Source organism: Pelodiscus sinensis, chromosome 1 (genome assembly GCF_052426305.1).
Source record: "Pelodiscus sinensis isolate ZL-2025 chromosome 1, ASM5242630v1, whole genome shotgun sequence".
NCBI classification, from domain to species: domain Eukaryota; kingdom Metazoa; phylum Chordata; order Testudines; family Trionychidae; genus Pelodiscus; species Pelodiscus sinensis.
In genome coordinates, this window is record NC_143052.1 from 16,883,534 (window position 1) to 17,025,429 (window position 141,896).

Consider the following 141,896-nt stretch of genomic DNA (forward strand, 5'->3'; position numbering starts at 1 on the left):
CGGACTTCCTGCATGATCCTGAGCAAGTAATTTAGACCCAGATTCTCAAAGGTATTTAGACACCTAACTCCCATTGAAATCCATGATTTCATTTTTTAATTGTGAGGCAATTGTTGCTTTGCAGAGGCAGAAGTGCTCTCCAGCTGCTCAGAGTGTGGCCTATGCTGCATGTGCTGGTTGTCCATCAACATGGCTGTTCACATGTTCTCCTTGATGGCACCGGCTAAATTGCATTAGTTATTCTTTTCTAATATTACTTCCCCATGTAAGGAAGTGGTCTGTGTCATCAAGAATGAGAGTGGAAGTGACAAAAGAATGTACATTCTACTGGAATATTTACCCAACATTACTCAGGTCCTTAACTCAATTTTTTGTTTTTTTGGAAAATAAAACAAAAATGTTCATGCTTCACTTAAATCATTGTTCTAGGGTGAGAGGGTCAGTATGCAGGCTGCCCCAGACCCCTCTCTCTCTGCAGCGGCTTGAGGTTAGATAAGAAGCTCCTCTCCATGTCCCCTGCAGCTCCAGTGGGCACAGCTGGGGGAGGAATACATGTCCCCCAGCTGGGACAGGTCCAGGTTCATCTGCCCTCTGCACTCCCCAACCAGAGTGAGGAATGCAGCAAACTGTACTTTCCCTTTGCTCCCTGATGAAGGGGAACATCCAGCAATGTTCCCGTACAAATTGGGGGGAGGAGCTTCAGCCCCCTCCCCCCCAGTCCCCGCTCTTCCTAAAGGGTACTGGGAGGTGTGAGGCTCGAAGCTGCAGCAGTCTCAATATGGAGGAGGGAGGACTGCCCCCAACAAACCCCTTTCACCTGCCTGGTGATTCTGTCTCTTTTCTGTATGGTTTTGGGAGAAGCAATCCCATTCCAGGCACATCCCATTTTCCTGGCACAACTGAATCCTTACCTTGCTTTAAGTTATGATAAGAGGAAGCTGTGTACCAAATTTGATGGTCTTAGTCTTACCATTTAGGAGTTCTTGAACAGCTAGACACAGACACACAGAGATACAGTCAAATAAACAGACAAACTCTTTCAAATATATAGTAGATAGCTGTCCCTTTCTCCACCCCAACCCCTGCTGCCCCAATGGGGTTATAGCTGTCCCAGTCTCCATCTCCGGTGCTTTGCTGCTTTCCTGTAGTTATTGTACAGTATAACTGTCCCTGCCTTCCATCCCATATCACCTTCTATCCTCATATGGTTATTAAATAGAAGAGCCCTCTCCTTCCATTTTAGGAGAAGCAATCCCATTCCAGGGATATCCCATTTTCCTGGCATAACCAAATCCTTAACTTGCTTTATGTTATGATAAGAGGAAGCTGTATACCAAATTTGGTGGTCCTAGCTCTTAGCGTTTGAGTCGGGACATCTAAAATACGGGAATTTAGAGGCAAGGAGGTCTTCCAATGGTGGGTTCCCCCCTTTTAATATAAGCTAAGGCAAATGGTGGCCAATTCTGTTAGGCTGGAATTTTCAGAGAAAACTAAGTTTTATAACACTCTTTTTGTGGGCTCCATGGAAGAAAGGGTTTTAATAAAGGGATGTGTAGAAAAAACACATTGAACAATAATTGTCTGAGGGTATGTCTACACTACAGCGCTAATTCGAACTAACTTAGTTCGAATTAGTTAATTCGAACTAAGCTAATTCGAACTAACGCATCCAGACTAAAAAACTAGTTCGAATTGGCGTTTTGCTAATTCGAACTAGCATGTCCACACAGAGTGGACCCTGAACCGGGGTTAAGGATGGCCGAAAGCAGTGCCGGCAGGGCATCAGATGAGGACTTAGAGCGTGGAGCTGCTGTCTCAGGCTAGCCGAGGGCTGTGCTTAAAGGGACCCAACCCCCACCCCGGACAGACAGTTCTCAGGGGTGCCCCACTTGCAAAGCAGTCCTGGCTTGGAGTGCCCGGAGTACCCACACTGGGCACATCACAGCACTCGGCCATCAGACTGGCTGCACTTGCCGCAGGCTGCCATTTGGGGAGGGGGCAATTGGGGGGCTGCAGGAGAGCTTCCACCCCCAGAAGCCCGCAGAGCCAGCCCAGTCCTCCCCATCGGGGGCTCGTACCCCATTCCTCCCTCACCTCCTTCCACTTACCCTTCCCTAGCCCCTCTTCCTGATGTACAAAATAAAGATAACGTGTCTTCCAAAATGGAATCTGTCTTTATTGAACAAAACTGGGGGAGACTGGGAAAAGGAGGTGGGAGAGGGGAAGAGAGAGGTTGGGAGAGGGGAGGGCAACTAAAATGATCAGGGGTCGGGAACAGGTCCCATATGAAGAGAGGCTAAAGAGACTGGGACTTTTCAGCTTAGAAAAGAGGAGACGGAGGGGGGACAGGATAGAGGTCTCTAAAAGCAGGAGTTGGGTGGAGAGGGTGCATCAAGAAAAGTTCTTGATTAGTTTCCATAATAGAAGGACTAGAGGACACCAAAGGAAAGGAATGGGTAGCAGGCTTCAAACTAGTAACAGAAAGTTGTTCTTCACAAAGCAAAGAGTCAACCTGTGGAACTCCTTGCTGCAGGAGGCTGTGAAGGCTACAACTAGAACAGAGTTTAAAGGGAAGTGAGATCAAGTGATGGAGGTTGGGTCCATGGAGTGGTATTAGCCAGGGGGTAGGAGTGGTGTCCCTGCCCAAAGTTTGTGGAAGGCTGGAGAGGGATGGCACGAGACAAATGGCTTGGTCACTGTCTTCGGTCCATCCCCTCCAGGGTCCCTAGGGTTGGCCGCTGTCGGCAGACAGGCTACTGGGCTAGATGGACCTTTGGTCTGACCCAGGACGGCCATTGTAAGCTCAGGGCTCAGGGTCGGGGGTCTCACTGGACCCCCTTGATTCTCTTGCACACCTGCTCCTGGGTGGCCAGGCTGGCAGCTCTTCTGCCCTAGCCGGCCACTTTCCTGTGCCTAGTGAGGAGGTCGTGGACGAGGTCCACGATGTGCGCACTAGACCAGGCAGGCGCCCACCTCTTGCGGACCTGGGCAGGCTCCCGGGAGCCGCCAGCCTGGTCCTGGGAAGAGGGGGAGGGTTGGGGGGCATCGGGTGGCTGGCTCGATCCGTGCCAGGTGCAGGGTCTGCTGGCTGGGTGCTGGCAGGCTTGCACCTGGCACGGGAACCATAGCCAGCCCGTGCCCCTTTAAAGGGGTCCAGGGCTGGGAGGGGGGCAATAGAGTTTCCCTGGTGTTGGCCAGAGTGGCCACCAGGGAAAGCTGGGGAGGGCTAGCCTCCCACTAGTTCGAATTAAGGGGCTACACATCCCTTAATTCGAACTAGTAAGTTCGAACTAGGCTTAGTCCTTGTAGAATGAGGTTTACCTAGTTCGAACTAAGCGCTCCACTAGTTCGAATTAAGTTCGAACTAGCGGAGCGCCTATCAAAGTTAATTCGAACTAACATCCGTTAGTTCGAATTAACTTTGTAGTTTAGACATACCCTGAGGGAAGAAGCATGTTCTAGGAGTTTGGCTACTAGCCTGCGACTCCGGAAACCTAGGTTTAGTGCAGACTTTGGGTATGTCTACACTGCCACCCTAGTTCGAGCTAAGGTGGCTAATGTAGGCATTCGAACTTGCAAATGAAGATCGGGATTTAAATATCCTGGGCTTCGTTTGCATGTTCCTGGGTGGGCACCATTTTTAAATGCCTGTAGTTCGAATTACCTGCCTGCTGTTACACACGGCACAAATTAGGTAGTTCAAATTAAAGCTCCTAATTCAAACTACCGTTATTCCTCCTACCTAGTGCGTTTACATGCAAATGAAGCCCGGGATATTTAAATCCTGATCTTCATTTGCAAGTTCGAATCCCTGCATTAGCCACCCTAGTTCGAACTAGGGTGGCAGTGTAGACATAACCTTTGTGAGCTTTAGTGAATCACTTAATCTCTCTGTGCCTCAGTTCCCTATCTATACTTCCCAGTCCCATAAAGGTGGTATGAGGATAAACACACTGAATATTGTGAGCTGCTCATATATGGGGGGGGGGGTGCAATGTGCATCCCGCTTATACCATTAAACCTCAAAAAGTTCAGAGTTCAAACAAATACCCAACAGTATGGGTATTTATTTGACTTATACAGACATGATGGCTGTGTCTAGACTGCATCCCTTTTCCGGAAAAGGGATGCAAATTAGACACATCGCAATTGCAAATGAAGCGGGGATTTAAATCCCCCCCGCTTCATTTGCATAAACATGGCTGCCGCTTTTTTCCAGCTCAGAGCTTTGCCGGAAAAAAGCGCCAGTCTAGACGCGGATCTGTCGGAAAATAAAGCCTTTTCCGAAAGAGCCCTTATTCCTTATTTTAAGAGGAATAAGGGATCTTTCGGAAAAGGCTTTATTTTACGAAAGATCCGCGTCTAGACTGGCGCTTTTTTCCGGCAAAGCTCCGAACCGGAAAAAAGCGGCAGCCATGTTTATGCAAATGAAGAGGGAGGGATTTAAATCCCCGCTTCATTTGCAATTGTGATGTGTCTAATTTGCATCCCTTTTATGGAAAAGGGATGCAGTCTAGACACAGCCATTGGGTATGTAAGACTGGGCTGGAAATGTCATGAGAATGAACTTTCTCACAAGATATAGTGTTCTGTTCTAGCCTGCACCAAAGAAGTACAAAGGGCATGGGGAAAATATTCTTAGGAAGTTATATTAACCCTTCAGAACCTGCAAAGTGGTTTAATTTGATTCTAAACCTGGGCAAAAGTTTGAAGGGACTCATATTTTTTTCAAACCCATTTACCCTTTCCTAAAACTATCTCCCTCTACTGCTAGTCTTAGAGCTTCAAGCTATTTAGTGGGAGTGATTTCTTTCTAGTCCCTCAGAAGATTTCTGTGCCATCTTCTACTCTTAATTGTGTATCGTGTCTGTATCTGTGTGTACTTAGTATATGACTGCATATATGAGCTAGATGGGATATTGTACTCTACAGCATGCCCTTGCTCTAGGGAGTTACAATAGAGAATGGGAAGTGAAACAAATGATGCTTACTGATGTAAAGGCAATCATGGTCATGGGGGAGGAGGGGCATTGAATGTAAGAGCTTCCACATCAAAAAGTGAAATTGTTCCCTTGGAGTTAAGGGGGCAAGAGTACTGTAGTATGTATTTTTAGATTTCAGTAATAATTTTAAAAGACACCTCTCTTAGGATCTAGGCGCTCTCACACACCTCTTCAGGTTGAACCTCTCTGGTCCAGCACTCTCTGATCTGGCAACATCTGTGGTCTAGCATGATTTTAATTAGCCAGATGTCCACTTACCATGGGTGTAGCCAAATTTCCCACGGCCCCATGAAGTTTGTTTACAGCCACTAGTCTTGGTGCTCAGTGTTCTGTGCCGTTATTTAGCTCTAATTTATCCCTAAATGTCTTCTAAGAGCCTAGTAAGTAGTGGAAGTGTTGGCAATGCAATACTGACCTCCTGTGGTTTGGCAAATTCTCTGGTTCAGCACCGGTCAGTTCCTGAGAGTGCCAGACTAGAGAGGTTCAACCTGCAGTACAATAAAATCCTAGAAGAATTAAAGTAAACATTTCAGCAGCAACTCTGACAGACACCTGAAAACGTCCCTTGATCAGTATGGGAAGTATACCCTCAGCCCTCTCCAAAAACATCATGTCTATAGCAGGTTTTCCTCTCTAAGGGTATGTGTACTCAACACAGCAGCTGGGAGAATGCTAGCTAAATACAGGCTACCAGTACTTGTGTTAACATGCTAAAAATAACAGTGTGGCAGCTCATACATGAACCAAATACATACCCAGAGCCGTGGCAGATTTAGAGTTAGCGGGGCTCTTTGTTCAACTTCATTAGCCAAGAAAAAGAACATTCTTTTTTCCTTCATCTTCCTCCTATATTATAAGTAATAGGAAGTAAATAAAAAATAAAGTGAGGTACTTTGTTTTTGTAGTCTAACTTTTTTCCCTCCACAGACCACTTGAAAATTGCTAAGAATCTCAGTGGACCACTTAATGATCTCTCCAAATGTTGCTTGTACCATTAGCTAACTATTGTAAAGTGCTTTGGATAAGTGTGATTTATTTAAAAAAAGCTTAATAACCTTTCCTCAGTCCATCTAAATGGAGTTCTCAGACTACAGTTTGAGAACTTCTGGTCTAGATGAAAGCCTGTATTTGCACTACACTCATGTGAAAAATGTGTAAAAACAAGAAGTATAGATGACGCACAGAAAAATAAAAGTTAATTTCCTCTGAACAAACTTATTCAATCTGAAAAATATATTTATCCAGATAGCTTTATTTCCACACTTTTTCTTTACAAAATCATCAAGTAAGCCATCGCAATATTTCTAAAAGGGGCATTTCAAACTGTCAATATTGCCAAACGTGTCAAATGTTCCTGACTCATTGTATTTCACAAATAATTTTTAACTCATTTCAATTCAGAAAAAGAACATTCAGCAGGGACATTTGTGACAGGTATTGTTAAAAATATTTTCAGAGTGGTTTCTGCATTTGGAAGGGTTTCCTGCAAACTGTCACGCACGAGTCTATACAAATCAACTGGTGATCTCAAAGCACAGACGTCATCGTTTTTGATAAAATGAATGAAGTGTTTTGCTTCAACTTCAAAAAGATTTGTGTCTATGTTCTCTGGGTAGATTTCACTGAATTTCTTACTCTCATGGCTTTTAGCATTGTCATTCATACTTCCGTAAAAGAACATGCAAAAAGAGCAGGAGCCATAGAACTGTGCGCCATGTGCATTAATTGTTTTATTATTTTCTTCAGCATGACACAGAGGAAGGTCAAACCAAATCAGCCTGGCAGAACAATGTGTATGAGAGCTGTCTCTGGAGAGATAAGCAAGTGATCAAAATCACATTCCCTGATCGCTTATTGAGGCCAAATCCTATTGCCATTGCAATCAAAAGGAGTTTTGATATTGAGTTCAATGGGAACAGGCCTTGACATTTGGAGAGGAAAGAACACTACCATTCGAGCAAGGCCTGTGTTGCTTATACCACAGATCAGTGGTAAAAGTAATGTAAAACTTATTACAGGTACTGTCCTATTGCAACCCAGGTCCCTGCCTGCTCTTTAAATAGTTCCTCCCTGCTGGCTTTTGCCGCAGCTCAGCCAGTTCTTGCCGGAGCTGCACATCAGGATACACCTGCTTATTTTCACCTCTGCCACAGGTATCAAAGCTGCTGATTCATGTGAGAAAATCAGCACATGATCTTCGTCCATTGCAAGATAGAAATCAGCAATCATTAAGGTAGAAGAGTCTCCGTACCGTTTCCAACTCATTCTACCCCATAACCTACTGCCCGTCCATCCTGCCTCCCCTACTGTTTTGGGCTAATTCCCCACTTCTATAGCCCTCTCTGCCCCTCCCCTCTGTGGGCCCAGTGGGAGCCAGTCTCACCTTGATCTAGGATTGTGTAGCAGTGAAGTATGAAGGTGAGCCCTTGGGCGTCTGTGCTCCTTGCTGTAGCAGGAGTAAAATTTCCACTGCTGCCACCTTTGACATGCCAGAAGCAAGCAGAAGGTAAGGGGGGGGAGCTCCCCTAGGCAGGAACTGAGTCACTGACCAAGAGGAATCAGAATTCTAGTACCACCTGGGCTGGGAGAGAGCAGAGATGAACCCTAGTCCCCGCCCAGTCCGAACTGCTGCAGCCCCTACCCCCAGTTGGCTCTTCCCTGGTTGGCTCTTCTTTATGGTGTGTTCAAGCATCTCTGCTCCCTTCCATTTCAGTGTGAGTAAAAGTCTTTGAAGTCAGGTGTAGCCATGTCAGGCATTTTCCAAGGGTCTGTTGTGAGCGAAGTGTTCCTTCATTGGCCATTTGAGTTCACCATTGACTTGTCCTTTGCCGACATATGCTGGCTAATTACCTTGTGGCCATGACCACAAGAGCAAACATTAATACTTGTGGTAGGATGAATCCCCCCAGGCGCTCTGTCACTAGAGAGACATGACTATACACACGAAGCCAGCCTAGCACTATCCATGCTGGTTTGAGACAAGGTATGTGCTGTAAACATGAGCACTGACTGGGAAATGCATTAGCTGCATGTGTCCTATCATACACAGAGCAGCACCTGTAATTTGAGAATACTTTTTGAAAAACACCTTCAATCAACAGCCAGCCAAATCCTCAGCTGCTGTAAGTCAACAGAATAAGCCATGTAAGTCAATAGATGATTTGCACTAGTTGAAGATCAGACCCTGAATTAAAAAAAAAAAAAAAAAAAAGTCTGAGACGCTGCTTTGGCATGTGAAACATTCCAGATAATCTTCAGGTTACGAATCTAATGAGTGTTGACTCTGAGCCCCACTGTTCAGATCTGGACCTGAAGCTTCATAAAGTCTGGGGGTATTCAGCTTTGATTTGGATCCATCTCTATTGCTAACCTTGAAGGTGTAACACCAGGTTTATTTCCCGAGACACACAAGTCACATTAGCTACATTTCTATCTGAGACAGGTCGCATTAGGACAAGCGACAAGACTGGCTTATTGTTCTGTGCATTTGCTCATAAATTAATTAAAAGCTAAAATGTACTGGCTAAATGCTTCAGTGGGTTGGACATTGAGAGTAAATGGAGAAGGCGAATTTCAGCCAAGGATGATCTGTTCTCTGAATCATTAGTTCAAAACTACATTTGCCTTGATGTGGTTTTTCTTTTCCTCGTCTAAGACTTAGAAGGACATATGGGGCCAAATTCAGCCCAGGTGCCCATCTAAATCTGAATTCATCTCTTAACTGTTCATTCTTGAATGTCCTATTTAAAAGCACATCATCTTGGGTGCATGTTAACATCCTGCCATTTGTTTTCGTCCACTGCACACACATAGTGCTACTCACTTCACAAAATATTCTTCAAGGGACTGTCCCTCAGTTTAACTACACTTAAATGACAAACCAATGTATCAGTCTCTAGACTCCTTGCCTTTTTCCTGTCAGTCTCATAAGCGGTAAACTAAAGCATGTTAAGAAAAATGGCCACTGGTATGTTAATAAAATATACAATGTTGCATATCGAAAACATCTTCCCCTGATGCTCAAATGCACATGGGATTGTCCCTACTGAAGTTCAACTTTGTGGGTTTATATAGTATGGGTTGCACCTCTATAAACCGGAACTCTCTGGTCCAGCAACATCCGTGGTCCAGCCGGACTACAGATGTTCCAGGATCAAAGAGTCCCGGCACATTGTGAGGGGGTGAGAGGTGGAAGGGCCCGACGTGATGCAAGGGGGCTGGGAGTCTGGCACAAAATCCAGCTGGGCTGCAGCTCAGCTGGGCTGCGGGAGCGGGGGTACAGGAGCTGGTAAGGCAGGTGTGTGGTCCATCTGGGCTGCAGGGGAAGGGGTGGAAAGCCCAGTGCATGCGACCCAGCTGGCCTGCCCAGGTAAGCCAGAGAGCTCTGCCCATGGCCCAGCTGGCTGGGAGGGGAGAGGTCAAAAGGGGAGGCAGGAAGCCTGGCGTGTGACCCAGGTGGTTGGAGCGGCAGTGCAGGGGGGAGGGCCAGCAGCAGGGGGGGTCAAAAATGACCTCCCCTGGAACGGCAAAAGCCCTCATCTAGGAGCTGTCAGGTCTTGAGGGTTCCGGACCAGGGAGGTCCAACCTGTGGTGGTATCTTCCCTTAGAAAGGCGGTCTGAAATGTCACGTGATTGGTGTGACGATTTAGAGTACTGAGTTCAATTACCGATGTTTAAGTATCCGAAAGGTGGTGATTGACTGGAGGGAGTTTGGAGAAGAGTAACGCATGATGGATAGAATGCTTTATGACGGAAGGTTTAAAGAGCTTTTTTCGACTAAGCATAAAGATAACACTAGATATATGTGAAAGGCATAAGCACCAAGAATGAAAAGGAGTTCTCCCTCCACACTGTATCTCTGAGTAATCTCATCCACAAACACCAGTTCAACTACCAGCCCGCTATGCTGACAACTCAGGTCTATGCCTCTATTCCAGACCTGTCTCCATCCAAACTAAAATCACAGCCTGTCTCTCTGACATCACTTTGTGAATGTCTACCCAGCAACTCAAGCTCAGCATGATTAATTCAGATGATTATCTCCCCCGAGTCCCTTCCAATCGGGGCCTCACTGTCCTCTCTCAATCAATCACTGTAGAGAACATCACCCTCCCGCCATCCTGCCTGTCACTCAGGCATACTGTCTGGGCATGATCTTCAACTTTGACCTCCATGCGTTCTCCCATGCTACCCATCATGCTTGGAAGGTGCTGTTTATAAATATTGGCAAAGCCGGCTCATTATTCGCCTTCAAATCCTGCTTAAAACACTCCTTTTCCATGATGTCTGCTGAAAATGTGACTGCTGCTGATTCCACAGCCTATCGTGCTGCCTAATACAGTTTCTTTGCCTCGCTGTGCTGGGGGCCCCGATGCTCTGGGACCTAGTGGGGAACCACAGCTTCTAGCTGCTTAGGCCAGACACACTGGGCCACTGCGTGGCTGGAGCGCCAGCCTAGAACCCTGCCTTCCCCAGCAAGATTAGTGTACCAGCACTGACTTCCTACAGGGGAATGGAGAGAGGAGAACACCCCAAAGCTCCATGCCGGGGGCAGTTTGCAGAGAAGCCATCTCCACAGCAGCGTTCATGCTTCTGTGCAAGGCACCTCTGACTCAGATCCTCGGGTTTTCTCTTCTCCCCACTCCCTTCTTGGGACTCTGTTGAGGCTGGGGGACGGGAAAAACTTTCTTTAATTTATAGAGAAATTAATTGGTTACTTACAGAATCAAAAATATTTCTCACACAGCTACATCAGCCCCATAGTGTGAAGCAGAAAATGTTTCTCTCTCACAGTGCATCCTCAAAAAATGCATGCTCAAATTTCTCAGTGGAGAAATTAGAGAGGGTCCAGAGAAGAGCAACAAGAATGATTAAAGGTCTAGAGAACATGACCTATGAAGGAAGACTGAAAGAATTGGGTTTGTTTAGTTTAGAAAAGAGAAGACTGAGGGGGGACATGATAGCCGTTTTCTAGTATCTAAAAGGGTGTCATAAGGAGGAGGGAGAAAACTTGTTCATCTTGGCCTCTGAGGATAGAACAAGAAGCAATGGGCTTAAACTGCAGCAAGGGAGGTTTAGGTTGGACATTAGGAAAAAGTTCCTAACTGTCAGGGTGGTCAAACACTGGAATAAATTGCCCAGGGAGGTTGTGGAATCTCCATCTCTGGAGATATTTAAGAGTAGGTTAGATAAATGTTTATCAGGGATGGTCTAGACAGTATTTGGTCCTGCCATGAGGGCAGGGGACTGGACTCGATGAACTCTCGAGGTCCCTTCCAGTCCTAGTATTCTATTCCATGAAAGCAGGGGTGGGGAACCTCAGGCCCAGGGGCTGGACGCAGCCCCCAACTGACCTGGACACGGCCCCCCGAGGCTCAGCATTGGAGAGCTCACACCAGCACTCCAGCCCCCCTGCCACGCACCTGCAGGACTGGAGCACGCAAAATCTACTCGCCTGTGTCCCCCTAGTGTGTGAGGGGAATGTAGGGAGTATCTTTCTCCTTCACAGTCAGGGGCTTCTCACTTTGCTTCTCACTTGTGTACAGCCCCCAAACTGAGTTTTCTGTGGGTCAGCAGCCCCTGACCCAAAAAAAGTTCCCCACCCCAGCATAAAGCATATCTGAGTTATGCATATTCATATTCAAAAACACATTTCTATTAAAAACATGGGGCCAAAGCATCCCAAGGATTGCAATTCAAAATTATTGGAAATGGTCTGAGGTAAATAGGATGAAATTCAATCAGGACAAATGCACAGTACTTCACTTAGGAAGGAACAATCCGTTGCACACGTACAAAATGGAAAATGACAGCCTAGGAAGGAGTAATGAGGAGAGAGCTCTGGGGAATCATAATGAGTCAACAGTGGAATACGGTTGCAAAAAAAAAAAATCACTATAGGATGTAGTCACAGGAATTTTGTAAGCAAGACACAAGTAGTAATTCATCTTATCAACTGCATGCAGATCAGGCCTCAGCTGGAGTATTCTGTCCAATTCTGGAGACCCCATTTCAGGAAAGAGGTGAACAAAAATTAGAGAAAGTCCAGGAAGAAGCAACAAAAATTATTGCAGGTCTAGAAAACATGACTTATGAGGGAAGATTGAAAAAACTGAATTTGTTTAGTCTGGAGAAGACTGAAGGGGGGGACATAACTGTGGGGGATTGGGCACTAGCAACATGGGTCAGGCCTGTCCTCACATTCGCCAGCAGTGGCGGGAAGTGAAGCAATGCAGCTGGGAGCTGGCAGAGCAGAGCGGAGCAGGCTGGGACATCTCCCCTTCTCCTAAGCCCCCCTCTCCCAAAGGATGAAGCTGGGAGCCACTGGAGCAGGCTGGGGTCAGGTGGCTCCACTTCCCCCACCGACTGCTGGTGAGTTTGGGGGCAGGCCTGACCCCTGCAGTTGGTGCCAGGTCCTCTGCTAGCCCCCTGGGCTGTGTTGCTCCTGACTTTTAGAGAAAGTCCAGGAAGAAGCAACAAAAATGATTGCAGGTCTAGAAAACATGACTTATGAGGGAAGATTGAACAAAAGCTGGCTGCTAAAAAAAAATGCAGCCTCTTCTGTGTCAGAGCAGTTGACAGCTGCATGTTGAACCCTTCTTAGTAGTGAAGCAGAGATCCTTGTTCACACTCTCTTGTCTCCTCATACACATCATAGTCATAGCAATCCGAGCCGGGGCGTGGGACCAGGACTGGGTTCTGCAGAACACCTGAGTTCTGCCAGTGAAATCAGCAAAATAGGGATAACAATAGCTTCTTGGCAGTGCACTTAACATTCATTAGATAATGTTTGAAAAATAATAGATTGTCAATTTACTGGCCACATGAAACCATGCAAACAAGGATATACGCTTGGTGTCTCTGTTGCTATTATAATAAAGCCGGCATTGATACATTTTTAAGAGATTCTCTTGTCTAACTGGGGCTATTTGGTGAGATTTGTAAACACAAAGGCCTTTTAATTAAAGCAGTGAAGTCAAGAGAATAGTTTGTTTTGTGTGTAAGCTCTTCAGGGAAAGGATCTGTCATCCAATTTGTCTGGTAAGCAGCTAGTGCATTTATGGATGCTGCTCAGTGTTCCCTGTAAGCTGTGTGCTTGTGTGGCCATTCAGGAGAGATTCCAGTACCACCCATCTGTTTAGCAGATCGCCCACAGTGAGGTTTGTGTTTCTACTGATGGTGCACATTACACATGCCTGAGTGCACATAGCAAAATTTGTTCTGCACATGGATGGAAAAAATTAGCAGGAACATTGACACTACCGGAGTCAATGTGTCTTTCTGGGAATTTCAATGGGCGTTTGTTAGAATAAGATGAATATAAATGAATGATAAAAAAAGAAAACAGAAATTACAATTCCAGCAACAAGGCATCCCCTCAGCAGCAAAAATGGGAACTCTGCCAAGTCAATAGGCGGCATATAAATACAGCAGATGGCTAAGATGTCACATACTTGTTTTAAATGTATTTGCCAAAGGCCCCTGTGGGAACACTCAGCTCTGATTTCTTTGCTTCCACATACCTCCTATTGTCTGAAGGGATGCACTCTCCTCCCACCTTCCCCTACCTAGCCTTCAGCTGTGTCAACATTCAGCGACAAAAAATTGAATCTACTTCCATGTAAGTAGAAATGTCAGTCTAATTGAATCAAGCAGAATCATACGATGGTCATCCCATTTATTCTTCCACAGAATGAGCGAAAACAGACTTCCAGTTCCCCACCACAGATGGCTAATTAGGATCATGGAATGAGGGAATCTGTCCAGGGGCCTTCTGCACTTGGAATAAGCCCTCTGTTGTGTACCTGATACCAAGAGCTACCTCCCTTTCACTAAGTCGGCTTTTCCCACGCTTTCTATTGTGCAAATGTAACCAAATTTGGGAAGCCGTGTTAATCTGTAACTTTAAAAACAATGAGTGATTCTATAGCACCTAAGGGTATGTCTACACTTGCACCCTAGTTCGAACTAGGGATGCAAATGCAGGCATTCAAAATAGTCAATGAAGCAGGGATTTAAATAGCCCTTGCTTCATTAGCATGATCTTGCTGGCGCGTTACTCCGAATGCCAGCTGTTTCGAAAGTGAAAGTGCACGCCAGGACGTGTTAGTTTGAACCAAACCCCTTGGTTCGAACTAACGTATGCATCCCGGCACGCACTTTCACTTTCAAAACAGCTGGCATTCGGAGTAACGTGCCGGCAACATCATGCTAATGAAGCGCGGGATATTTAAATCCCCGCTTCATTGACTATTTCAAATGCCTGCATTTGCATCCCTAGTTCGAAGTGGGGTGCAAGTGTAGACATACCCTTAGAGACAAACCAAAATATATAGTCATGAGCTTTCATGGGCTAAACCCACTTAATTCAATTCATTTGTCCAGTTCACCTGATGAAGTGGGGTTTGCCCATGAAAGCTCATGATTCTATATATTTTGGTTAGTCTCTAGGGATGCGTCTACTCAACAGATGCTGGCTGTGTTCCAGGTGTACTGTGGCTCGGACACTCACTCTGGTGATCCAGCCACAGGGCTTTGGACTCTAGGCAGCAGGCCCATTCTTCCAAGTGTCAGCCCCCTGCTCCTCACTGGGGTTATGATTCCCCTCCCAGTCTGACCTTCAAGGACTCTTGCAGGGGCTGTCTCTCCGTGCAGGGCCCTCTGCCCAGAGGCCCCCTTGGCTGGCCCCAGATGCTCACCGTATCTGGCCCCAGACTGCACTAATGCTGTTCTGCTTCCAACCACGTGGGCTGCTTTTTTGGCCCCTCTGGCTCGGGCTGCTGCATCTCTGCTCCCACCACAGCTCTGCTGTCTGGGCTGCTTCTCTGGCTGGCTCAGATCTGCTCCCCAGCTGAGCTCGGGGCCCTGCTCTCTCCTTATCTCAGCCCCACTCTGTCTGACCCTGGCAAATCCAGCTCAACAAAGGATGGAACCACTACCCTCCCGCTCTGTCAATCAGGCAGACCTAGTGCATTGGCCTTTCCCCAATGCTCCTGGGGATTGTCAATCTCAGATCTTGTCTACACTAAAATGAAGTTCACCACTGTTGCGATCAATCTACCAGAGTTCAATGTAGTGAGTCACCAGTTATTAGCTCTCCTTCCCTGCTAAGTAATGGACAAAGCTGTTATTCTGTTGTTTTGCTTTTACTCCTAATGTATTTTTAAAAATCTCTTCTTATTACCTTTTAAGTCTTGCAAAGTATAACTCATTTTGTGCCTTAGCCTTTCTGATTTTGTCTGTGCATGCTTGTGTTGTTCTTTTGCGCTCATTCTAAGCAATTTGCCCATATTTCCATTTTTTGTAGGATTCCTTTTTGGTTTTCAGGTCATTAAAGAGCCCCTGAGGGAGCCATATAGGCCTCTTATTATTCTTCCTGCCTTTCCTTTGCATCTGGATAGTTTGCTGCCCTGCCTTTCATATTGCCACTTTGGGAAACTGCCAGTTTTCCTGAACTCCTTTTCCCTTTTTTCTTCCCATGGGACCTGCCTACCAGTTCCCCCCTGCATTCATTAAAATCTTTTTTTTTTTTAAAGCCCATTGTCCTTATTCTGTTGCTCACCCTCCTTCCTTTCCTTGGCCAGATCCAGCCCACCAAGCCACCACATCTGGCCCTCAGCCACCTTGCTGGAACCCTTAGGCTAAGTCTACACTACGGCTGTGTCTACACTAGCACCCTTTTCCGGAAAAGGGATGCTAATGAGACAAGTCGGAATTGCAAATGCCGTGGGGGATTTAAATATTCCCCGCGGCATTTGCATGAACATGGCTGCCGCTTTTTTCCAGCTCGGGGCTTTGCCGGAGAAAAGTGCCAGCCTAGACGGGATATTTCGGAAAATAAAGCCTTTTCTGGAAGATCCCTTATTCCTGATTTTAAGAGGAATAAGGGATCTTCCGGAAAAGGCTTTATTTTCCGAAATATCCCGTCTAGACTGGCGCTTTTCTCCGGCAAAGCCCTGAGCTGGAAAAAGCGGCAGCCATGTTCATGCAAGTACCGCGGGGGATATTTAAATCCCCCGCGGCATTTGGAATTCCAACTTGTCTCATTAGCATCCCTTTTCCGGAAAACGGTGCCAATGTAGACACAGCCTACAGCTTTTTTTTGGAAGAGGCTTTTCTGAAATTTGGCCTGTCTACATTGAGCCAAATTTCGGAAGATTCCCCTCTTCGAAAGATCCCTTCTTCATCATGAAAAAAAAGCAGAAAAGCAAACGCATTTCCAGGACACGGTGGAGTTTTAAAACCCTGCAGTATAAATGTACCCTCTGGTAGAAAACAACTCGCACTTTAAAAAGCCAGCTTGGGAGGAAGGAAGTGTCTTTGCACGCTGCCTCTATCTCTCCCAGCAAAACCTTTCACCTGCCATTGGCCAGTTTCTGGCCAATAGGAGCTGAGAAATTTTGCTGGGGGCAGGGACAGTGTGGGAAGCCTTACCCCTCCTCCCCGCCATGCCTGCAGCAGAGCACATGGAGCAGTGAGCAGCCTGCCTCAGGTTTCTGCAGGACTGCTGGCTGGGAGCCACCTAGGTAAGCACTTCCCAGCCAGAGCCTGCCTCTGGCATGCCCCCCCCCCCCTCCTCCCCTCTGATTACCTACCCCAGGCCATCTCCCAAATCCTCTGTACCTTTTTCTCTTCTTCTCCCAGGTAACAACTCCCTCCCAGACTCTGCATCCTCTTCCCATCCCCCAGGCCGGAACCCTCTATTGTACACATACACCCTCCTGGACTGTGCACCTAAGCCTCTGCCCTAGATCACAGCCCTCTCCTTCGCCCAAACTCTCTCTCAGAACCCCTCACCCTCTCCTGTACCCCAGTCCACTACCTCAAGTGCCCATCTGCACAGCTTCACAAGTGATTAATCCCTGCAAGGAGCCCTGAGCCTCTGACTGGGCGGGGCTGATTAATCACCTATGAACATTGGTCCCCTCCTCCCATTTACTTCCTCCATCTTCTGAAACAATAGCTTGCCCACAATGCTTTCCAAGAAATCCCTGGACATTTTGTGTTTTGGCTTCTAACTTTTCCAACAGATTTCTAGGTACTTAAAGTCCCCATTATTACCAGATCTTTTGTTTTTGAAATTTCTGTAATTTATTCTAGAAATCCCTCATCTACCTTCTCTCCCATCATGTTTCCCTGGGTTGCTTTTCATCCTTTAACTTTCACCCAGAGACTTTAAACTGGTCTGTGTCTCACCTCATCTGGGGAAGAGGGCTTTGGACAAGGAATGAAATGGGGGCAGGGTGGAACAGGGGCTGGGCTGAGGGGAAGGGATGGACTGTGGGCAGGTGGGGGCAGAGCAGAGGCAGGATGTGGCATGCAGCGGGGGCATTACTCCAGGCCCCACAACCCTTAGAGATGGCCCTGCTGGGAGTGCAGCCTCTGGATTGAAGTGGTTTCCATCATATGCAGGGTTTACAGTTTGGCTCAATGTCACTCAGCATTGCCACTATTCTAATTGTTCCAGCACCTCTGTCCACAGGAGTATCAGGTCAGGTTGGCAGATGGATGCCTCCCTCTCTCTCAAAAGAGATCCCTCAACCACCTACACCCTGCATCCCTTGGGTGTGATGGTTGTGAATCTCCCAGCCTTGAACAGGCAGGAGGTTCTTCCTCATCATGGTTCTTAGTGTTTATTACAGAGGGGAAAATTCTTTCCCCGTGTAAACTGGCACTTTTATTTTGTTAATGCTTAGTTTATGCAGTAAGTTTAACTGGCTGACAAAAGGATGCATGGAGTTGAAGGCCAGCAGGAACCAGGACGATCATCTAGTCTGAACAGCATAACACCAGCCATAGAAACTCATCTAGTAATTTCTGATGTGAGCTGGTGTCTTGCTCAGTTCTCAAGCACCCTTGAAAAGACATCATCATCTAAGCCTGAAGTCACATATTCTACGTATATAGAGAAACTACCTGTGTTTATGGAGCAAACTTTAATCTTCATCTCAGTGTGGTAACATTTTGTAGGTAATTGAAACGGAACTTTTTTCCTCACAAAAGAAAAATATATGTTGTGGTAATTTTAAATTTCACAATTTTCCATTAACATTTTTGGCTTGCCAACAGAAACCATCAGCATGATTTATGCTTAATATTATTATGTTTGGGGGCATGTTTTTTTCCCAATGGTTATTAAAAAGGAGGAAAAGTAAGATAATTTTTTATGGAACCTTTTTTTCAAATAGCTCTAAATAATCCACTACCTTCACCTCACTGTAATGGTCTTAACTAGGAAAATAAATAGTCACAAATAGTATTTGCAAGTATTTCAGGTCTTTCCATTTCATTTCAGCTATGTTCACATCACACTTGTTTGCTTTTTGCAAATATTCATATTCAGATAATCATAGAATACTAGAACTAGAAGGGACCTCAGCTGGGGGCCACATAAGTGAGGGTTTTTTTGTTTGTTTCTCACTTAATGTGCGACCCCCTGACTGATTTTTCTGTGGGTCAGCGAACCCGACCCAAAACAGATTTCCCACCCCTTTTATAAGGGAACTATGCTGAAGCCCGAGAGTGGTAGATGAGCTATTAGTTTGAAGATTTGTTTGGACTTTTATTTTGACTTGTTTGTGCTCCCTTGGAATGGGTTGAGATGCTTGTGACTTGGCTGACCACACCACAGACCACCCAGCAGGGGAATTGAGAGAAGTCTGAGAGAGAGCACAGTCGAGGGTGTTAGATATGAGGACCCCTGCAATGCTATGCCCAGGCATGAGGGGGTGCCCTAGAGGTAAGTTCACATGCTTAGAGTGATCAGTCCCATCATTTTACTAGCCACTTGTCCATCCGGACGGCTGGATTACAAATCAAAGCAATTTGTGGAACAGAGTGCTATTCAGCATGAATAAGGGGAGTAAATTCTGGCCCTAATGAAAGAATGCTCAATACAGACAGTTGGTGAACAACTTATAGGTTGGACTTTTTATGTGTGGCATTAGCCAGATGTGTCTCTGTCCCCCTTTACTGGCTAAATTATGTAAAGATCCTTGAGTTTGCCACTGTCCCCAAACTAATCAATCCACATAAATGTGTTGGTTCCTGCGCAGATGACACATCCAGACATGGTGTTATATTAGCAAAAACTAAATGCCTCTGATTTCAGTTTTTGCAGCCTGATTGCCATTAGCCTCAGTTTATATAGTAAAGATACTAGTAGCTTTTACAGAGATACTGAAGCTTTCTTAACACGGATACCTCCTTATTGAGATATACTGAACTCCTCTTTATTTGGGTTTGCAAGCTTATTAATAAGTGATCTCTTACAATACAGCCTCCATACAGCTTCTGCATTGCTGCTTTCACTCTGAGTCGATTGAGTTCCGTTATTGAGACTTCCTTTCCTTCTCAAAACCACCCAAGCTGGCACATACACAGTGTACAGGTGCAGGCTGCCATTTACGAGTTTTGCTCAATTGGTTTTGCTGGCTGCAGCTGGGGGCTGGATCACAGGCTGGAATTCCTGTGTCAGTGACCAAAATGCTTCTAACAGCTGTCTCATTTTCACAGGCATTCTGGACTTCTTTTAAATGGCTATTTCCCCCACCTTCCCTCTTAAAATGCAATTTAATATGGTCATATAAAATCACACTGTGGGCAAGAAGAGTATTTTACATCTTCAAGAGCAATTATTTACCTTCATGGATTAAATCAATGGCTGTTGCTGGGTGTTCAGACTTCTTAAAACCAGGCCACTTAGACCATGTCTCCACTTGCTACTCCGGAGATCAATCTTCTCGTGTTCGATTTAGTGGGTCTTGTAAAGACCTGCTAAATCAAATGCTGAGGGTGCTCACTGGTCAGTGCCTGTACTCCTCGATTTGTGAGGAATTAGGGAAGCCTATGAGAGCAAATGCTCCCATCAACCTTGTGCTGTGAAGATGGCGCCAAACTTTCTTTTCTTGTCATAGGACCCTCAGAGACACAGTACCTCTTTTGCCAGAGTATGCAGAGTGACAGCCTCAGCAGCATGAAGAAAAAGTAGTTGGTGTGACACTGTGCCCCCTTTTTTATGGAAATGTGTTTTTTGATTACAAATATGCTTAACTTTAATATGCTTTATGCAAAATGGGGCAAGTAATTAATCATTCAAGATCTTGTAATCCTCTGAATGTGTATATTCTACTTGTGTGAACGTGTCTTTCCTGTATGTGAAGTTGGAAATATGAAGTATAGACCTGTTTATTAATCTGGGTATTCTAGTGAAAGCCATAAGTGGTACTTAAGGGACTTAATGGCCCAGTATTCAAACAAAGATCTGTGAACAGTCTTCTTTTTCCTTTAAGTCTAAACTGAGGTTGGCCCTACAAAGACATGTGACCATGCCACTGGGTGCTGGAATCCATCTTGAATTTGGTATTTTCCACAGGGGTAGGAGAAATAGTACAAAGACTTCCTTCCTTGGGGAAATTCTATTTAAGCAATGGAAAGCAAACAGTGATTGTCTTCAGCTGGCTTTACAGACTGCTTCCTGCTTCAGGGCACATGTGAAAGGACCTGGAAAGAAAAGAACTCTAATGACGGGAGAAGCTGTTAGACTGGGGTCAGAAAAAAGATCAGCTCTGGACTGAAGAATTTTCTCTGGAATGAGAACTAGGGTGAGTAAGTATGATTGGTAAAAACTTATCTTAGGGTATGTCTGCACTAGCCACCCTAGTTCGAACTAGGGTGGCTAATGTGGGCATTTGAACTTGCAAATGAAGCCCGGAATTTAAATATCCCGGGCTTTATTTGCATGTTCCCGGGCGCCGCCATTTTTAAATGCCCCGTAGTTCAATCTCCCTGCCCGCAGCTACACGTGGCATGGACTAGGTAGTTCGAATTAAAGCTCCTAATTCAAACTACCGTTACTCCTCATTTGCAAGTTTGAATGCCTACATTAGCCACCCTAGTTCGAACTAGGGTGGCAGTGTAGACATACCCCTAGGGACCAAAATTCCAATTAAACCCTTTGAAAACCCCAACCTAAAGAGCAAAATGCACTTGTTGTGGCCAAACAACAAATAAGTTGGGTATGTTAGCCAGCTGCAACTACTTGAAGGCTGTAAATGTCTGGGAAGGAACAGAATTAGTTACAATCAAAAAGGTAGGTTGGTTGGTTTGCTGGTTTCTAAAATGGACTATAGAGGGCCTAACCACACTGCTGGAAAGACAGTGAGCAAAAGAACACATAGGCCTAGTTATCAAGAGATGGTAAGAGCTATTAGACTAGGGAATAATTTCCTGAAATAAAACTGTAGAAGGTACTCAAGACACGCCTATACTGTAGTGAGCTGTCTACACTGGCCCTTTTGTGCAAATGCTTTGCGCAAAAGGGACTTTTGCCTGAACGGGAGCAGAATAGTATTTCTGCAAGAAGCACTGATTTCTTACAGAAGGAAGTCAGTGCTTTTGTGGAAATTCAAGCAGCCAGTGTAGACTGCTGGCAAGTTTTTCCAGAAAAGTGGCTGATTTTCCGGAAAAACTGGCCAGTCTAGACACAGCCAAGGAAACTGACAAACCTCAACTGGCAAGAGGAATGCACTAAATAATCAAATAAGTCTTTCCTGCCTCTGATTTCTCTGTTTTCCAAACTGCTTAAATAAAAATATCACTCTTCCCTGAATATATGAAGGTATCAGCTTAGGACTGGAAAATGCATAAGATGGACAGTGGATATGAGAACCTCGTTCACTATACACACAATGCTAGTTGTAGGGTGTTAGCATTTCCACTCCTAAGCTGGAAACCAAAATGGTTAAAGCAATACAAGCCCTTGATTGCCTATACACAACATTATAGTGGTTTAGCTAAAGGTCTCTTTTGAGTTTGGGGGAGTAGGGCTTGTCTCTCCTCTTATACATTTAGGCTACGTCTAGACTGGCATGATTTTCCAGAAATGCTTTTAACGGAAAAGTTTTCCGTTAAAAGCATTTTCGGAAAAGTGCGTCTAGATTGGCACGGACGCTTTTCCACAAAAGCACTTTTTGCGGACAAGCGTCCGTGGCCAATCTAGATGCGCTTTTGTGCAAAAAAAGCCCTGATCGCCATTTTCGCGATCGGGGCTTTTTTGCGGAAAACAAATCTCAGCTGTCTACACTGGACCTTTTGCGCAAAAGTTTTGCGCAAAAGGGACTTTTGCCCGAATGGGAGCAGCATAGTATTTCTGCAAAAAGCACTGATTTCTTACAGTAGGAAGTCAGTGCTTTTGTGGAAATTCAAGCGGCCAGTGTAGACGGCTGGCAAGTTTTTCTGGAAAAGTGGCTGATTTTCCGGAAAAACTGGCCAGTCTAGACACAACCTTAGAGCATAAGATCTCTGAGGCAGTGGCCATATTTTTGTTATATGTCTGTACTGTGCAAACGCAGTGGGGCTGAGGCTTCTCTTTGCTATTGGAATACAAATACAATCTGATGCTTATTTATAATGTTCCTTTGTGCAGTGACCTTGGATGTCTGTAAAGCACCATGCTCTTCCATGGAATTAGATAAGCCATTATTAATAATAATGCTGGGGGGGGGGGTTTAGCACTTGTGAGTTGTAACCAAATAAAATTGTTAGCCCAGCTAGTCCAGTGTAAGACATTCTTTGTGCACAGAGAGCTGACCTATCATAGGTTTGGTACAAGTGTCAATCAAAGATCTGATTTGGGGTTTGTAAGTGTGTACTTAGGTGCCAGCTCCTTAATCAAGTTCACAAAGTCTGTTTTCTCTATGCATGCTCGGCACACTTCTCCCCAGCTATCCAGAATCTTCCTGAGCTCAGCCACTCTCATCTTGGAGAGATCCACCAAGTTTAAGTCCAGTTTCTTTTCTGCAAAAAGAATGTGAAACATACTTTAGAGACCACGTAAGAGTTCATATTTGTCTTCAATTCTTCTGTGCTGCCAAAGAAAAAAATTCCAGTTCCCACAAATGCTCCAGAGGGGTCTCCTATAAGTCAGGTGATAACTGAATGAGGGACAATAAGAGGGCCAGATCATCACCTACTCCTGGTCTACACTAGGGGATAAGTTCAAATTCAAATAGTCAACTTCAGCTAGGTTAATTGTGTAGCTTAAGTCTAAGTGTCTTAACTCAAATTTTGGTGCCGTCCACACTGTGGGAAGTTGAAGGGAGCATACTCGCCTTTTGACTTCCCGTACTCCTTGTAGAAGAAGGACTACTGGCATTGATGGGAGCACTCTCTCAGTTTGAATTAGCGTGTCTTCACTAGACCCGCTAATTCAAACCACGGAAGATCGACTATGGCTGCTTCGATCTTATTTGTATTGCAGACATGGCCCTATTGTAAATCTGCATAGCTCACCTGAAAAAACAATAGAATTATGCTGATTTATTCTAGCTGAGGAAATGGCCAATAAAGTCTGATTCTGAGCTCATTAACGTGCTAGTATAAAAGTGGAAACTCCATCGACTTCAGTGAAGTTACTCCTGATTTACTCCCATGCAAAGATTGATCACAAATACAATACCAAATTTGGTATACAGCTTCCTCTTAGCATAACTTAAAGCACCATAAAGGTTTGGTTGTGCCAAGAAAACGGGATGTGCCTGGAATGGGATTGCTTCTCATAAAGCCAAACAGAAAAGAGACAGATTCACCAAATCAAGTGCACTCCTCAATATTGACATAACTCAGCAAATGTTGAAAGAGACAGAACCAAGATGAGCCAAAAAAATAGGTGAACCTGGAATAAGATTGCGTCTCAGTAAACCTTACAGAAAAGAGATAAAAGAGAGACATTTGGAGAAATGCTCTGTTTTGGTGCAGCTAAATCAATTCTTAAGGTTTGAAAACAAGACGACAATTTGACTATGGACCTTTTTTGTTAATACATAGCAAATTATAAAAGTTTATAGTGACGAAGAAAAAATACATGATGGAATTCCTATTTTTAAAAAATTACTAAAAATATTAAACAGACAAATGTTAAAAATCCCTTTTTTAAGAAATCTAAAATAAAAATTAGCTTCATAAAAATAACACTGTATTTTTTTAAAAAATACAATCATTTAAATAAAGCATGTGCATTTTCTTTTTATTTTCAAAAAATAATTGAGTTAAGGGCCTACGCAACACTAGGAAGTCTACTAATTTAGACATAAATAAGAAGCAAAAAGAAAACAGACCTATTTATTTTCCTTTCTACGTCCCATTTTAGAATGGCTAGAGATGTGATACGTAGGCAAGAGTCAATGGGGAAATATGGGTATAACTAGGTAAAAAATACAATTAGATCTCTAGGCCCACTCACTAGCTCCAGACTTTAGCCCTACCATATTTGAGCTCACAGATCTGAATGTCATTCTTCTTCAGTTTCTCACATATCTTCGACACAGGCACATGAGCACTCATTGGGCGGCTGACCTCGCTGATGATCTTTGTGGCTGCATCGCTTGTTGCCCCAATGTAATAGCACTGAAACAAGCAGGACACGTTGTCAGCACTACAACAAAATACCTCCAACTCCCACTGAAGTTGATAGTATTTAAGGATGCTTATTTCCTTGATGGATTGTACTACTTGGCGAATGGGGCACTATGCACTGTGAAAATGGTTAGGTAGCTGGTGTGCTCAGGTCACTGCCCATCATGCTGTTTGGTTGCTTCCTTGTGCTCCCCAATCGGTCTGTATCCATCTGATCGCTGGTTTTACATTTAGATTGCAGGCTTTTGGGGGCAGGAACAGTCTTTTTGTTCTGGGTTTGTTCAGTACCTAGCACAGTAGGGTAACACGCTGCTAGGTAGTGCAGATACTACAATAATACAAATAATGACAAAATCTGGCTCTGGGGGGTTAACAAAGCAAGAGAGACCATCGTGAAATCATCGTGTGGCCATGTAGAGTGTGTGTGTGTGTGTGTGTGTGTGTGTGTGATTTAACAGTATTTAATGAACTGAAAACAAAATGGCTGCCAGTCAGTGTCAGATTTATGCACGAGCTAAGTAATCAGTGTTGACTGGTGAGAGGGGAAAGAGGGGCACGAGCCCCACTTTTCCCTGCGTCTTTGCTCCACCTTCCCCGCCTCTTCCCAGTACTCCCCGGGGTGGCGCAGCTGGGGAGTGGTGCTGTGTGGGCTGGAGCTGCCTGGCCTGAGCCTTCCCTGCCCCCACTGCCAGTGAGCTTCTTCTGCAGTTCAGAGCACCCCCCTTCCAAAATGGAGGGTGGCCCTTGGTTTCTGAGGGCTCAGCCTGCATCCTTGCACAATGCCTGCTCTTCTTCTTACTCAAGGCTGTGCAGCACAGTAATACTGAGAAGCACCTACCACAGGCTTGGGGGCGGGGGGAGGAAAGAGGGGCGGGAGTCTCCATCCAAATGTAGGCCTCTGATTAGTAGAGTTACCAGGTAAGTTTAGAAGAAATACCGGACACACTTGATGGGGGGGGAGACCGGCCAGGAGGGGGGATCGGGGGCATCACGGCTGGCCGCGGGAGATGGGCGGAGGGGTGGGGGCAGCGAGGCTGTCTTGGGGAGATCAGGAGGAGAACCGGCCAGCAGGACGCAGGGGTGGCCGGGAGGGGGTCGGGGGCAGTGAAGCTGGTCGGGAAGGGTCGGGGGAAGCGGGGGGTGGAGGGAGGGACTGACCCGGGCATGTGCAGATCCCGGGGTGCTGTCAGGTCCGGAGAAGTGCGAGTGAGTCCGGCTGCGGCTCCACCATGCTCTCAGGAGCAGGGACAGGGCTTCTCCTCCTCCCCAAGGCATCACACGCAGCCAAGGCTCCCTGCGCCGATCGCGCCCCACCTCCTAGCCACTCCCCTAGCCCATTGCACATGTCTGGTATTTTCTGGATTTTTTTACCAGACAGAGGGCCCAAAAACTGGACTGTCCAGTAGAATACCGGACACTTGGCAACACTACTAGTGCTAATTGTAGTAGTGCATGTGGGGTTCCATCCAATTCCAAGTGAATGAATGGAAAGATTCCCATTCATTACAAGAGTATTGAATCAGGGTCTTAATAATATGGACTCTATACCCCTGAAATTAAACTGAAACTCCAAACTTATTTTATATAAGCTAGCACTTAGTAACATTTTCAGCCACTGTTGATGTAGCTGGATTTTAACCAGTGCCTTCCAGCTCAATACTAAATGACAGTGCAGATGAAGCAATATTATTTTATCAAAGAACCAGCTAATCAGTATTTTTTTTCAAAGCATCATGAACTCAAAGACAAAAGAGACTAGCAGTACCAGGCGTTGTTCTTTTCCTTTTGTATCCATACAGCTGGTGATCAGTTCTTTCTCTATGGTGGCCATGCTGAAGTCAGAATGTTTGTCTTTTAAGGAGTTGTAAAATCTGTCCAAAAATCCTTTACACACTGCAATAAGAAAATAAAATACATAAGCCACCCAGAAGGATCTAGCAAAGCCTAAGGAATTTTAATAAGTTGTCTACAGACAGGGATCCATTAGTACTTCATAAAAACAGAAAATGACAGATTTTAACAAATGAGGAATTCTAAAAAATAAACTTTTATTTCAGCTTTTTAGCTTCCAGTATTGCCAATGACAGCTTTATACGTAGGAATGGAATTCATCCTGTCAGCTCTGGAGGTTTTCCCTTAAGTATTTTATTATAACAGGAGATCAGAATACATTGGCATTTTGACCTTGGTTCAATTAAGCCAACCTCAACTAGAAAATTTAATTATGTTTAATCACCATGTAAGAAAAATCTGTTTAGATGAGACGATATTGCCCATGAATGACTGGCTAGGGAAGACAAGGAAAAGTTGTTGTGTTCTGTCCATTTTAAGTGCTTGCCTGGCCCCCTTTACCATAGTATCAGATTGCCCTCTCTAATGCATTTATTCTCCCAACACCTCTGAGCTATGTAAGTGCTGTTTTCCCTATTTTATGAATGGCACAGAAAAAAACTAAATGACTTGCATAAAGTCAAGCAAGAAATGTATGTGGCAGAACAGGCATTTGAACTTGGGCTTCCAAGCTAGCACTCTACCTGCTAGATAAGAACCCTGATCACAGTTAAGTTCACCTGTGGCTAGTTGACAAGGAATTTCAAGAGGTCACCAAGTCCACCCCTCGATGATGAGGCAGGACCAAGTAAGCCTAGACCATCCCTGCCTTCTCCTTTTTTATATGGACCAGTCAGCATTGCATCAGGTGATTCAATTGGTAAAACGGCTGGTTTAAACATGGTTACAGTTCCTAGTGAGAACAAGATCATACACAATTAAATTCACCTGGTGTCAAAGGCCCATCTAAGGTCCATACATTAAGGTGTTTTTCTTGCATATTCTAGGTTAAGAGGATCTTTGGCACCATGACAGCATTCTGTGGCAGAGTGGTCCTACTACCCCTGTCCCAGGAAAGGAGCAGTGAAGGTGGGTCCTCCAGACCTGCCTGGAGTGTCTATAGTGAAGCAGCCAATCAAAGCCCAGCAGGCTCAAATAAAAGGAGCCCTCAGGGCTTAGTAGCTCAGTGCCTGACTAGGACTACGGAGGTGAGGAAGGGGGTTAAGCTGGGTGAAAGAGGACCTGAGAACTCCACTGCTGAGGTAAGGGGTGAAGATAGAGGGGCTAGTTGGGAAGATGCTGAGGGAAGTAGCAGCAACCTGTGAAAGGAATCACTATGTAGCTGCCATTTCTAGAGTGCCTAGGCTAGGACTAGAGTAATGGGTAGGTGGGCCAATGTTCTTCTACTGGCAAAGGAATTAATCCTCAAGAATGAGCCATAGCTCGTTTAAAACCCCCAGAGAGAGGCTAAATTTCAAGGCCCCAGAGCTAAAGTCCTGCATGGGGCTGGGAGAGAGAAAGAGATTTTCTTGGTTATCCTGGAAGAGGGCCCTTTTTGACTGTGATACAGAGGGCTCTAGGAGCAGCAAAAAGCATGCAATACCACACACAACAGCAGGAGGTGCTCAAGAGATGAATGCTGCATGTTCCAACTTGAAACCAGAAATGGGGTGTGACTCCCACCCTCCCATTAGAGAAGGAGGTTGATGAAGAGTAATGCTTAGGCCCATCTCAAGCGTGAGATGTCTGATATCCCAAATATGCATATGGAGGGCCAACAGTTGCAGGAAGACCAGCTCTCTGTGTGTGATATCTAGAGATGAGATGGCTGCTGCAGACACCAAAAATGGGGAAGGCATGGGGATTGTCCAATTGTGTACACTGACTACAGGCACGTGGGGTATGTAGACTGAGTGTGTATCTAGAGGAACGACCACTGTGAAAGAACCAATTGTTCAGATTATGTAACGAACTAGGGATAAAATGCTGTGCACCAAGGTAGTGGGACTCAGGCTACCTTGTAAAGAACTGTGGGAACCAAGTTTTGGGCAAGAAAATGTGAGGCCAGAGAGGTCTTCTGGGCCACGTAGAAGGCTACTGTCCTGCCAAAATGTGGCAGTTTGGACAGAGCGACTGTAACCTTGGGACAGCTGAAGTCCACCAAAAGAGGTGCACACTGCGAATCAAGAAAACAGACTCTTGAGTATAAACCTACGTGGAGAAGGAGCGTAGTCACAGGTGCACTAGCCCACGTATTTAGGATCCAGCCTCACCCACTCCTAATCTTGGCTCTGCTCCCACCCGGACATGGGGCCTTGCCTTTCTCCATCCAATGCTATAGCCAGGCCTGGAGAATGGAGTTGGAAGCCAGCCCTGCTCACTGGCCTGGTGTTCCTGCCAGGGAATGGAGTTGGGGGCTTGTAAGCTCCCAATCTTGCTATGTGTCTGGAGCACTAGAGCTGGGGCAAGCCCCAGCAGACCAACCCTGCAACCTGTCTTGAGCACCAAGCAGCCAGAGTGGGGGCAGCATCCCAGGCAGACAGAACAGGACAAGCCTCAACCCTGCTCCCTGATGGGAGCATCAGCTGGGAGAGGGGCAAATCCTAGCACCCCGACCCAGCTCCCTATTGGCAGCACTAGCCAGAATAGGGAAATCCCCCACATCTTGACCCCGTTCAGAGCCCCAAGAGTGGGGGACAGAGCAGGGCAAACTGCCACACCTGATCCTCCTGCTGGGAGCACCAGGTGGGGGTAGCAGGGCAAGTCTCCAATTTCCCACCTCACCAGTAGCGTCCCGCAGGCAGAATGAAGCAAGCCCTATGGGCCGGTTGGGGAGTGCAAGGCATACATCTTTAGGCCTCAGCTGGAGTACTGTGTCCAGTTCTGGGCGCCACATTTCAAGAAAGATGTGGAGAAATTGGAAAGGGTACAGAGAAGAGCGACAAGAATGATTAAAGGTTTAGAGAACATGACCTATGAAGCCAGGCTTCATGAACTGGGCTTGTTTAGTTTGGAAAAAAGAAGATTAAGGGGGGACATGATAGCGGTTTTCAAATATCTAAAAGGGTGTCACAAGGAGGAAGGAGAAAATTTGTTCCTCTTGGTTTCTGAGGACAGGACAAGGAGTAATGGGCTTAAAGTGCAGCAGGGGAGGTTTAGATTGGACATTAGGAAAAAATTCCTAACTGTCAGGGTGGTCAAATATTGGAATAAATTGCCAAGGGAGGTGGTGGAATCTCCCTCTCTGGAGATATTTAAGAACAGGATAGATAGACATCTGTCAGGGATGGTGTAGACGGAGCTTGATCCTGCCTTGAGGGCGGGGGGCTGGACTCGATGACCTCTCGAGGTCCCTTCCAGTCCTATTATTCTATGATTCTATGATTCTATGATGGGACCCCCATTTTTATGAGCCCCTGGCCAGTGTGTGTATCCCTCCTTACCCATGGCCAACTGGGGGGGGGAGTGGGTTGGCTCCATCATTGCCTGCCCACCTGATGTCAGGGCTCACCCACTTGTCCCATCCTGGCTATGCCACTGATATCAACAGCCACCAGTCGGGAGACTGTTGGCTGCGTCTAGACTAGCAAGTTTTTCCGCAAAAGCATCTGCTTTTGCAGAAAAACTTGCCAGCTGTCTACACTGGCCGCTTGAATTTCTGCAAGAACACTGATGATCTCATGTAAGATTGTCAGTATTCTTGAGGAAATACTATGCTGCTCCCGTTCGGGCAAAAGCCCTCTTAAGCAAATGCTTTTGTGGAAGAAGGCCAGTGTAGACAACGCAGTATTGTTTTGTGCAAAAAAGCCCCGATCGCGAAAATGGCGATCGGGGCTTTCTTGCGCAAAACTGCGTCTAGATTGGCACGGACGCTTTTCCGCAAAAAGTGCTTTTGCGGAAAAGCATCCATGCCAATCTAGATGCTCTTTTCTGCAAATGCTTTTAACAAAAAAACTTTTCTGTTACAAGCATTTACGGAAAATCATGCCAGTCTAGACATAGCTGTTGAGTATAAAGGTCGCTGTTATGGCAGTAGCCTTGACAGCTACCCAACAAATCCAACCCTTACTGGAATGGAGAAAAGTAGAAGATGGAGTCAAAGAGGAAGTAAGGGGCAGGGTTGAGGACTTGCAAGAACTCTAAGAGATGCACTTCTCAGCAGACAGGCTCTTAGCTCAGGCTGCACTGTGGGAAGAGGAACTGATTTTCCCCATCATTTCATGAGTTAAAAGTATTTGAATGTGCCAAGTCCTAGCTAAGGTTGCCAGCTTTCCCAACTGGATGCATCAGATACTATTCACAACAATGGCAGACAGTCTGCGAGCATTGGCAACTCAATGACTCCCGGCATTGCCAGTTACTACCCTGGAGGAAAATCCAGTTGAAAATGTTCATTGGGTTCCAGTTAACTAAGGGTCCAGTTCAACAAAACAGCCCTATTCAGTAAAGCCCTTGCTTAAAGTTCAATATGTGCCCCAATTGGGGCATAGGTTTGGAACAGAGCAATCAGTTCTGGAGCAGTTGATCCTCCAGTCTTAACTACAAGAGGCCAGCAGAACTATGGAATGATTTTAATGGAGTCTATTGCAGTTTCCACTAGGATAAACTGGGGAACATGCTGCTTATTTGTCCTTTTGTTTTACTAATGTGAAGTGCATGTGTAATTTTCTTTGCACCATCCTCACATCTACCGCTGCGGATAATCCAGTGTGTGCATGAATATGATGATTAGCTTTTTTTTAAACAGTAACTTGTCCAAAGATCTAGCTATCCAGTTTGAAAATATAGAAGATAAGTTGATAGCTTTGTTTAATTAGCCTCTGCGTTCTTTCCCGATTTAAGAGTTAGGCAGGGAGATGCTGACTGAATGGAGCAAATGAAGGGAGTTAGTCATTGATTATTTTATTCATTGCAGGTACTGTTAACAAGCAAACAAAATCAGCTGGACTCACTGGTCAGTTATCCCAAGATTGTTTGGTGCAGGAAAGCAACTTGTCTAGCGGACAGTAATTTAATGACTCATTACAGGCCTGAATTTTGGTTACCTTTGCTTGTCAGGTAATAGAATTTTTCCAACTTGGCAACGCAAAATTAGTGATTTAATTTATTATAAAGGAGGTGTGGTTATCCATGGCTATCCGTGTCTTTTCAAAGAGAAAGAAGAAAAGCAGCAACTCGGCTCTTGGACAACAAGAAGGGGAATTTTATAGGTTACATAAAAAGCATCTAACACAAAATCCAGTCATATTGGTTTAATAAAGCCTTACAACTTTACTGCAACATCACCAAGCTGCCTAACAGTCTCCCAGTTGCAAGAGTTACTGGGTGGTAATTGTATGATACGTTCATGCCACCTACAGGAAATAACACACCCTTTCAAAATGTCTTGCTTATAAAACTTTGCATTAATACTTTTAAAAAAATGCTGTTGTGCAAGATTGATGGTCTAGCTTCATCAGACAAAACTCACAAAAAATCCTATTCAAGTTATAATTAATTAACCAAAATATTTAATTAAACTATTTATCTAATGACAAGTTTTATATATGAAATAATTTAATAGTCATGTCCCCTATCTGTGTCCCAGCTACCACGACTGTGAAGGGGGGATAATGGCAAATGACTTCCTTTGTAAAGCACTTTGAGATCTATTGATGAAAAACTCTGTTATTGTTATACCTTACCACTGTATCACATTTTTCATCCAAAGTACTCTGAGAATTATCACTTTACATGCCAATTAAATCCATCTACCTCTAGGAAGCACCCATTTACCAAGCACACTACACAATAGTTTAGAGCAAGAAATGGAGTGTACCCCTGTGTCCATCTGAAACTGAAGAAAGTATTCTGATGTGGGCAGAATGTAGCTATGTGGTGTTGAATTTAGCCAGCAGAAGGATGCTAATAATCCTAATTTTACAAAAACTTCCAGGAATACTTTCATGATTGCAAGTGATCAGAACCTCCATTTTATATTGCATTAAAGAACCAGCAGCTCCCGCATCACAATGTTTTCATAGAATTCTAGAACTGGGAGAAACCTCAAGAGGTCATCAAGCCCAGTCCCCTGCCCTCACAGCAGGACCAGGCACCATCTAGATCATTCCTGATATGTGTCTATCTAAGTGTTCTTAAATATCTCCAATGATGGAGATTCTACAACCCTCCCCCTATACAATTTATTCCAGTGTTTAACCACCCTGACAGTTAGGAATTTTTTCCTAATGTCCAACCTAAACCTCCCTCAATGCAATTTAAGCCTATTGCTGCTTGTCCTATCCTCAGAGGCTAAGAAGAATAATTTTTCTCCCTCCTCCTTGTGACACCCTTTTATGAACTTGAAAACTGCTATCATGTCCCCTCTCAGTCTTCTCTTTACCAAACTAAATACATCCAGTTCTTTCAGTCTTCCCTCATAGGTCTTTGGTGAGGAATTTGGTTCTGTACAAACTCAGAGAGGAAAGTGCCACCTACTGGTTCACCAGGATCATTTCCTGAAGCATCTAAGTTTACCCTGGGGGTGTCCTAAGTATTGACTCAGCCTGCCCCTGCATATCTCCTGAGATCTGATAAAAGCACAGGCCATGAGGGCATAGCTGTCATCCACAGACTCCTACAAGCTTAACTTTCTAGGAATGAAGGCAGCACATTCAAAAGATAATTAAAAGGAGTTTTTCCCCACACACTCAGACCAGACACATTTTAGAGCATAGGTTATAAAAACTCAGGTAAATTGAGTTTAGGTGACTCTCACTAGGGGCATATGGAGTTTAGATTCATTTGCCCACTTCTTTCTTTACCACTACCCCACTGATGCTGGGTACTGCATACATGTCTTTGCTTCCCAGCTAACTACTTACCAGAGGTTTCTCCTGGATTTTTTATCACTGTGATTTTACTATAGGTACAGACCAGTCTGATATGGTAAAATGCCAGGAGGATCTCTTTGAATCTCAGTGTTTCAGACTGACCCCGTGCAGCAGCAGCATGGATAGACGGGGCTCGTGATGTGCCAACAGTGCATCTCCCCAGCAGGTTGGGACTTGAAATTTGTAGTGCACCAAAGATGCCAGAGGGGAAGAATTATGTCATGAGTTGCCTCCCACTTTTGGGAGGGAGACTGGGGGTTGTGAAGGCTTATGTCTTTATCCGCCGGTCTAAGGGTACGTCTAGACTACCGCGTTTTGTCGACGGAAGTTTTGTCGACAGATACTGTCGACAAAACTTCCGTCGACAAAGAGCATCCAGACACATTGAGTTCTGTCGACAAAGCAAGCTGCTTTGTCAACAGAACTCCGTAGTCTGGACGCAATGTTACAGGCAATAACGCCTTCTGTCGACAGAGTTCTGTCGACAGAAGGTGTTATGCCTCGTAAAATGAGGTATACCAGCGTCGACAAAACTGCTGAGTTCTGTCGACGTTATGTCGACAGAACTCAGCGGTAGTGTAGACGCTGGTATAGTTGTGTCGACAAAAGTCCACTTTTGTCGACAAAACTAGGTAGTCTAGACACACCCATAGTTATTGAGGCAGGAAATGGGTCTGCAATCTGCAGACTGGGAAATGTTTGCTTTGCTTAGTGCCTGCCATTAGTAGTTTATACTGAGGCTGGTGCTAATAGTTGGCCAGCTGAGACACTGAAGGTGTGATTGCTGCAGGGTCAGATATACCTGAGATAGCTTTGATCTGAATAGTAGCTGCAAACCACGGAAGCACAGGATGTATTGAGCCCTTGGGATGCTGGTGACTTTAGCACTAGTCCACACTGCTGCAGCTTCACTGCTATGGCTATCCAAGCTGGCTTGAGTAATAACAGCAGTGAGTGAAGACATGGCAGCATGGCCTAGCCCCACGCACCATGACCCCTACTATGCACCTGAACAGTCCCTGCACATGCTGCCATAGATCTACTGCCATTGTCACTCGAGCTAGCTTTGATCTAGTTAGCTTGGGTCTGCCTATGCATGCTGCAATCACAGCAGCATAGACATAACCACGGAGAGTGACTGGCCATGGGCATGTAGGAATTCTGTAGCAGGGCCAAAATTTAACCTTCTGAGTCCCAATCCAATGCTCTCTGACCATCCCTCCTCCCCGAGGCAGGAGGGTGGACACCATTAAGCCTTTAATACCCTACAATCTCTTGCATTTTCCTTATTTGAATGTAACTACTTGGTAGCTGCCGCCCCATGTGCCAGATAAGTGCCAGGGTCACAGCATCTCAGAGCTGCCCAGGCACCTTCTGAAGTATGAACTTGACAATGAAATGGCAGCACTGAGAATTCTGTCACTGTGCTCTATTGCAGTAGCTCAGAAATTAAGAACATAAGAATGGCCGTACTGGGTCAGACCAAAGGTCCATCTAGCCTAGTAGTCTGTCTGCCGACAGTGGAGGGGGTGTACTGAAGACAATGATCAAGCAATTTGTCTCCTGCCATCCTTCTCCTGCCTCTGATAGAGGCCAGGGACACCATTTCTATCCCCTGGCTAATAGCCTTTTATGACCTAACCTCCATGACATTATCTAGCTTCTTTTTAAACTCTGTTATAGTCCTAGCCTTCACAGCCTCCTATGGCAAGGAGTTCCACAGGCTGACTACGCGCTGTGTGAAGAAAAACTTTCTTTTATTAGTTTTAAACCTGCTACCCATTAACTTCATTTGGTGTCCTCTAGTTCTTCTATTATGGGAACTAATAAATAACTTTTTTTATTCACCCTCTCCACACCACTCATGATTTTATAGATCTCTATCATATCCCCCCTAAGTCTCCTCTTTTCCTAAACTGAAAAGCCCCAGTTGCTTTAACCTCTCTTCATATGGGACCCATTCCAAACCCCTAATCATTTTAGTTGCCCTTTTCTGAACCTTTTCTAAGGCCAAAATATCTTTTTTGAGGTGAGGAGACCACATCTGGACACAGTATTCAAGATGTGGGCGTACCATAGTTTTATACAGGGGCAGTAAGATAATCTGTGTCTTATTTTCTATCCCTTTCTTAATAATTCCTAACATCCTATTTGCCTTAAAGTAACAGTCCACCCTTGCTGTGAAGCAAGGGAGGAGCTATAGCGTTTGCCCTGCGTAATGATGCCACAAGCACTTTTTGACACACAACTATAACCAAATTTTACATGCAAAACATAGGTACTGACTTTTGCTGATGGATTATTTTGAAGGGGGGGGAGCAGCTATTTTCATCATATTGATATACTTCTTTCATAGTCTCGTCATTGAATGTGTCTATCATTGGCTTCTTTACTATGTTAACAATGAAATTGTTATAAACTACATAATGACATTATCATGAATTACAGTATATTAAAATCATTGCCTTCAAACTGTCATCAGTAATATCTCAGTTTAAAGACATTATGTCTCTCAGTAACTTTCAGTATGAAGCTGTCAGTAATCTTATTTACATCTAGGTGACAGTCCCTGGCATTTTCTTGATGCACATTAAGGACCGCTACATTATTCAATTGTGTCTGTCCCATTGATGACTGGAAATAATTCTTAAGTCAACTGAAGCTGGCAAATGAATTCAGGACAATATAAGCACTCTCAGGATTCTTAAAAATGTGCAGTGCTTTGGAAACAGTGCTTCCGAAGTAGTGCAAATGAGTCCAAGACCTCTTTCTTGATGGGTAACAGCTAATGTGGCTACTATCATTTGTATCATGTATAGTTGGGATTGTATTTTGCCATGTGCACTACTTTGCATGTAACATTGAATTTCATTTGCCATTTTGTTACCCTATTTTGGGAGGCCCCTTTGTAACTCTTTGCAGTCTGTTTTGGACTTCATGATCTTGAGTAATTTTATATCATCTGCAAACTTTGACACTTCACTATTTACCCCCTTTTGCAGATCATTTATGAATGTGTTGGGCAGGACTGATCCCACTACTTACTTCTCTCCATTCTGAAAATGGACCATTTATTCCTATCCTTTGTTTCCTATCTTTTCACGAGTGCCTGGGAATGCTTTCAGGATCATCTATATTCTTAATTTAATGACAAGCCTTTTCTTTAAATCTTAATCACCTTACCTCCATTTATAAACTCCTTTCTTCAGGGGCAGAAGTTGTTAGCAGCACAGAACTCATCACATTCCACAGCATCTGGGTGCTGAGTAGGGATGTCAACATGTAGTCCGCTACACAATTAACTGATAAGCCTTGCCCATGAGGAGCTGGCTTTAAGCAGGCTCCCCACAAGCACTGGATCTGCCTACCCTTCTCCCCCAAGCCTGAACTGCTGCCTCTGGTAGAGAGGCAACAAACGATTAGAGAGTTGGGACACATGACTTATGAGGCTGAGGGATTTGGGTTTGTTTAATCTACAAAAGAGAAGAGGAAGGGGAAATTTGATAGCAGCCTTCAACTATCTGAAGGGGTGGCAGATGACAGAACAAGTAGTAATGGTCTCAAGTTGCAGTAGGGGAAGTGTAGGTTGGGTATTTGGAAAAGCTATTTCCCTGGGAGGGCAATGAAGCACTGGAATGGATTCCCTACAAGTGTTTTAAACACTGCTGAATTAGGGATGTAAGTGACAGGTCAACTATTTGATAAGCATAAGCTTATTGACAGTCGAGTAGTGATTTGGCTAGTCGTTTCACCCTTCCTCCGCTGCCTCTATCAGAGAGAGGCAGCAAGGAGGGGGAGCAGGAGCTACTCCTGGGGGGAGCCAGCTTAAAAGCTGGCTCCCCACAGCACTGTCTCTATGGAAGTAGGCAAGGGCACACCAAAGAAATGGCCTGAGTGGGCACTCAAGCAGTCTCCCACTGCTCCATGTTCCCAATGCATTTGTGTGCGCCCCCCAAGTGCTTGGAGTTGGCCTGGCCCCGGGCTCACGGCACATGCATGGTGCCGGTGCCGGAGCCGGTCCCAGGCGCACGGTGAGCGCCGGCCCAGGGAGCACTGTGAATTGGCTGCCCGCACTCTGGGCATGTGGCGCATGGGGGGAGCGCTGGCCCCGGGTGCACGGTGCTTGGAGGGGGCGCTGGCCCCGGGCACGCGGCACTTGGGGGGGGCCCTGGGCACTTCGCCTGCACTACCCCTTGCTGATCAAAATGCTTTGTTAATATCATCTTAAGGCTTTCTTCTACAAGCCATTAGATAACATAATAGGGAGGAAAGAAAATTTTCTTTGTATCTGTTAGCCCTCCGTCTTACCACCTACTGCTTGACTGATTGTGAGTTCTTAGTAACAGAAACTATGATTTCTTGTATATTTGCACAGCAGTTGGCATGTTTATGGTGTTACTGAATCATAAATCAGGGCTACTCAACATGCGGTCCGTGTTTGTTCATGGTCCGCGGTGCAGTTTGAGTTTACACAGGGCTCAACACTCGGCCCGCAGGTGGGATCGTTTGAACATGGCCTCTATTGGGAACACGCTCCACAACGGTGAGGCATTTCCCAAGCGGGGTGAGCACTGAAAGATGCAAGCGGACGGGCTGGCTAGAACAGAGGGGTACAGGGTGTCAGCATTTCTAGTTCCCAGGGAGGAGGTACTGCGTGCACCGGGGGATTGTGTGAAAGAAGCTATTTGCATATATTTGCTTATATATGCAACCACACTTAAGTTGTGGCCCTCGGCATGTGCTGTATCATTGTGGCCCCAGAGACTTCAAAGTTGAGTAGCCCTGTTATAAACAATAATTGGAACATTTTCTACAGCTTTTCATATTGATTCACTTACACCAAGCAGATATACAACCTGGTGTAAAGGACAGAGCCACAAGGATCCAGGCAGAGACTCCTAAAAGGTGTCCAGTATTTTGTTTTATTTACACTTTGCCATTGATGGAGAAATAGAGTAGCAAAGCAGAGCAGCCAGTGCTTACAAAAAGGTCCTCTAATAAGTGAAGCTCTATGTACACTTGCCAAGTTAGTAATAGTTAAAAACCAGACACTCAAGCAGAAGTGCAGGAACCTCTCCTGCCCTGCCTCTTCTCCTGCCCTGCCTTTTCTCTTTCTCCCCATCAACTCGTATTTTCCCCCAATCCTGCTTTTCACCTCCCACCTCTTCACCCAGGTCAGGAAAGGGCTGGGAGCTGTAGTCCTGTGCAGGCAGGAGGCAGTGCTGGCTGAGTAGGGGCTGGCACTGGTGATGATCCACTGCCTCCCCTTCTGCAATAAATTGGATATTGGATGTTCAGACACTGTCAGCTCTCTTTTTCAACTGCATTTTCTTACCAAAAACCAAAGACCTGGCCATCCTCGCTCTATGAAACTACAGCTTTAATTTTGACAACTGAATTCCAACCTTGGTTTTTCTCATTTGTTGTGCAATTGAATCACAATTAACTTTAAAGGCACAGGCAGCATTCAGAATCACTGTTCTATAGCTCCACGGGGCAAAGGCAAGGGTGTACCAGTCTGTCTGCATGTCTGACCTGACTGCCAAAAGTTGCAATCTTTCTACTTACTTTCATGCGATATTTGGCTAAGCACTTCCGAAAATGGAGTAGGAGCCAGGCAGGGTAGCCTGTCCCATAACCTCTTTAACATTAGTTGGACTTCTCGGATGCAAAGCCGCACCAGCTATGAGGAATCAGTGTTTGCAAAGAAGAGTGTTCGCGGGGAGGCGGCTGGGGCCTGTGCCATGAACTTCACAGGTGGACGAACCAGATCTTGGGGTGGCTAGAGGGAAGGACTCTCCCTCCAATGACAGTCGCTGCTAATGAAACAAGGCGCACACTGCAATCTCTGCGCAGCCACGCAGCACAGAGCAGCCATGGGGATGCAGCTATTTATAGCAGAGGGAGCGGGGGAAGATGCAGAGGGCAACAGCACACGGTGCAGTAATGCAAACGGGCCGGGCCCCTTGGCCCGCTCACCTTCGCACTGAGCTTCATGTCCCCACGAGGCAAGGGCTGCAGCTGCCCAGGGGCCCGTGCATAGCAAGGCCAGGGCCAGACCTACACCCGGGCTGCTGCACCCAGCCCCTGCGAGCTGCGGCCGCTGCATGGTGCTGCTGGCACGAGACGAGAGACCCTTCGGGCTGACCCCGCCCCCGTCTCTTCTCCCGGGCGGGGCTGCAAGAGCCTCGGTTGCTACGCTCGGTGACGACTGAGAGCACGCGCTTTTCTATTGGCTGGTAGCCTCCGGCTCCGAACCCGGAAATCCGGCCCGCTCTCTGGGATTGGGTGTTAACTGTCGCGTCAGGGAAGCGGGGTGGGGAGGGAGACAAAAGCGGAGTTTGATTGGGCGGGCGGCGGCGGCGCGGTGCATTGTGGGGGGAGCGGCGGCGCGGAGTCCCTCAGGCGCTCATGGCGGCGATCGGCGTCCATTTGGGCTGCACCTGCGCCTGTGTGGCCGTCTATAAGGTGGGTCACGCGGACTTAGGGCCGCCGTAGACGGGACCTTTGTGGCCAGGGCGGTCGTGCAGCCCGGCCCGGGATGCCTGGCCCTGGACAGCCCGCCCAGGGGCGTGGCCCGTTACACAGAGGTACCCGGGCGCGGTTCTCTGGCGGGGGGCGGGGCCTCTAATGCCCCCACGAGGTGCGAAAGACCAGTTCTGAGTGGCAGTCGGTGGGGGCATTCCTGCCCCCCAGAGCCGGGCTGGGGAGCCTGGTTTGGGGTGGGAGGGGCTGACCCACAGAAAAATCAGGGGCCACTCAAAAGTGAAGGGGAAAAACCCAAACCCACGTTCCCCTCGTACACCGCAGCCTGAGGGTCCTAGGCTAGTAGCTTTTTGTGGGCCCCCTACATTCTGGGGTGGGGCTGAAACGAGGACTTCAGTGTGGGAGGGGGCTGCTGGGAGTGTGGGGCTGGGTGGGAGCGAGCAGGAGTGGGTTAGGGGGACGCTGACCATACCGCCTGAATTTTCCGGGACTGTCCTGGTTTTAAGTACTCTGTGCCCATCCAGTAGTGAAATGTTCCAGAAAGCCCTGCTGGACAATTCACTACTTGATGTGGACACTGGCTTGCGGGATGAAGTGATAGAGTTTGTGCCCTGCCATTTCTCTTCCTGCAGCAGCAACTGTCTTCCCCCTTCCCTGCAGAGCATGTAGGGTGACTCTATTGGAGCTTTGCCAGCTGGGGTGGGCTTCTGGTGGCACATGGTTTCTGGCCACTCCACCACCTACTGCCCCACCACCACATGACCCCTTCTTTCCCCCACGGCACTGCCTCTGTAGGGATGCAAATGACTAGTCACTTCCCACCCCTTGCTGCCTCTATCAGAAAGAGGTGGAGGGAGGGAAGGAAAGGGTGCTTCAAAGTGGCAGCACCACATGGAGCCTAGAACCTGACCCCGGGGTTCACTCAGCACTGCTGCTTTGAAAAGCCACGAGCAGCCCATGCCAGCTGGGGGCTTTCAGCTGCATGTCAAAGTGGCAACGCCACGCGGAGCTCAGGGTCAGCTGGCAACCCCTGGGGTTGTTGCTACATTTCAAAGGTGGAGGTGCCCGTATCAACTAATCAAATAGTTGATGCAAATTGCATCGACTGTTTGATTAGCCAAATAATTGAAATTTTACATCTCTATTCCTCTGTTGCATGGGGCCCCTAGTCTGGCTGCACAGCCTCCTCCTCCACATGTGCAGGCGGCAGCTTGTTCTTGTTACAGCAGCCTCTGCTGGGAGGGGAAGAAGTGGCCAGGTCCAAGGCAAAAGGCGCCAAGTTGCCGCTCCCAGACCTTGACACTTTTGAACTGCTGCCTGACCCCCAGCAGGGGCCGCATGGAACCTGGCTGGGGCACTGCCACCCCCCTCAGGGCGTGTTCAGGCTCAATACCCCTGAGCGCTGCCGCTCTCTCTCCCTCTGTCCCTCGCCATCCTTCTGGGGGAATGGCAGTGAGCATGGTCTGGCGGGGAAGGTCGGGGTTTCTTCACGCACGTGCGCCCACACACCCTGTACCCTCAGAGCTGGAAGTCTGACTTGGTGCTGCAGCCTCATGGCTACGCTGGGATCCCCGCTGCGTGGAGTGGGGAGACTGAGCTCCCTCTCCCTTCCGACCCTGCTGGGGGAATGACAGAGTGCTGTCCAGATGCAGCAAGATGGGGGAAGTAGTCAGTGCTGGGGGACCTGGCTTAAAAGCCGGTTCCACCCAGTACCGTCTCCATGGTGCTGCCTGCTCCCCCTGCCGCTGCCTCTATCATATGCAACAGGGTAGGGGGATAGAGGAGCCTGCTGCAAAGCAGCCTCTGCCCATGGCAGGACCTTAATGGACAGGGGCTGCCACCACCTTGCAGCCCCTGTTCACAATGGCCTGGGATGTCTGCCATGAACAGGGGCTGTTGGACTCTGTGTGAGCCAGGATCAAGCAATCCCGGCTCACGTGGGTTTCTGCACCTCTGCATTTTAAATATAGTAACAGTGTGACAGCACTTACTACATTTAAAATGCAGAGCTGCAGTTCAGGTGGCTCCTGGAGCTGGCATGAGCTAGGACTGCTGAGTGCCAGCTCCTGAAGCTACCCCCCACTACCTCTCTACAGAGGGGCACTTATCAACTAATTGTATTGTTGATACAAATTGTATCAACTACTTGATTAGCCTGATAACTGCAATTTAACATCCTTACCTTGAACCTCAGTCCTCTCTGACCCTTCCCCTTGCCCTGTGGGGCTAGAGTGCCAGAGGAGTCTGGTGTCTCAGTTGGTGAGATCGGTGAGGGTTGGGGGGTTTTGGAGGAGAGTTTTTTTTCTTCTCACTTGTGTGGTCCCCAACTGATTTTTCTGTGGGTCAGTGATCCCCAAACCAAATAAGGTTCCTCACTCCACCGTAAATGAAGAAAGCATTGAAACCTTTGTGTTGGACATAAATTAATGTTTTACTTTATTTAAAATGAAGTTTGATAAACTAACATGAAAAAATTAAAATGCTTCAACTGTTTAATAATTTAAATTAAATTGTTCTCCCTAGCTGCCGCACTAGCAAAATGTTCAGGCTTAATTATGTAATTAACAGTGAGTTTCCATTAGCAATTGGTGGTCTGCAAAAATGTTAATATTGAGCCAGGTGGTTCACAGGCCAAAACGTTTGAGAACCACTGAAATAGTGGCACCCCTGGCATATCTCCCTGAGTTAATGCAATACAAGTTGGATTAATGCAATTGCGGTATAGTTGCACAAAGGTCCTTTAGGGCCCAAATCCATCCCTATTGGCAGAGGATAGTGGGAGAAGTTCTTAGAGGTGTCACACAACACCCTTTACTTCCAGTTGTGTCCATCTTGACCCTGGCTGTACTATCTCCAGGGATGGGGTTTCATGTGACAGGTGGGAGAGGCTTAAGGGATCAAGGGGTGTGGCTAACATCCCCATTTTTGTTTCAGAAAATGAACATAATTAGGGGTTGGTGTGGCTGGTAGGGTGAAGGAGTGGACATGTGGGATATGAGCAGGAGGGGGCCACAGGGCTGGAGCACCAACTCCCCAATGGTGGGGAGGAGCCCCAAGTGTTGGGGATCAGATCCAGACAAGCTGGTGGGGGGTGGTCAGATGTGGTCCCTATGCTGCATGTTCCCCACCCTTACCATATAGGCTGTTGCTCTGTAGGCTGGGCTAGTGAAATGCTAATCTCACTCCTAGAGCCAGGGTTTTTAATTGGCACCAAGCTATTTGTTAATAAACCATTGATGCTATGTGTTAAATTGCCAAGATAGGGAAGCATGCTACTATTTTACTGAGTGACGCCTTTCTTTTTAGGATGGGCGTGCAGATGTGATTGCCAACGATGCAGGTGATAGAGTCACACCGGCTGTTGTTGCTTACTCAAAAAATGAAGAGGTAATTTTTCTTGATGCTGTAGCATTTTTTGTCAGAGAAAGAGGAATGTTCTTTTTTCAATTTGTAACTTATTTTCTATTTTGTAGGTTGTTGGTTTGGCAGCAAAACAAAGCAGAGTCAGAAATATTACAAATACAGTAGTGAAAGTAAAGCAGATTCTTGGGAGAAGGTAAGTGAATAGATATGAAAGAAAAAAAATCATGTGGGGAGTTGCTGTATTACAAATTGAAGGTGAAATGGCAAATACTTCTATAATTCCTGTCAGTACACAAGTCTTCTTGTTAAAGCTGCTCTGTCTATTACATTTAAAATCTAAAGGTTAAGTCTGTTCAGAAGTCTGGCTTTGATAAGACGAATCACAGATTCCCCCCCAAATTGTCTCTGGTTATTTTTTCCGTTATTTAATTAATTGGAATAAGAAGTTAGACTGAATATTCTTTGCCAGTATTGGTTTGTAGAGTCAAATTGAAATAGGAATTTGCTAATAGGTAATCATTACACTTCATAACTTGTCCTAAATAATGGTGGGTTTGGTCTACTTTGCAGTGGTAGTGAGGACTCTTATTACCAGAGTTCATTATTTGTATGCAGAAAAGGTTAACATATGGTGCAGTACCTGTCCTGAATTATTTATTGAATTAAAGAAAAGTTCTACCTTTATTAATAGTTTTAGTCCTACCTAATTAAATGTTCAACCCTGTAAGCATAAAGGCATCAAATATCATCCATAAGATTTGTAACAGAAAAAAAAGTTGGAGAGAATCTGTGTGTAGTCTCATTTTTATTTTCCTTCTGGTAATAACTTAATCTGCTTGTAATTGCTATAATTATTTACAGCTGATATAATGAAAATGATACTGAAGTATGATCCTGAAATAAAGATTATATTAACTACCTAAGATACTGCTAATTGTTCAGATTTGATTTTATTTTTTTTATCAGTGAGGGTAGTATTAAGTAAATCAGAAGTGATCTGATATTTTCTCAGGATGTGCTTTCTTTTACGTTTTAAAAAATGGAACTTGGTAAAGGTCTTTTTTCCTTGGGTTTTTCTGAGAGAGGGTGAGGGCTCAGAGCTGCTGTTTAGTAATAATCATTGCAACAGGGAGTTTGACTGAAACAAATAAAACACAAGTGGACCGAGTCTCCTAATCTGAAAAAGTGAGCAGTTAGTTAGCTGAAACCACACACCCAATGCCACTTGCAAAATTATAGTTTTTAATTTGTTTTCACAGCTCTGGTGATCCACAAGCTGAAAAATATATTGCAGAAAGCAAATGTCCAGTAAGTATGATGCATGTTTTCTCCATAGAGTTGGAAATATGCTCCCTTGGGTAATATGCATTAAGGAGAATTTCTGAGAGGGTGATTCTTTAATGCAGTCAAACTAGCTTTTATTAACATTATAAATAAATGCAGAAAATGCTCCATAGGAAACATGAAACTAAAATGTTTATTACATAAGCAACCACAATACTGAATCTTAAGCTCATTATCCTTGCTACTGGAAAGCTTTGTTGCAAATAAAACAATAAAATGTCACTAAATCAGGATACAGGGCTGATCTCTATCTCTGGAGCTCACAGGTCTGAGGGTTTGAGTGCCAGATCAACAATTGACTGCCCTGCATTCAGCCCTTGTCACCCCCCTTGCTTCCTGAGGAATGACAGCCAGGTTGCATTAATCCTTGGCCATTAATCTTGATTAAACTCAAGTAAATAGGGACATAACCTAAAAAAATACGAGTTCTCTCCAAAGTCTTCCTTATGTGCTTGGGAGAAATTATGTTTTAGGTACTCCATTTCCATTATGTATGAGATCCAAGTCCTTAGGGAGTTTTGGCCCTGTGTTTGAATGTAATATGCCATGGGCTTCATCATTCAGGCCTGGATAATGTATGTAATCTTTATGACCCACCTCATTGGTCAGATCCATTGTGGAGCCATCATACCGTTTGAGTCGAAAACTAATACGAAAATGTTTGCCTGGTTTAGTTTTGTGGGACTAGAAACCAAATTAGACCTAAACATTATTTTTTATTAGAAACATTTTTAAAATGAGTCTTACTGTGTTACCTGCATATGTTGGCTTTATTCCTAGATCACTGAGAAGAATGGAAAACTCCAGTATGAAATAGATAATAAACTTGTTTGCCCAGAAGAAGTTGCAAAGCTCATATTCAGTAAAATGAAAGGTAAATAGGGAGTAAAACATTAAAAGTAATAAACCTTAGTTATATTAAGGCATCTTTCAAAATAATATTTTAATCAACATGTTCTGCCTCTGTAAACAGAAACTGCTCAGTCAGCTTTGGGTTCAGATGTCAATGATGTGGTTATTACTGTACCATTTGATTTTGGAGAGAACCAGAAAAATGCCCTTGGGTAAGAAGAATGATTTCTCTTCTTTTCACTTAGATGCAGGGGGACAGAATGGCTCAGGAGATTGTTGATAGGATATGGACACTTCCATAGCTAGACCCCAGTTCTGTAACTGATAATACATGAACAGATTACTCTGTGTCTATGTAATCTTCACAGGTATAGTAGTCTGACTATCCACTAACGGTTACAGGACTGGAACCTTAGTTTGCCAGTTTGAATTTGTACCACACTGATGATAAAGGTACAATGCTGGCCCTGTTGAAGACTGAAGGGAATTTTGCTACTGGCTTCAATAGAAAGGATTTCACCTCGGAAGTTTTATCCACCTAATAATTGACGTGTTTCATTTGAAATGCTAATGGCCTTAATGCTATTTCTCTGTAAGTATTTTACACCACAATTCTGACCATCACAATTGGGACCAAGTATCGTCTTTATGGCTTATTTTACCAGGAAGCCCAGGTGCAGCATGAGCCTGGAGATTGAACTCTATTCCCATCATAGAATCATAGAATACTAGCACTGGAAGGAACCATGCTAAGAGGAGTCCAGATAGATGTCTATTAAAAATCCCTTTTAAAGTATGAATATTGTGAGTCTTAAACCAGCAAAGGCTTTTGTGTTACTCAGAAACTTTCATGCTCACCAATTAATTTGAGAATGCTAAATTAGTTCAATGGCTGTTACAAATTCGTATTGGAGTGTGTCAGAATGACTTAGTACTTCTGTTTCAAGAATGAAGGCAATAGATTTTTTTACCTGGAGGAAGTGAATTATAGACAGTTTGAGTCATTGAATAGTTTTTTTTGGAAGCAGTCAAGGTAATTTGGATCAAACTTAAAACCAAACTTTCCTGCTATATCAGTGCAAATAATTCTTATCTAACAACGTTAGGGAGTTTTACATTGTTATATTTTGTGTTTAAATGTAAACTTTTTCACTTTCAATCATTTTCATATATACACAAATTCAACTAGATGATCCAGTAACAATTTTCATTATAGACAGGGTTTTTAATAGTATTTCTTGGCTAGATCAAAATATCATATTGCATCTGGGTAACATAGCTCTGGTATACGTATGTTGATGAGGCCTCAATAATATATATCACTATGATAAATGAAATGCAGACCTTTAACTGATGTATCTTATCACAGGCAAGCTGCTGGGGCAGCTGGATTTAATGTTATGAGATTAATTCATGAGCCATCTGCAGCTCTCCTAGCATATGGAATTGGACAAGATTCACCCACTGGGAAAAGGTTAAAATGCTTTTATCTTTGTGTGTGTGTTTTCAATAGTTAACTGTGGTTGCTTGAAAACTGGAGGTTAGATAAATAATAGTGGTATGTAATTATTAAGGCTTTATTATGATCAGGGCTCGCCGAACCGCAGTGAGCCCCGCTCACCAGCCACACTGTGTGGCGATCTGCGCATGTACAGATTGTTCTGCACATGCGCAGATCGCCCGAACCCGGCTTTTCCAGGTTGTAATTTACTCGCCACGGGCGAGTAGATTGCATTATTTGTCGAGCCCTGATTATGACTATAAAAATGGGGAGGAGAAATTGTATTGTCATAACAATAAATGCAAAAATCAGACTTTGTTAGGAAATGCCCAAACAACACAGTATTTTAATTAACATTAAAGTTTGTCATTGGATATTTGAAAAGTTCTGCAACCTTCATTTCAGGGATGTTAGTAGTTGCCAGGGTAACCGGTTAACCAATAAGCAACTACTTACTGATTAGCCGTTCCAGTTAATTGCAACAACCTCCACCCTCTCTCCCCCTCTACGTGCTCTGCCCGCTGGTCTGAGTTTTAAATGCAGAGCATGCAGGAGAGCCACCTGCCACACCACGCTGCTCTCTCGCCACAGAAAGAGGCTGCTCTAGCTTGGCCCCCCTGCAGACGGGCTGTTGCTGCCTTGCACTGCTGCCTCTGGCACAGAGGCAGCAGCACAGGGTGGCAGGTGGCTCCCCAGGAATGGGGCCAGCAGCTAGGAGCGCAGTGGCATGCCAGGACCCGGGCTGCTCCCCATGGGGTCAAGGAGCCCCTCCTCCAGTGCCCCTCTGCGCCCAACCGGGCTGGAGCCAGCCTTGGGCAGCCCTGGGCTGTGCCGGCCCTGGAGCTGCAGGCAAAGGGCTGGGCCAGGCAGGGAAGAGACTACCTCCTCCCCCCTCGCCTCTTCTCACCCCAGCACTGTGATTGTGCTGGGAGCACAGGGATGGGGCAGGAGGGGAGGCAAAGGAGGATGCAGGGGCAGGATGGGAGAGGGTAGGGGTTGCACTGAGGGGTATGGGGCGATGCAGGGGATCAGGTTGGAGGGAATCTTGGGGCTGAAGGGAGTGAGGCTGGAGCAGGGGGAATACGTGAGAGGGGGATAGTTTTACTTTGCAGAAGCTGCACTTTCCTTTACTGCCCACTTCTTTGTCTCCCTCCCCAACTAGCTATTTGTCTGCGTTCTCACCCTCTCGCTTTTTCTGCTGTTACGCCCCAAAACTCCCTCTCTACCCCACCCCACCCTCTCTTCTGCTGCCAAACTCCCTTCCAGACCCTGCCCTCCTCACCGTGTCCTGCATCCCTATCCTGTTCACTGGCAGACTTGTCCTGCACATTGAACCCTTCACTTTGTTCCCACCCCAGAGCCTAAGGGGATCCACAAAATCCACTAACTTTGGAACCAAAGAAAGTAAATCTGGCCTATTGGAAGCCCTGAACCTCAGTCCTCTCTGTCTCTTCCCCTCATCCCATGGGGGCTGGAGTGCCAGAAGAGTGAGGTGTCTCAGTTGGGGGCCACATCAGTGCAGGTTGGAGGTCTTTGGAGTTTTTTTGCTTCGCACTTGTGTGGTCCCCAACTGATTTTTCTGTGGGCCAGTGACCCCCAACCCAAATAAGGTTCCCCACTCCTGCCATAAATTTAAAAAGAACTTAATTTGCATTATGTTTTTAACTATAGTTAGAAGCAATGAGTACGATGAAATGTATGTATTCTATTGGTTTAATTTTCAGGGTTTTTTGTTTTTGTTTGTTTATATGGCAGCAACGTGTTGGTTTTTAAGCTAGGAGGAACATCACTCTCTGTGACGGTTATAGAAGTAAACAGTGGAATATATCGTGTCCTTGCAACAAACACAGATGATAGTATAGGTGGTGTCTGTTTCACAGAAGCCTTAGCACAACATTTAGCTTCTGAATTTCAGAGGTAAGTGCTGAATATTTTACAGCTGCAGTAAAACATGAATTGCTATTTATGTTAAGACACTATCTCTTTTTTAATTGTCTAAAAATGTACTGCAAAACCCACATGGCATTCCTGCCTGAATAGTGCCTTGTTACGTCAAATCTTACAGATTGAGCTGGTTTGGGGTTCAATAATTGGAGCTCAAAGGAACACTCCACTGTTGAAATAAATAGTGTTTGAATGGATGTTGCTCTTTACCTTTGAGTCAGTACTGAATACTGGGCTATTGTGTTAGTGGGTACTATGCTACTAGATGTGCCATCTTCTGTGTAAGATCTGCAACCAATGTTCTCTCTATTATGGTCTTCCAGGTTATAAATTAAGCTCTTCAGGGCAGGGGTTGTCATTTGCTGTGTTTGTACCATGCTTTTCATGATGAGAACCTCCACCTGGTTCAAGGCACTAACTAGCGTATAAATAATGAATAATAATCCCATGCACTTTAGCAAAAGTAGGATTGGGTGAATTCATTTGCCTACATAAAAGAACCCCTGTAAGTTTCAGTTGAATAACATTCATTTTCAGACTAAAATTGTTATATAGTATTGCTGTACAATTTCTTTTTAAAGCTGTCTTATTCCAGTTCTGGGGGGTGTTTTGTTAAATAATGTCAGCTTTTTTTAAATCTATTGGAGAATCTATTGTTGTTATGTGTCATTCATAATCGCATTGTCAAGCTTATAGACTGCTTTGAGATCCTTTAGATGAAGTACCATGTCACAACTTTTGTCTAATGTTCTGATTTTTTTAAATAGTTCTGATAATTGAAGTTAATATTGATTAGCTTCAGGCTTCTTCCCATATTGCATTCATTTAGGACAATGTTTGTCAAACTGGTGCATGGACCCACTCTGAGAGAGCTGCTGCCAAGTTGCTCCGGTTTATTTAGTTACTGGCTCCGCAGCCAAGGAGCCTCATGGCTCCCATTGGCTGCAGTTCACCGTTTGCAGCCAAAGGGAGTCACAGGAAGCAGTGTGTCCTGAGCCACTGCTTCCCGTGGCTCCCTTAGGTTGCAAATGGCAAACCACAGCCAATGGGAGCCACGAGGCTCCATGGCTGTGTAGCCAGTAACTAAACAAACCAGAGTGGCCCAGTAGCAGCTTTCTTAGAGTGGATCCATGGACCACTTTGAGAAACACCGATGTAGGAGATTGTCCTGAGGAGAGACTGATGAAATCTCTACTTATTAAAACTCTAATTCGTGGATTTCACCAAATAGCAGTGTAGAATGTGTCCTTTGCTTGAATTTTGAAGCAGACATTTTTCTTAGTACAATTTGAAAGTCATTCAGAATAATTTACTGAAAAATGGAAAAAGTATTAAAGTGGCTCCTAACTTCTTGAAAGCATTAATGTATAAGGCATTATGTTTAAAACAGTTTCTCAGTTGTAAAGTTCTCTTTTTAATACAGATCTTATAAACATGATATAAAAGGAAATTCAAGAGCGATGATGAAGTTAATGAATAGTGCTGATGTTGCAAAACATTCTTTGTCAACCTTGGGAAGTGCAAACTGTTTTGTAGACTCATTATATGATGGCCTGGATTTTGATTGTAATGTGTCCAGGTAAGGGTCATCATTTTGGAAGTACTTCTGATATTTTCCTTAGGATTATTTTATAATGTTATATTTCAATTTTGATTGTTTTTTGGGGGGGAGGGGGAAGTGGGCAGGAAGGGAGTTAGAAAACTTAGTTTCAGAGGGGAGGAATACTGAAAATGAAAACAGGTTTTTGATCTCTTTCTTGCATCACCAAAGTTTCTGCTTCTGTGAATATTTTTGTTGACTTTACTCTCAGATGAATAAAGACTGCAAGAATTGAACTAAGTATGAATGCATACTTCTAGCTGGGGTTGTAAGCAAGTAGTTGACAAGACTAGGCTTATCAGTTAATCTAGTTGACTACTCACATTTCCCTACCCCTTGCTGGGAGAGGGCGGGGTCCCTCAGGCAGCGGGCCGGGGGATTGGGTCAGGGATGCCTGGAGGTAAATAAGGACACGTGGGGGTCAGAGGAGAGGAGAGAAGAAAGAAAGAACACCAAAGGGACAAGGAACGGAAGAGAGGCACAGAGGAGAAAGAGATAGGGGGAAGGAGCTTGCGGGGGGGGGGGGGAAGGGCGTTGAAGACCGCAAATTCCTTGAAGGAACCCTAGGAGGGCAAGGAGTCTAGTGAGAAGGGGGGAGGAAGCGACCCAGAGCAGTGGGAGTGGGAGGTGGTGGTCACAAAAATTCATCTAGCATTTTAGGGGGTCGTGGTATCAGAAAGTTTGAGAACCCCTGGGCTAACCATTAAGTATTCATACGGTTAGTCAACTATTCTCTTACCCGATAGCTAACATCCCTACTTCTAGGATTGGATTTCAGGTTCTGACAGTTGACTTTGAATGGTCCCCAGAATGTAGGTATATGTTTGGGAGAAGAATTTCACCTGTATTCCATATGTGCTATTTTCCTGACTTTTAATTGAAGGACTTCTAGTCTTAATAAAATCAGATGCTATGTTACTATGATGTATTAAAGACAGGGCTTGAAAACTTACTGGGGATCTGCTGACCAGAGCTAGATATCAAAAGAAAGTGTATAGGGAGTCCTTATAAATGAGAAAGATAGGGAACTGGGATTTTTTACCAGGTATATTGTTCCAAGAGTATCTTTTTAGATCCACCTCTAATTAGCCGGAATCTGATTAAAATTTTAAAATTCTGTCTCTTGTGCTGAGAGGGGCAGAAACTTTCTTTCCGATCTCCCTTTATCATCACTCTAGTCTATACTACTCTACCCCCACCCTAGAAGCTTGTTTTTATTTCTCTAGAGGATTGTCCTCCCCTGTGAATTCTGCTGCTACTCATTGTTTCCCCAATTGCCAGTAGAAGCAGAATAAAATAGGGTGCTTGGCAGTTTGAGTAGCAGCAGTTCCATTTTGCAGCTGCTGTCTGATACAAAAACAAATTTTAAAAAATTACTATCACAGTAGCAGAGACACTGGAGTACCAACTTTAAAAAAGCTTGGATTGCTCTAGTTCAGGCTTATGGATTAATATTTTGTTTTAATGAAAGTGATTGGGGAAACTTTGTACATTCTTTCAACCCATAATGACTTGAGTAGTTGTTGCATAAAAGCTTCTGCCTATGCTATTACTTGATTTTACACATGCATTTTTCTGGAAATACACTAAACTGTAAGGTCCTGCCAACACATACATGACTTAGAGACTGACAAAAACCTTCTGCTGACTGCATTGATGTGGGGATTGAAGGGGGCAATAATATCACTTAATTACTGATGATTTGTAAATAATTCTCTGAAGCATCTGAAACACAGCATTGCCTTTTTGTTAAACCTTGCAATTCTGTAATCTTTGTTAAACCTTGCAACTTTGTAACTCTCAGTAACTTTGCTTTATAAGTTCAGAAAATTACTGTAAACTTGGTGACTGTTGAGCCTTGCAATTTTGTAATCTTTGTAACTCTCAGCCGTTTTGCTTGTAACTTGCTCTCAACTGCATTCTCCCCTGAGATATGAATGTGCGTGTGAGTGGAGACTATTGTGTGTTTGGGATTAGAAACTGCAAGGCTGACCTGTGGAGCCAGGTGATGAGTCATCAGACCAATTAAGGAGACTGCTGCTCTGCTGGATCAAGGGAAGTCTGTTGAGTCAAGTGGATGAGTCACAGGGATTGTACAGGGGCAATAAAAGGAGAGAACACATGGCAGTAACTCTTTCTGAAAAGCTCCTCTTTCTGCAGCCAGTTTCTTTTCTGACCAGCTTCCCATCCACGATCAGCAGACAGACCCTCCAGAATCAACATGCCTTGGCTCCTTCTGCAACCCATATGCCTCTGTAAGGGTATGTCTAGACTACAGGGTTTTGTTGACAAAAGTTTTGTCGACAGATACTGTCAACAATGCTTCTGTCGACAAAGAGCTTCTAGACTACATCCAGTTCTGTCGACAAAGCAAGCCGCTTTGTTGACATAACAGTGTGGACGCAAAGGACAGTGTAGATGCAATAATGCCTTCTATCGACAGAACTCTGTCGATAAAAGGCGTCATTCCTCGTAGAATGAGGTTTACATACGTCGACAAAACTGCTGAGTTTTGTCGACGTTATGTCGACATAACTCAAAGGCAGTGTGGACGCAGGTATAGTTTTGTCGACAAAAGTCCACTTTTGTTGACAGTACCCTGTAGTCTAGACACACCCATAGTGTGTGAGTGCCTGAGGGCAGGAATGAATATGTGCAAATTAGTGAATGAATGAAGGTGTGTTTGAGAGAGAGAGAGAGAGAGATAGTTGGTTCCCCTTTAGTTTAAACCTTTAGAGCAGCTCTATCCTCTTTAGTTTAAACATATAGTCAAGCAGTGGTCCCCAACGTGGTGCCCACGGGCACCATGTCGCCCACCGGGGCATTTATGTGCTCCTGCCGAATCATCTGGGCCAGCCCTAGGTGCGTGGCTCATGGGCGGCCCCCGGGCGCGCAGAGCATGCATGGCCCCGCCCCTGGATGCCCAGGATGTGAGTGGCCCGGCAGCCCTGAAAGGTTGGGGACCACTGATATAGTGTATGTGTAAGTGTGTTAAGTATTGGGTAATTGACTAATCGAATAGTTGGTGCATTTTTTGCATCAACTGTTCAGTTAGTTGATAGGGCGCCTCTGACTTTGAAGTGTAGCAACCGCCCTATCAGATAGAGGCAGCAAATGGTGGGGGAAAGAGACAGGTACTTCAAAGTGGCAGCACCTCAAGGAGACCGGGGTCAGTTGCTCTGTGCAGCTCTGCCACTTCGAATGCTATGGGGAGCCCAGTGTCAGGCTCCTCATGGCATTTCAAAGTGGCAGCATCTCGTGGAGCCCGGAATCAGTTGGGGAATCCCTTGCTGATCCCAGGCTCCATACAACACTGCCGCTTTGAAATGCTGCACGGAGCCCAGAGTCAGCTGGGGAGTCCCTAGCTGACACTGGGCTCCACGAGACGCTGCCACTTTGAAATACCGTTAAGGAGCCTGATGCTGGGCTACCCGTGGCATTCAAAGTGGTAGCGCTGCTGCTTTGAAGAACCCGCCTCTTCTCCTCCCCTCCCCCCCTTGCTGCCTCTATCAGCAAGAGGCAGCAAAGGGAGGGGGGGAGAATTTGCTTATCAGATAGTCGACTAGTCCTTCAAATCTCTTTTAATGTGTACTAGTGGAACTTTGGGTAAGGCAAGATTTTTTTTTTTTAAATGCGTGTTAAGTGCTTCTTTTTTTTTTCAGCTGTTTTTCACAAAAATAAAATCAAAGTTGAATCCACAACTTTCTTGATGTATCTGTGAAACCATAATATTTCTGAGACTTTCACATCAGTACATGGCTCCTGCTGTTACTTAATTCTACCAGTTAAAACTATGAAAACAGTATGCTGTTGAAAATAGCTTTCTTTTCCAAAGGATGAGAAATTGTATTTTCTGTTTACTTTGCATTTTCTCTGTTTGTTAAACAGGGCCAGATTTGAACTGATTTGTTCTACACTCTTTAATAAATGTGTAGAAGCAATTAAAAAACTCCTGCAACAGATTGGATTTACAGCAGATGACATTAACAAGGTAAAGAATCTTTTCTTCTGAGGATGCTTGTTAACTCATTTGGAAAAACACCTGGGAAATATATTAATAAGGAAGGAGTCCCCAGCTGACCCTGGCTCAGGGTAGCGCTGCCCTTTTGAAACTTAGCCCTGGCATTTCAAAGGGACAGTACCATGGGAGCCCGGGATCAGCTGGAGTCCGCTGCGGCTCCCAGGCTCTGCTCTCGCAGCCTGTTGAAAGGCAGTGGTCGTGTAGCAAAGGGGCAGTGCTGCAGGGAGCCTGGGGTCAACTGAGGACTCTAGCTGATCCCAGACTCCCACTGTTCTGCCCCTTTGCAAAAAAAGAGAATCCTCTGAACTGTTATTCATGCTAAAATTCGACACTTTACATCTGAGTCTGAACAAAGGATCCAGTTATCTTACCCATTACAAAGATAGCTTCCCCAATTATCACCTCTAATATCATTATCTCACAGACATTTACCTTCCCCTCCACCCCCATTCCCCTTCTGTTCTGAAATGTGATTTGTCCTTTTCATATGTGTTCATTTTTTTTTAATTGTATCCTTTGGTATATATGGTTGTGACAATTTTCTTCCACTATTTGATCTGAGGAAGTGGGTCTGGCCCACAAAAGCTCATCATCTAATAAACCATCTTGTTAGTCTTTAAAGTGCTACATAGTCCTGTATTTTGTTTCAGCTACACCAGACTAACACGGCTACATTTCTATCACTATTCTACACTGCACTGTTATTCTGAAATAATAGTCTTTATTCCAGAAAAACCATGCTAGCATCCACAGAGCAATTGCATTATTTTGAAAGAAAATCGAAATAAGAGGGCTTTTTGTGACGTTGGTAAACCTCATTCCACGAGGAATAACACCTCTTCCAAAAAAGCTCTTTCGAAAGAGGGTGTGTGTGGTTGTTCCACTGCCACTATGTCGAAATAGCTACTCACCAGGGCTATTCTAAGTTATTCCTCCCTAGTGCTTCCTAGGGCTCTAAATTGAGAGAGCGCGTCCTCATTAAGGGAGCCTGCCTAGGATTAATTTTGAGGCTTCCCTGTAGTGTGGACGCTGAATTTCGAAATAAGCTATTCCGGAAGATATCTTCCAGAATGGCTTTTTCTGAAATGAGCTTAAAGTGTAGACGTACCCTAAGGGTTCAGAGGTCAGACACAAATAATGTATTTATATATTTTTATTGTAGTATTTGTGTGGCTTTTATTCAGTGGTCTACAGAGCAGTTTAACCTTTCGTAATATAGTAGCATATTCACTTATGTTCTGTAAAAGTTTTGAGATCACTGAGGAATAACATTTTTCAGGTAGTTCTATGTGGTGGCTCTTCTCGAATACCAAAATTACAACAGCTGATTAAAGACCTTTTCCCAACTGTGGAGTTGCTAAATTCTATTGCACCAGATGAGGTCATTCCCATTGGAGCAGCCACAGAAGCAGGGATCCTAGTAGGGAAAGAGAACCTCTCGTTAGAGGAGGAGGCACTGTCTATTGAGTGTTCTGCTAAAGATATTCTTGTTAAGGTATGTCTCATTTTAATACTGTTTTTTTTAACTCCACTGATGCAAAAACAGATCAATATTGGTGGTGACTTACTTAGAAATGTCTTATTCACTGATATTATTTCAGTGGTGGTTGTCAGCCGACGGTCAGGGCAGTGTGTGCGTGTGTGTTACACCCAAGTCTTCAACTGCTGAGACACAGAGTCTTGTTGCAGCGGGCAGCCTAGGAGGCTGGAGGGCACCCTGAAAAGTAGTTTAACGTCCGTGACTTTACTGCTAGGACCGAGGTCCCGTCGCAGAGGGTAGCCAAACAGGCTAACAGACGCCCCAGTGTGTACAGGAAGAGCTTATTACGCTTCAGATTTTAGCTGCTAGAATTTCATAATTCCTTCGCAGCGGGCAGCCTCGGGGAGACTGAGAAGCGCCCCAACTGAATTTTGCCACCTGGGTGTGACACAAATTCAAACGCCCAAGCTCTTCCTATACTATGTGTGTACTATACGCCTAAGACTTTAACTGCTGAGACCGCGGGTCCCTTGCAGTGGGCAACCTGGAAGAGGTTGAAAGGCGCCCCAATAAGTGTACAGGGAGAGCTTATTACGCTTCAGATTTCAGCTGCTAGAATTTCATAATTCCTTCGCAGCGGGCAGCCTCGGGGAGACTGAGAAGCGCCCCAACTGAATTTTGCCACCTGGGTGTGACACAAATTCAAACGCCCAAGCTCTCCCTATATCTGTCCCTTTATGACCGGCTGAAGTTCTTTTGTTTGTGTTCGGTTCGGGTACAGCAGCACGGGTTCAAGTCAGAAGCTTGACACGCACTGGCTTATTTATAGGAGAAAGAAAGAGAAAAGAAATAAAGAAACTTGGTTCAGTGTATATAGATATATATATTTTATAAGTGAATGAGGGCACCCCACTTGTTCCCAAAGTTTATAGCAAAATCACCTTACCAAAGGTGATTTACAATAGAAATGAAGCAGTTTGACTTTAAGAAAACTATAATAAAGTAACTAACTTACAACAGAGAGACAATTAGAGTGTACACATAAAGAAAAACACATTGCAGGTACAATTCTCACCCCTGCGTTCCAGACTTGGCGTGGCCAGCGTCTTTCTCTCAATCCCTCGGGAAGAAGTAGGGCGAGGTTGGGCGTCCCACGGACCTCGGGAGACAATCAATACCTGCCAGCAGGTGTAGGTGATTGGAGCTCAAATTGGGTGGGCAACTCAACCCTCTTTATACCCCTTGGGTCACATGGGCTTCTTCCTGGTCTTAAGTGGCCAATCAGGAAAAATGGCTTTGAATGCCAAGTTTCCCACGAAGGGTGCAAAGCATAATTCACACCTGGGAAGATGCAGACAATGGGCACCTCTGGTATGTGATGGGCGAAGATTCCTCTCCCGAGACAGTGCAGGCGTGTCAATTACTGATACTAGCCATCACGGCGACGGGAGGCCTCCCAGTCGTCAGCTAGCCCATTTACTGTCTGGTTTCTGTTTATGGTAGAATAAGGGACAGGCACCACACCTGCGTTCCCAGGGCATCAAAGGCTGACTGCCTTTCTCTTGCTCTCTGGGGGGGGGAAAAACAAGATGGGGCTCGTGGAAAAACAAGATGGGGTGTTGTGTCTGGCTACAGTGGTAGACATCAGTAATCTTTCTACCACTAGCAATTACATTGCAACTTCTTACTAAATAAATCAACATGTAGGGCTTGATCCATAGCCTGTCAAAATCAGTAGAATTAATAGGCAGTAGGTTTAAAACAAACAGGAGGAAGTTTTTCATCTCTCAGCACACAGTCAGTCTGTGGAATTTCTTGCCAGAGGATGCGGTGAAGGTTAGGACTTTAACAGCGTTCAAAAAAGAGCTAGATAGATTCATGGAGGTTAGGTCCATGAATGGCTATTAGCCAGGATAGGTAGTAATGGTTTCCCTAGCCTCTGTTACTCCAGAGGTGGATGACGGGAGGGATCATGTGAGGATTACCTGTTGTGTTCCTTCCCTCTGGGACATCTGGTATTGGCCACTGTTGGCAGACAAGATACTGAGCTGGATGGACCATTGATCTGACCCAGTATTTCTGTTCTTATGTTCTGTTGATTTCACTGGGCTTTGGATCAAATCTTTACCATGCCATAACAACTGAATTTACCATTCTAAGTGAAGTATTTTCTATAGCTACAATAGGAAATGCTGCAAATACTGCTTTGCTGCAGCATTTGCCTTTATTATGAGTTTTAATTATTTATACTTTTAAACCACTGTGTGTGTCTGATGATTAAAAATCAGTTTTCTCTTGCTTACTTCCTGTTGAGTGGAGTAAAGTAAAACTATAGATTATGGAAGTGATTCAAATCTGAAGACATTACAAAGTTCATAAATTAGATATATCATGCTAACTTTTCTTGTTTGTTAGGGTGTAGATGAATTGGGAACTGACAAATTCACAGTGCTGTTTCCATCAGGAACTCCCTTGCCAGCACGAAGGCAGCACATCCTTCAGGCTCCAGGAAATAATTCTTCTGTATGTCTTGAACTATATGAGTCTCTAGGGAGAAGTCTTGCAAAAGAGGAAAGCAAATTTGCACAGGTTAGTACATACAAGAAGAAGTTAATTTAAATTCTTGGTGTAAATTATTTGGAAAGCATCAATGTACAAGAATAGACTTTTTGTTGGGAGTGGTAGGCACCACACCGGTTTCTCTAGAAATTGCCTCTTTAATCCATTCCCATAAGCATATCGTACTGAGTTTCCAACCACAGTATTTTTAAAGGAATTCTACCTTTACCTACCACTGCTTTGCAGACTCTTTTTTTTTTTTATATGAGCACTGCTGAAATGCAGCAAGCAACCAGCCCAGCAGTGTACTGCACAATGGTAAGTTAGGAGAAAAAAAACTTTAGCCAGAAATGGTGGGATAAATAGCATATAACGTGCTACAGGTTTAGTTCTAGTCTGCCTAGAATGGATAGGATCTTGGTTTTAATTACTGCTTTGAAAATACAGTCTCAATCCTTCTGATTTAGAGAATTTAAAAATCAGGTACACTCGACACTCCCTGTATGAAAAGTGGTGAAGATGCAATATTAGCTTAATGCATAGAGAACTTGGCTGCAAATCAACAGAATCCTTGAGGAAATGCTTCCTCCAGAAAGCACTGTTTGTCTGCATTCTGTACAGTGCTTATCACATCTAGCTGGAGGTACTTTCATACCACTTCTTAGCCAAAGACCAAGGTTTACAATTATTTGAGCTTTTGAGAATTGAAAATTTACATAGTGAGTAATTTAGAACCTGATCGTCATAAGAGGTGGTGAGCATGTTCAACTGCTACTGAAGTTAATAGGAGTAGACAGTCCACTGCCCCTTTCAAGAACAGACCTTGCATAGTCTTTTCTACTTGAAGGACTTCCTTATATGAAGTGATCTCAAGAGAAGGGTAGAGCCCTACTTATATAGAACTCTCTTGCATGCACACACACAGACTTAACTGTTTTGCAACCTACCTTACATCTTAACTTACAAGTAATAAATTCAGAACAGACTAAATAACATGCAGCTTAACTACAGCCTGTACAGTTTTGATTATTTTTGGAAGATGCAGTACTTGTGGCTTTTCTGAATTTTTGTCACCTCCATTTAGGAGAGTAAGGGTACGTCTAGACTACCGCGTTTTGTCGACAGATACTGTCGACAAAGCTTCCGTCGACAAAGAGTGTCCAGACACATTGAGTTCTGTCGACAAAGCAAGCTGCTTTGTCGACAGAACTCCGTAGTCTGGACGCAATGTTACAGGCAATAACACCTTCTGTCGACAGAGTTCTGTCGACAGAAGGTGTTATGCCTCGTAAAATGAGGTATACCAGCATCGACAAAACTGCTGAGTTCTGTTGACGTTATGTCGACAGAACTCAGCGGTAGTGTAGACGCTGGTATAGTTTTGTCGACAAAAGTCCACTTTTGTCGACAAAACTAGGTAGTCTAGACACACCCTTAGAATCACAAATGTAGGACTGGAAGGGACTTCAGTAGGTCAAAGTAGGAATAAGATCTTCCGGAAAAGGGCGCTTTTTCCGGAGGATCGGGGCCAGTGTAGATGCTCTTTTCCGGCTTTTCTAAAAGCCGGAAAAAAGCGGCGGACATTTTTATTTAAATACCGCGGGGGATATTTAAATCCCCCGTGCATTTTCCTATTGCGATTTCAAAAATTACCATGCCCCTTCCGGAAAAGGGGCCAATGTAGACGTAGCCCTGGTGTTGGCCACTGTTGGCAGACAGGATACAGGGCTAGATGGACCTTTGGTTTGACCCAGTATGGCTGTTCTTATGTTATGTTCTAACATTTTATTTGCATATTCATTATTTACATAATTAATATGCAAATAAAAAGTTGCCTGCCCGCCTAGCCCCAACCCAGCCCCTTGCTCCCCAGTGCCTAACACCCTTTGACCCCTACGTCCTGTGCCTTTTGAACCTCTGACCCCTACAGCCCATGCTGACACCCTCTTGTCCCATGACCTCCCACGCCTTCCCCTTTGATGCCACCCCATTCCTGTACTCCGCAGTGAGGCTGCCCCCTCTAGGGAGCGTGGCTGTTGGCAGCGTGCACACTCCCTCCTCCTTTGTGCTCTTTCCTTTTCCAAGCATGTGTCTTGCCCCCATGGGTAAGTGCGGCCGGAGAAACATGGAGCCCTGCCCAGGCTGCCATCTTACCTGGGTGGGAGAGGGGGGAAGGCGCCTTCTGCTCCACCGTCTCTTGCCACTGCTGAGCAAAATTGGCCTCGCTGGGGGCGGTTTGTTGGCGGCGCACATACTTCTTCCTCCTTCGTGGAGGAGAATGCAGAGCCCCAGCCAGGCTGCCATCTTACCTAAGTGAGGGGCGGGAGGAGAGAGGGAAGTGCCTCCTGTGCTGCCACCGCCTCAGCCCCAATGCTACTGCCAGGCAAAATCAGCCACCACGGCTGCTGGACATGAGCCACCACAAACAGCCGGCTTTGTGACCCAGCAGCTAGATTATCTGACAGGTGTTTATTTAACCTGTTCTTAAACTTCCAGTGACAGACTCTGCAACCTACCAAGGTAATATGATTCAGTGCTGAAAATGCCCTTGCAGTTAGGAAGCTTTTTCTTAATGTGTAAACTGAATCTCACTTGCTACAAAATAACTCCATTTCGACTTGTACTACCTTCTGGGTAAAGGAAACAATGTCTCATCCTCTTCTTTGTACAACAGCCTTTATATCTGCTTAAAGACTTTTCCTGCCCCCTTTCCCTCGTCTCTTCTCCTAACTGAAAAAATTGGGTTTGTTTAGTTTTTCTTTCTTTGTAAATTGAACTTCAATCATTTGACTGCTTTCCTCTAGAGATGCTGTCCACATCTTTCCTAAAGGATGGTGCCCAGAATTGGGCCTGATCACTGCTGAGTAGGAGGGAAGATTTACTCTTGTTCTTGTATATGCTCCTGGTAATACATCCCAGAATGATGCTCACTTTAACAGTATTATTGATTGATCTTTAGTTTGTGATCCACTATAACTCCCTGATTCTTTTCTGCAGTATTCCTTCCTAGGCAGTTATTTCCCATTTTGTATTTCGGTTGTTGATTATGAGTATAGCACTTTGCATTTACCTTTACTGAATTTCTCATATTTCATCAGACTAATTTCTCCAGTTTGTCAGCTGAGTTGAGGTCCTTGTTTTAAAATCCTACACTTTCAAGAGTACAACAGAATAGGCAAGTGGGCTCTAAAAAATTAGAGCAAAGGAGTTCAGCATTAACTTTTATTGCATTTCTGGAATGTAGATACTAGTTCTCTTCATGTATTTATTTTGCTTTGTATCGGTGCATATTATCATTAGCCTTTTTTTTTCCAAACAGATTGTACTCCGGGATTTAGATAAAAAGGAAGGTGGTCTTCATGCCATATTAACTGTTCTCACTATGAAAAGGTATCAAAAATCCAAAATATTTCCTTGTCAGTGAGTTAACTCACTGAGTGCCTGTGAAAACTACATTTTGAGAGAAATAGCCTTTGTTTCTGCTGCTAACTTCATCTGAGAATTTATATTTATTTTTCTCTCTCAGAAAGAACGGCGGTTAATTATCCATGGGGAGGAGTTTGTGGGGGCATCTGATTTATATTTTTCTAGCTTCCCCAAAAGCAGTGAAATATTGATTCTTGATATCATGATGTAAAGTTTTTGTACACACTATGTTGAGAGATATTTTCAAGACTTCTTGTGTCTAATATGTAAATATTCCACTTTTGCTTAGGGATGGATCCTTACATGTTACCTGCACCGATCAAGAGACAGGAAAATGTGAAGTCATCACTGTTGAAGTGGCATCATAAATTTATTTGAAAGGAGACTTTTTTTGACTTGTTTCTCCAAGTGATGGGTGATAGTTTGTTTTAAATATTTTTAATGCGCCATTGAAGACTGGAATAAACTAGAAAATAACATCATTTCAACACCAAATCTTATATTTATTTTAAGTTACAAATGGAAAAAATGCTAAAGATCACTTCAGACTTTCAGATAACTTTAAGATTTGCATCATGTATTTATATATTTTAAGTTTCCTAAAATGAAACACTCAAATGTTTTATTTAGTAACAGGAACTGTTGATTCATCAGTCATGACTAGCCAACCAGCAAACACGCAAAAATCAGTCACCTTTTTGTGGATGAGTCTTTAAATTTTGTACCAAGTTATATCAAAACTTGAGTAATTTTAAAACTTCATCTAAAGACTGGCAAAGTCTGATCTCTTTTGGAACTGGGAGTACTGAGTGCGGGTGTCATTAGCTTGAACAATGTCAAACGGCTCTGTAATCACTGTGTAGAAAGCTTGTATGAGGGAAGGTGTGTGTGTGTGTGTGTGTGTGTGTGTGTACATTTATAGAATAATAAAATATGGTTTTATATACATGTTGACACACGCCATACTTAATGACATGGATGCAGACAAATCTCTCAAACCCAATACAATAAATTCAGATCATTACCTGGTTTATGGTGGATAGGAACTGGCATGTTTCACTGCTTAAAGTGTAATGAACATAATTTACAAATACAGTTTTTACAGTACTTGGGGTCCAAGTTTAGAGAAGCTGACCACTGGCAGTCCTGTTTATCAGTTCACATTGACTTCAGGTCAGCATCAATTCAGCTCCTGGTCTAGCTCTTTCAGCTCAGAGAAATGTAAAATGGTTAAAACTGTAACCCTGATTGACTGCAGTAGTACAGTACTTCATCCTTCTCGCCACTCCTTCAATTTACGACCCTTTAATTTCAAGCTGATCTAGTGCTTAAGGTGCTAGCATAAGAGTTGAGACCCACATGCAGTTCCCTGCTTTGCTGCAGACTTCCCATCTGACCATAGGCAAGTAATTGAAACTCACTTTAATATATTCCCCCATCTGTTAAACAGGGATAACAGTATCGGGGACCTACAGGTTTAGTGCTTTGGAAGAGTCTCTAGGAGGAACCCCTTCAGTGTGTCAGACCCACAAGGGATCTTCCTCTTCCTCTAAGTAGGTCATGCTACCATTCTGCCTCCTTGTCTGAACTTTAGGGGATCTTGCACACCTTGAAACATTTTTCCTGTAAAACTCAGGTATCATTTAAGCAGTAGAGCCTCTTTTTTGATTTGTTCAGAGTCCCCAGTATCAACTCATCTGACTGTACACCTCTATAGCTTTGGGACTGAGAGGGTGAGAAAGTGGAGCCAGTCCACAGGGTCTACCATGTACAAATGGCCAGTCTTTTCAAAGCCAGTGACATAGGCATCTGATTACAGGGGCAGCGTTTTGTATCTATGCTCCCTGCAAGATTGATATTCCAGGGAGAGTTAATTGTGGGGTTCTCAGCTGAGAATTGACCATGGGAGGTCAGACTGAGAATTACAGAGCCAGAACATTGGCATTCACTACAGCTTGGCTGGGCTCTGGATTAACCAGAATGGTCTACCTATGCTTAATTTTCAGTTCTCTGTGCTAAGCATAGGGCTTTCTATGCAGTTGACTAATAAACTCTACTGTTTTAACAAAGCTGTTTTGCCACTGAAAGTACTCACACTGCTGGTAGAGACTTGCATCATCTCAGTTTGAGCTTTGTTCAGTGAGTCCAAGTGTGAAGCGGGAATGCTGGAACCCCAGAGTTTGTCAAGGAGACTGGAGGAAGAGTGAGAACCCTTGAGTGGTCTGGCACACTGAAAGAATTCCTCTGAGAGCCTGTTAAAATGCTGGTGGAATAGTACCAATCCTGTGAATCTGGGACAAATAATACTCTCATAAGGGTATTATGAAGACAAAATCAATAAAGATTGTGAGGTACTCAGTACAATCTAAAACTTTTATTTGGTGGCAAAATAAATGCATTTGATCAGTATTCCCTATGATTCTTCTTACCTTCCTAACCATACACACAGACTATAATGGTTAGGCAATCTAAGTGAGTTTGAAATCCTTAGACTCAGACGACTGAAGGTGAAATCCTGGCAAGATTGTCTTGGTCCTGTTTGTGACATACAAAATGTTAATATGAGAGAGACCTTAAAAACTAAGGTCCTGCTAGCTCTCATACCCATGAGATCCCAAGTAATGTAAGGAATGACTGTTGTGTGCTGAATGTGCACTTAGCTGCTATCCTCCCCCTCTAGATATGATTCTGATTCTGGAGTGTATTTATTTTTCTAACAGACAAAGCAAAGATTTCTAATAGCAATAAGATTGACTGGATTATAGGCACGCAATGGTTAATATGCTCTTGTTGTTTGTCAGTAAACAATTGAATTGTTATTGGTTTAGTCTGGCAACTACTAAGTCCCCTTGGGGAAATTCAGCAACAGATCTTATAGATGTGTAGAAGAGAGTACAGAACATGCTGCCCTGGTTTAGTTCCATGTCATCTGTTCATTCCTCACAAAAATGAACAAGCAAGCTGGAGATCAGTGCTGTTGCTAGAATCAATATTCTGAAGTTAACCTGAGTTCTCCAGAATGACCCCAGGACTTGGCAGCACTATTCCTGCTGGCCAGATCAAGGATTGGAAGCCCCCTTTTATTTTTTTTCCCCTGGTAAACAATCTGGACTGCCCATGGGCCTATGGTTGTATACTAGGACAAAAATATTTTTGGGGTGTTGAAAGAGAGCTCAGTGGCAACCAAAGTGTAGGAAGACAGAGTCAGGAAGAAGTAGAAGAACCCAGGAAGGGGACAAAACAAGGAGGGATAGAAGAAAAAATAACTGGACAGAAAACAAATCTGTGGTGACTGGAGAATATGGAAGGAGGAGGAAACAAACAGGTGTGCAGAAGAGTACCTTCCTTAAACTAATAATTGCAAATAATATTAATATGAAATGTCTAGTGTCTTTTCCATACAGTAAATTATCTCAGAAGAGCTAAGCCCTTCATGGGGCCTGCCTGGATGCTGATATTGCCCCCTTGTCCCAAGCAGCAACCTTGTCCTATAAGGATATGCTAAAAATTCATAAGATTGAGATAAGAGATAATAGAGCTGATAAAAAAATTGGTATCGGCAGGGGGAGGGAGAAACCCCAGGGAGCCCCCTATTGCATAGGAGAGCTGAGCAAAGATGGCAGGTGCCCTGCCTCTCTCCCCTAAGTTGCTCCGTCCCTGCTTCTGCCTCCTGGAACTCTGTCGCTCCTCCCTTCTTCACCTGGCCCAGGCCCTGCTGACCAGGAGGGTCTAAACAATAGAAGGGCATAAGGCAATAGCCTTATTAGCCTAATGGTTAATTTGACCGTTAGCTGTTAGACCTAGTCCATCCTGCTGCCAATACAAGTTTGTTTTTTAATGTAAATTTGATAATACATTCAGCTAGTATACATGTTCCAAGTGTTGAGGCTTCTACCACTTCCCTTAGAGCCACAGATCACAAACACATCTACGGATGTGGCTACCCACAGACATAAAGTAGATGGCCGCAGATTTGCAGGGCTCTATGGATAAGGACTCTCTGGTTTAATTGGTTCTAAGAAGAGTGAGATTTCAGTCAGTTCTGAGTGACAATTTAAATATCTTATTGTGACATGCATTACAGTAGCCTTCCTTGTTTTTTTAACCAGCTTTCAGATTAATTCAAAATAGCAAGAGCTGGGAGTTCTATAACATCAGTCTCAGGAATTAGATACATGGCCCATGAGACTATCCCAGTGGTTACCATTTTTCGAGAAAAGGCTCTGTTATTTATCTGCACTCCACATACACATACTTCAGCAAGAATTGATGACTGAGAAGTTTGCTTTCTACAGTACTGCACAATTCAATAGGTACATTTGTATATTACAACCCTCATTCTTTCCATCGAAACTTTTGTTTTAAATAGGAAACGCTTATCTGAAGTCAGGGAAGACTTGTTCTAGCATAAAAAATAGTAAAGAAAAAGAGGATATTTTAGGATCTGTTTTACTAATACTGCTTTAGGTCTGCAGGTATCTGCATCTGTGGATGTGGATGCAGCCTGCAGATGCAAATTTTGTATCTGGAGTCCTGCAAATTTGAGACTATCTGCTTTATATCCACTGGAATCCACATCCACTTCTGTAGATGTGGATATCTGCGACTCATTTTTGTGGATACAGAGGTGGATGCAGGGCTCTACTTATCAGGCAGTTAAATGATCCTGTGACAAATCCAGAAGACACTGATCCTTATCTTCTTATTTTGACCATCTACCAATCTTGGTGACTGGGCATAAGCATTGGTGCAAACAAGTAACAGGAGCTTTGAAGCAAATGTATCTTTTATAGGCTTGCTAATTTTGTAGGGATATATTGCTGGAGATTTCATAATATGACCATCTTTAATTAAAGATTAATCTTTCATTTCTGGGGACAAGGGAAGGAGCTAGATTTTGAAGCTATTTAGGTTCCTGTCTGTATCTTTAGATGCATACATACCTTTAAAAACCTGGTCCAAAGCTTACAGCTTCAACAAGAAAATAAAGCATGTTGCAGACTCTAGAAATGAGGGAACCTGTGACTATTTTTATTTTCTGAAACAGCCAAGCCACCAGTCAATCATTCAAAAGAGTGAAATCAGTCTTATGTTCAAAAGCTTCAGAGGGGTAGGTGAGTTAGTCTGAATCAGGAAAAGCTTAAAAAAAAAAAACAGACTAGTACCGTGGTCACCAACCAGTAGATTGTGAGCTACCGGTAGATCTCAGGGGCTCTAAGAGTAGCTCTTGAGCCCTCTCTGAACTGTGCGCCTGCACAGTACATTTACATTAGATTTCCTCATTTGAGGAGCAGCTACTCACTGAGCAACAACACAGGTGAGTAGCTGCGAGGAATGGTGGGAGCTGGGAGGTCAGGAGGGCTGAAACACACCAGCCAGCTGACTGTGGCTTTCACAGCTGGAGCTAGGCGCAGCCTCCCTGGGCTGAGCTCAGGGCAGCTGGGCTGGAGGGAAGAGAAGCAGCTGCCTGGCCAGCTGGCCATGGCGCTCAGCCAGGGTGCACCACGCTCCACGTGGGCTGGCGCAGAGGAGAAGCTGCCTGGCTTGCTGGCTGTGGCGTTCAGCCCAGAGGAGGCTGAACCGTGCTCCAGCTGATTGGGCGGCTTCCCCTCTGTGCCTGCCCACGTGGAGCTTGGTGGCACCCTGGCTGAGCACCATGGCCAGCTGGCCGGGCAGCCGCTTTTCTTTACTCCAGTCTGGCTGCCCTGCGGTCAGTCCGGAGAGAGCGTGGGTCAGAGGCTTCCCTCCGTGGCTGGTGTAAGGAACTCCTTGCCCCCAACCTTGTTCTCTCTCCTCTGCCCCAAACTTGTCCCCCGCCCTCCTGGCCCCCTGTTCCCTCTCCCTTATCCCCCTGACCCTGCTGCAGAAACCTGCCCCCCCTGCAGAAACTTGTCCCCCGGCACCCTGCCCCCCCCTGCAGAAACCAGTTCCTTCTGGCACCCTGTCCCCTGCTGCAGAACCCACTAGCACCTCTCCCCAGTACTGTGTCCCCTGCTCCCAAATGACTTTTCTATGGGTCAGTGACCCCTGACTCAAGGCAGGTTCCCTGCCATTCTCATAAATAAAGACAATGCAGAAACTTTTTGTGTTTAACATAGTATTTTATTTAAAAATGAAATCTGGCCAACAAACCCCCAATTGGGGCCAAGCCCCCATCTGGCCACAACCACTCCTGCACTCCCCTTTCCCCAGACCCTAGATCTGAGCCTATCAAACACTGGAACCTCATGCCCTCAGCCCCTCACATACCCCAACCCAAATTCCTGCATCCTCACATCCGCAAGCCTGTGGCTTGCTTAGTATCCCAACACTGCCCAGCCTGGAGCCCCCTCCCCGAGCCAGTGTCCCCTTCTCCGCCACCTCCTGCATCCATATTTCCTCCCAGAGTTTGCACCTCTCACCCCTTCCCACACCCAAATCCCTCATTCCCATCCTAGAGACTACACATCCTGTCTCAACACAGCAAGGATCCAGCTAGACTGCAGGAGTTTTTCCGGATTCTGGAGATATCCCGGAAAAACTCTTCTGCATCCAGGGCTGTGTTTGTTCTTCCGCTTTTTTAATGGAAGAGCAAACAGGCTCTTTTGGTCACCCCTATTTTCCTCTTTCCACAAGGAATAAGGTGGCTTCCAAAAGAAGGGTTTTTTTTCTGACATTTGGTCCAGTGTAAACAGGCCAAATGTTGGAAAAATCTCTTCCTACAGAAAAATAAATAAATAAGCAGCAATATAAGGATTGGGGATAGCAAGTGATGGAGAGGAGGAGAATAGAGAGGGCGGGGCTTCAAGGAAAGGGCGGGGCGGTAGATCTTGGCTTGGTCTGTCATTTAAAAAGTGATCTTTGGTGTAAAAAGGTTGGAGACCACTGGACTAGTAGCACCTTAAAAACTAACAAAATGTAGATATCATCATGAGCTTTCATGGGCACAACCCACTTCTTCAGATGACCGGAGTATTAAGTGGGTTACACCCACGAAAGCACATGATCCCATCTACCTGTTTTGTTAGTCTTTAAGATGCTACTAATCTATGGGTTGTTTTTTAAGTTTTTCCCATCAATCTTACGATCATGCCCTCTCTCGGGTAGCTAGCTGCTGGTCCTCCACCTTGCCAGAGGGAGGAGCACAGAGCGAGTAGCCCCAGGCACGCGCTGTCACCTGGCTGCAAGGGGAAGAAAACCCAGCGTCCAGCACTTCCTCTGGGCCGCGGGCAGGCCCAGGCTGCTCGAGGGGGTGGTTTGCCATGGGGGGAGGCAGGTGCTGGGGCTCCGGTGGGCCGATCCAGAAGGGAAGCAGCCAGGATCCCTTTCTCCCCAAGCCGGCTGAGCGCGGATCCGGAGCGCAGCGCCAGCCCGCCCGGAAAGACGCGGCCCTACCAGCTGCAGGTAAGGCTGCCGGTGGGGTCCCTGCAAGGAGGCGGGGGGGGGGGGTCCCCCACCTCGCAAGGGAAAATGCTGGCGCGGGCACAGCGGGGGGCGACTCTTCCGCGGCCTCCCAGCGGACCGGCTGCCTGCAGATTCCGCGGGGTGGGGAGACGGGCACGCTCCGCCCGGGGCGCCCCCCGACAGGCTCTCTGGGGTGCGGGCCGAGAGAAGGGGGGGAGCCCGCACCGGCCGCTCGCTGCTGGGGGCTGTTGAGTTTGCTCTCACCGCAGCGTAGCGCCTCGCGCGGGACAAGCACCCCCCCCCCCCCGGCGCGTAGGATGCTGAGGGGGGCTCGCGCCGAAGGGTGGGTGCGCGTGGGAGCCGCGCGGCTGCTCTGTGGGTAGGAGGGGCGCGAGCTGGGGGAGGAGGGGCTCCCTGCCCACGTGACAGGGCCCCCAGCCCAGGCCGCGGGCGGGGAAAGGGGGTAGCCTCGGGGGCAGTGTTCTTACCCGAGAAAGGGGCGGGGCCTGCCCGGCGTGGGCGGGGCCTGCAGCCGGCGGCCCGGGTGCCACAGGCTTGGAATGCGCTCGGCCCCCTGCAAGATGGCGGGCTGGCGAGGAGGTGAGGGGTCGGGGATGCTCCCTCACGGGACCGAGGCGGGCGGGGGCCGCTCCCCCCCTCGGGCGCCTCAGGGACAGGGGCTGTGCGGTGCCCGTCCACGGCAGGGCCCCGGGGTCTGCGGAGAGAAGGGGGCTCTGCGGTGCCGGGTCCAGCATGGAGGGGGGGGAGGCGGTGTGCAGTGTGGGGGAGGGGGAGAGGGACAATGTGCCGTGCCTGGAGGGGGGGGGGGGGCACTGTCCCATGCCTGCGGGAGGCTTTTGGCGGGAGAGGTTGCTAGGGGAGTCTGGAATTTAAGAAACAGTCCCCCAGCCTGGGAAGCCTCCAATGCCTCTCCTCCCCCTTTCCTTTTCAGTGGCGATGGGCTCATTGCAGCTTTGGTTGGGACACAAGTGACCAATCCGCTACTAACGCAGAGGAAGAAATTCAGCTACTGTCAAATACACCCTGACTCTTACTAAAGCAGGAAAAAAAAAATATAACCCTGTTGTTTTGGGCTCCAGACTTTTGACTTGCTATTAACTTTGGACGGTCGCTCCTAACAGAGTTCTGAACTGTTGTAATCATTGTTCCGTAGTTGGCATCCTTTCCTCTTTAGAACAGTTACATTGTCGATTGTAACCTTCCTAAATTTGGCCCAGTTGACAAGAAAGCAGAGATCTTTCTGGAAGAGGGATTTGCCTCGTGTCTCATCCCAGTCACCATGGTTGCATAGCAAGTACAAGAGTGTTGATTCCACTTGACTAACTGCAGCTAGTTGGCTCCCATGTAAAAGAGTGAAGGGCTTCTACATAATTGCAGTCAGAAGCATGAACTTTTGCTAGGGTGCCTTAAGGTCAGGAAAATTATTTCTGTTTTGTTTACTGAGAATCTTTTTGTATGAATAATTAGTAGGTTGTAGGTAGATTTTTTTATTATATGAGTGTACATAGTATATGCAGAGCTCAAGTTCAGGCAGAGAACTGTTATAGACTTCATTCTATATTAAAACGGAGTATCATTGATTCTATCTGCGACTGCTACGCTAGTAATTTTACAAATATATTGTGGACAATTCTTACACATTACAATTGGGGGGCTCGGAAACAGACTAAAAATCAAGTATTTAATTTTTTTTCAACTCAGCTGAAACATTAAATTAGTAAAGAATCCTATTTTCTTATTGTAGTGTGGTATGTGCCTTGTCTAGCTTCACTTGAGACCATCCAGGAATTATGTAGGAAGGAAAATCTCACATGTAAATCCCTTGGAATCACCAACAGGAATCTAAAGAGTTATGAGGTGGAATATTTATGTGACTACAAGGTAGACGAGGTAAGATAAATGTCTAGTTTTACAGAACAATTTGATCAGTATTTCAGTTGGAAATTTGGAAGTAAGAGGTGGTAGTTTTCCTCAAAGTCTAAAGTGCTAGGCTAGCATAGGGCTTTTGTTAAGTTACTGCTGACATTGAATAAAATACTTTGGAATGTTGAAGCCTAAATAAAGTATTCTTTGGCTCTGACTGTAAGAAAGGGAAGGTTCCGCGTATAGTAAAGCACAAAATGTCTGACCCCAGTGCCAAAGCAAAGTTTACTGTGCTCAAATAATAGCTCGGTGTGCGTTGATGCTTCTCTTCCCCTTGTTTGCGGTTAAAAGGACACTTCTTCCTCTATAGTACTGCAGTCTGTTCATTGAATAGCTACGGCCACATGTTGCAATTGGATCCATGACCAGATCCCCATTAGGTGCCATGTGTATGCAGAAGCTGATCAGTGTGTGTGCCTGGTTTAAAGATTTGTCCTTATTGCTCAATTCCCTTGGGGAAAAAAACCCCTCCTTTCAAAATAATTACATTTTACAATACATAGTCTTTGTAGTAAATATAGCATAAAGAAGTGTTTTTGACTATATTATTCCTCTAGGCTGACTCAAATAACTATTACAAATAATACTATTAGAGGTTTTTTGGTCAAACTTTAGATTTTCTTTTTGTTCTGTGTAGGGTGTTATTTTATACTGTTTCCATCTGTGGCAATGCTAACAAACTGATCCATGCTAATATTATTTACGTGTTCTGAGTCATTATACAGCCTATAGTTATCCATGTCCTTACAAATGGTGCACAAAGTACATACGTTGCATTTGAAAGGCTTGATTCTCTATTGTTAGCTAAATTCACAGCTGCATGGTCATATGTGGTTTTATTTCTCCATCATAAAGAGGGTGATAAGAATGTTAATTTGACTGCCCTTCAGTTTATGCAGCTTTCTTAATGACACTCACGCTTCTTTTTAATCTTATTTACTATGGATGTGATACCAGAGCAGTTGTATCACTGAATTGCCACACTTATTTTCAAGGTATTTTTGATTAACTAGTGTTGGAAGTGTTGTGGCTAAATCTGTATTTATTTCTCTATTTCAAGGGCACAGAGTACTTCCTTGTGAAATGGAAAGGATGGCCAGAATCCTCAAATGCCTGGGTTCCTTTGAAAAATCTTAACTGCCCACTGCTCCTTCAGTACTTCCACAGAGATAAGAATGAATATTTATCTCGGTTGAAGCGAGGCAAAGCAATAATATTGAAAAACCATATTAAAGCTTTGAAACCTGTAGTAGCACAGTACATTGTAAAGAAGGCTAAACAAAGAATAGCTCTACAGAGATGGAAGGAAGAACTCAACAGGAAAAAGAACCATAAAGGAACAATTCTTGTAGAAAACACTGTGGATCTTGAGGGCCCTCCTTTAGACTTTTACTATATTAATGAATATAAACCTGCTCCAGGAATAAATGTAATGAATGGAATCACAACCGGCTGTGAATGCTCTCATTGCCCTGCTGAAAAGTGTTGTCCAGAAGAGGCTGGATTTTTCTTGGCTTATAATAAACGAAAGCAGTTAAAAATCCAACCAGGCTTACCTATCTACGAATGCAACTCATATTGTAGATGTGGTCCTGAATGCCCTAACAGGATAGTACAGAAAGGCACACCATATTCTCTTTGCATCTTCAGAACTAACAATGGCCGTGGCTGGGGAGTAAAAACCCTTCAGAAAATTAAAACAAAGAGATTTGTGATGGAGTATGTTGGAGAGGTATGTATTTATCTCAAAGATGAGTTATTTGGAATAAAAGATTTAAGTGTAGGAGAATACATCTTACAAAATAAAAAAATGTTTTTCAACACTTCTTGATTCTGTTACATAACGTATACATATGAGATGTACTCCTTTAAAAGCAAACGCATTTGAAAGTCAAATTACCTTTATATTGTATGACTTTGGGTGTTTTCTGCACCAAAACAATGTAAAGGGGCCAAAGTGCAAGAGATTCTTGGCATTATGTTATATTGTAATCTTTAGAACCAGGTTTCTTTTTCGCAACATTATATGCATGGTTTGTTTTTTTAAATTAATCTTTTTCAACCAAATTACTTGTCGATATTAGGGATGTTAGCAACTAGCTAGCAAACCATTTAACCGATAAATGATTGCTTAATGGTTCTGGTTAACCTCAGCACCCCCTACCCACCATATGTTCTGCATTTTAACGTGGACTGGCAGGCTGGCTTAGTCCCAGCCCACTGATCTGAGTTTTAAATGAAGAGCATGCAGGAGAGCCACCGCCACCCTGCACTGGTGACTCTGTATCGAGGTAGCAGGGAGCTCCCCAGGAGTGGGGCTGGGAGCACACTGGCTGTTGGCCCTCCCCCCGGGGAGAGCATTTTAGTAACTATTTAACTGCTAAAAATTGTTGCTGCTATACAATAACTAAAATAAACTATTTATAGCATCCCTCATCCCTACTTGGTATCTTGATCATCTCCTATCTTGATTACTATGACCTTCTGTTCTAAGGTTCTCTGTTAATACTGATCTCATCCCAGGCCAAATTACTGCAAAAATTATTTTTATCACTTGTTATAAAATCAGGGATGGTCTAGACAGTATTTGGTCCTGCCAGGAGGGCAGGTAACTGGACTCGATGACCTCTTGAGGTCCCTTCCAGTCCTAGTATTCTATGATTCTGATTCTATGCTGATCATGTCAGCCCATGCATTTCATCATGTCTAAACTTGGAAAATAGGTTGTGCTTTAAAACATATTGGTCAATGCCAGTTAACACATGGTTAAAATGACTCTCCCTGTTTACACTAGGTATACGATCCAGTTTAAAATTGTTAAAATGTGTTATCTAATATGTCTTAAAACACAGTGTGACTTTCTACTCTAGTATGACCCTTGAGTCACACAGTGCACTGGTGAACTAGTGAAGTAACAAGTTAAACTTGTCCTTGCTTTCAAGGCCCTACATAATCCAGTTTCTACTTACATATCTGACCTGGTGTATTTTCACATTATCCCCCAGTCTGTAATCCACAACTGATGCCAGCCTGAGAGGTGTTTATCCCCTTTGCAGCTGTTTATCTATGTGTTGCTTTATGCTTACCTTCCCCAAGAGATCCTTCCTAAAAGCTCATTTAGGCTTTGTCTACACCTTGAGTTTTTGTGGCAGAAAATATGCTAATGAGGGACTCATTAGCATAAGTCACAATCTCATTAGCATATTTTCTGCCAGAAAAACTCATAGTGTAGATGTAGTCTTAGAATGTACAAGAGCTCAGTTTCTCAGAATAGAATTAATCCTGTGTGATGTTAATGAAGAAATGTTTTTTGAGAGCACGTGGGTAGAGAGAGAGGAGGGACTTTTAAGCGAAGGTAGTGATTAGTCTGTGTCACCTGCCCAGTCCCCCAGCTGTATGTGATAATACTTCATTACTCAGAGCGTAAACTCAATGGCAACCTGCCAAATCCAGATTTCTGTTTCAGGGCTATCTTCAAAAAAGTTTGTAGTGTTCACTTTTTCTTTACTTTTATTATTACTAGAAAAAGATTTTGTTTTTCCTGGTAGAGTTAGCACAACGTGAAGTCCAGTGTATAAGCTTATGCCCTAATAAATCTGTTAGTCTCTAAGATGTCATGGGACACCTTATTGTTTTTGCAGATACAGACTAACACAGCTACCCATCTGAGACTTTTCTGCCAGTAAAGGATACATTTAAAGTAGAAGACCAGGGATAAACTTACATAGTCTACAGCCTCAAGCAGGAACAGTCCTAGTCTTCCAGGCAGCTTCTGCATACATCCTTTGTACTAATTAGGGATGTTAGATCTTGGGTAATTTGAATAGTCATGTAACCTCATGAAATCTTTGCAGTGACATTAGATAGTCCCCAGAAGTGGGGCCGGCAGCCAGTGCGCTCCCAGGGAGCACCCTGCCACCCTGTGCTGCTGCCTTTGTATCAGAGGCAGCAGCGCGGGGTGGCAGGTGGGAGCTGGTCCATGAGGGGAGCCAGTTTAAAAACTACAGGGGCAACATGGTATAGCAGCAGCAGCCCCTGTCCACAGGAGTGCAAGCTTCCAGCAGACAGAAGCTGCTGGGGGTGAGGAGGAGGTGGGAGAGGCTCCTGCGAAGCAGCCTCTTTCTGCAGCACCCTAGGCTGGCCGCAGACAGAGGCTGGGCTGGCAGCAGGCCCTGTCAATGGAGGATCCGAGCTCCCCGTGGACACAGGCTGCTTTGTGGCATCCTCCGCTGCTTCCCCACTCCCCTGTGCTTCTGCATCAGATAGAGGCAATAGTATGGGAAAGGCAGAAAAGGTGGGGAATGGGAGTAGTCTGTATGATTAACCGGTAAGTTTAATCTTGTCATCAACTACTCGTTGACAACACTACTGGCCATGCCTAACTAAAGAGCCGTGCGGCTCTTTAAAATTAAGAGCTGAAGTGGTCCCAGACCTGCGGGAGCTGGGACTGCTTGATCCTGGCTTGCGCTAGGTCCAGCAACCCCAGTCCACGATGGCCCAGGCTGGCTACAGACGGGCTGCTGCTGGAGCAGCCTCAGCCCACCGCAGGCAAAGACTGCTTCGTGGTGGCCGGCTGCTCCCAATACCAACTCCTGTCCCTGCCTTGCTGCTTCTTTTACAGAGGCAGCGAGGGGGTGGGGGGGAAGAGAGTAGTTGAGTACTCGACTAAATTTAGGATTATCAGGTAGTCGAGTACTCGACCACTCGCTTACATCCCTATCCCTGACAAAATGTTAAGCTGTATGAGTAAAAATGTCATTTTGCATGTATAATTGTGTGGATAGTAGGAGCTTCTGCCAGTACTGCTGGCAATTAAATATGACAACTCTTCGTACCTTGGATTAACAGTTGTGCTGGCAAAAGTCAGTTACAAGCATGACTAGGAAAAAAAACTTATATATTGATTTTCCCCACAGGCTTGTTCTACCTTCCCAGAACAGTTTTGTGGTTCTGCTTGACATGAACAATTCTGTACAGGTGTGGTGGGAAAAATAATATGCAGGTCTCAGTGGTAAATATAAATTCTTCAGGAGAAATGGCAAGGCACTATAGGTAGGATAGACTGTAATTGTCTAATGGCCACATGCTTCTTTCGGGAGCCAGTGATTTTTTACGTTATTTAAAATGTAGTTAGGGATATTGCTTATAGAGGAGTTCAGAGAAATTGGGGGTGGAAATAAATAATTATTTTATAGAGCGTCTTTTATATTTGTTGTATTCAGCATTGTATAGAAAGCAATGGGAACATCACTTTATCTATAAATACATATCCAAGAAGGTTGTCAAATATTATATTGCTTGAAGAGAAAATACCATTGCTATCTTTTAATCAGGCATTAGGAACAGTCAGTAATTAGTCAAATAATTATGTTCAAGTATTCCTTAGACGCATTGCAACCTTCCTTTCTTCTTAAAGAGAAGTCTCCCTACATCTGTTTATGAAAATGTAAAAGTTTGAAAAAAAAACCCAACCCTTCTTCTGTGGCTTTGTTTCAGTTCAGTGACAGTTAATAATATGATGCAGGTTTCTTTTTTTAGGTGATCACAAGCGAGGAAGCAGAGAGACGAGGTCAGCTGTATGACAACCAAGGAAATACGTACTTATTTGACCTGGACTATGACTCAGATGAATATACAGTGGATGCAGCTCGATATGGAAATGTGTCCCATTTTGTGAATCACAGCGTAAGGGCTTTTTTGTGTTGAAGAATTGTCCTGGCTTATACCAAGAATGCCTTTTGTAAATATCTTTATCAAATACATAACTTTCAGAAAACTTTTTATCAAACCTAAATTAAAGTGTTTTTCTATGAAACCATGAAAGTGAGGGATCCTAAAATGGACAGAGCGCATGAAAGTCAAAAAGTCCCACAAGCCCTCACAATCCTAATTTTTATTAATGCTTTTTTCTTGGATGCTGCAAGAACGGCATTGTTTTAGACATGCAACATAAAATTATCAATCATGTAGGAAGGATGAAATACTGATATATATACCTTATTTGAAGCAAACAGTATAAAGTAGCTTACATCTAATATAATTATCCCTTAGTTTTCTCAAACATTGGATGTGCAAGGTATTTTTAATCAATAGGCTCACTCTACTAGACATCACTTTAAATAGCTATTTTGCTTTACTTGTGGAAATAAAACTAAGAGTTTTCACTATTCCTTATTCTTTCTTGTTCAGAATTAGTAAGAGGAAAGTCAGCATTTTCTCTCTGAATTGGAGATTTTCATTAACATGTACAATACATGATTTGTGATCCTGATCCTACATTCTGATCTAGAAGCAGACACCCACTGACCTCACGAGAACTCAGCCAGGGACCAAGGGCTTGCTAAATAGATCAGATAACAGAGTTGGGATCATAATCTGTATTTCCAGTGTATTCAGTTCAGATAGGATCTCCCTTGTCCAGAACTCTTGGGCCCTGAGCTGTCCCAAACCAGGGAATTTGCCAGACCAGGGTAAATCAGTGCTCCCCTGCTTGCAGCACTGCTCCTGAGCTCTGGCACGGGCTCTTCAACCTGCTGCCCCGGGGTCTCCCAAGATTCCCAGTGGGACCCTTGGCTGCTGCCGGTTCCACTGCCACAGAGTGTTCCCTGACTTCCCAGCTGGGGCTACCTGGCTGCCACTGGCCCTGCTGCACCAGGGGTTTCCCAGCTGCTAGGGTTGCCCTGCTGCCCTTGGGGATTCCAGCTGCCCACTTCAGGTAGAGGGGATCCCTGGCAGAGGCTGCCCAGACATCCTGGCCCCCCGATACTGGTGGTTTCTGGCCATGGCTGCTGGATGCCCCACTGCAACTGGTGATTCCATGGCTGGAGCCAGGACTCCAAGGTTGTGTCCCAGCTGATGCTGGAGGTGTCCCAGCTGGGGACAGGGCTGCTCTGCTAAGGCTGGGAGTTCCTTGGCCAGGGCAGGCAGGGCTCCCCTGATGCCACCGGTCCCAGCCAGGGATCCCCAGCGCCTGCATTGCTCCTGCCTCCAGGGCTCTTTGGTCCAGCAACACATGTTACCAGACCAGAGAGTTGGGGATTTGGGAGGTTCAACCTGTACTTGTTTCCAGATGCCCAAAACAACATTTTCTCTTCAGATAATTAAATACCAGCAGCATGGGAAATAAATGCATAATTTAACATTTGGCTATTGATTAATATTATATGAACAGTCATTGTGAAATGTAGGAAGAGGAGGAGAATGTCTGAATATGGTTTTGTTTCAGTTGTAAGTAATGGACAGAAGGAAAATTCCTGCCTTTTCCATAGCAGATTTCCTTCTTTCCTCAGCACTATGTTTAAACTCACTGAGCACCTTGAAATTGTTCTTAAAAATAGTTTTTCTGAAACTGAAAGTACCTAATACAAAAGACTTAATTGAACCGACCAGGCCTTCCTATGCATGGAATTGCATGGGTTTTTTTTAGTTTTAGAAATTACTGCATTACTTTCTGATTTGATGTTTGTAAAATGCCATAATTGCAATAACTACTGTAGTTCTCCTGTTTCCTTTTTTCTGTGTGCCTGAAGATCCTAGCCCTACATTTGTGAAAGTGATTTGGAGAGAGGGAAGTTATGTGTTTCTAAATATTGCTGGATGATCAGCACTTCTGAAAATTGGGATGCTGTATTTTAAATGTCTAAATATGAATTTTGGAGGCTGACTACAGGCATACTTTTAAAATATATATATATATGGGACTAAGTATTCTGTCCAAAGGCAAAAGACCTAGTAGAATTTTCAAAAACACCTAGCTGACTTAGGAGCATAGTCCTGTTTTACTTTTGAAAATTCTATAGTTTGTATATTGTAAGTAGTCATGTTAGCCTGTGTCTGCAAAAATAATGAGTCCTTTGGCACCTTAAAGATTAACATTTATTTGGGCATAAGCTTTCGTGAGCAAAGACCCCTCCCCCCCACACCAGGATAATATTTCTGCCCTTGGAAGCAAAACTGAGGTCTGAGTTACCTACAGTTAGTATGTCTGGCCTGAGGCTTAAGATTGCTCTCCCTCTTTGTCATCTTTTTTGTCTGAACTTACTTTTGAGTGCCTTTTTAAAAATTTAGTACAGAGGAATGGGTGAATCAAAACTGTTGCAATCATTTTCAAGCTGTAACTTTACTTTTTTAAATAATCAGTTATAATGTCTTTGTGTGCTATACTTGAGGAAGAGCTCTGTGTAGCTCAAAAGCTTGTCTCTCTTTCAAAAGAGAAGTTAGTTCAGTTTAAGGTACTACCTTTCTCACCAGCCATAGTGTCAGTGTTGTTGCTTAACAGGTCCTTGCATTCATATAATAGTGATGTTTCAACAGGTGTGTTGTTCTGTTGACTTTCAGTGGAGTTACTTCTGATTTTTGCCTTTATAACTGATAGGGAGACTCAGTCTTCACTTTCTTCTCACTAGTAATGTATAGTAATTTTAATTGCCATTCCCTACACTGTGTTTGAAATTCTGTTTTGATAGCAAATGTACACCTGAATCACAAATTTATAACTTTGCTTTACAGTGTGATCCAAATCTTCAGGTCTTCAATGTTTTTATTGACAATCTTGATCTACGTCTTCCTCGGATAGCGCTGTTTTCTACAAGAACCATCAAGGCTGGAGAAGAGCTCACCTTTGATTATCAGATGAAAGGTTTGTAGAGTGTAAATCTTTATGTGCAGGGTGGCACTAGCTGGTTTTGTTGTAGCCTGATCAATTTTCAGCATTGGTTTGCTGAAATCAAAGTGTTGTCTTTGGAGAGATCCCTCTTCTCCATTTCCCCCCCCCCTTTCTTCTACCAACACTTCCTTCCAGCTAAGAGGCTGTATGCAGCTTCCATTTAATTCAGTCAGTAACCTCTGCAGGGCAGATTTAAAGTACATGCACATAACAGTATATTAAATACAGTAGATTAGAGCCCTGCATATGACTATTTTCCTTGGTTTTCACAAGAGAGAAGGATTCCCTCGTGCTACTTAAAACCAAAAAGGTTAATTAATTATATATAATGGGAATTCAGTCACAATCTTGCTTAAACCGTGTAAAATATTTCCTTTTATAATAGACATCAAATCTCTAGCTCTTGTTTAAATTTGAATATTTAATTAATAGGGAGCTGAGCCCCCTGCTCACTACACTGAGAGAGCTTGTTGACACTGGTAATGTGATGACACTCTGTCACATGGTAGGAAAAACTTTTGAGAGAGAGAGAGAGAGAGAAAACAGATTAACAACCCAAAACCCTAAAACTCCCACACATTTATCAATTAATACAAAATATTCATAATCAAATCAAACTTAACATAACAAAACAAAATAATAAACCAAAAACACCCTCAAAATAATAAACATACATCCAAAAACAGCCCTACCTCTGTGCCCGACAGGCCCTCCCCATGCCTGACCCCTGCAGTGCCTCTCACCTGCTATGCCCTGACAGCCTCTCCTCATGCCCAGCCCCTCCACCCGCCAGCCCAGCCCATTCAGTGCCCCCCCACTCACTACGCTCCACCAGCCCCTCCCTGTACCCTTCCCAGTCGCTGCAGAACACCCAGCCTGCTGTACCCTGACAACCTCTCTCTGTGCCCAGCCCATTCAGTACCCTCTGCCCCTTACCAGCCCATGGCTGGTCCCTGCAGTATACCTGCTGACTGCTCCTCCTCTGTCCCTCCCCATGACTGGGCAGTGCCCCCCACTTGCTTCACTGTGCCGGTCCCACCTGTGCCTGCTCTTGTCCCTGCTACACTCCCTGCCCCCTGCATTGTGCTTTCCCATGCCCAGCCCTGGCAGCACCCCCCAGCCCTCTGCCCCCTTAACCTCTCCCCATGCCTGGCCTCTGCAGCTCGGCCCCCCCCAACTCTTTGTGCTCATAGCCCCTTCCCATTCCTGGATCCTGTAGCATACTCCATGTGCTGCTCCCTGACAACCTCTCCCTTTGCACAGTTCCTGTTGTGCTCCCCCACCCATTGCACCTGCCAGTCCCTGCTGCTACCTTATTCCTGCAGCTCCCCCGCACAATGCAGTGTGCCTAGAGCAAAGATGGCTACCTTGCTTCAGCCCTTAGCTACCGTTGGCCTTCCTGCCCAACTTCAGCCCTAAGTCAAGATGTTCCCCTAGATCCCTGACCTTAACCAAAATGGCCACCCGACAGTCGGGCTCCAGATACTCTGCCCTAAAGCGAAATGGCTGCTTAGCTTCAGCACTCTGAACCAGTCCAGATTCCCTTAACAAAAATGGCTTCCAGGAATAGTTCCGAGCAGGGTGAAGCTGTAGAACTATGGCTCTCATGGGCCCGTGCATGCAAGCCCGTCTGGCTGGCGTCAGTGGAAACATGGCGCTGTATGAGGGGCTGTAGCCGGTAGGGCTGTGGGGGAAAAAGCCAGTCAGGGTGGAAGGGGACCGGGACCTGGGGTAGGGGCAGGAGCTGGTAATGCCCTAAGATGACCCTCCCCCATGGGGGAGCGATGTAAGGGCCAGAGGAGCTCCCTGGAGTGGCTAGTGAGGTGCCCTGTCTGGAGGTTGTGATGGCGCGTTGGGGTTTTTCCCATCTCCTGCACCCCTGTAGTGGCACGGACAGACTCCACCAGCCAGTAGAATAGAGGGAGTTTATTGCTTCTCCAGGATACAGCACAGCACAGATGTCATCTGGTTACAGGAACTGGGCCTAGGATGCCTCAGCACCCCTTGAGATGGGGGAGTCTGGGATCCTAAATTCTAGCCCCTTCCCTAGGCTGTCTCCTCCATAATCCCAGACAAAAACTAACTCTCTTCCAGCCCTGCCCCCCAGCCAGAGGCTTCCACCTTCCTTTGTTTCTCTCCCTGGAGGGTAACTGGTCGGACAGGTTGAGAGACCCTCTTTGCATAATGACTCATCCCCTGCCCTGCTGGGCCTTGCTACAGACAGCAGCCAGTGGAGGTCACTCACAACCCACTGCCCAGCATAGCAACCAGCAAGGTACCCCCCCACTATGTCACAGTTAAACAAGAGTGGGGGGCGAGAAGGCGCTAGGCCAGAGGGAGAGGGGTGTTTGCTGAGAGAGCTTGTTGACAGTGATGACATGATGTCATTTTGTCACCTGGCAGGAAAAACTTTTTTTATCTTTAGAGAGAAAAAAGAGAGCCTTGCTTTACTTACTTTGCTGAAATTCTGACAAACCAACAGGAGATTGTGTTTTCCTGCAAATTACCACACTCTGTCGCCCCCCTCCTCCCACTCCCCGTCCTGCCTACAAACATTCACTAGCAACGTATCAATTCTTACCCCGATTTGTCAAAGATGTGTCTAATTTTCGAACAAGGACCTTGTGCTTCTCTTATGCTCTGCTTCATGCGTGGGAGACGTTCCCTGAAATATCCACAAAGCTACCTGATTGTCCTCCTCCAAATCTTTTCTTAAAACTTCCCTTTGCTATTCAAACACAATGGTTGAGCATCGGCATGGTCTGTTTGGGTAAATTTCATGGATATAGGATCTAAAAATAGTAGATTTAATTTCAGATATTTAAATCTGAATTTTTTTCAATTTAGTAACTGTAGGGGTCTGGACCCAAAGGAGTTTGGGGAAGGGAGGGGAGTTTGCAAGGGCATTGCCACCCTTAATTCTGTGCTGCTGCTGGCAACAGCATTGCCTTCTAAACTGAGTGGTTAGAGAACAGCTGTCAGGAACCCATCTCTAAAGGCAGTGCCACAGCTAACAGCAGCCAGAAGTAAGGATGACATGCTTTGGTATTAGCACTCTATGCTGCTGCTTTCAAAGCTGGGCCCTTAGTTAGCAGCCGTTACTCTCCAGTTGCGCAGCTCTGAAAGTAGCGCAGCAGAAATAGGGTATTACTTCTGCGCTACTGCTGGTGAGGTGCAGTCTTCAGAACTGAGCATCTGGCCAGCAGCCACAGCTCTCTGGCCATCTAACTCTGAAGGCAGCGCAGAATTAAGGATGGCAATACTGTGACCCCTCCCCTATGATTTTTTGGGTAGGGACTTTGTTTGAAAAACTGGTTTTCCCTGTGTAACATAGTATAGGGTAAAAGTACAAAAAAGACCAGATTTCACAAGGGAGACCAGATTTAATGGGTATTTTTCCACAATCATGAATAAACTGGTGAGTCTTACCACTCCTAGTTAACTAACTGGTAGGGGCTGGAGCCGCTTCCTATCCACTGAAGGTAGGGGGTTGCTTCAGCCCCACAGAGCAGGCCCAACCTCTCCCACTGCTGCAGGTGGGGGCTGCTCTGGCCAGCTGACTGGAGCAGATCTTGTCCACAGCGGAGGTGGGGTTGTTCCAGCCCAAAGTGCGTCCCTCCCCCAATCGGTTAAACCATGTTTAGGCAATCAAATGGGATTTTACATCCCTAGCCCTCACTGCTGTTCTCTCCTTTTTTGCTCCTTTATCTGTCTTTTTCTAGATCCACCTTTTTTTGTGTTTTGTACTTTAGATTTCAAGCTTAGTCTGTGTTTGTGCAGCCCTAGCAGAGTGGGGGTCTCATCCATGACTGGATTTCATAGCTGATCCACAATGATAGGTACAATAAGGTTCCAGGACTGTCACTTTGATTGCTTCACACTGACTCCACCAACAGATAAAAACCTGGCTGAGAACTTTTCATTAAGAATGTTACCAGGTTCACTTGTCAGCATCACTGGGATCCATGGAGTGTTACTGTCCAATTTGTAAATTGTCAGTCATTTAGACTGCATGAATTTCACCTATGGAACAGCATGATCTTTCAGCTACTAGTAAATAATTTTAGGTAACAACTTTTCAAAGACTTATACTAACACTTAACTCTTTAGCTTCACAAGTGTGTCAAAATACATTCATAAGTCTTTGTGGAACTGGGATTTTAAATTATAAGTTTTTGTGGCAGAGGCTATCTTTTTTCTTACTTGCACAGTTCCAAGCACAATAACAATGCCTATTTCCAACAGCCTTCAATTCTGCTTCATTTTAGGATCTCTAGATGTGACTTCAGACTCCGATGCTGTCAGCCCAGCAAGAAAGAGGATCAGAACTGTGTGCAAATGTGGAGCTGTGTGTTGCAGAGGGTACCTCAACTGAATTCAGTAGCCAAAGTTGCAAATACATTAAAAAAAGAAAAATTGAAATAATTTATTTCAGGAAGACTATTGTTCTAGTTCACTTATATGTACGCATTGCAGTATTTTTACATATGAGTCAATATAATGAAAGCAAAGCATTATATTTGTATTTGAAAATGTCATTAGCCAAAGAGATCTGATATTACAGCTGCTCTGAAGTATGCAGACTGGCTACATGGATTAAAAACTAGATCTCCTTAGAATTATTTGCACACTGTGGTTTAGGAGATGATGGAGGTGCGTGTTAATGTGAAGTCAAAGTTGAATATTCAAGTCTGTGTATGACTCCTATCCTACAACAAGCTGATTTCAATACGAGGGTGTTCCATGTCTTGAGCCCTATAAAATGGAAATCCACTACCACTGATGTACTAGAAATCATAGTGGATGTATCATTTTTCTTAGTTTCCAGAGGTAATAGTGAAACTTTGGGCCCTGATCCTCCGTTGGACTGTCCCGCCATTAAATTCTGCGTAGGTATGGAAGTTCATAGGCATAAACTCACTTAAAAAACCCCAACTAGTTCTTATGTCAATGGAACTTCACACAGGCAGACTGATAGTGTTAGCAGCTGCTGGATACAAGATTTGGTAGTTATCACTGAAACAACTGGTTAAAGTTTGAAAGGCAATAGACAGGAATTGAGAAATTTCTCTAATATTTCTTTCATGAACTTAGTGCATTAAAATACTTAAATTTATGCCATATAACTGTATCCTGGGAATGTAATTGAATCAACAGCTGTCTTATGTTACAAACTTTTACATATTGTGAATTTTTTTCTACCTATCTAATGGTAGAATTAAGCCATTTTTTCCCGTTGTAATAACAAACTTCAGTGAAGTTACATAAAGGGTGAATTTGCCCCATTTGCTGTAGACAGTAGTGAGATGTTCTTTGAATCTTGAATGTAAAACGCTGAAAAACTTATTGTTCTTCAGCTTTTTGAATATTTTTCTGTTAAGTATCTAATATTTTTGAAGATTATTGAAAATGTGGTAATGTATGCTAAATTGTTCTTGACTTCAGAGAAGCATACAACAGCAGTTAATATAGTTGTAGAGTATGGGTGGAACCACAAACTAACTGTATTCCATGGTCAAAAAATCAATACTTAATTTCTCATTGATTGTAAACATTGCCTATTTCTAGAAAGTGATGTATCTTTAAGAGGATCAAGCATAACTGTAGCTCCTCAAATAGACTTTTTGCTGTATATTATGAGGTCAGGTATATACTTTTATAAGAGATGCTGCTGTTGGCTTGGCTGATTGAGATCAATTATTCAGCATATAATTATCTATGTAGTTTATTAAATATGCCTTAAATTTCGTGTTAGTTATTGGCACAGCAAGGAGAGTTTTTGAAGGACACTCATTTGTTAATTTAAAAGCACAAATGTACTTGAACTGGAGAACTGGCTTTGTATAGGATACTGAAATTTTGTACACCATAGTTTATCAATAATTTTTTGATTGGGCATACACATTTGGGGCTACTTAGCAAAGCACAAAGCTAGGTATCTACTTTAAAAGTATAAACTTTTCAGTTTACAAGCAGAGTTTTATATAGTTTAATGAACAGGAAACTTATTGTCTAGGTTTAATTATATCTAACAATACCATGCTCCCTAGAGTCCCTTCTTGAGTGAAACTACTGCATCTAGTCATTTTAAAGGTATTATTATAGAATTAGTCGGGTATCTCCCACATCAGTATTTTATAAATCTCAAGGGAAACTAAATGCCTTTTTTAACATAAAAAATGTTTGAGGCATTTCCTTTCACTCTGTCCAAGTAATTCTTGATTCCCTCCACTATTCCCCCAGGAACAAGTTGTAGAACTACGGAAACAACTCAGCTGCAACCCTCTGGCTGCTGCTCTAGGCTTTGGATTGAAAGAGTGAACCTTCAACACCCTTTACCTTGACTCCCTATTCACGGCATCCATTTGCTCCTCTCCACAGGGCTTCCCCCAAACTCCCTCTCTGCATTACACATGAAAGGCCTCAGACACCTTGGTTGGCTGTTCTGCTCTTTCCTTTTTAGCCCCAATCATGATTCAGTTACAAATATCTACATTTTAAGTAGATGAAGTCAGTATGTATCGCCAGTACATAATGACCACTGCTATTCTTCAGGGGCTGTGTTCTCTCTCCTGCATTTCAAACACAGGACTCTGAATTTGAATCTTAGCAGGTAACAGGAAATTACTAGATACTAAGTCTGCTGTATCCTGTTACTAATTTAGGACCTCAAACCATGTTGTGTATTTACCTGTTTACCATGATTTTCAGTTTGCCTTTGCTAAATGGGTCAGGTTTTTTCAATTTGATAGTCTTTTAAAATGTGACAATTTTCAGTTTCATAGCAAGCCTGGGTTTCCCTCCCTTTAGCTTTTTCTGATATTGTTTGTTGGTGTTACCATGGCTATCACTATACCTATGTGAATAGCACTTGGGTACTAGTAACCTATCAACTGTTTTCTGGCTGGTTTTAAAGTAGCAAAACTAAAAACGCTGCAGGATCATCACCATGCAAATGCTATTGTGGATTTAAGTTCTCATTTATACCAACTCTTTGGTTATTACCATTGTGTATTGGGGCTATGTGCTTGTTTATAACCTCAGGAACATTACTTTGTCGTAGGATGTGACATCTTTTGTGTAATGGCAATATGTTTGCTATAGGTTCTTTTGATAAAATAAAAAATTAGGTTTTTTTTCTTTTGTAGTTGGCAGTAACTACCATCCATCCCTTCAGTAGATCTTTAAATTTTGATCAGGTACTCTCTTACAGCATTACCCAGCAGCTCAGAAAAAATCCTACTGAATTACTTTTGCAAGTTTGAGTGACATTATCTTACCAACATTGTCTGTAGAGATTTTTTTGGAAAAATTGCCATTTTTCTGAAAAAACTTCACTTACATCCACACTGCAATCGCGTTCTTTCGACAGGGGTAAACCTCTTTCTACGAGGAAGGAGCCTTTGTCCGAAAGAGCTCTTTAGGAAAAAGGCATGTGTGGATGTTCTTTGGAAAGAAGAGGCCTCCAGGAAATAACACAGTTCCTGGTCGCCACTCTGTCCAAAGTAATCAGAACTCTATAGTTCCTGTCTCCTGGCACCTCTTGAAGCAGGAAGCCAGCCCTGGAGCAGCATCTCATGGTGTGGCTCTCCCTGCCACCTGCACTTGGAGCTATGGCTGAGCCACAAGCCCCCCCCTCACCACCACCCCGCACGACCTCCGTGGACCTCACAGGGAGCAGCACCAAGGGTACCAAGCAGCAAGCACCCTCCTGGTCTGGAGTGTAGATCCTGTCCCTCCTGGAGCTGGGCGGGGGAAAACCTACAGGATCTCTGCTTGACACCAAAATGCCAAAATCTATGGACGCATGACCAAGGTCCTGGCGGATCGGGAAAACCCCCTTCCCCAGATCTTAGAACAGGTCTGGAGTAAAGTAAAGGAGCTCCCCTAGGGCTATGCGAGGGCCAAGGAGCGCAGCTAATGGTTCGGGGCAGGACCCCATTCCTGCCCCTATTATGAGGAGCTGCACCAGATCCTGAGGGGTGGGAAGCCCTTTCCCCACCTGTGATGGTTGACTCCCACCTTGAGATGCCTGATATAACCCGCCTGGAGATTGTGGAGGAGGAGGAGGACACTGAGTAATATGATGCTGAGCGTGGTGTCAGTACCCCTGAGTCAGGATGTGTCTCATGCGTCCTCTGGTGGTGGGGAGGGATCATCTGGTGAGTATTCTGTTTTCCATACACACGGTGTGGGAGGCAGGTGCAGAGAGGCTGGGGTGCGCTCGTCACTTGGCCTGTTTGGGTTGGACATCGAGCTGCAGTCTGCACGTGGAATCACATTCAGCAGCAGTGTGCGCCATGGTGATGTAGTGTGGGTACCTTGCTGGTTGCTATGCTGGGCAGTGGGCTGTGGGTGACCTCCACTGGCTGCTGTCTGTAGCACAGCCCAGCAGGGGATGTCATTATGCAAGGGGGCTCCAAACCTATCTGACCAGCTACCTCACCAGCTACCTCCCAGGGAGCAGAACAATGGGAAGAAGGCGGAGTGGAGCCCTAGCTGGGGGCAGGGCTGGAAGAGTGAGTCAGTTTCTGTCTGGGACCATGGAGGAGACAGCCTAGGGAAAGGGGCTGGGATTTAGGCGCCCAGTCTCCCCCATCTCAAGGTGGGCTGAGGCATCCTAGGCCTGCCCTGTAACCAGATTACATCTGTGCTGTATCCTGGAGAAGCAATAAACTTCCTCTATTCTACTGGCTGGTGGAGTCTGTCTGTGCCATTATGGGGGTGCAGGAGATGGGAAAATCCGGACATGCCGTCACAGCTATGCCACCTCAGGAGACAGCCCCTGAAAACTCCTGGGATCCTGCTCACAGGCTCTGGGGAGGTCACACACACATCTGGCACTGTGGAGGCAGGGGACCCTCTCACCACCAGCCACTGCTGGAAGCAGGCTGGACACAAGGGCACACGCACAAGCCCATACACATGCTTACCCATGTGAAGTACCACCCGCTTCAGCAGACAGCACTGCCAGGTGCAGGTGTGTGTGGGGGTGCTAGGGAGGGCCAAGCTGCTCCAGACCCCTCTCCTGCCCATGGGATCCTACTGTGGCCAGACACTTCCCTAGCCAGTTTGTCCATGGGTGGGGGGAAGCAGACAGCATGGGCACCTTGGGGCCCCTGAGAGGCAGGGCCTGCTGTGTAGGCCATACTTGGCCTTGCTCCTGGGACATCTCCATCCTCTACTCTGAGGCCTGTTGCTGCTGACCCTACCTCGCCTTTTATTTTCTACAGAGGGATGAGCCATGACTGGGGGACCCAAAAATGCTCCAGGGTCCAAGAAGACCTGAGGCAGCAGCATGTGGGTATCTTGAGAGACATGCAGCAAACCCTGGCATGGAAGGTCTGGAAGGACCCACATGTGGGACCAGCTCATGTGGCAGGGCAATTTACATTCTATCATGTGTGAAATGGCATAGCCAGCTGCTGTCCCTGCCTCTGTTTCCACCCCCCCATGCCCATTCCCTGTCTCCCTGCTATGCCTATGGCCCCTGCTCCAGCCCCGTTCCCCGCCTCCCCTGTGATCCCAGGACCCACCCAACCCCAAGTTTGCTGAGGTCCCCACACCACTCCCGACCCTGAGTCCCCCTTCTTCCTCCAAGTTCTCAGCCCCCCAGCTTTTTTTTATTGAAAGATAAATACAATGTTCATTATGTTGAAATCAGAACAGGTGTGTTTATTGACTGTACAGGGAAGGGAGGGGTTGTGGTGGGAAAGGGATATTGGACCAAAACCTCAGGTGGGGGGGGAGGGGAGGAGCCCTGAGAAAAATTACTGGGGATCTTGAGAGAAATTCTCTCTAAGGGCCTCCTGGATGTGCACCCCCAACTGATGGGCTTAGCGGATGGCAGCTGTCCATGGCTGCTCAAAGTGTCCCCCCTTCACAACCAGCCTCTGCCCCCCCACCCACATAGGAAGGCCTCCCCCTTTCTCTCCATAACGTGGAGGACACAACATGCAGAGACGATCTCAGGGTTGTTGTGCTCCCCCACGTTGAGGAAGGTCAGGAGACACCTGAACCGCACCTTGAGGCGGTCACTCCACATGCATCCTTGCCTGGCTGAGGTGGGCATTATATTAGTCCCTACTGGGGTCCAGCTGGCTTGTGTACAGCTTCATCAGCCATGGCATCATGATGCACAGTGGTAGCTGCACATCCACAACTGCAAAGTCATGCTGGGAGGAAGAATGTGCCCACCTCCAGCTTCCCGTAGAGGCTCGAATTGCAAAATACACGGGTGTTTTGTGCCCTGCCTGACCATCCGACAAAAATGTCTGAACTGTCCCCAGTAGTCAACCAGGGCCTGCAGCCCCATGGAGAAGCAGCCTTTCTTTTTAATATATTCGGCTGCTCGATGACTTGGTGCACATTGGAACATGGGTTTCATCTATGGCTCCACAGCGGTTCAGGGCAGCAAATCCTGCGACAATCAGGTCCAGGCCTCCCAGGCGAATAAACCTGCTTTGCAGGACTGAGTTGATTGCCCTCATAACCTGCAAGAGGAGACAAACACACACACACACACAGAACAGAAAGAGAGGGAGTGCCTGAGCCCTTGGGAGGTGCCCACCCCCTTTCCTCCCCCCCCCTCAAAGAGCCACCCCTTCCCCCAGCAGCAGGACTGTATGAGGGTGGGATGGCACAACCCCCCCCCCCCAGGATGGGGCTTACCCCCCCACTCCCAGCCTCCCTTTCCCTAGGGTCCCCCTTTCCAGGCCTCCCCTAGACTGCCTTACCTCCATGGGTGGGCCCCAATGGTGGACTTTCCCATGCCGAACTGGTTGCCCACCAATCAGTAGCTATCTGGGATGGCAAGCTTCCAGACAGTGATTGCAACCCGCTTCTCCAAGGGGATGGCGGGCCACACGGGGATGGCAAGCCACAGGTGGGTGTTGTGTCTTCGGAGGGCAGTAGCAAGCCCAGCACACAGCTCCAAAAAGGTTGCCTTCTGCATGCAGAAGTCTTGGAGCCACTGCTGCTCGTCCCACCGCTCCACGATCAGGCGCTCACCAGTTGGAAGTGGTGTCCAGCCTCCAAAGCCTCTCTCCACTGTGGGGTCCGGTTGCAAGGGTCTTGCTCCCACACACAGGAAGAGGGTCTCAGGAATGAGCTCAGGTGTTGAGGTTGTGGAAAGCCATGAAGGCAGCCTGCAGAAACTGCAGCATGGCCATGTGGGACAGCTCCATGGCAAAAAAAAAAAAAATGCTGTGGCATCCAAAAGCTAGGCAACCAGAGCACGCACTCACTAAAGCTTTGCTGTCCCTCGGAGAGGTAGGCAAGCAAGCGGCAGAAGCAGAGAAACAGCTGTCCGGGGTGTCCCTTTAAGCATGTCTCTCAGCTAAGCTTAGGCAACAGCTCTTGGAAGCAACTGGTGACCTAATGCTCTGCCTGAACGGGTTCTGGGTGGCCTTATGCGAGATAGCATCTACACTGATTTTTCTATGTGCTTTTGCTGTGTAGACACTCTCTCTCTCGAAAGAAGCGTGCAGTCTAGATGTAGCCAGAAACATGTAGCAGATGTTGTGAATGCATCCATAGGTCTTTTGAAAGTATGCAAAAAACAGTATATTTTTAAGACTTCTTTCCTGCTCTGACTGGGGAGTAACAAATAGAACTCCTTTTATATCGGAAAGAAATCACTCTTTATATGCAGAGTTTTATAAAAAAGAGTTTATTAAAATTGTTCATATCAAAGAATCTTTATAAACATTTACAGATTCAAAGATCTGGTTAGCTACCTGCCAACACTTGGGGTATGTCTAGACTACATGCCTCTGTCGCCAGAGGGATGTAGATTAGGTTACCAGGCATAGGAAAATGAAGCAGCGATTTAAATAATCACCGCTTCATTTAAATTTACATGGCTGCCGCCCTGAGCGGACAAACAGCTGATCAGCTGTTTGTCGGCTCAGCGCTGTAGTCTGGACGCGCGGGTGTCGACATCAAAGGCATTTGTCGACCACCCAGGTATGCCTCCTGGGATGAGGTTTACCTGGGTGGTCGACAAATGCCTTTGATAGCAACACCCGCGCATCCAGACTACGGTGCTGAGCCAACAAACAGCTGATTAGCTGTTTGTTGGCTCAGTGCAGCAGCCATGTAAATTTAAATGAAGCTGCGATTATTTAAATCTCCGCTTCATTTTCCTATGCCTGGTAGCCTAATCTACATGCCTCTGGTGACAGAGGCATGTAGTCTAGACGTATCCTTGGAGACAACTTGGTAATGCTCAACTAAACTTCATATAGTGCTCATGTCAACTTCCTTTGGTTTATTTCTTGTTTCCTTCTCCATCCACTGTATTGCTGCAAGTCTCACAAATCTAAGATGCCCTGTTCACTTTTGTTGTTGTTAACTGCGTATCTAAGGCTACGTCTACACTGGCATGATTTTGCACAATAACTCTTTTGCGGATGAGTTCTTTTGCAAAAACTCTTCCAGAAGAGAGCATCTACACTGGCATGTGCCTTTGCACAAGAGCATCTATGCCAGTGTAGATGCTCTCTTGCGCAAGAAAGCTCTTATGGCCATTTTAGCCATAGGGCTTTCTTGCGCAAGAAATTCATGTTGCCTGTCTACACTGGCCTCTTGTGCAAGAACAGTTGCGCAAAAGGGCTTATTCCTGAGCAGGAGCATCACAGTTCTTGTGCAAGAAGCACTGATTTCACACATTAGAACGTCAGTGTTCTTGCGCAAGAACTCGCGGCCACTGTAGACAGACAGCAAGTTTTTGTGCAAAAGCGACCGCTTTGGCGCAAGATCGCGCCAATGGAGACACAGCGTTAGTGTTGCTTAAATCTGGTAAGAGATTTCTAAGGAAATACAATGGCTACGTCTAGACTTTATTTTCCGCAAGATCAGCGTCTAGACTGGCGCTTTTTTCCAGCAAAGCTCCGTGCCGAAAAAAAGCAGCAGCCATTTTTATGCTAATGAAGCGGGGGAGATTTAAATCCCTGCTTCATTAGCAATTGCGATATGTCTAATTTACATCCCTTTTACGAAAAAGGGATGTAGTCTAGACGTAGCCAATAAGTCTTTCCCAAAGAGAGCAGTGGGGATTGTGCTTGAGGCAGGGGAGCACGTTAAGCATTCCTACCCATCCCCTCCAGGATTGTGGTAGGCAAGGAGCCTCCCTGAAGGTTCCACTGAGTTGCTGACCAGGAGTCACTTATCTGGCACCCCATCTCCCTGCCCCAGCTCACCACCACATCCTCTGCACCCCTCCAGGACCACTCCCTCCCAGACCTGCACCCCTGCTACATCCTTCCCCCAGATCAGAATCCTCTCCTGCACTGACACCCCCCTCCCAGGCCTTGCATGCCCATCCTCTGCCACAGGTCATAACTCCTTCCACTCAAACTCCCTCCCATACTCCAGTTCTCTTCTGGATCCAACCTTCATTCCAGATCCCACTCCTCCTTGATAGAAAAGTACAGCCACATACCAAAGTCATGGCCTGACCCTCCCCCCCATCCCTGCGCAATCAAAGATTATTGGCCACCCCACGTCTATATTTTAAAGGGAAGCTCCTAAGGTCAGGAAATTCACTTGTCAGTGTATTGTTTCACCTGCTGCTAGCTTTTTGTACAGACTGTACAGCTTATCTGGTCTTGGTAACTCAGCATCAGGGGTTGAAGGAATATCAAAGTCAGAGGAGCTCTGAGAGTCTCTTTCTAACTCTGTATTAGGAGTCTTAGATTTCTCATTATTTACTTCAATTAGTGTATGCTGTGTTTGAGCAGCACTAGTGTCTTCATTCGTCTCTTGGTTTTTCCCTTTCAAATCAGAGCCAATATTACCTGAGCCAGGTGTATTTTGGTCCAACAGCTTCCACCTATAGGACTCAGTTTGATTATCCATGGCCATGAAATGTGACACAGAAACTGTTGCTGTGCTCCCACCTTTGTTCAAAAAGCTGAAATCTGCACCTTTTGTCTGTTGTGAGGTGATGAGCACTGTGTCTGCTTGGCTGTCCCAGCCCTGGCTCCCCTGCTCAGATATGTGGGTGGACTGAGAAGAATTTTGTGAGGAGATATGGGTAGAATCACTCAAGCTATCTGAATCACTGAACAAGTTTGGTGACTGGGACCTACCCACATCTGTGGAAGACGGGAGATGGTCCTCGTTTTCAGAACTATCATCTATAGTTTTAATATCTCGTTTAAAGAAAACATCCCACTGTGGCATATCTGCATTAGATTCCTGCTGACCACTAGTCAATGCACAGTTCAAGTCTGAATGGGCTTCTTCATTTGGATTTCCCAGCACTGCAGTGGAGTCTGGATTATGGGCTACAGCTTGAGCCCAAACTGTACATTTTTCAGATTCTTCATCATCATCATCTTCACCATTTGATTCCTCACAGTCTATGAAGTCTACCTGCAAAGACATAGGCATAATGGTTGCTTTGTAAGGTCTCCTGTTTTCACTAGGGTTTCCTTCGGAGTTTTCAGATGAAGCTCTTGTCTCTGGCAGCATTGTTTCTACTTGCTGTTTTGGAATCTTATGCCTTATAGGAGTCAATTCTGCATCGAAGAGGTCACTGCCCTCATCTGACCGGACAAGAACAAAAAAAGATCACAATGAGCAGACTTTAGCAAGGAGATTTATAGGGACTTCTCAAATGCTGTCAAATATTTATACACAAATTCCATTACTTAAGCAGTTCTGTCTATAGACAGGAACCATGAGTCAGTTTATCATGCCTGGAGAAGACTATGAAGATCTGTATCAATTCTAAAATGTAGTAAAGAAACCCTTATCACAGCTGTCACCATAGCCTTACTGGTCAAGGGGAATAATTGATTCTTTGTGCTAAGTTGTAGCATTTTAATGGATAAGACTTCACACACTTTAGTGAGATTGCATGGAGTATACTTTGACAAAATTTGCAGAATCAGCTGTGTTGTGGCACAGAACAAGCAACTGTAACACTTGCAAGCAGAACTGAACCTGGGACCTCTGGAGCTTCGTGCATGAGCCTCTACCACCTGACCTGAGAACTAACTGGCACTTAGCTAAGGCTGTAGAGCAAACTCATCCACCTCTCTCTGTAAGTGGTCTAAGTACCACTAGGTGGGATACTGCACCACACGCAGAAGGTGTGTGGGTTACAAAATCACAGTCTCACAGTAGTTTCAAGGGAACCGGTGTTCCATGCACTAACTAAAAGTAAATTTTGCTTGAGTGCACCCAGAAGGAAAAAAATATTACTCATCCCACCAATCTACCCCTTATGTAAAAGAACGGCACAATCTTGTAATGAGCGATGACACAAGTTTGGTCAATTTTGCATGCAAGTAGAATGGAACTCTAACTTGGAAAACTTGGATGAGATACAATATTGTTCTGTAAAAGCTGCTGCTGTTCTTGATTTCACAAGTACTAAGGATGATAAGTATGGATCAAAGAGCTGCAGCTATGTTACTAAATTGAGTGTGGTTTTGAAAATGGTAAATCAGTAGGTCATCACAATTCAAATACTATTGGAATTATTTTTAACTTCTGTCTTGATGTATTAGCTCATGTGGCCAGACACCTGCAGCAGTACTTGAGTGCCCAGGCAGGTTTACCCTCAATCACAGAATTTTCTATTTTACAAAGATTCTGTCCTCTACTGAACTGGCATTAGCTCAAGCCCAACTTCATTTGAATCTATATTTCCCTGCCCATGAGCATTTATAAACCACCCATCAGAAGGAGCTAAATGCTAAAGAGTCAACAAAAACAGAGTTTCCTATCTATTTCAGTGCTTGTTGCTACCTGTGCTTCATCAGATGGAGGTGGCCAGAAATATCTCACTTCCACTGACACTGGAATTACAGTAACAGGTTCACGCAGGCTTCTGACTCAAACCTGTCTCCTTTGCCATAGCCATCCATCCTCGGAGGGTCCTCTTTCCATACCTACGTCTGTTAAGTCCATTGTTCTGGATCTCTTCAGTGTTCCAAGTGGTTTATATTGGGGCTCGCTATTTATACTGTATGACTTGCATAGTGGCTTTAAGCTGAGAAGAACAAGGAAAAATTCTTCAGAATTCTTCAGACATGGCAAAATATCACAGAATCATAGAATACTAGGACTGGAAGGGACCTCGAGAGGTCATCGAGTCCAGTCCCCTGCCCTCATGGCAGGACCAAATACTGCCTAGACCCGTGGTCCCCAACACGGTGCCCGCGGGCGCCATGGAGCCCGCGGGGGCATTTCCATGCACCCGCCAGGTGCTCGGGGCTGGCTTGGCACCAGGCGCTGGGCGGGGGGAGCGCCGGCCCCGGACGCGCGGCTATGGGGGGGGCCGCCCCCGGGGCGCAAGTGTCCCCGCCCTCTGTCGCCCGGCGGGCGAACGGCCACGCCCCCTGGTGCCCGACAACCTCCAAAGGTTGAGGACCACTGGCCTACACCATCCCTGATAGACATTTATCTAACCTACTCTTAAATATCTCCAGAGATGGAGATTCCACAACCTCCCTGGGCAATTTATTCCAGTGTTTGACTACCCTGACAGTTAGGAAAAAGTTCCTAATCTCCAACCTAAACCTCCCTTGCTGCAGTTTAAGCCCATTGCTTCTTCTTCTATCCTCAGAGGCCAAGATGAACAAATTTTCTCCCTCCTCCTTATGACACTCTTTTAGATATCTGAAAACTGCTATCATGTCCCCCCTCAATCTTCTCTTTTCTAAACTAAACAAACCCAATACCTTCAGCCTTCCCTCATAGGTCATGTTCTCTAGACCTTTAATCATTCTTGTTGCTCTTCTCTGGACCCTCTCCAATTTCTCCACATCTTTCTTGAAATGCGGTGCCCAGAACTGGACACAATACTCCAACTGAGGCCTAACCAGAGCAGAGCAGAGCAGAATGGAAGAATGACTTCTCGTGTCTTGTTCACAACACACCTGTTAATGCATCCCAGAATCATGTTTGCTTTCTTTGCAACAGCATCACACTGCTGACTCATATTCAACTTGTGGTCCACTATAACCCCTAGATCCCTTTCTGCCGTACTCCTTCCCAGACAGTCTCTTCCCATTCTGTATGTATGAAACTGATTGTTCCTTCCTAAGTGGAGCACTTTGCATTTGTCTATATTAAACTTCATCCTATTTACTTCAGACCATTTCTCCAATTTGTCCAGGTCATTTTGAATTATGACCCTATCCTCCAGATTAGTCGCAACCCCTCCCAGGTTGGTATCATCTGCAAACTTAATAAGTGTACTTTCTATACCAATATCTAAATCATTGATGAAGATATTGAACAGAGCCGGTCCCAAAACAGACCCCTGCAGAACCCCACTTATTAATGGTTCACAATCCTGCTGGAAAGGCATAACAACTACTGTCTGAGTACAGTTATCCAGCCAGTTATGCACCCACCTTATAGTAGCCCATCTAAGTCGCATTTACCTAGTTTATTGATAAGAATATCATGCGAGACTGTATCAAATGCCTTACTAAAGTCTAGGTATACCACATCCACCGCTTTCCCCTTATTCACAAGTCTCATTATCCTATTAATGAAAGCTATCAGATTGGTTTGACATGATTTGTTCTTTACAAATCCATGCTGGCTGTTCCCTATCACACCTTGCCACCTTCCAAGTGTTTACAGAGGATTTCCTTAATTACTTGCTCCATTATCTTCCCTGGCACAGAAGGCAAACTAACTGGTCTGTAGTTTCCTGGATTGTTCTTATTTCCCTTTTTATAGATGGGCACTATATTTGCCCTTTTCCAGTCCTCTGAAATCTTTCCTGTCTCCCATGATTTTCCAAAGATGATAGCTAGAGGCTCAGATACCTCCTCTATCAGCTCCTTGAGTATTCTAGGATGCATTTCATCAGGTCCTGGTGACTTGCAGGCATCTAACTTTTCTAGGTGATTTTTAAATTGTTCTTTTTTAAATTTTACCTTCTAAAACTACCCCCTTCCCACTAGCATTCACCATGTTAGGCATTCCTACAGACTTCCTGGTGAAGACCGAAACAAAGAAGTCATTGAACATTTTGTTTCTCCCTCCTCGCTGACCAGTGGGCCTACCTTCCCCTTGGTCTTCCTCTTGCTTCTCATGTATTTATAAAAAGTCTTCTTGTTTCCCTTTATTCCCGTAGCTAGCTTGAGTTCAGTCTGTGCCTTTGCCTTTCTAATCTTGCCCCTGCATTCCTGTGCTGTTTGCCTATATTCATCCTTTGTAATTTGTCCTACTTTCCATTTTTTAATATAACTCCTTTTTTATTTTTAGATCATGCAAGATCTCGTGGCTAAGCCAGTGTGGGATATGTCTACACTACAGTGTTATTTCAAAATATCTTATTTCGAAATTGAAATAATGTGTCTACACACAAAATGCATTTCGAAATAGCATTTTGCTATTTCAAAATAGCACGTCCACACTGAGTGGACTCTGAATTGAATTTAAGGCCGGCCGGAACCAGTTCCGGCAGGGCACCAGGTCAGGACTTACTGTGTGGGGCTGCTGCCTGAGGTCTGTGCTTAAAGGGACACCCCCTGGTCAGCCAGTTCTCAGGTTTCCCTGCTTGTTTGTCTACCTCCATGAGGGACAGCAAAGCATTTTGTCTCTGTGTGCTCTGGTTGCCCTCACTTGGGACACCACAGCACTTTGCAACATGGAGCTAGAGCTGCCCCTGGGCACTCTGGAGCTTCTCTTGGACACGTTGCTGCAAGCCTGGCTGCACTTTCTACAGGCTGCCATCTGGGAGGTCCATCGGGGGGCTGTCAGTATCCAGGAGGCCCTGCGGGAGAGCTTCCACCCTGAGGAGCACTAAGAGGTCTGCCCCACTGAGGGCTTGTGCCTCATTCTTCCCTCACATCCTTCCACTTACCCCTCCCTAACCCCCCTTCCTAATGTCAAATAAAATACATGTATTTTCATGATCACAAACTCTCTTTATTTAACAAAACGGGGGGGTGGCGGGCAGGAATGAAACTCTGGTGAGACTGGGGAAAGGAGACAGGAGAGGAGAAGAGAGAGGTTGGGAGAGAGGAGGGGGAAACATGGGAGGAGGGAAAGCTCAGGACTCAGGGTGGGGGTCTCCCCGGACCAACTTGATTGTCATGCAAACCTGCTCCTGGGTTCACATGTGGCCTTTGGTGGCCAGGCTGGCAGCTATCCTGCCATAGATGGCTGCGTTCCTCTGTTTAGTGAAGAGATCATGGATGTTGGGGATATCCCCTTCCCCCCCCCCAAACCTGAATAAGGTCCATGATCTCCACCCTGGACCAGGAAGGCGCCTGCCTTCTCTGGGCCCTGACAGGCTCCTGGGAGCTGGCAGACTGCTCCTGGGGAGTGGTGGAGGGCTGGCTGCCAGTGGCTTGCTGGCTCATGTTTTGGAGCCACTGGGTCGAGGCAGTGACTGCTGGCTCTGGGCTGGTAGGCTTGGAGCTGGCACAGGCACTGTGGCCAGAGGCAACCCCTTTAAGGTCTCCGGGGAGGGGGGAAGGAGTGGAGTGTTCTTGGTTGAGGCTGGAGTGGCCACCAGGGCACCCTGGGAGGGCTGGAGGCCCCCTATTTCGAAATAAGTGTCTACACAGCACTTATTTTGAAATAGCTATTTCGAATTTGGCATTATTCCCCGTAGAATGAGGTTTACCAAATTCAAAATAAGCACTTCACTATTTCAAATTAATTTTGAAATAGCGGTTTGGCTGTGTAGATGCTAGTAAAGTTATTTTGAAATAACTTTGCTGTGTAGACATACCCTAAGTAATTCAGAAGCAACAATAAATTGGCTAATTCTTTCAACACCACTGCTTTGTGACTTTCATGCTAGCTACTAAAATAAAAGTGCTGAAGTTATTGGTGACTTTAGAGGCTAAGGTAAAGTGTGTAGCTTTCCTGATAGGCTGCATATGGTTTAGCAGGATCACAGGGCAGCACTCCTGATGCTATCAAATTAAATGCCCTTTACTCCTCTGTTCATCAAATGAGGCTGGAGGAAAAGAAGATGGGGATTGAAGCTGGACCTTGAAGAAACTCTATACTGATGAGTAAAACATTTCTCTTTGTAACAGAGCCTCTGTAGCAGAGATCAAGCGCCTCAATCTTACCCCTTTCCCTCTGTCATTACAGCTTTCTGTGCTAATATTGCAACAGCTCCTCCATATCATTTGCTCAACTGAAGGAGCAGGATTAGAAACACTGGAACTTCATACAGAGAATCTAGGAGTTCATGTCTCTGTGGAGATTTTATTTTTTAAAGAGGAAGTGTTCCCCTGAGTTTTCCTAATGCCGGATTATTAAGAGGGGGTGAGACAAAATATGGAGTTGTGTTCAGCGAACAGGGATATCCCAAATACAACTAGTATAAAAGCATCAAAGATGATGTCTAAAAAGGAGCATAGGCAATTTAAAATATGTAAGTAGTAGGCGAGATTCCACACTTCAAGCTTAAGAATAGTAACAGAGCAGAATGTACACAACAGCTCCTTGAAACCTAAACAGGATGAGGGTGCAGAGTACAGAAGATGAAGAGTATGAATAGATGGGAGGAAAAGGAAACCAAAGCTGATGGCTACCATGGAAGATTTTCTGGCCAAAGCACAATGTGGCTTGCTATTTGCTGCTTTATAAAAATCAAATTCAAGCACCACCAATATAGTAGCTGACAGCAGCCAGCCAAACCACATACTTACATTTTTATAACTTCATCTGTTGTTGAACCTACCGGAACTACGTTGGGATACACATTCACGGGGCATATATAACTCAAGAAATCCTTAATCTAAACAAGGAAGAAAGCAGCTTATTACATACACTGAAATATGTATACAGGCAGTCCCCGACTTACGCGGATCCGACTTATGTCGGATCCGCACTTACGAACGGGGCTTTTCTCGCCCCGGAGCTCACGGGCGGCGGGTCGCCACCCGTGTCCTCTGGGGAGAGAAAAGCTTCTCTCGGTCTCCCTGGTCTGCTGGGGGGGTCCAGCAAAGCCACTGGACCGCCCCAGCAGACCAGGGACTCCCGAGCAAAGCCGCCCAGGCGGCGGGAGTCCCGCTGCCTGAGCGGCTTTGCTCGTTTGCCCCGGAGCAAAGCCGCCCAGGCAGCGGGACTCCCGCCGCCTGGGCGGCTTTGCTCCTGTCCCCCTGGTCTGCTGGGGGGGTCCAGCAAAGCCACTGGACTCCCCCAGCAGACCAGGGACACCCGAGCAAAGCCGCCGCCTGGGCGGCTTTGCTCCCGGGCAAACGAACAAAGCCGCCCAGGCGGCGGCTTTGCTCTGGTGTCCCTGGTCTGCTGGGGGGGTCCAGCGGCTTTGCTGGACCCCCCCAGCAGACCAGGGAGACGGAGAGCAAAGCCGCGGAGCACACCCGCAGCGGGACAGCCCAAGCGCGCCCAAGCAGCGGCTGAATCAGGACGCCTGGGGCAGAGCAGCTGGGGTGCTGCTGGGCTGCTCCAGTAGCGCCGAGGAGCCGCGCTACTGGACCAACCCAGCAGCACCCCAGCTGCTCTGCCCCAGGCGTCCCCAAGTCAGCCGCTGCTGAAACTGACCAGCGGCTGACTACAGGAAGCTCGAGGCAGAGTTGCTCTGCCCCAGGCTTCCTGGAATCAGCCGCTGATCAGTTTCAGCAGCAGCTGACTTGGGGACGCCTGGGTTTCTTAAGTTGAATCTGTATGTAAGTCAGAACTGGCATGCAGATTCAGCTGCGGTTGAAACTGATCAGTTTCAGCAGCGGCTGACGCCAGTTCTGACTTACATACAGATTCAACTTAAGAACAAACCTACAGTCCCTATCTTGTACGTAACCCGGGGACTGCCTGTATTTGTAAGACTACCTCCATGGCACATAAATCACAGGATGTGCACTGCCAACAGCATCAAAAGCTGACCAATCAGTACAGCTCACATTCTAGAACCCTGTCAAAATGGACGACTACTGTTTATATAAGACACACAGAAAATTTTTCTTAGGTTTTTTTTTTTCCAATTAAAGTCTCCCTGCCCCTTCCCTTGCAGTATTAAAATCACGTCACTGGTATTTTAAAACTGAAATATACTTCCCTAGCGAAGTGAATTGTCTTCCATAGCATATATATTGGTTCATGATTAGATAGTTATTGGTCAGCATTAACTTGATTTTGTTTTAAATTGTGGAAGAAACATTTGCATAATTCTTTAAAATTAAGATTCATGGTCCTGTACAAAGTGCGATGATAACACAGAGGTGGAATTGTCCCAATGGAACAATTTAGATCAACACTGACAGCCAATATATGGCAAAGCTGCATGTTCTGTTCTTTCCCCCAGCAACTGAAAAGAACAAGCCAAATGCAGTACCTAGATGTTTCTCATTAGAAATTAGGGATGTAAGAGGTTAACTGATTAGGTTAAGCTTGCCAATTGGGTATATCTACACTACGGAGAAGATCAAAGCTGCCGCTATCAATATTCCAGGGTTTGAATTAGTGCCTAGTGAAGACACGCTAATTCGAACTGAGGGTGCACTTCGGTCGATGCCAGTAGTCCTGCTTCCAAGAGGAGTAAGGGAAGTTGAAGGGAGAGTGTGTGCTCCCTTTGACTTCCTGCAGAGTGGACAGCACCAAAAGTCAAGGTCAGGTACTTCGACTTCAGCTACGCAATTAACATAGCTGAAGTTGCGTATCTTAATTCGATTTTATCCCGTAGTGTATATATACACCCTTAAACTCCCAGCAGCCTGCAGAACATTTAACCATGTAACCAACTGAATTTCAATCGGTTTTACATGGTTAGTGTTTAGGTTTTTTAAATTTTTATATCCTCATTAGTAATGCAACAGTTTTGTCTTATATTCTGTAACATACATAACTGCTAGAGAAATGATGTTGGAGCATGGTTGTTTTTACAGTACCTTGATTCCTACCTTTTCAACATGCTGTCCTTCTCAACCCTAGGCAGCTTGTGCCACTTTTTTTTTTTTCAGTTGACAAGTTAGAATGAAAAATCCCCTATTCTAAAGTGTTCAAAATGACTTCTAACATACATTTCTGAAGCAAACACCATTGTACGTACCTCACTGAACGAGGAGTGAAAAGAGAAGCAAGCTCTGTATGAACTCTCCCCAGTCCTAAAACAGACACGGCAAAATTAATACTACTTTCAGTTAGCAGTTGCAGGTTACTTGTCATTTGTTTCTCTATTAAAAAAAAAAAAAAAAAGAGAGAGAGAGAAATAAATGTGCTCAGAGGAAATCCATTTTAAGGCACAGCAAGGTGGACTAATAAAACATACACCCTCAATTACACTTCTTTGAGCACTCAGCAGTTAACTGTTATGTAAACATATTTTACTACAATAAACAAACTCGAAATTGCCAAACTTATTTCAGTTGCAGTATAAGTGGACTTTTGGAATTATTTCAAATTCCAGAGATGACTAAATAGCTGTACAGTGAGCATCCAAATAATGGTTTTATTCATAGCCCAAATGCCTGGGTAATATTTTGCTCACCTTACTATAATATTGGTTTTTCTTGTCCTCTCTCCAAACCACATTGTCGAAGGCTTGACACTTATTATACGTAATGGGGTTCCATTCTGGGAAGTCATTCCACAAGGCAACCTATTCCCTCGAAGATAGTCGTCATCCTATCAGACAGTGTCAAATGAAACAGAGGCAATGCAATTGTGCCCTTTCGATCCCTATGTAATTAAATTAGGTCTTAATGAACCATTTGAACGGGAACATTAGAAATACTATATTTGACCAGACCAACCTTCAACTAACCCTCCTCCACTTCTACCAGAAAGAGAGATTTGAAAGACCATGTCCCCTCCGTCCCATCTTGGTCCCTTCCCATTATCAGACTGGCTTCCTCAGATGCGCTATTGGGCCCTGCCTGCAATGACCCTGTAAGCTAATTCCATCTATCCTCCTCCAGCTCAGAACTTCAGCTTCAAGATTTTGTACTCTGGCCTGAGGGTCATGAGCTTCGTGATGGAGTGCACTTGTACACCTATTGGCAACAGGGCAAATAATCACTTTACAGTATTCTGCTTTATGTGCATTACCTTACAATAGTTTAGTCTCCTGTGAGATTAATTTGGTCATTTCCATTGTTGGCTTTAGTGTGGGGCTGTTAGGTGATGTTGGTGGCCTTATATACTAGGTGGCTCATACTAGATGATCTTGTGGTCCCTCCTGGCCACCTCACATGCCCCATTTAATCAGAATTTGTTTTTCCTTCTTGAGAAAGAGATTTTTACTTTGGATACTAGTGAAACCTGGAACCTATTGGTACTAACTGGCAGAGGGCAAAGGGCATACAGAGGGTTTTATTACAGGGATCCCCTGGGTCCAATACATGCATGTTAGTTCACCAAAGAATGGCATGTAAGGTCTGTAGCCCACTGGTCATAATCATTGCAAAACGTACGTACAGATAATATTTAAGACGTTATGCATCTATACGGAAAGTGATGGTAAAGATTTGGGATTAAGGCAGGTGCCCAGGAGGTGACATACCTCAGGAACATGCCTTTCAGGCAGTTGGTAACAGACGTCTATCTCCCTGTCAGATCATGTGTTTACTGTCCTGCCTCATCACATGTCTACACTGAGCTGAAGCTAATCAAGAGATTAACAAATCAACAAGAAAGGAAAGCCATGATAAGGAAAAAAAATCAGCAAAGGATGTCCTGTTTTAGGAATAAGGACAAAGGATTTTTCTGATAAGTCTAGGAATATCAGAGACACTCTGGAACCGTCACCAAGGAGACAAGCTAACCGCGTGTTTGTCTTATGAAAGAAGGTCAAATCCAGCCTGGCTATAGAACACCAAAAGGACTTTGGGCAAGCATTACACAAGATGTAATGGAACCTAGTTATTTAAGTCTAGGTTATAAAAATAAAAATCACATCATGCATTTTACTCCAAGACTTACTGGGCATTGCCAGGATCCTTCAGGGCAGGGAGATGGCAGTGTGGGAGGTGCGAAAGTGAGGGTTGGGGGGGGAGAATAAGGAGGGACTCAGAGCAGGGGTCCTATCCAGCAGGGTTCTTTCTCCCCGAAACCCAGTTGCCAAGGGCCTTCTGTCTCTCCACCTCCCCGCTCCCCAGGGCCTTCCATCCCACCTCTGGAACTGCGGCCACGAGCCAGAAGGGGAAAAAAGGGCTTGGGGCTGGTCAGGTGGCAGGCAAGATAGTAAAGCCTCTTCTGTGCCCCTCCTATTTGCAGCCCTCCTCTCTCTTGTTTTAGAAAACAGCCCAATTCCTGATGCTTCCTTTTTGGCAGAACCAAACCCTGACCTTGCTTTAAGTTAGGATAAGAGGAAGTTGCATTCCTAATAGAGTGATTCTAGCTCTTACCATTTAGGAGTTCTGAACAAATGGACTCACAAACTGATAGACATTTCTAAAATATACAGATATGGAACCATTTCTAATTACTTCTACCAGCTATGAATTGAATCTCTGTGGCTTGTTATATAAAATTTCTAGTGAATTTCACTATAAACACATCTAAATGTTGTGTGGCAAGTTCAGTGGTGATCTGAGTGGAATTCGTTCAGGGGTGGGCAGTAATTTTTGATGGGTGATCAATATTTTTGTAAGTGATCAAGAGCTGCACTTTTCTAGAGAGGGTCTGGGATGCGGGTTGGATGTAGAAGGGAGCTCAGGGCAGGGGACTGGGATGCAGGAAAGGCTGTGGGGTCTCAGAGGGAGTTTGCGTGGAGGGAGTTGTGACATGAGGCAGGGGATTGGGGTGCAGGAGAGGATTTTGGTCAGAGAAAAGTAGGAGCGGGTGCCGGGACTGGAGGGAGTTGTGACCTGGGGGGCACGACGGGAGAGGATGCAGAGGACTTAGGTAGTGACCTGGGGCAGGAGGCTAGGGTGTGAGAGGGGTTGGGGGACCAGGGCTGGATTGAAAGGCTTGGTGGGCTGCACCTGCCCTGTGGGCTGTATCTTGCCCACCCCGGTGTACGGTTTCTATGGAAACTGCAAATTCATGAATACTACAGTGGATCAGGATCTGCCTATTGCTAATTTGTAGAAAGAGAACATGGTCTGGCCCGTGTAATAGGCTACGAAGGAAGTGTTTGTGTTGCCAATGGAGCAGATCAATAGCAAGCATAAACCAGACTTCCTCACACTAAGAGCAGGTGGTTTCTGAAGTGCTTCAAGCCCTGGGTACCCTCTCAAAGTGTCATAACTAGGTTTTAAATACGAGACTAAATTCTTTTGTTGTCTAATTAACATTTCCTTTACTTTGGTCAATTAACTACTGGCTCAACTTCTTACTCCCCTCAGGATTGAGCTTTCAATTTGTCTGAGCTTCCTCGAGGGGATCTCTGCTCGAGACTGTTAATATTAGTGTCCACAGTCACATGTTTTAAAAAAGAAAGTTTGCAGTTCATTTACAAAATGATACGCACCCGTGGATGTCGACATGCATGAATCTGAGTGTGTCGATCTGTGGTAACATGGTAGAGGATTTCCGGCATGTTTCTGAACATATCCAGTTTGTTCACATGGACCTACATACAATGTATTTAGTCTTGTAAGTGGCTTCATGCATTTAACAATCTGGAGTTAGAATACACCAAATAACTGCTCATCAGGAGTAAATATGCTATCAGAAATACTAGCAGAAATCAAGAAAAGGAGAATGGGCAATTATTCAGATATTATCAGTAAGAGAAGTAGAGGTAAGGATTTGGTACATTGCTGGCCAACGTCTACAACAGGCAGACGTATTCTAGGAAAGATAGGAATTCCCTGAACACACTCAGTGACATTCACTACCCACCTATCCCAGGATCTTACTACTCATATGCAGCTTACAGAGTTCCTTACAGGGCATCACAGGACTGCTATAGGGTAAAAGGTAGAATGAGTCTCTTGAAAAGTCAAGATTAACTTCAGTGGCTGCTATCTACTTTGACTTCTGAATTCCAGAGTCAAAAGTGTTTTATTAGTTGGCACTGTTACTATGCACCACAAAAACTCCTTTACCAGGTTACCATTAGTATAGTGAAAGCGCGCAACCTTTCCCGTACTGTAGAAATCCTCTGAATGGGCATTTTCCAGTTCAGTATACTGCTCACAATCAGCACTGAGGTTGTTTATAAAGCAGTTATTATGAAAGTGTTACCTTGACTCCAAGTTCTTCACTGAGGTTTGTGAATAAATATTCATATCCATAGGCAGCTTTGCAATTTAGCCATACAACATGATAGCGACTCAGAGTGATCCAGCTTCGCACTAACTCTAATATCCCATTTAAACATTCCTCCTAAAAAGATTAGAAAAGTTTGTTTAACTCTGCAGGTGTAGCCAAGTTAACTAGATTTCAGGGAAGGAGGGGCATAAAAAAAAAGAAAGAAAGAAAGAAATTAAGTCCAAAGAGTATCACCAGCACAAAAAAGGTTGAGAAACACTGTTTTAGATAAGGTGTTAAAAATAATTGCTGCCTTTCAGAATTATACAAAAACAAAACACCAATAAATTACATCAATGGCTTTATGTGCCTCCAGCTAATGTGTGAATGCACTTACTCTGCTTGGTATCTGATAAAATCTGGGATCACAGAAAGTGGTGTCTAAATATACACTCTGAATGTCTTTCACTCTGAAAGAGAGAATTGAGATATTGTCATATCAAATACTGTATCAGGATACCAAGGTGTGCTCCACAGACTGATCTAGTCAGAAATATTTATAGGGGGGTTAATTCCATTCTGGAAAATCGTCAGTCAAAAGGCCAAACTCTAAACTGATTACAGTAACAAGTCAATTTCCCTACATGTTAGGCAAAAGTACAAGCAATTCAATATTTTAGTTTAAACTCCAGATAAAATAGATATTAGAATAGCCGAGCAATACATAGATCTTATTTAGTACTATTACTTATGATGGTATTTATGTCATTGTGCAAACTGATATTCTCAGCCTGTAAGTGAATATGAACATACAGACTACAAATGAAGAAACAAGTCTATCAGTGATTTTCAAGATACCGTGATTTATGAAATTTAGGGATTTCCAATGTTTTCTTTAATACATGCAAAACTGTCATTAACACTGCTGTTATCAAAACCACAGATTCAGAGGTTTGATATATAAAGTCAATGGAAGAAAGTGTAAATACAGGCAGTCCCCGAGTTACGCGGATCCGACTTATGTCGGATCCGCAGTTACGAACGGGACCCATCTCCCTGGTCTCCAGCAGACCAAAGCCGCGGAGCCCGAGGGCAGCAGGACAGCCACGGCGCGTCTGGGCTTTCCCGCTGCCCCCATGCTCCGTGGCTTTGCTCCGGACGCCTGTGGTACAGCAGCTGGGGCGCTGCCGGTTGGTCCCGTAGCGCCGCTCTGGGCGCTACTGGACCAACCCGGCAGCACCCCAGCTGCTCTGCCCCAGGCGTCCTGATTCAGCCACTGCTGGTCAGTTTCAGCAGCGGCTGAATCAGGATGCCTCGGGCAGAGCAGCTTGGGTGCTGCTGGGTTGCTCCAGTAGCGCCGAGGAGCGGCAGCGCTATTGGACCAACCCAGCAGCACCCCAGCTGCTCTGCCCCAGGCGTCTCCAAGTCAGCCACTGCTGAAACTGACCAGTGACTGACTACAGGAAGCCCTGCCCCGGGCTTCCTGGAATCAGCTGCTGATCAGTTTCAGCAGCAGCTGACTTGGGGATGCCTGGGGTTCTTAAGTTGAATCTGTATGTAAGTCAGAACTGGCGTCCAGATTCAGCCACTGTTGAAACTGATCAGTTCAGCACGGCTGAATCTGGACGCCAGTTCCGACTTACATACAGATTCAACTTAAGAACAAACCTACAGTCCCTATCTTGTACGTAACCCGGGGACTGCCTGTAATTCAGATTGCAACACTGGTAAATGTAGTAGTACATTTTACACCACATTAAAGTTAGATTTGTGTCTTATTTCAGATTTTTCTGTAGACTCTTATAGTACTAACATAGTGAGCTTTTTAAACTAGCTTCCATGGCAGCAGTTTACAAATCTGTGAAAAGCAGCCTCCTTATCAAAAGTTATTAGGAAATATTTCTGAGTCAGTTATAGAACTACCACACTAGGAACTACATTTAAAAAAAAAATCACAAATTACCTGGGAGTTGCAAGGAAAAGAGGGCATAAATCATGAACATCCATGACTAGAGAGCCTGTCTAAATTTCACATCCAGATGAACTCACACCAAAATAAATCAATTTAAGATTTTTATGAGTTTTATACCTGGTCCCTGAATGCAAGAGCTCCATTCTGGCTGCTTCTCCTTTTGCTAGTCTGAAATCTCCAGTATAAAGGACAGTGCCATTTTGGCCTTGAAATAGAAACCTAGAAATGAAAGCAACACAAAGTACTGCAGTTGTTGGACTTTTATTTTATTTGGTGACATCTATGCAAATGCGGTTTCAGAGAAAGCTCACAATGCAGTAAACATAATTGGCCAGATGTAACCTGGGAGTAATTTCACTAAAATTGAATTACAGAAATATTAGATTTGGCCCAGTAAATCAAAGTCTGCTTTCACACCTGTCCAACCTCACTGCAGATGGTGGAGTTTGGATGGGTATTAGCAAAGGTTGAATTTGGGCCCATATGTATATTGTAGCCACTAGTCCCAAAAATGTACTATTACAGGCGGTTCCTGGGGAAGCGTCACAAGCCGGGGGTGTTGTAACTCAAACCCTCATTTACGATAGGCGTCATGTGCCATCATAAATGCGGGCTGACGTAAGTTGGGGTTTTTTGGCTCCTTCCGCACTTACAAAAATGGTTGTAAGTGCGGGGGAGGAGGAAGAGGGAGGTCGCAACTTGGGGGTTTCCTGTAAAGCTAGACTTAAAATTAAACAAGTTCACTATAATATCTTACTGGAGCAGAGGATGCTTTATTTTACTAAGTTCTTGCATTATCTAAAAGTTACTTAATTGCTGGAGTGGGGAAAAGTATGTTGTGTCTCACTAAGACTAACAAAGAATCTTGTAACAAGGAAAAACTGAGAACACACACACACACACACACACACACACACACCCCGAACAGTTTAAAAGGATTGTTTCTTTCTTTTAATGTCAGTTAGAATATCTCATTCTTTTCCAAGCAAAACACCTCTCATGTCAACTGTGAATTACAGTAAGATTTAAGCAGCTTAATATAAGACAGGGAAACTATATCTGATGTTGGAGTATTATTTGATATAAAACAAACCCAGACACTTAATCTAGTTATGTAAACTGAAGCTACACAAATTCAAACAAAACAAGCCAGATTTTTAACAATGAAAGTAATTAACTACTGGAACAATTCACCTGGGTATGCAGTAGCTTCTGCATCACTTTACCTCTTTAAAAATGAAGATGGGAAGTCTTTCTGAAAGAAACGCTAGCTCAGTTAGTTACTGGGCCTGGTGCAGAACTACTGGGTGGAATTCCGTGGTCTGTGTTATGCAGGAGTCAGACTATATGATCATAATTGTTTCTTCTGGCCTTAAAACTGGAGAAGTAAACTCCCGTTTAATGAGTTAACTGTTATGTTCAACCAGTACTATTTCCCCACGAGAGCAGGCCAGTTACATCACTCCACAGGTTGCCTGGCCAGTTAACCAATTAACCATTCACATCCCTACTTAAAATCTAAAAAGATTTTGGCTTCCGTGCAAGGTGCTAAATCCTCCAACTCTCATTGAAATCGCAGGAAGCTCAAGTGCTTGGTACCTTCTCAGGGCTGAGTTCTTAAGACCCAATGCTGTTCCTAATGAAGTCAACAGCAGAATTCCCAAGCCATGTCAAACTGATGTATGATGATTCCTAATTTTGCATTGTTTTCCTAACTCCTCCACTCAGAACAAATTACTGTTCTACCACTTGTCTCCAGACCAGGTGTGGGCAATCATTTTTAAAAGGGGGCCACTTCATAAATTTCTAAAGTGGTCTTGGGCTGTCCTGGAGGGGGCGGGGTCAAGAGGGGGCAGGGCCAGGAGATGTCTCGTGCTTTCCCCGCCCACGGACTCTGGTTGGCCTGGGGGTGGGGGGAACATGAAGTCTTGCCCTTCACCTCTCCCCCCCCACTGCCTAGAGAGAAACACCAGCTGTTTTAAAACTGCTGGCAGTTCCCTCTAGGCGCTGCATTGGGAGGACACTTTGCACACTCCCCCTGCCCCCAGGTCAATCAGGGTCTGGGGGCAGGTGGAGTGCGCAAAGTGCCTTGCCCTCTGCCCTGCCAGGGGCGCGCAGCGGCTAGGAAGAACCCAGGCTGTTTCAAAACAGCTGACTGTTCCCTCTTGTGCCATGCATTGCTGGCAGGGGAGGAGACTGCGCACTCCCCTGTCCCTAGGTCTCAACTATCCTGGGGACAGGGAAGCCAGATCCAGTCCACAGAGGCTGTCATGCCCATCTGTGCTCCAGACCAAGATGACTGAGCTGCTATAACTTCATGCTACTATTCAAAACGAGACTTAATCTTCCACTTTTCTAACTAGAAGAAATTAGTGATCTCAGTCGTACAAAAAAAATTTCTATATATTAAAAAATAAGGAATCTATTGACAGCACATACATGACCGATCCTGGGCAGTGACCAGCTGGTAGGAGTGTCACCACTATATCTTCTTTCTAGAAATCAAGAAATATTTTAACAGGTTACTGTTAGTGCTGTGGGATGATACCTGTAACACTGGAAGCAGCAGTGATAAAAGTGTACTGGTTTATATAGTCACTTCAAGTGCTCTTGGAAAAGGAAAGGTGTATTCTTCCTGCTTCTTGGTCTTAGACCCTGGATGGCAGCGATTTTCCTGTCATCTGCTAGCAACTGATAAAAGCTCCCACAGAAACTCAAAGACAAATCATACTCCCCTTCTCTCCTGTTCCTTCAAACCTGTTTACTGAGGGACCAATCTCAAAACACATTTTTCTGTCCCTGGACAGAATGTGCAGGACAAAATGCTGTGCACATGAGCATATAGTTCAACAAGCCTTGAAATGAGCTAAACCTAAGACTCATGAATGGAAAAATCACGAGAGACGAAAGAATAGGTTGGAGAACACAGATATAGCAGAAAGACAGAACACTAAGCAGAGGATAAAAATAAGTGATCTAGACATGGAGGAAGGAAATCTAAGTGGCTAACCACAGGGTGTAGCAGCGGGAAATCTCATTTCTATCCATTTAAAGGGAGCAAAAAAAGCTACATTTATGATTTTTAAATATCAACTTTAATTTATTTAAAACTTGAAACTGATTGTTTAAAATACTTGTTTTAAAATGGTTACCTCACCAGATGCTTCGTCAAGTAAAGAAATCTGAGTCGGCGTTTCAACTTCAAGGGTAACCTACAACAAACAGAAAAATGCCTCAAAATGCTGTACACATTGTGTCTAATGTATGTTTATGGTGGCTGATATTCCATAGACATCTTAAACTTCTACATTCCCAGGAGAGGGAATCCAAGTCTGCAGAGAAACAATAACAAATAAAACCGCTCAAAAAACTTGTATTTTCAATTTCAATGGAAAAAATATATTCTGACAACTGTAAATGTAATGGATGGATTCTGATTAAGCTGAGCACATCTGGATCAAGAGACTGTTACAGCTGACATCCGAAATTTTTAAAGAAGCTATGTTGACTTTCTCTGTATTATATGGCTTGCTTTTGGCTGAGACTGCAATGCCACCAGCCCCAAGTGTTTAAAAAAAACGACATAAACAGGCAGCCTTAAGTCAGATTCTTTTTGCCACACACTCTACCCCTCTGCCCAAAAAACCCCACAAACATGAGATAGGCCACTTCTCATAAAGCAACACAACTCCAGGGCTGGGGCTTCAATATGAACTGTCATGATTTGATCACAAGTCCCACAAGAGTTGGATCAGAGAGCAGCTTCTTGGTTTTCTGCATTAAGGACCCAAAAGAGAAAATCCAGAAGGCACCAACATGTTACTCTCTGAGAACTCTGGAGTTTTAAGTCTGCCACCTCAGCACAGCTTCTTTTATCTTCCCATTGACTCTTGAACTCTATCCCCTCGCCTCTGAAGGAAGAAGCCACAAAGCAGTTTTTCAGAAATCAAGCTGTTAGAATTTCTACATATTAACATGGAGATAGTTTACCCCCTTATTCTGCCCCATCCTCTTTCCAAATACCCTCGGTGCCTCAAACAAACATACCGTACAGAAACCCTGTGAACTACTGATAAGGAGAAAGAGGATGCTAATTAGACTCCCCCTCTGCTGCTCTCAAGTTTTCTGTTAAGTTCTAGGGATGTTAAATTTAGATTAATTGAACAGTCAATGGAAATCCCATTGACTATTCAATTAATTAGTGAATAAGGACATTTCTGCCTTTGAACTGTAGCAAGAGCCCTGCCAGGCTCTTGTACATTTCAAAAGCAGAATCCCCTCAGGGAGTGCAGGCTACCGGGGGCTTCGCTTTGAAATTTACAAGAGCTCCACTGGGGCTCTTGTACATTTCAAAAGCAGAATTGCAGCAGAACCAGCCTGAGTGGAGACTGCTTCAGTCCCCGCTTGCACCGTTTCCTGTTGTGCTTCTACCTTCCCCACCCCCAGCAGAGATAATGTTGGGGGGAACTGGTTTTTAAGCTGGCTCCCCCCAGCACCAGCTCCTGCTCCCCTCCTCCCGCCTCTCTCTGATAAGCATATGCTTATTGGATAGTTGACTAGTCACTTACAACCCTATTCAATTCTGGCCAGTATTCAATTCCCAAATATTTCCAGGCCAAAAAGCAGAGAGGATCATTTGGTCTCCAGAGGTTAAAAATCCAATACTGGGAAGAAACAGAGAGAGAGAGTAATCATCCCCCCAAGAGCAAGCTGCAATACTTGATAACCCAGTTTCTTAGCTAAGCAACCAACCTGCACAGCATTCTAGGCTTGTTATAACAACAGATTCAAAGATCAAAAGGGGCCATTCTGACTTCCTGTATTACACAGGCATAGAACTGCTCCAAAATAATTCCTAGAAACATCCAATCTTGATTTAAAAATGGTCAGTGATGAACAATTTACCATGATTCTTGGTAAATAGTTCCACAGGTTAATTATTTTCACTGTTAAATTCAGACTGGCAATAAGATGTACACTTTTGTCTAGCTTTACCTTCAGCCAGTGGATTGTGCTATATCTTTCTCCACTAGACTGTACTTACTAGTTTCCCATGTACATACTTATGGACTGTAATCAAGTCACCCCCTGCCTTGCCTTTATTAAGCTAAACAGAACTAAAATTGTCTCATCGTGGTCCTGTATTATTGATACACACAAACCATTAAACATAAAACTGTAAGACATCTATGGCGTATGGTGAGTGAACAATCTCAAAGCTACGTGGTGGATTTCTGAGCTAGCCAGCCAAGATTAAACAAAATACATAGACTTGTATTAAAACTGTACATTACCTAGCCACAAAATGCATGCCAAAAATGCAAGGAGCTGACATGTAAGGAACGTATGTCACTTTAGTAGTATTAACACCACAAGTGGCAAAATTCATAACACCTTGAACTATCAAAAGATTTAAAAACTATATAATATTTCTCAGAGTGGTGGCCACGTTAGTATGTATCTGTAAAAACAACAAGTCCTGTGGCACTTTACAGACTAACAGATTTATTTGGCATAAAGTTTTGTGGGTCAAAACCACTGTGTCAGATGTGTTGATCGAAAATCACAGAGGCAAGAATATAGATCAGGCAGTCCCCGGGTTACGTACAAGATAGGGACTGTAGGTTTGTTCTTAAGTTGAATCTGTATGTAAGTCGGAACTGGCGTCCAGATTCAGCCGCTGCTGAAACTGACCGCCAGTTCTGACTTACATACAGATTCAACTTAAGAACCCCAAACTTCCCCAAGTCAGCTGCTGCTGAAACTGATGCGTGCTGATTCCAGGAAGCCTGGGGCAGAGCAACTCTGCCTCGGGCTTCCTGTAGTCAACGCTGGTCAGTTTCAGCAGCGGCTGACTTGGGGACGCCTGGGGCAGAGCAGCTGGGGTGCTGCTGGGTTGCTCCAGTAGCACCCCTCGGCGCTACTGGACCAACCCAGCAGCACCCCAGCTGCTCTGCCCCAGGCGTCCTGATTCAGCCACTGCTGAAACTGACCAGCAGCGGCTGAATCAGGACCTGGGGCAGAGCAGCTGGGGTGCTGCCGGGTTGGTCCAGTAGTGCCCAGAGCGGTGCTGCAGGACCAACCGGCAGCGCCCCACCTGCTCTACCACAGGCCCAGGGCTTTGCTCCACGTCTCCCTGGTCTGCTGGGGGAGGGCCACTAGCTGCACCCTCACCCCAGCAGACCAGGGACACGGGGAGCAAAGCCGCAGCGGCGGCGGGGTGCCGCGCCTCTGAGGCTTTGCTCTTGCAAAGCCTCAGAGGTGTGGGACCGCTCCACCTCCCGGCTTTGCTCCAGGTGTCCCTGGTCTGCTGGAGACGGTCCCCAGCAGACCAGAGGCACCGGGAGCAAAGCGGCAGCGGAGTCCCGCGCCTCCCCGGCTTTGCCACAGCAAAGCCTCAGAGGCACGGGACCCCTCCGCCTCCCCAGCTTTGCTCCCCGTGTCCCTGGTCTGCTGGAGACGGTCCCCAGCAGACCAGAGGCACCGGGAGCAAAGCTGCAGCGGCAGAAGCCTCAGAGGCGCGGGACTCCGCCGCCGCTGCCACTTTGCTCCCGGTGCCTCTGGTCTGCTGGGAACCGTCTCCAGCAGACCAGGGACACCGGGAGCAAAGCCGCAGTGGCGGCGGAGTCTAAGCAGATCTCCTGTTAGTATTCAGGACACAAGAATCAAATCATCACCTTAAAAAAGGTGATTTTAGTAACAAAACAAAAAGATATACTTAATAAAGCACACTTGGTTGGTGGGTGTTACAAAACAGCTGAGAAAGGAACAGAATAAAACACAAAGAAACAGTCTCTTCGGGCTGCAGCTTGGACACAGTGACTGGGGAAGGGAAGGCACGGCACATGGATATCACACAGAGAAGCTTAACGAAACAAAGAAAATGACCTGACAGACTAAATATACCAGTTTCCCCCATTTACTCACAATCCCTTCACAGCCCAGTCCACTTCCATGCCCTGTACTCCTTGGAAACATGGTAGCTCTGCCTGGATTTAAATCATCCTGTTTTTCCCCAACTCCTGGCTTAAAACTCACACAAAGAGAAACATCAAGCACGTAATCTTTACAATACACTTTTCAGCACTGGATCCCATTGGTTCTTCTGGCTTCCTGACAACACCCCCGAGGTACCTGAGTTTAACCCTGTAGTCACCAAGTGCTGGCCAGCATTCCTCCCAACTATCACAGCATCATGATTAGAGGAGATTAAAAGAGAAAAATCAAGAGAACTGATAAGTTTGTGATGAGAAAGACAGAACTACTAGCTGAATAGATATAAATGTGCAGTTCCAAAGAGCACACAACAGACACTGAGGTAACGTCTATACAGTGGGTCCACAGTATAAGTCTCTCCATTGTAAGTTTCGTATCTATTGTTCTGCATATCTGTTGCTCATCCTTGGGGAACGGATTCTGATTCATTTCAGTCCCAATCTGCCCAAGCAGTACTGTAAATTGCAAGTGACAGATTGGGATGGAGATGAATCAATAGGGGAATGTGCTCTGATGATGGACAGACATGCATAGCCACAGGTGGGCCACTTAATGTCCTATCCCACCTCCTTGGTCCCAGCTCTTCTCCTGCTTCAGTGCTTGCCCCACACCACCTGATCGGCACTCCAGCTGGGGGGGTGGGGTCGAGGCATAGGGGTTTGCCCAGTACCAGTACTCTAGTCAGAGCAGGGTTATGGGTTTGGGCCCCCTCTGCTCAGCCAGCCCTTCTGCTGAGCAAGCAAGGCTGAAGCGCAAGAGCTCCCAAGCCCCCATGCCACAGATGGAGTGCTAGGCAGAGCGGGGCAAGTCCTGAACACCAAGTTGAGGGGGGGCACATTTTTATGGAGCCCCCTCATTTTTCTGGGATCCCCTGGTAAGAGCATCTGTCCTCTCCTCCTCCCCCGCAAAACTAGCTGAAGGGTGGGGGAAGGAGCAACCAGATCACTCCTACACCTCCGTCACTGCCCACTCCTACAAGTGTTTCCCGCTGCCTACACCACTGCTGCACTACGGGTCCCCAGTACACATCCTTTTGGTATCAGACATCCTTTCCAAGAACAATCCTGACATACAGCAGGGACCCAATGTACTACATCAGTTACAGTGGTGCAGCTGCACTGCAGTAACACTTCTGGTGAAGACTCTTTAGCTGATTAGAGAGAGCTCTCCGACCAGATTAATAGCTCCTGCCTCTGTGAGAAATGGTAACTATGTCGGCAAGAGAAGCTCTCCCACTGATGTAGTATGGTCTATACCAGAGTTTAGGTCAGTGGAACTTACATCACACTCTGGGGAAGGGGTGAGACTTATATCCCTGAGTGTGATAAATCATACCAAAGTAATCTGTGGTGCAGCCATAACCTGTGAAAGAATGGGATGGGGTGGTGTGGAAACTAAACAGACAGAACACAGAACTGGATGCCAGCATCACCGCTGAGACTGGCTTTTTTTTTCCCCTCCAGGGGAAAGTGCGAATGCAATTCCCCACTACCACAAATTACACAGTTGAGTTTCCTGCATTTGGATAAATCATAGTGGTCGGCACATCTGCAGTGCAATGGATGAACTGGGCCCTGGGAAAACCACCCTCATGATCATGGTATCTCCTTCCCTGCCAGGTAAATTTTGCTTTGGACAATTTGAAGTAAAAGTTCTTCCTCCTCCAAGTCATCATTTTGAAAAGTATAAAGTCTGATTGATTAACAATTAATGACACTCACATTAACATGCAAATGTTAACTTACAATACGATTCTCCCAAAACTTGTATTTTGGACTTGTCAGCAGCAACTCCTTGGTTACCGGTGAACAGTACAAGTGAACTTTCAAACTGCACAGAGAGAAGAAAATAGATCAGTAAGGCTTTCAAAACAGAAAACATGGAACAATCAAGGCGTCCAGCACTCACTTTTACCAAACCATAGAAGTCATTCCATTTTTAGTTAGAATATAAAAATGCTATTTATATCATATTACAAATTATTTCCCTCTGTGAATATGATACTGTAGGGCTTGCAGTAGCCAACACTCCTACCTTTATATGCAAAGTAATACAAAGTACAAACTAAGGATGTTAACTAGCGATTAATTTACTAGTTGAGTAATCGATGGAATTTCCATCAACTAGTCGATAAGCACTTCCACATTCTGCCTTTGAAATGTACAAGAGCCCCAGCAGGGCCAGCGGGAAGTGCACAAGAGCCCCCGCTGGAGAGTCTTGTACATTTCAAAGCTAGCACTCCGCACTGAGCCATGGGAGTCCCCAGCTGACATCGGGCTCCGAGCAGTGCTGCCACTTTTAAGTACCCACCTCTTCTCCCCACACTTGCTGCCTCTGACTATCTTGTCAACTATCCCATAAGCATTTGGGATAGCATTTCTATTCCAGAAATTGTGCCATATACAGACTATATGATATTTAACTGGCATTCAAATGGGATGATTTGCGTGGAAGCCAATCCAAACTCAGGTTGATAAGGCTTTCATATTGCATCACTACAAAGTCCACAGCTCCTTTTTTAAAAAATCTACAAAAATAGCAAGTTGCGTGCAAAACTAGTCTACAGAAACATCTGTAGCCCTGTACCATTACCTCCCCTTATCTCACTCCTTGACATTGCTATATCTATTTGTATTAAATTAAGTTGTATATTCTATGTGTTTGCACAGCACATTACACAATGGGATCCCCTCCATCCTGACTAGTGTAATATGTAATAAACTTTTCTTTCCAATTATAACACAATGTGCAATATCTGAACTTTTACACTCTTATTAGAAAAGTAGAAACACAGCTTTTGCACATACTGTGAAAATTAATGTAATGCTGCTTGACCGGGGGGGGGGGGAGAGTTGGCAGAGAAACAAAGTGGAAGAATCATAGTGCAAATGCAAGCATTGGAAGAAAAGAAAAAGAAAAAGAAAAAGAAAAAGAAAAAAAGAAAAGATCGCTGCAGTGGGGTTGTCTCTAGGTCCAAGTCACCTTTCAAGGAAAGTATGTAGACTTGAATTTCCCCAGCCCATAAGAGTATGGATGTCAATGTGTAGGCCATGCACTTTCTGCCTCTACAGTGGTGGGGTAGGCAGGTGCAGGAGGGAGTCAGCTTAAAAGCCACTTCCTCCAGCACTGGCTCCATGGTGCCACCTGCTACCCGTCACCACCGCGCTGTTGCCTCTATCACAAGCGGCAGCAGCTGGGAGGTGGGGCAGGGGAGGCTCCTGCGAAGCAGCCCTTGTCCACAGGGAGTCCAAGCTCCCTGCTAACAGAGGCTGCTCCGCATCCCATGGACTCTGTCTGAGCCTGGGTCCCCCATGGACAGGTCAGCAGCATAGAGTGGCAGGCAGCCAGTCTACAAGGGGTCCTTCATGGACTGGTTCCACCTGCCAGTGCAGGGTGGCAGGGGGCACCCCAGGAACTCACTGGCTGCTGGCCCTGCTCCTGGGCACTATCAAATAGTCATGTAACTGATAATATTTTGTGCAGTGACACATCTATTCAATTACACTATATCTAATATCCATACTTAAGAGATAGGTTCCTATCGTATTACTTGCGTGTCGTTACCTGCACTCCAGTCTTCTTTTCAAGGACGGTGCTCTCAGCCCTTTCATGTGATCTAAGAGTAAGATATGAAGTCTAGAATTACTTTATTTTAAGAACTTACAAAACATCACAGTTTTTATATTTAAGAGTAATAAAAAAAATAGTGACATTATTTATAGCATAATCCTATATGGTAAAATAAGAAATTCTGATTCCTGCCCGGTGAAGTGTTTACAATCTCAGGCCCTGATCTTACAATGAGCTCCATGCAGGCTGACTACTGTGCCAGCTGCGAGCTCATTCAATTCTCCAGTAGCCCTCACACAAGTTTGCATGACAAAGCCCCAAAACAGACATGCCTACGCCAACCATACCACCTGGATTTTCCAGACAGTCTTGATTTTAAAATATCCTGTCCCATTGTCTCCATAAACCAGGGGTGGAGAACCTTTTTTTGGGCCAGGGTCCGCTAACCCAGAGAAATCAGTCAGGGACTGCACAAAAGTGAGAAGAGCAAAAACAAAATAAAAAGCCTCCCTGATGTGGCCTCTGACTAAGAGGAGAAAAACAATCCCCATACTCCTCTTGCACACAAGAGCGTAGGGGGTCCCAGGCTAGTAGACTTTGTGGGCCCCTCTAGGCTGGGGCCAAAATGAGGGGTTCAGTGTGTAGGAGGGGGGTGAGGAAAAGCAGTCTTAGGGAGTGGAGTCTGGGTAAGAGGAAAAGTGCAGGAGCAGGCTAGGAGGGGAGCCCTGAGCCTCAGGGGCCAGATCCAGGCAAGCTGGAGGCAGTTCCCCACCCCTGCCATAAACCATTGAAACATCCCAGAAATTCCAGTATTTCTACAAATATTTCAGTGGGGGTAGAGAAAGCTGCGAGGCTCCCCACTGGATCCAAAGAAGCACAGCTAGAAGCAGATGTGCCTGCTACCAGTCCCTCTCCTCCAGCTAGGGGAAAAGCAGCACAGGGATGCGCTTCTTGGAGGCTTTTCCTGCTGCTCCGGAACCTGGCCAATAGAAGCAGCGGGAGGTGGTACCCGGGGCACGGTGTTGGGAGCCACAAGAAAGCAGCCCCCCTTCTCCCTAATGCTCAGACCCTGCACCTCCAGCCCATTCACTCACTGCCCTGCTAAGACTCTGCGCTCCCAGTCCACTCACTCACCACCCTATGATTTAATGTTTATACTTTTGTAAGACTTTTCACACATTCAGAATGGGAAGTGATTGTCTAGAAATGAATACTGCAGAAAGGGATCTAGGGGTCATAGTGGACCACAAGTTAAAAATGAGTCAATAGTGTGACACTTGCAAAAAAAAGCAAACATGATTCTGGAATGCATTAACAAGAGTGTTGTGAGCAAGGCACAAGAAGTTATTCTTCCGCTCTACTCTGTGCTGATTAGGCCTCAATTGAAGTATTGTGTCCAGTTCTGGGCACCACATTTCAAAAAAAATGTGGAAAAATTGGAGAAGGTCCAGCATAAAGCAACAAAAATGATTAAAGGTCTAGAAAACCTTTAAATTCTTTCAGTCTTCTAAGAGGGAAGAATGAAAGAATTGGGCTTGTTTAGTTTAGAATAGAGAAGACTGAGAGGAGACATGATAGCAGTTTTCAGGTATCTAAAAGGGCATTATAAGGAGAAGGGAGAAAAATTCTTCTTAGCCTCTGAGGATCGGACAAGACGCAATTGGCTTAAATTGCAGAAAGGGAGGTTTAGGTTAGAGTAGGAAAAACTTCTTGTCGGGGTGGTTAAACACTGGAATAAATTGCCTGCGGAGGCTGCGGAATTTCCCTTGCGGGAGATATTGAACAGCAGGTTAGACAGACACCTGTCAGGGATGAAGACAGTGCGTGCTGCTGCCATGAGGGCAGGGAGGGGACTGGACTCAATAACGTCTCAGATCCCTTCCAGTTCCATGACTGGGTATAAATACATTCATAAATCAGAAAAAAAAGTCCTGGGTCAGATGATGTGTCCTGATTTTTGGTTTGGACGAGATGGTCACCGCAGACATGCCGCACGCAAACAATAAGGGGGAGACACGAGCGGCCCTACTGGGTCCGACCAAAGGTCCGTCTAGCCCGCGTGGGCCATGCCAGGTGCCCAGAGCCATTATCGCGGGACCCCCCTGCCCATCCCGGCGGCCAGGGACGCAGCGAGCGGGTTAACACAGCAGGGCCCCTCAGGCTGATGCGGTTAACTGACGAAGAGAGACGCCAGGCGGCGCCGCTCCAGGCCGCGGGGTCCCGAGGGCGGCGGGGGGGGGGAGGGGAGGCGCTCACCCTTGTGGCAGTGGGACAGGAAGTAGGCCCGCGCGCGCAGGTTCTCTCGGTCGAAGCGGTCTATGGAGAGCCACGGATACTCCCGCATCCGGCCCCCGAAGCTGCTCATGGCGCGGCGCGGCCTGCTCCGCACGTCGCTCCCCGCCGGTTCTCGGCCACCCGCCCCATTGGCTGCCACCCGGACCAATCACAAGCGCCGCCGCTGCAACCCAACAAGGCAACGGCCGGGGCGGAGCCTTTTCTTAAAGGGCCAGTCACACTCAGGCTGTTCTACGCCCGCGGGTTGGGAGTCGCTGCTGTGTGTGAACACGCGGGCTGACGGGCTCTCCACCGTCCGGCGTGCTGGGGAGGCATGCACCAGACTCAAGCAGGGTGACCAGATGGCCTGGCATTATAGGGACAGTCCGGATATTCGGAACTTTTTTTATAGGCACATATTACCCCCCCACACACACACACACCTATTCTGATTTTTCATGCTTGCTATCTGGTTCCCCCCCCTCCCCCCTCCCCGACTTCAAGTCTGCTCGCTCCCAAGCCCAGTGATTTATCCATAAGGAATTAAGGAAATTAATAACTGATTCCATTAGCATCAACATCATTAATAATGACTCTTAGTAAGGGAATCGTATTAAGCATGGATAATTACAAATGATGAATTCATTCCCCACCTTATGCAGTTACAAAGCATCAAACACTGCACGGACATGAATTTGAAAAAAATTAAAAAACAACAAATGGTCCTACATCACCTTGGAGACTAACACCTTAGAGGCAATCTTGAATTGGTTAGTCCATTAGTGATTGGTTGTATTTATAACTAATTCAGTAATTGTGAATTATAAGTAAGTTATCTTAGTAATTGGTTTGTTGTTATGACACTAGTTTATTTTGTGGATGAGGGGAGTTTTGAATTCTCAAAACTGATTGGATCAGAGAAGTCCCCGGGTTGTCACCCAGTGTGCTGATCAAGCCACTGCCTTCCTGCCCTCTGGGGCTCCACCACCTTGTCCTTCTGAGCCAGAAGCTCTGGTCTCCCCTAGCCAACGCACAGAGTAGGGATTACTGCCCCCCAGCAAAGCAACATGTATGCTGAACAAGCTCAGCTCCAGGAGGACTCAACTGTACGGCCTTTGACAACATCCAAGAACACAGCTCCCAATAGGGTTGCCAGGTGTTTGGTTTTGAACCAGACACTCCAGTATTTGAGCTTTCTGTTCGGGAAGCAAATTGAGAAAATATAAATGAGAAAATATAAATGTCTGGTATTTTCTAAATAAGATGTTGTCATGGCTCCTTCCCCACTCTGACATGATAAATGCAGAAGTGGGGGCCAGCAAGTGTACCCCAAAGCCTTATCTACCAGGCTTTGGTATAAAACTTCCCCCAAAATCTTAAAACCTAGATCTTGGGAATAAAACTTCCACTGCCACCACCCAAATGTTGATAAAGAAATCAGGGGAAAGATCATTTGGGAAATCTCACCCCTAAAATAAAAATCAAGGCACACCATTAACCACTGCCAGGTTAATAAAAAGAAAAGAAAGAACTTTTATTATTACAACAATATTCCTGTTGCAAGTATAATGACTAGATAGGAAGGTAACAAAATATACTCATGGGCTACGTCTAGACTGGCCCCTTCTCCGGAAGAGGCATGCAAAGCAGGCAAGTCAGAATAGGGAAATCCGCGGGGGATTTAAATATCCCCCGCGGGATTTAAATAAACATGGCCGCCGCATTTTTTCCGGCTTGGGGAAAAGCCGGAAAAGAGCGTCTAGACTGGCGCGATCCTCCGGAATAAAGCCCTTTTCCGGAGGATCTCTTATTCTACTTGCAAGTAGGAATAAGAGATCCTCCGGAAAAGGGCTTTATTCCGGAGGATCGCGCCAGTCTAGACGCTCTTTTCCGGCTTTTCCCCAAGCAGGAAAAAAAGCGGCAGCCATGTTTATTTAAATCCCGCGGGGGATATTTAAATCCCCCGCGGATTTCCCTATTCTGACTTGCCTGCTTTGCATGCCTCTTCCGGAGAAGGGGCCAGTCTAGACGTAGCCATGGAGAAACTCCATGGGCCTAGAACTTAGTTACAAAGAAAAGCCAAAACATCTTTTAAACAGTGCCAGATCTCAGATCCCATACCCAATCCTTAAAACAATAAAGCCTAATGAAACTACCTAAACTTTACCCTACTTACAGAAAATGAAGAATGGTGTCTTGGAGAGAGAAAGACATGCTTGTCCCTCTCTGTAGCTGCAGAGGACTCTCACAGAGAGACAAAAGGAGAAAGGAAAAAAGCCAAATTCCTTTGTCCCAGTTTGAAAGTCCTACCTACATTCCTACTGGTCACTCCACCTGGCTAGGTGTAGTTAACCCCTTAATCCCCAGGCTGCTGGGTAACCCTCATAATCATGACAGATGTAATGTAGATTGTGATGTAATGTTAAGTGTGTCCGGTATTTTTGTTGAAACGATCTGGCTACCCTAGCTCTCAAAGGGGACCAAAACTCTAAATAAATCTACAAATGGTCTGGTAGCACTTTATAGACTAACAAAACATGTAAATGGTATCATGAGCTTTCGTGGGCACAGCCCACTTCTTCAGATGACCGGCTGTGCCCACGAAAGCTACATATTTTGTTAGTTTATAAAGTGCTACCAGACCATTTTTTTTTTCTGTAACAGACTAACTCGGCTACCTCCTGAAACTCCAAATAAATCTGCCTACTATGTATAAAAGTTTTACACAGAAGCTACATCTATACTACGAGTTTTCTTGGCAAAAAATATGTTAACGAGGGACTCATTTGAATGAGTCACTATTTCATTTGCCTATTTCTGCCAATCCGTTTTTGCTCTGGGACTTTTTCGCATGTTGTGCAAAACCCCTTTTTCCGCAAGATCCTTATGCCCCAAAAAAGGAGGCATATCGATCTTGTGGAAAAAGGGGGGCTTGCGCAAAAAAAACCCTGTCCACACTGCTTGTTTTTGCGCAAAAACCCCAGCGCAAAAATGGATCGGCAGAAAATATGCAAATAAGATCACAACTCATGCAAATGAGTCCCTCATTAGCATATTTTGCCGAGAAAACTCGTAGTGTAGACGTAGCCAGAGAATGCTTATAACATCACCCTCTTTATCAATGAAAAATATGCACAGTTGTTGCTCGCCCATACAGATAACAATTATTTACACTAGGATTGATAATACACAAAATTATTTTTCTCTCTCTTTCTCTTGATATATATTTTTCCTGTGGGCTGACAGAATTAAGTCATCATGTCATCTGCATCCACAGGCTGGGGATGAAGGCACAGGGAAGAGAAGCACCAGCCGTGCCCCTTCCACCTGAGGTCCCACCCCTGGAGCCATACCCTACCCAACCCCCTGCCCGGTCCTCCCAGGTGGCCTGGGAAAGAACCAGGACTGCCATGCTACACCACGGCCTCGGCCAGGCTTTCCCCAGTGGCCAAAAGGAGAGCTAGGGCTGCCGCACCACAGCCATGGCCTTTCCTGGTGGCTGGGAGGGAGAGGGCCATGGCAGCCTTGGCCTAGCCCTCCCTGGCAGCCAGCGAGGGGAAAGCTGAGGCTGCCATGCTGTGGCCTTGGCGCAGAGCTGCAGCTACAGTATCAGTTGGTTTGGGCACAAGTCTTTGTAGGACCAGCCACAGTTTGGGTTCACAGGCAAGACAAAACCATTGACAGGTTGTTGACTTGATCACCCAGCAATTAAAATCCTAAAGTGTCACTAACAGGGGTTCTGACAGACTTGCCAGGCTTCTTGGACAAGGTGGAGGAATGCCTTTGAGGATCTGGGCTTTTCTCTCTATTTACAGCATGTTCAGTCCTCTGTTGAAAGTGAAGAAAAGTTTAATTATTGTTAATCACTAATCTTTTAGATATTTATGCAGCTGTCATCACATGGTATTTTATATCACATAGGGAGGAATTAATGAAGAGGACAGGAAGTCAGGGAACCTGAATTATTTCCCCAACTCTACCTTTGGTTCATGGTGTAACTTTGGTCAAGTCATTTACTCCCTTTTTCAAAAGTGGCCCAAGAGGGTAGAGGTCACAAACTTTGGCCTACCCCACTCAAGACCGAAATTAAATGTCTGCAGGAGAACACTTAAAAATGGAGAACATAAGAACATAGGAACGGTCATACTCGGTCAGACCAAAGGTCCATCCAGCCCAGTACCCTGTCTGCCAACAGTGGCCAATGCCAGGTGTCCCAGAGGGAGTGAACTGAACAGGTACCGATCAAGCAATCTCTCTCCTGCCGTCCATCTCCACCCTCTGAAAAACAGAAGTTAGGGACACCATTCCTTACCCATGCTGTCTAATAAAGCCATGAATGGACTTAACCTCCATGGCTGTGTTTACACTGGCCACTTATTCCGGAAAAAAAGCCGCTTTTCCAGACTAACTTGCCAGCTGGCTACACTGGCCCCTTGAATTTCCGGAAAAGCACTGACGATCTACTGTAAGAAATCAGCCGCTTTTCCGGAAATACTATGCTGCTCCCGTTCGGGCAAAAGTCCTTTTTCCGGAAAACTGTTCCGGAAAAGGGCCAGTGTAGACAGCACAGTAGAGTTTTCCGCAAAAAAGCCCCGATCGCGAAAATGACGATCGGGGCTTTTTTGCAGAAAAGCGTGTCTACATTGGCACGGACGCTTTTCTGGAAAAAGTGCTTTTCCAGAAAAGCATCCTGCCAATGTAGACACGCTTTTTCCGGAAATACTTATAATAGAAAACTGTTCCGTTTTAAGCATTTCCGGAAAAGGGTGCCAGTGTAGATGTAGCCCATGAATGTATCTAGTTCTCTTTTAAACCCTTTTATAGTCCTAGCCTTCACTGAGGCAAGGAGTTCCACAGATTAAGCGTGAAGAAGAACTTCCTTTTATTTGTTTTAAACCTGCTGCCCATTCGTTTAATTTGGTGGCCCCTAGTTCTTATATGCGGGGGAAACACGTACATAACTTTTCCTTCTTCACCTTCTTCACACCACTCCTGATTTTCTAAAGGAGGCAGCCCTTTAGCCAAGGTCTCCAGGGCCGAGCAGGCTGTACCCCTTTTCGGGGGAGAGGTCCTGCCCTCGGGCTTTGTGGCGCACGGCTGGAAGGGCTAGGCATGAGCCTGACTTGCCATTTCAGCTCATGGCCACCCGCCCAGGGACGGTCCCCACCCCGTCGCCTGACCCGTGTCCGGCGTGAGACACTGCTCCGCCGCGCGCGACCCCCGGCGCCGCCTCCTCCCGCGCTGCGGCGCTGGCCCGCTGGGGGCGCGCGGCTTGCGGCGCCCGGGTTCGCCGCCGGTTGGCCCCGGCTCCGCCGCCATCCCGGGAGCGGCCCCGGCGGTTGCTAGGCGCCCGCACACGCGCCGCCGCGAGAGCCGAAGAGGCGGCGCCCGGCCCCAGGGAGGGAGCCAGCCAGCGAGGCCGCGGGTGAGTGGCCGCGCGGGGGCCCCTGCTCCTCGCCGCAGGTGGAGCCCGCCCGGCTTCCCGGGAGCTCTGAGGGGAACAGGGGGCGCGCAGGCGGTAGCCGCTAGCAGCCGGGCCTCGGCTGAACCCTCCTCCCGCAGCCTGGGGGTTCCTTAAAACCCCCGGCGCCTGGAGCCCTGACAGGGGGGATTCTCCAGAAAGCTCCTGGGGCTGCGGGGGAGGGGGAGGATTCAATGTAAAGCCCCTGCGTTAAGGTTCTCGTAGGGATTGGTAACTGCTTAAACTATAGGAAACAAAGGGCAGAACTACGCAGTCAGTTTTCAGCCTGGGGAGGGGTAACCAGGGGGACCAAGCCTATACAACTTCTTCATAAATGATCTCGAGAATGGGGTAAACAGGTGCCGCTGATCCCAAACTGCCCAAGGTAGTTAAATCCAAAGCAGACTGTGAAGAACTTCAAAAGGATCTCACAAAACTAGGTGACTAGGCAACACAAGTGGCAGATTAATTTTAAAGTTGATAAATGCAAAGTCATGCATATTAGGAAACATAATCCCAACTAGCGGTATAAAATGATGGGGACTAAATTAGCTTTGACCACCCGAGAGAGATCTTGGAGTCATTGTGGCTAGTTCTTGGAAAACATCCACTCAGTGTGCAGCAGCAGTCAAAAAAGCAAACCGAATTTTAGGAATCATTAAAAAGGTGGTAGAGAATAAAACAGAGAATATTTTATTGCCTATATATAAATCCATGATACGCCCATATCATGAATATTGCATGCAGATGTGGTTACCCCATCTTAAAAAAAGACATTTTGGCATTGGAAAAAGTTCAGGAGTGGGTAACAGAAATGATTAAGGGCATGAAACAGCTGCCATATTAGGGAAGATTACAGGAGGCCCGACTTGTGACTGACCCCCTGCACTTACAACCATTTTTGTAAGTGTGGAAGGGGCCAATAACCTCCCGACTTACGTCCTTGGCCCACATTTACGACTGCGCACAGCACTGATCGTAAATGAGGGTTTGAGTTACGACGCCCCCAATGTGCGATGCTTCCCCTGGAACCAATTGCGCAAGTTGGGGGCCTCCAGTAATGAAACTGGGACTTTTCAGTCTAGAAAAAAGGAGGAGTCTAAGGGAAAGTTATTTACTTGCTCCCATAACACAGGAACTATGGGTCACCAAGTGAAATTAATAAGTAGTAGGGATGTTAGATGATGAATTGAATAACTGTGTAACCTCATCAAATGTTAGCCATTACACTACTATTTAATAGTCCCCGGAGGCAGGGCCAGTAGCCAATGCGCTCTCTGCCCCACTCCCAGGGAGCTCCCTGCCACCCCATACTGCTGCATCTGATATGGAGGCAACAGTGTGGGGTGGCAGTAGCCCCTGTCTGTGGGGAGCCCGAGCTCCCCACTGACAAACTATGCTGGCATCCCATGGAGCAGCCTGTGATAGAGGCAGGAGAGTGGAGGTGTGGGGAAGGTGGATCCATGGAGCCAGTGCATGCGAGAAGCCAGTTTTTAAAGCCAGCTCCCGCAGATCACTAGTTCCTGCTCTTCCCGCCGCCGCCTCTGTGAGAGGAATAGGAGGGTCCACGGAGCTAGTATGCGTGGAGAGCTGTCTTAAAAGCCGGCTCCCCACACGTATTGGTTCCCACCTGCCTTTTCCCCCCACACTGGTGCCTCTGATAGCAGCACAGGGTGGCAGGAGGGTTTATGTGAGCCGATATGCATGGAGAGCTGGCTTGAAAGCCGACTTCCTGTGTGTACTGGCTCCTGGCTTCCCCCCTCATCCTCCATGAGGCTGCCTCTCTATCAGTGGCAGCAGTGCAGGGGCTGGGGGGCAGGCGGCTCCACAGGATACCATGCTCCAGCCTCCCCCCACCTTGCTGCCTCTGATACAGAGGCAGCAAGGTGGGGGGGGGGTGCGTGTAGTCGACAGGATTAACCAATAAGACCAGGTTAATAGTTCAGTTGACTATACATTGACATCCCTAATAGATATCAGGGTTGTTTTTGTTTTTTAAAGGACGTTCCTACAGGGTGTTGGTGCCCTGAATATGTTCAAAACATAAGACAGAATTATAAAATCTCAGAAGATAGGCTGTTTTACAAACTTTGCAAACCTTGGTAACCATTTCTGCTTGAAAATTCATGCACTGACTTGGTACGTTGGCCCAGATCCTCAAAGGTATTCCTGCTCCTAACTTCTATTGAAATCAAGAAGTTAGAAGCCTATATACCTGTGAGGATATGAGTCTTAATGTATATGCATGGCTTGTGTTTTCACAGCTTTTGTGGAAAATTCACCTGAATTAATTGATCATCAAAATCAGTGTTTCCTCTAAGCTGCAGAGGCAGCATAGCTTCATAGGTGATTAATCAGCCCTGTCCAGTCAGAGACTCCGGCTCCAGGCTCCCTGCATGGGTCTGATTAATCATCTGTGAAGCTGTACTGCTGTGCAGCTTAGAGGGAACACTGGTCAGAATGTGGAACATATGTCCACTTGCCCTTCTCTTGGACAAAGGCATTTGTTACATGAAGTTGGTATATCATTCAGAAAACAGCTAAACCTAGTGACACTTCAGTAGTTATAATAGATCTTTAGTATTATTGCCCCCATTAAGATCCAATCTTATACTTCATTTGCCAGCATTGCTTCAGTCTGTCTATCTGCATGCTCAGTTGGTTAGCAGAAGTGTAACAGTTCTATTTTGTAACTTACAATTTATACATCTTCCAGAAGCATTCTAAAATGCTTATTAGTTCCCACTGGGTTACGTTTCCTTATGTAGTAAAAAAGTGCAATCAAAAGACATATCTCCACAGCTCAGCTACCAACATATGGCAAGCATGTTAATTTGTATTTTGGAATCCCATAGTGCAAGGAGAAGAAATTCTTGGTAGTAACTAACAATTGGCATTTAAAGAGACCTAATAATTGTGGCGTACATGACAGCATCTTTAGAAAAGGGCTAAACCCCATGCAAACTGACATTATAACCCTTTCCTTGTTTGCTGATGGCCTTACTGTACAAAGAATCCACTGTAAATTACTATGCCAGATACACATGCAGACCACAGCCACTCCAAAATAACTGCTGCCAATGTCTTTTCTGTAGTTATTTGGGAGGACTGACTTCTGAATTGAACCACACAGTGAATAAGGAGTTTCAGTTGTGCATATGATTTTTAGGCAGGTTTTGTAGTCAGTTGCTGCTCTGAAAAGTCAGGGGACACGTGACCCAAAATAATTTTTATCCTCATCAGTATCATATTCATTTACAAGTTTGACACTATCAACTTGGGCTTGAATAAAGATATTAACTGATTAGCACACTACAATGGCTATTTCCTCCACCTTTAATATTCACATTCACACATCATAAACTATATAGGGGACACATCTAGCCTGACTCAATTAGTGTCATTAACACTGGTCCTGCAATTGACATGTAACTACTTGTGCTGTTATATGCATCCTGGATTCTATAATTTCCACTCCAGTTTATCAGGTGAAGTGGGTTTGTTAGTCTCTAAAATGCCACATTTGTTAGTCTCTAAGGTGTCACAAGACGGCTTGTTGTTTTTGAAGTTATAGATTAACATGGCTACCCCCTGAAATGTCAGTGGAGTTAGTGTAAGATCAGTTTGGTCAGGTGAATTCCAGGGAGCACCATCATCAGTAATTTGAGCATTCTCTGGAAAATGGCATTATGATAGTTTACATACCCCAAAACTAAAATACGGTTGATATGGATTTATGCCAGAGAACACTGTGTATTTAATGTGATTCTGGACATTTTTAATATGCTAGTTTTTACTTCAAGGGTTTGGGGTGTTTGGATTTTCTTTATTTTCCTATATATAACTTTTTTGCTATGTTAACCAATTTTGTTCTGCCCATTCTCTATAGAACTTTAACAATATGCTTGTTCCAATTTTTATATGTATCATATTTAAAACCTAGTTTCAGCAAAATATCTGGTGAAATTCCCGGAGCCATGGCTAGCGCTGACATCAAACCAAAATCTATAAGTCGTGCCAAAAAATGGTCAGATGAGGTAGAGAATCTATACAGATTTCAGCAAGCTGGATACAGGGATGAAATTGAATATAAACAAGTGAAGCAAGTTGATATGGTAAGATTTATAACTGTACAGGGGCTATATAATTTAATTTTCTATTTCCTATTACCTATTAAATAGTGAAATAAAAAGGAGGCACACCGTGTATGTCATTTCTTTTGCTTTTGGTTTTAGTCAAATTCAATGTTATTTCTTTAGATAGCTTTAGAAGTGTAGAATAACCGGTTTTCAGATAAATTTAATTTACTTGGCCTGCAGTGTGCTGCCTCTCCATCAGTTACATACTTAAACGTTTCAGAGCGTTTGTTAGATAATGGAGTTTTTTTTTCATTAATGCTGGTGAAAGGTATATAGCTCACAGCTGGCTTCCACACACTAGTTTGCCAATGGGCACACCCCTTGATGTAGTATATCACTTTTTAAGGATGAGAAGATGGTACAGTTTCCTTGGGTTCAATCCAGCATCCCTGAAATCAGTGGCAGGTTTACCACTGAATTGCATTAAGGATGTTAATAGGCGGGTAATTGGCTAATCGTGTAGTTGATACAAATTGTATTGACTACATAATTAGTCGATAAGGGAAGGCGCTCAGTCTTGGCTTACACCAGGTCCAGGAGCTACCCCTGCTGTGGATCTGTAGTTTAAGTGCAGTAAAAGCTGGGCTCGTAGGTGGAGAGCTAGGACCCCCCACAGACAGAAGCTACTACCAGAGCAGCCTGCATTTGCAGCCAACCTGGGATCCCCTGCAGATAGGGACTGCTGCTGCGAAGCAGCCCCTGTCCACGGCAGCTGGGGCTGGCTGTGAACAGAGGCTGCTCCGGCAAACAACCTCTGTCTGCGGGATGCGGAGCAGCCCCTGTCCCCTCCCCCCGCTGCCTCTGATACAGAGACAGCAAAGTTTAGGGGGAATCCAAGTAGTTGAGTAGTTGACTCGATTGTCCGATAAGTCAACTATTCGACTACTCGCTTACATCCCTAAATTGTGTAGGAGTTGGATCATATTCCCTGTACATGCAATACTTAGCATCTCTGCTGAAAATGTCAACAGTGGAGAAAGTGAATGCTTGGTGTAGTGAAGGTGTTTACAATACAGATACCCCTCTACTGACCTCTACTCTATTGACCATCAATGAGTCAATCCTGTACACAAGTAATTGAAAACTTTGATGTATATTACATAAACTACCAATTAGTCACCAGATGCCAGACCACTACTAATCTACTCTGGATTCCAACCAGCAAATTCCAACCAGCTCTGTATTTCATTATTAATCTCTTAAATTATGTAGTACCTCATAATTCTTTTTAAAAACCTGCTCAGATCTAACATATAATTATTTTGAAATATACAGTTTGCATTAAAGAAAATAATTGGTACTTCTCATGCCTTGTAGCCACTTTCCATTATTTAAAAATCAACCGTTTGAAGTATTTTCAAAATATTAGAAACAGCTTAAAATGTATTGGTGTTCAATCTCACCAAATTTCGTGTTTTAAATCAATATGATATGCACGTTCAAGCCTTTGAAATTGGTGAACCAACTGCTTTTTTTACCTTCATCAGTACTGTAAACATGTAAATGTGGTCTTTGAAAAGTTACTACTAGGCAAAATTTTTTTTAAATGCATATTTTAATTATACCCTATTTAAAATGGAAGTGTGAAAGAAGATACTGAGCTCAGATACTATGGTGAAGAGTGTAGTATAAGTGCCTACACAGAAGTCCATGAGAATGGTAGGATCTCTTTAGTTAATAAATTGTACAAACTACAAGACTGCTACAGGGTACAAGCCACAAAACAATACCACTATGATTTCATTGGCAGAGGGACATTTCAACTTAAAAACTATGCGGAGCTCTCTTTATATCAGATTTCCTTAGAATTAGCATCAGTTATATTGTAACTAATTATATTTTGAAATATGGCTTCCTTTTACTTTATTATGGAGGCTACAAGATCCAAGAGTAGAGAGACAAGAAATATTATATAGTACTTCCATTTAGACAAATAACCCAAGCAGCCGGCACAGCTGTATATTTAAGTACCAAGCTGAGTAATAAAATTACCATTTATGAGACATAATTTGAATGTGATCTGATTTGACATCCCTAATGGCATCCATAATTGTAAATCAGTAGTGAGAAATTAATATTTAGGCTTCAAGACAATAGGAAATACTTCTGTTGTCCATGCTGCATATGCTTATCTAATGCTATGGGAGCTCCCAAAAGCTCTTTAATTACAATAATTGAATGTCTGCACTTTTTACAAGGTAATAAATATCTTCTGAGGTACTGAATTGAAAGCCATAGGTGATGGTGCTCGATACCTTGCAGGATTGGGTCCACTGACACTAACTTTTCTTATTTTACATAATGGCTCATTTGTTTCTTTGAAAATGCTGATGAAATATTTTTCATGGTTAAAAAGGTGCTGAAGAACCTTTTATATGCACATAATTCTTCCATAACTAGTGGAATCTTTCAGCCATTCACATTTTTTAATCACTGACTTGTTTATACAGTAGAAGGAAGGCTCTAGTATCCATTGGCTAATAAAGGAGAGTCCTAGACATTAGAGATGGAAAAGACCTATTGGATTAGGTCTAATATACTCCACTGCACCAGAGAAGGGTTGTTTCTGTTTTCCTTGCACCATATTTCCTAACAGCTTTGTCCATCCCAGTTTTAGATGACGTAAGTGCTGCAGCTTCCATCACATCCCTTTTGGACCATTCTTCTGACATAGTGAAGTACAGGCAGTCCCCAGGTTACGTAAAAGATAGGGACTGTAGGTTTGTTCTTAAGTTGAATCTGTATGTAAGTCGGAACTGGCGTCCAGATTCAGCCGCTGCTGAAACTGACCGCCAGTTCTGACTTACATACAGATTCAACTTAAGAACCCCAAGCGTCCCCAGTCAGCTGCTGCTGAAACTGATCAGCGGCTGATTCCAGGAAGCCCCGGGAAGAGCAACTCTGCCTCGGGCTTCCTGTAGTCAGCGCTGGTCAGTTTCAGCAACGGCTGACTTGGGGACGCCTGGGGCAGAGCAGCTGGGGTGCTGCTGGGTTGCTCTAGTAGCACCGCTCGGCGCTACTGGACCAACCCCGCAGCACCCCAGCTGCTCTACCCCAGGCGTCCTGATTCAGCCGCTGCTGAAACTGACTAGCAGCGGCTGAATCAGGATGCCTGGGGCAGAGCAGCTGGGGTGCTGCTGGGTTGGTCCAGTAGTGCCCAGAGCGGCGCTGCGGGACCAATCGGCAGCGCCCCAGCTGCTCTGCCCCAGGGTCCACAACAAAAGCCTGGTCTGCTGGGGGAGGGGCGCACTAACCGCGCCCCCCCCCAGCTGACCAGGGACACGGGGAGCAAAGCCGCAGTGGCAGCGGGGTGCCGCGCCTCTGAGGCTTTGCTCCCGGTGCCCCTGGTCTGCTGGAGACGATCCCTAGCAGACCAGGGGCACTGGGAGCAGCTTTCCTCGCCCCAAAGGTCGAGGTGGCGGGACCGCTGCGCTCTGGGCGGTCCCGCTGCCTGCGAGCTCCGGGGCGAGAAAGCGTAACTCGGGGACTGCCTGTATTGCTGGTTTTTTTTGTTTGTGTGTTTTTTGTGCCATACTGAATTTTGGCTAGAAACCGGTTTTCTAATGTTTTGTGGTTTTTTGGGAAGCAATTTAATCATAAAGGAACCTGACGAAGTGGGTCTTTGTCCACGAAAGCTTATGCTCCAACACTTCAGTTAGTCTATAAGGTGCCACAGGACTCCACGCCGCTCTTGCAGATTCAGACTAACACAGCTACCCCTCTGATACTTGAATTTAATCATAAAGCACTAGTCAACTGCAAACCAATTTATTCATCAAAATGCGATGCATATAACAATATCTTCATGGATGTTTTCTCTCAGTGTCAGCATATTTAGAAGATGAGTGTATATTCTCCTCATTCTGTTTTCAGGTGGATCGTTGGCCAGAAACAGGATTTGTGAAAAAACTTCAGAGAAGAGACAATACTTTTTATTATTACAATAAGCAAAGAGAATGCGAAGACAAAGAAGTCCATAAAGTGAAAGTTTATGCTTATTAATTGTTATATCCCAATTACACTTTTTTATTTTGCTGTAAGTATGTTGCTTTAATCTATATATTTATAAAATGTAAGGAATTAAACAAGGTTTCTTAACTAATTTGTCCATTTCTAAATAGAGCAAAAGTGGTATTTTTGGGAGGAATACTAATCTATTGTCAGTACTGGATTTTCACAGAGCTTTTGATGAGATCTGAATAATTAGAAGTGCTAATCATTATTTAGTGCATTATTTTCAACCCTTGTATTGTGGCTTGTCAGGGTAAGCCACTGGCATGCCACAATACACTTTGTGTACCTGAGGGTCCAGAGGCACAGCTGCTCATGGTTCGCTGTTCCCAGCCAATGGGAGCTGTGAGTGGTCATGCCTGTGGATGCTCGGGTAAACAAAGCATCTCATGGCTGCTAGTGGCTTACCCTGAAGTGACCCAAAGTTTGAAAGCCTCTGGTTCAGTGCATTAAATATTTAATATACTTTACTGGCAGTAGCTAATTAATTCTAACCACAATCTTAGGAGATAAATAACGTTTATTATCATCAGTTTACAAATAAGAAAACGGAGGTAGAAAAGTTAAGTTACATCTGTAAGGTCATGAGGAAGTCTATGTCAGATCCAGTATTAGTATTTGTTAAAGGAAATCAAACGACCTAGTAGGAGGGGCCAAACTCATGCTGTGGATTAAAAATTGCTTATGTGATGGGAAATGATCACAATAAATGTCTTTCTCTCTTAGCAAAGAGGAGAAAATAGTGAGGTATTCCACAGATCTGTGGGGGGGTTAGAATTTAAGTATTAATGACATTAAGGAAAATGTATTTAACAAATTGGTGACATTAGCCAATGATATAGGATATTTGACAGTAAAAACTAAAGTGGATTGTGAGGAGTTAAACACATGGTTGGGAAAAAGGGGGTATTGGGCAGCAAAGTGTCAAATAAAATCTGACTTGATGAGTAAGGTAATGCTCATAGATAGGAAAACAATCTAAAACTTGAAATGTAATGCTATACTGGAAGGCACTTGGATGTCAGAATGATGAGGGCAGTATAAAAATTGTATAGAACACATTAACATATAAAATAATGAGTTATTTTAATGGAAAAGAATGGTATCATAACATTATTGAAAACTTTCAAGTCATAGTTTCTCTTTTAAAATGAATGGGGTTTGAGTTTAGTTAAACTGCGGTGATATTCTGTACTCATAACAAGCAATTAGGATGATTGAACCAATTACTGTAATTAGGATAACCCATCTAATTGGTCATTCTAAGGAAACATCTATAGTGAACCTGGAATATCCCTCTGGTGGATGGGATAATGTTGGTAGCAGCTACATGGAGGGAGATTTATTTAAAAGAGTCAATGGATTAATATTTTTCCAGACTTACACACTAAGGCTGCATCTAGACTGGCAAGATTTTGCGCAAATACTTTTAATGGAAAAGTTTTTCCGTTAAAAGTATTTGCACAAGAGAGCGTCTATACTGGCACGGATGCTTTTGCGCAAAAGACATCTTTTGCGCAAAAGCATCCATGCCAGTGTAGATGCTCTCTTGTGCAAGAAAGCTCCGATGGCCATTTAAGCCATCGGGCTTTCTTGCGCAAGAAATTAACTTAGCTGTCTACACTGGCCCTCTTGCGCAAGAATACTTGCGCAAGAGGGCTTATCCCTGAGCGGGAGCGTCAGAGTATTTGCGCAAGAACCACTGATTTTGTACAGTACAAAGTCAGTGTTCTTGCGCAAATACTCGTGGCCAGTGTAGACAGGCAGCAAAATCTTGCCAGTCTAGACGCAGCCTAAAGCTTTGAATAAAAGAGAGAGATTTGTGTCTCTATGGTGTGATATTAAAAATAGAAGCACAGAAGTGCCTGTCTTTTACCCTGACAATTTAAGAGCGTTTACTATGGGATTAAAAAAATGACATTTTTGACAATGCTGTATCCATTTGAAGATCACAAAAATGAATGAAACTAGAGATTCCAGTGTTGCTCAATTTGCTGGTAATGGTGCTCAAACCTCAGAATTCTAAATGTAGTGGTCTGTAGTATAATCCATCTGTTTGAACTATCTTGCTTGGTTTGGTGTCTGTGCAACAAAAGCAATTAATTGATGTAAATTAAATAATACTCCAGTTGTTAGTACTATATACTGTAGCTCCTTATCTTCCATTGCAGGAGTCTACCTGCAAAATAACTGTCAAAATGGCATTTTGAAGTCCATCTCAAATTTATTCTATATCAAATATGCTCAGTTTACCAGACAAAAGCTGAACTGCCAAACCCACATGAAGTGCAGTCTCAGCTGGCAGAGTCACTCTGGGTTCTTTCTGGTTCCCACATTATCATCTAACTGAAGTGAATTTTGTTACAGATACAGGTGTGATCCATTAGACTGAGCATATAACTAGGACTCAAAAATCTTGGAGTGAATTCCTGGCCCCATTGACATTAAAGCATGCTTTGCTATTGTCTTAATTGATCAAGGATTACATCCTTGGCTCCTGTTTCCTGCTCTTCCAGAGACTCAAGTCATTGACCCTCCCCATGCCTGAGTGTCCTTATCTGTATGACAGACAAGCATTATTATTTATTAACTCTCTAGTTATCAATAAAGGTTCTATAATTATTGCCCTGGTGATGTGAAAGCCAGAACAGAATCCAGCTCCACTCCTATAAATGTAGTGACTACAGTACTACCAAGAGTAAAAAGGAGTAAAAACTTATTTGAGGACTATATAATGCCATCAGTTTTTAAGCAGAGCTCCTCATTAAAAACACAGCATGTCTTGTTGTCAGAAAAGTAAGAATATTGGATTTGGAGGACATATAGAGAACACATCTGTTGAGTAAGAAAATGCTGCTTATATATAGCCCTTTTTTGACTATACCTAAACATCAAGCTTATATATGAATTGTGAACTCTAATGGCTTTCAGTATGTGTTTTTCTTCTTTAATGCATTACATGTGTGTTCCTATCCTTCATTTTGTCTTTTGTATTTAATTAACAGTATTAGTTTTGTTTGTGAAAATTAAAAACTGTTAATAAACAAAGGTGGGGATTTATTTCTTTACTTTTCCACATATAAAATGTGTTCCTATTTTTAGTGTATTCTTTCTTCATTTTCCATAATGTGTTCATAAATCACAGGGCCAGATTCTGGTCTCATTTCTATCAATGTATCTGATTTCACTGGAATCCTGCTGGAGTTAAGCTGTGTAAATGAGGTTAGAATTGGGCCTATGGTACCTTAAATTTACTGTCAACTTTTTTGGAAAAAAGAAATGGTGTTGCTCAGACATTCCTCATTGTAGCAATTGAGTAGCATGAGAAAAAAACATACTGTTGGTATTCATTGATCTTCTGTTGAATTTTGAGAGGCTGGCACCAATGTTGAGCTATGCCGTAAGCAGTTGAATGAGAATGTGACATTAGAGGGAAATAACACAAGGTTGGAGAGAGAAGTAAATTGTGCCCTTGAACATTTCTGATTACAGTTAAAGTTGCAGTTAACAATATAATTTGTCTCATAATCTATCCTCTTCTTCCAGTACCAGGTGATTAGGGACATACAGAACAAGGGATTATGTCCCTTATTGTCTTGCCTATTAGCCTTTGATGGACCTATCCTCCATGAACTTATCTAGTTCTTTTGTGAACCAATTATACTTTTGTCCTTTACAGCATCCCCTGGCAACATGTTCCACGGATTGTGCATTGTGTGGAGAAGTACTTCCTTATCTTAGTTTCAAACCTGCTGTCTATTAATTTCATTGAGTGACCCTTGATTCAGCTGTTCTGTGAAGGAGTACATAACTCTTCCCTATTCGCTTTCTCCATACCATTCTTGATTTTTATAGACCTCTGTCATATCCTTCCTAGTCATCTCTTTTCCCTGCTGAACAATTTCATTCTTGTTAATCTCTCATGGAGGCTTTTCTAGACCTCTGATAATTTTTTTTTGCCCTTCTCTATGCTTTTTACAGTTCTATATATTTTGAGATGGGGTGTCCCCAACTGCACACACTATTTACAATATTTATATAATGATATTCTGATAGTTTTTGTTATTATCCATCCCTTTCTCAATAGTTTGGCTCCAAGATCTTTCTTGTATGGTAACAGCTAATTTAAGACCAAATCATTTTGTGTGTATAGTTTGGGGATTGTTTTTCAATATGCCTTTCATTTTATTTATCAGCATTGAATTTCATTGGCCATTTTGTTGCTCTGTCTGCCAGTTTTGTGAGATCCATTTCTAACTCTTTGCAGTCAGCTTTTAACTTGAGTAATTTTGTATAATCCTCAAGTTTTGTCACTTCACTGTTCACCTCTTTTTCCAAATCTTTTATGAATATGTTGAACAGAACTTGTACCACCACAGATCTTTGGGGAGGGGACCTGCTATTTACCTCTCTTTACTCTGAAAACTGTTTATTGCTACCCTTTGTTGCCTATATTTTAACAAGTTAGTTATCCATGAGAGGCCCTTCCTTCTCATCCCTTGACTCCTTACTTTTCTTAAATGCCTTTGAGGAGCAGGAGTGGCAGGTTTATTGAAATTTTGGTAGTGCTCAGACCCCACACTCCTCCATCACCTAAATTCCCCCAGTTTCTAAGGCTTTGGGAGGGAGTTTGAGTGAGAGAAGGGGCCTGGGATGCAGGCTCTGGAAGGGAGTTTGGATACAGGAGGGATGAGGAGTCAGGCTCTGCCAGGAAGTTTGGATGTGGGAGGAAGTCTGGGGTGCAGGCTCTGGGACGGAGTTGGTGGTAGGTGTACACTCTGGGCTGGGGTAGGGGGTGGGAGTACAGGAGCAGAGTGAGGGATGCAGGCTCTGGGAGGGAGTTTGGAAGGGGTAGAGGGAGTATAGGCTCTGGGAGAGAAGTGTGGGGGAGGGAAGGAGATTGCTGCATTTACCTAGGGCACCCCTCTCTGGCAGCAGCTCCTAGGCAGCTAGACCGGGGAGTTTCCATGTGTCGCTCCCACAAGCATCACCTCACAGCTCCCATTCACCATAGGAGGGCTTTAGGCTGGGGCACTTCCCTAGGGCTACAGGGACATGCAAGCAGGAAAGAAGCCACTCTAGCACGTCTTCACAGCCGGTGGTAGTGGTGGAGGCCCTCGAGCCCTTTTAAATTGCCTACGGTGATAGATACAGATTAGGGGATATACTGGGGGAGGCATGCAGAGATCGGGAGAGAGACCCAACTCCAAACTCTTCTGAAGCCAGACTCCTGGGTCAGGAATATTCCTCAACCCCAGGCACCATGTGCCCAGAGAACTCGCTGCCCCTGTGGTGAGGGACCTTCTCAAAGGTTTTCTGAAAGTCCAAGTGGCTAGGGACCTACCAAATTCACAGCTGTGAAAAGCTCCTGAAATCCGGTGCCCTGTGAAATATGGTCTTTTTGTACTTTTTCTCATACTATGCATATTTCATTGGGGGAGGGGCACCAGCATTTCCTCAGACGGGGAGGGGAGAAAGAGAGACATGAGTTGGGCTGACCCAAAAAGAGTTTAGGGGGGTTGCAATATCAGTTACGATGAGGGGGATCATAGCCAAGTACCCATCTCTGAAGGCAGTGTGTCACCAGCAGCAGTGCAGTAGCAAGGGAGGCACTACCATACCATGTCACCTTTACTTCTGCACAGCTGAAAAGATGTAGCTGCTAGCTAAGGGTCCAGTTCTGAAGGCATCAGCATAGAAGTAAGGGTAGCAATACTATAGGCTAGCAATACCATACTCTACCATCCTTTCTTTTGTGCTCCTACTGACAGTGGTGTTCAGAGCTGGGCTCCCAGCCAGCAGCTGCACACTCCAGCCGTTCAGCTCTGTAGGCAGTGCTGCTCCCAGCAGCTGCCAAGAAGTAAGGCTGACAATACAGTGGCCCCCGACAATAACTTTGTACTCCTCCTACCCCACAGCTTCCTTTTGGGGCAGGATCTAAATAATAACAATATTGTGAAATTTCACATATCTGAAATCATAAAATCCTATGACTCTGAAATGACCAAAATGGATTGTGAATTTGGAAGGGTCTTAACTCTATCCACTGGATCACACTACTCCACATGTTTCTTGACTCCTTCAAAGAATTCAAATAGATTGGCGAGGCATGATTTCCGAAAGCCATATTAACTCTTTCCTAACACGTGTCCATCAGTGTGTCTTGTATTTCTGTTCTTACTAGAGTAGTTTCATCTATTTTGCCTGGTATTGGTTAGACTCACCACCTGTAATTCCCAGGATCACCTCTGGGGCCTTTTAAAAAAATTGTCCAGCTATCCCCCAGTCATCTGGTACAGAGGCTGTTTTAAGAGAGAGGTTCCACACCACAGTTAGTAGTTCTGCAATTTCATATTTGAGTACCTTGAGAACTCTTACGTAAATACCATTTTGTACTGTTAAATTTATTGATTTGTTCTAAAATCTCCTTTGTTGACAACTCAGTCTTATAGAGTTCCTCTGATTTGTCAACTCAAAAGAATAATTCAGATGTAGGAAGCTTCCTCTCTTCCCCAGTGAAGGCTGATGTAAAGATTTTTTTAGCTTCTCTGCAACAGCCCTGTCTTCTTGCATGCTCCTTTGGCACCTGGATCATCCAGTGGCCTCAGTTTGGATCATCCAGTGATTGTTTGGCTTGCTTCCTGCTTCTGATGGTCTTTAAAAATTGCTTTTATTTTTGTGTCTTTTGATA

The 141,896-nt window shown here is 45.0% G+C and overlaps 5 protein-coding genes, 1 long non-coding RNA gene and 1 other non-coding gene across 12 annotated transcripts; 4 read left to right on the forward strand and 3 right to left on the reverse strand.

Annotated features, from left to right (window-relative positions):
- Positions 1 to 22,509: 22,509 nt before the first annotated feature.
- CDNF (cerebral dopamine neurotrophic factor) lies at positions 22,510 to 39,275 on the reverse strand. The gene is made up of 4 exons (XM_006117118.4): positions 39,098 to 39,275; positions 26,182 to 26,309; positions 24,266 to 24,407; positions 22,510 to 22,799 (listed from the first exon to the last, which is right to left on the reverse strand). Exons 1-4 carry the CDS (start codon positions 39,225 to 39,227, stop codon positions 22,621 to 22,623), a joined length of 579 nt encoding a protein of 192 aa, XP_006117180.1. The 5' UTR covers positions 39,228 to 39,275; the 3' UTR covers positions 22,510 to 22,620.
- On the forward strand, positions 27,452 to 31,373 carry LOC142829024 (uncharacterized). The gene is made up of 2 exons (XR_012903231.2): positions 27,452 to 27,508; positions 31,162 to 31,373. It is a non-coding gene; the product is annotated as an uncharacterized LOC142829024 (long non-coding RNA).
- A 159-nt stretch (positions 39,276 to 39,434) lies between the features above and the next one.
- On the forward strand, positions 39,435 to 64,101 carry HSPA14 (heat shock protein family A (Hsp70) member 14). Of its 2 annotated transcripts, none has more exons than XR_012903232.2 (14): positions 39,435 to 39,586; positions 42,911 to 42,991; positions 43,078 to 43,160; positions 44,227 to 44,275; positions 45,092 to 45,185; positions 45,285 to 45,375; positions 46,533 to 46,637; positions 48,420 to 48,581; positions 50,032 to 50,187; positions 54,097 to 54,199; positions 55,509 to 55,724; positions 58,174 to 58,298; positions 61,588 to 61,658; positions 61,984 to 62,079. XR_012903232.2 is itself a non-coding variant. In XM_075926084.2 (14 exons), the coding sequence occupies exons 1-14, from the start codon at positions 39,530 to 39,532 to the stop codon at positions 62,060 to 62,062; spliced, it is 1,521 nt and encodes a 506-aa protein (XP_075782199.2). In that variant the 5' UTR covers positions 39,436 to 39,529; the 3' UTR covers positions 62,063 to 64,101. The 2 variants fall into 2 exon arrangements, 1 of the variants encoding a protein (XP_075782199.2); XM_075926084.2 differs by having other exon boundaries at positions 39,436 to 39,586; positions 58,125 to 58,298; positions 61,984 to 64,101.
- A 4,754-nt stretch (positions 64,102 to 68,855) lies between these two features.
- On the forward strand, positions 68,856 to 86,833 carry SUV39H2 (SUV39H2 histone lysine methyltransferase). 3 transcript variants are annotated; one of them, XM_075926087.2, is made up of 6 exons: positions 68,861 to 69,077; positions 70,843 to 70,988; positions 72,082 to 72,753; positions 76,560 to 76,706; positions 79,530 to 79,659; positions 83,955 to 86,833. In XM_075926087.2, exons 1-6 carry the CDS (start codon positions 68,936 to 68,938, stop codon positions 84,059 to 84,061), a joined length of 1,344 nt encoding a protein of 447 aa, XP_075782202.1. In that variant the 5' UTR covers positions 68,861 to 68,935; the 3' UTR covers positions 84,062 to 86,833. The 3 variants fall into 3 exon arrangements, with proteins under 3 accessions (XP_075782207.1, XP_075782202.1, XP_075782203.1); XM_075926088.2 differs by lacking the exon at positions 68,861 to 69,077 and adding an exon at positions 69,554 to 69,677; XM_075926092.2 differs by lacking the exon at positions 76,560 to 76,706 and having other exon boundaries at positions 68,856 to 69,077.
- Positions 86,834 to 91,697: 4,864 nt separating this feature from the next.
- DCLRE1C (DNA cross-link repair 1C) lies at positions 91,698 to 121,758 on the reverse strand. Of its 3 annotated transcripts, XM_014570507.3 has the most exons (14): positions 121,577 to 121,758; positions 119,315 to 119,366; positions 117,496 to 117,580; positions 111,907 to 111,966; positions 111,194 to 111,249; positions 108,872 to 108,973; positions 107,180 to 107,252; positions 106,777 to 106,917; positions 106,058 to 106,159; positions 103,133 to 103,269; positions 102,695 to 102,749; positions 100,338 to 100,426; positions 95,592 to 95,692; positions 91,699 to 94,238 (listed from the first exon to the last, which is right to left on the reverse strand). In XM_014570507.3, the coding sequence occupies exons 1-14, from the start codon at positions 121,683 to 121,685 to the stop codon at positions 93,238 to 93,240; spliced, it is 2,163 nt and encodes a 720-aa protein (XP_014425993.3). In that variant the 5' UTR covers positions 121,686 to 121,758; the 3' UTR covers positions 91,699 to 93,237. The 3 variants fall into 3 exon arrangements, with proteins under 3 accessions (XP_075782214.2, XP_014425993.3, XP_075782217.2); XM_075926099.2 differs by lacking the exons at positions 119,315 to 119,366; positions 121,577 to 121,758 and having other exon boundaries at positions 91,698 to 94,238; positions 111,912 to 111,966; positions 117,472 to 117,586; XM_075926102.2 differs by lacking the exons at positions 117,496 to 117,580; positions 119,315 to 119,366; positions 121,577 to 121,758 and adding an exon at positions 117,472 to 117,494.
- On the reverse strand, positions 117,211 to 117,377 carry LOC112544813 (U1 spliceosomal RNA). Its single transcript, XR_003088146.3, has one exon. It is a non-coding gene; the product is annotated as a U1 spliceosomal RNA (small nuclear RNA).
- Positions 121,759 to 126,860: 5,102 nt separating the features above from the next.
- Positions 126,861 to 138,253, forward strand: MEIG1 (meiosis/spermiogenesis associated 1). The gene is made up of 3 exons (XM_075926117.2): positions 126,861 to 127,019; positions 130,999 to 131,170; positions 135,068 to 138,253. The coding sequence occupies exons 2-3, from the start codon at positions 131,033 to 131,035 to the stop codon at positions 135,194 to 135,196; spliced, it is 267 nt and encodes an 88-aa protein (XP_075782232.1). The 5' UTR covers positions 126,861 to 127,019; positions 130,999 to 131,032; the 3' UTR covers positions 135,197 to 138,253.
- The last annotated feature ends 3,643 nt before the right edge of the window (positions 138,254 to 141,896 follow it).

Bases quoted from the DNA above. Each gene is read 5' to 3' on its own strand.
- CDNF (XM_006117118.4), bottom strand. From the start codon at position 39,227: ATGCAGCGGCCGCAGCTCGCAGGGGCTGGGTGCAGCAGCCCGGGTGTA. The intron at 26,310-39,097 runs GTGAGCGGGCCA...TTCTTATTGCAG, and splicing joins ACATGAAGCTCAGTGCGAAG to TGTGTAAAGGATTTTTGGAC. The intron at 24,408-26,181 runs GTACTGCTAGTC...TGCTTGTTTCAG, and splicing joins AAGGAAAAGAACAACGCCTG to TGCTATTACATTGGGGCAAC.
- HSPA14 (XM_075926084.2), top strand. From the start codon at position 39,530: ATGGCGGCGATCGGCGTCCATTTGGGCTGCACCTGCGCCTGTGTGGCC. The intron at 54,200-55,508 runs GTAAAGAATCTT...AACATTTTTCAG, and splicing joins CAGCAGATGACATTAACAAG to GTAGTTCTATGTGGTGGCTC. The intron at 61,659-61,983 runs GTATCAAAAATC...ACTTTTGCTTAG, and splicing joins ACTGTTCTCACTATGAAAAG to GGATGGATCCTTACATGTTA.
- SUV39H2 (XM_075926087.2), top strand. From the start codon at position 68,936: ATGGGGGGAGGCAGGTGCTGGGGCTCCGGTGGGCCGATCCAGAAGGGA. The intron at 70,989-72,081 runs GTAAGATAAATG...CTCTATTTCAAG, and splicing joins GTGACTACAAGGTAGACGAG to GGCACAGAGTACTTCCTTGT. The intron at 72,754-76,559 runs GTATGTATTTAT...TTCTTTTTTTAG, and splicing joins TGATGGAGTATGTTGGAGAG to GTGATCACAAGCGAGGAAGC.
- DCLRE1C (XM_014570507.3), bottom strand. From the start codon at position 121,685: ATGAGCAGCTTCGGGGGCCGGATGCGGGAGTATCCGTGGCTCTCCATA. The intron at 119,367-121,576 runs GTGAGCGCCTCC...TCTTACTCTTAG, and splicing joins CCTGTCCCACTGCCACAAGG to ATCACATGAAAGGGCTGAGA. The intron at 94,239-95,591 runs GTATGGAAAGAG...TTGTCCGGTCAG, and splicing joins AATGGACTTAACAGACGTAG to ATGAGGGCAGTGACCTCTTC.
- MEIG1 (XM_075926117.2), top strand. From the start codon at position 131,033: ATGGCTAGCGCTGACATCAAACCAAAATCTATAAGTCGTGCCAAAAAA. The intron at 131,171-135,067 runs GTAAGATTTATA...TTCTGTTTTCAG, and splicing joins AAGTGAAGCAAGTTGATATG to GTGGATCGTTGGCCAGAAAC.